The sequence below is a fragment of the Sesamum indicum genome, linkage group LG8 (genome assembly GCF_026168435.1).
Source record: "Sesamum indicum cultivar Baizhima isolate 11 linkage group LG8, ASM2616843v1, whole genome shotgun sequence".
Lineage (NCBI taxonomy): Eukaryota > Viridiplantae > Streptophyta > Magnoliopsida > Lamiales > Pedaliaceae > Sesamum > Sesamum indicum.
In genome coordinates, this window is record NC_142664.1 from 28655572 (window position 1) to 28760401 (window position 104830).

Genomic DNA, 104830 nt, shown 5'->3' on the forward strand with positions numbered 1-104830 from the left:
CATGTTCTTGGGGTTTGGTGGTAGCTGGTTTATCCGTTGCTGGGATTGCAGGATTCCACTCCGAACCCAAAAGACATGACTACTGTAATTGGTTTGTCGGATGGATACAGGTGAACATACATGACAATTTCAAGACTCTTGTCAAAACCTGTTGCTACTGTAATCAGATAATTGCAACAACTTTTTTGCCCACTTCTCTTTGTTCCTTCAAACTATCAATAACATCATTTCCGAGTCTCAACAGATATAAGTTTGATAACCTCTCAGAGTTAATATCATGATGAGTGGGTTTGAGAGGGTTTTTTTTCCTTGGGAAAAAAAAAATATTTTCGACTAAGCCAAAATTAAAACATATTTTATTTTTTTCCCTCCAATCAAAATATTGTTTATTTTTATTTTCAATAATCTTTTGGGTCGAACCCAACTAAAAACCAAAAAAAGATGAGTTAAAATATGGGCATGAGCATTAGACCACGTTAGGTCTAGACAACTTGGGGAATAAACAAATGAAACTACCAAATCAGTTAACAAAAATTCATTTAAGCATGATTAGATAAATGTAATAAACTAAGATTACACAAAACTTTTAGTTTGATAACCTTTTCGATTCAATTAATAAAAAAATAATAATATACACTCGAAAATATCAAATTACTCATGTTCGATTTATATTCAATTAATTTAAAACTCGTTCTGGTTTGATTCGACCAGTGATCAAACTAAACTCAAATTAATATAGCGTTTCAAATTCAGCAACAGTAACAACATATACAAACAAGCTTGAATCATAATTATTTGTTCGATTCGGCTCAATGTGTTTATCTCGATCCCGACTGTTTAATTATTTTAGTGGAAGTAGACGCTGGCAATAATTTGATATGAAGGTTGATTAATAATTGAATGGTATCAACAAATTAACTATAATTTCTCTCGCAGGAGGCATCTTGATTGAAATAATTAAATTTTAATTTTTTGGTGCAACTTGACAGACCAACTTCACGTCAAAACAAACACAGAAGGTGGTAACAGGAAGCTGTCCCTCTTACATAATTATTAAACAAAAACCAAACAACAGTGCAATAAGATTCGTATCCCTAAGAGTGATCTGCACTCAATAATTACTTGTTTATTATATATGTATCCCATCACTCGATGAACTTAAAAATGAAACCTTGCGTTCTCACGTGGTACACGGACGAGACAACGCAGGAATTGAATAATGGCAAGCGGAAATGGTTAACCTGCAACCAAAATGGCCCTATAAATACGCGTACGCTGATCGTTGATCATGTCCTGAGACTCAACTTCAGGCAGGTGTTTGGCTATGGCGGCAGCAGCAGCAGCATTCGGCAATATAAGCTACGCCTATGGGATCAAGAAAATCAGTCGAGAATACTCTGTCAAGGGACTCCACCCTGAGAGGTAATTGCACTGCGGTTTCTTTCTGTTCATGATGTAGCTAGCTGATTAAGAATATGTTTATGTTTCTTGCCAAACTTGGGGTTCAGCCCTTGTGTTTGAATCAATTCGGGCTTTTCTACTGTATTTTGTATATATTAAGGTCTCCTTTATTTGGACTTATTGATAACTAATAAGATTAATTATACAGTCTAATGGGCTGTTTATTTTATTGGGTGGGAGCTCCATGCTACTAGTTACTACACAAGTCTACCCAAGAAGAATTCTTGCTTGGTCCAAATTTGGTCGATTCAAACCAATTATAGAGAAAGTTTGTCACACTTACTATGTGATTGACAATTAATAAGTATATTGTACTTGCTATATGATTGATCCATCTCCGCCTCCTCCTTTGCCTCCACCTCTCCGGCATGCACTGCCACCCCCACTCAGCAGGGGAAAAGGGGGAGGAAGAAGGCGGTTAGGGAGTGGGGAAGAATCGAAGAAGATGATGACATGGGACATGGGATTTTTGTAATTTTTATTTGAATCTAAATTTGTATATTGTTTTATTATATAGTCAAAAATACATTAGTGATGAAATTTGAATTATGAATTTAAACAATTAAATATGAACCGTAAATATTATTGATGAGATCTGAACTATTAATTGTATTAAATAATATCAAATAGTATTTAAATAATAACATATAATTTATCATTTTTTATATGACAAGTGGGTAAATTGCTTGTAACCCCATAGTTTTATAATCAACCGCCTCAAGTTTTAAGAAATTAATTTTATTTTCTTATGACTAACCCCCTCAACTTTCAGGAAGTATAAACTGTTGTCTGCTTCACATGCCGAGCAAAGGCCATTCAGCGGCTGCCATTGGACTCAAAGATGTTACGGCAAGGCGAGCAAACTTATGTTAAGGTCTAAGCTGGAAAATGCGTATAACGGAAATTTAGTGGAGTGCAGTCCGGTGCAGGCCGTCGCTGCCGTGGAAAAGGAAGCGAAAGCGGAAGAAGGAGGAGAAATATCACGAGCAACATTAATATGGAGAGCATTCAAATTGCCAATGTACACTGTTGCTTTCATTCCTGTGACAGTAAGTCTGCATAGATTTTTCACATTACCAAGTTTATTATCTTTTTATTTAGGGTTAGATTACGTTACCACTTGCTAATGTTGGGTGCTATGACACAAACATATCATGTTCTTTAAAAAATTATAAGTGCACCTCCTGCAAGGGTGTTGTACATACTTGTAATTTTGTAAAGGGAATGTGCAGTGTGTGATTAGACATAACCCCAATGGGTATTGATGTAGTTTATCATTTTATCTAATAATAGTGTTCTCCGGACATGTGTGACTACGTATTTGCTGCAAGACTTATGTTCATGTCGGAAAATTTTAGTTGAAATTGGGTCGGGCCAACTCGAGTCATTTAGACAGCAAGTGTAATTACACATCTTAAGTAAGCTCTTTTGATGATGTACTTGTGCGTGTTTGATTGGATTTGCAGGTAGAGATTGTCGAATCCCTAATTATGAATCTTTTCAACTTGTTTGGATGATTTCATAATATACAGTATATCAAATCATTTAAGTCCTGTGAATTATGTTTTGTTGAATATTAATAATTTTTAAATTCTTTTGATATAGAGCGACTTCAAATCCTTTTCCTAAATTATTTCCTCAAAATCCACATTGTTCCATCCAAATGTAGTCCAAAGAAACTTGACATATATGTTGTGTTGTTCTTGCTTATATCAGAACGTTTTATTTGCTCTTGCACGCTGTTCAATTATAATCACGGATGAATAGCAATTGAGAAGTTTCTGGTTTATGGAAACAGGTAGGAAGCGCAGTTGCTTACTGGCAAACAGGACTGTTTTCTGTTGGTCGCTATTTCGCGCTCTTGGCATCTTATATACTTGTCATTGCTTGGGTTAACTTAAGGTCAGGAACCTATATATGAATGTCTCATATGTTGTAATGAAATCAAGTCCCCTTATAAACTGTCTTCTGCTGAATATTTTTGCAAAAAATTCTATTTAAACGTCCGCTAAATTTCACTTGCACTGTTTGTTCACATGTGTAATGTGGGGGAGCAGCAACGATGTTTATGATTTTGATACAGGAGCGGACAAGAACAAAAAGGAGTCTATGGTCAATCTATTTGGCAGGTGAGACATTCTTGTAAGCTTTTCTAACGATTATGTTTGGAATTAAGACAATGATAGGCTGATTGTAGCCTGAATTGTTCTGAAGTCGGACAGCCATCAATATTATTGCCTGGTTGCTGCTTGTGTTGGGGGTCATTGGCCTTTCATTGGTAGCAGTGAAGGCTGGAAATCCACGTTCGATGATGTTTTTAGCTGCTGCAATGTTTGGCTTCTACCTTTACCAGGTAATTAAAACAAAGACTTTATAATTTGTTTATGTCCCAGTACATATATGAAAGATGTTGTTGTAATAATATTCACTAATTTCTGCTGATTGCTGAAACCAATGAGGCTCGTAAATTCATTTGTCTTTTTTACCTTTTGTTGAATTTTGATGAAAGTGTTGAATATGGTTCGTTGCAGTGTCCACCTTTTCGTTTGAGCTACCATGGAGTGGGCGAACCCTTACTCTTTATCTCATTCGGCCCATTTTCGACCATTCCGTTTTATTTGCTTCACAGTGTAAAGAGGTTCTCTTCTTCCTTTCTTCTTGTTTTTCTTTCATTATAATGCACGAAACAAAACCTTATGTCTACTAAACTGATCGGTTATCATGTATGATATGATGACAGGGAGTTACCTATATCTAGCACGGTGATTTGGGCGTCAGTTCTTGTTGGTTTGACTACATCTTTAATCCTCTTCTGCAGTCATTTTCACCAGGTGCTCACTCCACCTCCCTTAACCTCTATTTGCTTCAATGCTTCCCAAATTCCTCTGATTCATTAGCTGACAAGAACACATGATGTTCTAATTCAGATAGAGGATGATAAGGCTGTTGGGAAAATGTCCCCATTGGTGAGTATTACTAATCTCGAACATCCTCAATAATTCAAACATTTTTGGTTCAGATATTAGCTTCTTGTCCATCCACTTACAGGTCAGGCTTGGTACTGAAAAAGGCTCGCTAGTAGTGAAATGGTCTATTATTGGGCTGTACTCACTTCTATTGGCTTTAGGATTTACGCAAACTCTTCCTTTTACCAGTGTCGTAAGTCTCCAGAACTTGCCAACTTATTTCTTACAACGTTCACAGAATTTTCCTATTAACCACCCTTTTATTGTTGTTATTGTCCCTTTCCAGCTTCTTTCTGCATTGACACTACCCATGGGAAATTTAGTAGTTAGTTTTGTCCAGAAGAATCACACGGTGAGCTGATATTAAGGATCAAGTCCTCATGTTTCCAATCTTACAGTTTCTTCTAGCTACTTACAAATATGTCCGGAATCATTTTGATTGTTACTTATGTAGGATAAAAGAAAAATCTTCATGGGAAAGTATTACTGTGTGAGATTGCACACTATTTTTGGAGTCGCTTTGGCTGCCGGGCTCGTGGTGGCTAGAATGTTCGCTAAACAGCCTCTCCCACAGGCGATCGGTCTTTAAGCTTCGATCAGGTGAGAAAGATTATGATGGTGTTAAATTATTTGCCTGAAGATATTATTACATAAATTTGCTCTTTTCTGAGCAAAAGTTAAGAAATTTGTCTGAATAAGTATTTTATGATTTCGTGACACATATTTGGTCTCTGGTTGGTGCATATTACAGATGGAGATTGTGTTGAGACGAGGAAACATGGATGTATATATGGGAGGAGAGCGCATCTGCTTCCCTCATCTGATTTCCTCCTTTGTATGTGAAACTTTTATGTATTATTCTTAAGATTTACCAGCATCGAGATTGACATTTCAAGTGCGGAGAAAAGGATTGTAATCATCCGTGCACCCATAAACGCACGCATAAATAACAATTTCAAGAACTCGTGTCTTTAAACCATCAGAATTGAACAATCAGGACAGTTGCTAACTGTGCACAGAATAAATACACAGTATCACTTTGCCCATAAGATTTTTGTCTTCAATACTATGAACTTCGATAAAAAAAGAAAAACTCAAGAGGGTGTTTGGGTGAGTTTATAAACTTTTCAAATCATTTTATGACCAATTAAAAGCTTCTAAGATGTTTAAATAAGATTTGCCAAACACCATCTAAGTAGGACAAACCAAAGATTTTCATAGAAAAGTATGTGTAATATTGTTAATTTTGAGATCATTATTTGCATTAAAAATTTTCAAATACTTCTTTTTTTACCAAAACCAAAAGGCTAAACATAACCTTTTGAGTTTACGAATATTCAGACTTATAACTTCAGTAAACATTAATACATTAATGGCCTACAAATACACAGCCTCATGTATGATTTCCCGTATCAAACTAGTTGGAGTTCAATAAATGAAAATTTTAAACTTCCAGCATGAGTTTCATGTAAAATTTGTTATTTATTATGTAGGAGTTACATGTTTGGTCTCAAGATTAATTATGGCATGTTTTAAATTAAATGCCAGATACATGCGCACTTATTACACTACTACAATCAGACGTTACTCACTTCTTTCTATGTAGTTATTTTGATTGAAGATCAATTTAAAATGCCCATTATAAGTTGTGTATGAACATTTTATTTGCTAATATTGTTATAGTCTTTGATTAATGTGAAAATTTGATTATCGTTCCGCAAAGTAGCAAGCATTAAGCCCATCCTGATATTTCCAGGGCTAAGGCCAAGGTATATTTTTGTTATTAAATACTTGAACAATTATGTACGTTCGCGATATTTTTATCCCTTTTGTTATGCATAAACTGAAAAATAAAGCTTTTTTAGATCAAAATACTTCATTATTTTCGAGAAGTGAAAATAAAATTTTAAAAATTACACAAGTTTGTGCGCATTATTTTTGACATAAAAAAAAAAATACACGCACGTATAAAATTATTATGTTTTTGTTGTATTCTTTTCTGAAATACTTTAAAATTGAACCCATTCATAACCAATTGCAATAAATTTGGCCACTTTGGCATTTGATTTTATCATAGATTCAACATAAATGGTCCGATATTGGTTTCCTCGTATCATCAATTGCTAACATAAAAGATATAAAACATTAACCTGGACATCAAATGTAATATTTTTCTTCCTCTTCTGCATTAGCCACGCTCGACTTTATGCTACATGTAATGAGATATGGATTACGCCATCATAGCACCTATTCCTTAATTATTTACAATGACGACTCAAATAAATCTTTAATTACTAAATCCTCCCTACTCCTCGACACAGTTATTCTTCTAACTCCAGGAATGAAAATTAATGTTCAGGGCAAGATGCTTGTTATTTTGTGCTCTCTACTTCTCGCAGGTTAGTGTCTTCTATGTTTCCTTATTATGAAAGTATCATATGTTGGTAAAACATTTTACCTTTTAATTTGCTTACTTACATTGTAATATTGTTTAGGTTGTGCTATTGCAACCTGTGATTCATCTTATGACTACTCAGCCAGCATTCAAGTATGGACTTATAGACCAATATCCGTGTCTGAATTAAGAATCATGATTTTTGCGGATGGAATTCTATGTTGTAAAGTCTATTTCATCTTCTACTTTATTCAACATACGCACGCCACCTGTATAAAATTTTTAAAATACATACTGTCATCTTTATACACATGATATGCGTATGTTGATATGGAGTAGAAGATGAAATAAACATTGTAAACAGAAAATTCGATTTGTTATTTTCGTCTTTTTGTTTATATATATATATATATTCTATTCTTTTCTTTTTTGGTTCGTATAAATTTTTCTCGAAGTGATTTCTATGCGAATAATTTTTGTTCAGTGCCTGGCTGAGCCTTTGAATCCTCAATATGGAGGTGGCCTGGTGGGGAACCCTAATTTTGATTCGGGTTTGGATGAATGGAGTGCGTTTGGAGGTGGAAAAGTTGTAGTGAGAAAATCTAAGAATGGTAACAATTATATGGCAGCATACCGTAGAATTCTGCCGAGTGATAGTTTTTCGCATGTATTTTATCTTCAGAAAGATCTTTTATATACCTTTTCAGGTAAAAGAAGATTCATCAACTATATACTTTTCCATATTTTCAAGAAATTACAGTAGAAATTTACTCCGTAATAACTTTTTTTATTTGTTACAGCATGGTTGCAACTCGATAAAGGGAAAGACATCATATCGGCTTTTTTGGAAATTCCAAAGGGACAAAGTATAATTGTTGGTTCGGTAATAGCAAAATCTGGCTGCTGGTCCATGCTTAAAGGAGGATTTACAGTCCATGAAAATATGAAAGCTGAAATTTATTTTACGGTATAGACAACCTTAAACACAAAATGATGTCGTTCTCTTTGACAATTTCTCTTATTTTGATAGATTCTTTTGGTATCATGCAGAGTAAAAACACTCAAGTTGAACTTTGGATAGACAATGTCTCACTAAAGCCATTCACCAGAATAGAATGGCAACAACAACAAAACAAAAGCATCGATCGGGTAAATTATTACACATCCATTAATTAAGGGGTTAATTTCATTTTACCCCTTCAAAAATACTCAACAAAAAATGGCCAATTTGACTCCTAAACTTTTTACAGAGAAACTCACTTGGTTTTGCATGAGGGTCAGGTTGCCTTGGTTTAAAAGTTTTGGGGGTTGCATTACCCTTTTTTTTTTTTTTTTTATTCTCAATATTCTTTTGCTTATTATAACAATTTCTAATGTTATACAATTGCCTTAACATTCCAGGTGCGCAAGAGGAAAATAAGAATCCATGTAACTACCCAGGAGGGGCTGAAGCTCCCAGGCGCAAGTATCATCGTCAATCAAATAAGGCCTTATTTTCCGCTTGGCTGCAGCACTGCGGGGACTATCATAAATCACAAGCCTTATCAAGACTGGTTCACCTCTCGTTTCACCGCGACGACCTTCAACAACGAAATGAAGTGGTACTATACAGAAGTATATCCAGGGAAAGAAAACTACACGGTCACGGACGCCATGGTTTCATTTTTCAAGAAAAACAGGATTGCCATAAGAGGCCACGCCATTCTTTGGGCTGCCGGGAATGTGACCCAACCTTGGGTAAAACTTCTACCCCCTAAGGAGATTCTGAACGCAGCCGTCCGACGAACGGGATCTGTCGTTTCAAGGTATTTGGGCGATGTTATTGCGTGGGATGTCATGAATGAGAACTTGCACTACTCCTTCTATGAAGAGAAAATCAGGCCAAATGCTACCGCTATGTTTTACCAGATTGCTCGGGCATTGGATCCCCAAACTCCCCTGTTTTTAAACGAGTATAATACTCTGGAGTTCCCTCTTGATATGGCAGTGATCCCGTCCAAGTATGTGGAAAAGATCAGGGAGATAAGATCCTTTCCGGGCAACGAGCGCCTGAAAATGCAAATTGGATTACAAGGCCATTTCTGGCGAAAACCAAATGTTTCTCACATGCGAGCTACATTGGACGTTCTTGGAGCGATTAATACCCCGATTTGGCTCACCGAACTCGATACTAAGAGGGGTCCAAATCAGGTAAAAACATCTCTGACCTTATTATAAGGATAATTACATAGACATCACTCCATGTTTGAAAGTTTTACCGACACTTTCTACAGTCACATTGTACATTACAGCTCCCCTTTGAAATTTATAATGTAAAACACGACCGCAAGATGATTTTATATGTATGTAGGCTGCCCAACTGGAGGAGGTTATGAGGGAGGCGTTCTCACATCCTGCGGTGGAAGGAATCATTGTGTGGGGAGGGTGGAAGCCGACAGGTTGTAACCAGACATGCTTGACGGACAAGAATTACGACGTGTTGCCGAAAGGATGCGCTGAAATGTGCCTGATAGACAACAATTTCAAGAACCTGCCGGCAGGAGATGTTGTGGATAAGTTGATCAATGAATGGAAAACTACAAATGTAACAGGCGTGACAGACGGGGATGGAGTTTTTGAACATAAAGTGTTTCTTGGGGATTATTCAGTTACTTATTCTCATCCATTGATTCCTCGTCCTGTGAATAAAATATTCAGTGTGAGGAAGGAGAAAGGGCCGTTGGAATTATGGCTCCCTCTGTAATAATTCCTTTGTTTGGATTACATATTTAGCTTCTTGAATAATAAGCCCATGAGCGTGTGTTTCTCAGGGGTCCTTTTAATAACACATAACCCATAAATTCTACATGGGAGAACAATCTAGTTCCGCCGCCTCCAACCAAGCATGTCTCCGTTGTACTTGTAACTCTGCCAGCTCTCTGAAACCTACACCATCTCCGGATCAAGTCTCTGCCCACTCACCATTCTCAACCACTCTGCAACTTTACTGTCAATCGGTCACCCTTTAGAGACTAAGTGATACTAATTGCCGCAAATTTCTTAACAAAATTCTTTACCTGTTTTTTTAACAAAATTCTTTGATCTTGGTGAAATTAATTTTAAAATTGTCACTAAACCTTATAATTTTATTTTATCCAACTACTTTTAAAATGAAATGTAACATTTATAAGTTTAAAAATAATTATAAAATGTATATGTTTATAAAATATTTTAAATAAGTTTAGTCAAACACCGTCTTAGCTATATTATGACGTTTTTTTGCAATGGGGAAAAAATATAATGTTGATCCACTGACATAGAAGTAGTGACAATTTTAATCCAGGTTAATTCCAAATTCGCAATAAAGGATATAATATAAAAAAATAACAATTATGATCCAAAAAGCTTTAATTTTACCTAAAAGTTTAATATTCCCTAATTTTTAGGTGTCACATGTAGGCCATGCGATAAATTTAGATCATGTGATGAATTATTTTTAAAAAAAATGCTATAAAAGTTATTAATTAATTGCAGTCACTTTAATATCTCTTTTGCGCGGTCTTTTTTATTTAATTAATAAAAGGAAAAAAGAGCAAAAACCAAAATGAAAGGGGAAAGGGCATTTCAGTCATTAGAGTCACACTCACTTCCACTCCTTGATTTCCTAACAACCACTCTCCACACTACACCTGTCTCCCTCTTTAGCCAAACAAGAAAAAAGCTACCAAGAAAACGACGCCGTGGGAGAAGCAATCACAGTTGAGAATCCAAAAATCTAGGGTTTCTTCCACATCCGATGGAGACAACGGTGGCGTCGAGCGGCGGTGGCGGTGCAACTGGGAACCTCGATGAGCAAATTGCTCAGCTCATGCAATGCAAACCCTTGTCCGAACAAGAGGTAGAATTTTCATATTACATATTTTCTGCTTTGGTTTGGGTTTGTTGATAGACTTGTTCGATTTTATGATGAGGAATGATGCTTATATTCTGTTTGAATTCAAGAATTAGTGATCTGAAACTTAGTGTATTGGGGGTTTCTTGAACTCTGACTGGTGGATATGATCTAGGAATTTCAATGTCAGATCCGTTGGCGCAATTCAGTTTCTTAATTATTTTGAGCTGTTTCTTTGATTCTTCCGGAATTTTCTTCTCACCAATTGCTGGTATCTACTAGCGAAAGATTTCCTTTGCTGCTCTCAAGTGTAGTTCTCTTTTCCGTAGTTTGTATTTCTATATTGGTTCTTTGAAACGTTCACGAGAGAATTCAAGTGACTGAATTAGAGAATCTAAAAGGGAAATCTTGGCTGCCGTGCCCTTTTTTTCAAGTGCTGTATGATAGTATCATTCCTAATTTTTGGAGATTCTTTTTTCTTCTCTTAAATATCATTGTGTATTTTGTTTCTAATTTCAGGAATAGTTATTATGGAAACTTTCAAGGGCAAATTCAGCAATTGAAAAAATAAATATTATATATCCTGATTCTTTTTATCTATAACAATGTGCAGCACCTTGTGTTGGTCCAAACTTGTCTTCCTGGATGAGTGTCTGAAATTTATAATTCCTGCCAAATCAAAAATCACGTGCCAGGTTATGAAAGTTAATGTGTAAAATCAATTATCGAACTAGAATTTATCCTCCAACCAATTTCATTGAGTATAATTTATGTATTTACTTGTTGGAATGTCTATTTGGAACCCAGTTATAGTCTTCTCCACTCTATATTTCTTTCTTTTTTCATGCTAATACCAGTGAGTTGGAAGCAATTGGATACTTTTAGGTATCATTTGATTAGATGATGGATACTTTTGAGTTAATTGTCTGAGAATCTTGTTTTAGCACGATCTTAAATAAACAGCTGGAGTGGAGGAATTTCTTTGTGAAAACTTTGTTGTTTGTGCCTTTGTTTCAGGCTTGGGAGATGTTGCAATTTAAGCAAGAATTTTTCTATGACGTGATTTTGCTTTTAATGCATACATACATATACGTACACATATATATACATATTTATACACATACATATATTTCTTTCAGTTTTTCTTGGTCTTGTTTATCTTCTGTCATCATAGAAGAGGTATCTTAGCAATGTTCTTTTCATTTACAGGTACGGGTGTTATGTGAGAAAGCTAAGGAGATTCTAATGGACGAGAGCAATGTGCAGGTCCACTGTTTTCTTCATTCTACTGTTGCCACAGACATTAAATAGAAGCTGTTGATTGGGATTATCTTGGTTCTTTATGATATCAAGAAAATTTGTTAGTGGCTCTTCTTGTGTTCCACATAATCAGATCAACACCCTAAATAGTTGCTGGCTAGAGATTTATGATGCCCCTTCACCGTGAAAGCACGAATAGTGGAGTAACTCTTTTAATTGCTCTTCTATTTCTTGTTGGTTAAAATGTTTACTGCAAGCTGACAACTTTCAACCTGGAGGCCAATGTGCTTCTATAATACAGTTCACGAACATCTTAGGTCTTTTGCTGGCATTGTGTGATTTCATTTGCTAAATTCTGGATCCTCTAGTTGCTGTGGCCAATGATATATTTTTTCCCAGGGGGCTGCCACCAGTAATCTAGCAACTATTTTTGCTAATTAAAGTTTCAAGGACCGGTTCAGCTTGGCATTGATAATGTGTTGTCTATTGTCAATTTCCTTCTTTATTCCTCATTACTAAGTTCTTGATACCTTTAGTGTAGACAGAAGCTTAGTTGGTCATTTGTTTCCTTATTGCAGCCTGTAAGAAGCCCAGTGACCATATGTGGTGATATTCATGGGCAATTCCATGATCTTGCAGAGCTTTTTCGGATCGGTGGGAAGGTATATCCTGAACTGCCGGGTTTGGGCTGATATGTTCTATTGTTTTATTATGGTTCCGCCTGGTCAAGAAGGCCCCAGCCTCTGTGATCATATATTTATTTAAGTTTTTCTTTAATTGCCAGTGTCCAGACACAAATTATTTGTTCATGGGAGATTATGTTGATCGAGGATACTACTCTGTTGAGACAGTAACGGTAATCTATAACTTTCCATGTTCTGAAATCCTAATTGCCGTATGTTTGCTACAAATGATTATGTTGATCTATGATACTCTCTGTTGAGACGGTAACTGTGAGCTACTTTCCATGTTCTGAAATTCTAATTGCCTTGTGAGTGCTACCACCATTATCTTTTGATCACTTTTTACTCATAATGCCATATTCTCCTCTTTTGCCTCTTGAACGAGGGGTGGCTCTTGACATAGTTTAACGCCGAACCAGATCTAGGTGCAAATATATCCTAGAGGGCATGGGTGCATACTTCTGCTGGGTCAAGCATTTTAGACCAGGGACTAAGACCACTTATGAAGTATGGTGTCTTACCTTAAGTTTTATGCTGGATGCCTTTGAACAGAAGGAGCTAGTTTGTGCCTGGTTAATTCCAAACTTGTATCATTGAAATCCTTAACTTTTATTACATCTGTGTAATTGCATCTTAATTCCTTAACTTGTATCAGTCTACATCTGTATAATTACATCTGAATTCTCCTTCTAAACATACATTTTTAAATGCTTGAAAGCTTGTTTTCATGGAATAAATGTCTTTGCATGTCTTATTGAAGAGGTGTGATGATGAGGCATTAAATGATCTCGTCAGTCCGATAGTGACTGAAGGACAACTTCTGTAATCCATTCTCAACATACTCTGAGCACATTATTTTGCATTTTCTATTTGATTTACTATTGATCTACTCCAATTTTGATTTTGGGATTTTCTTGAGATTTAATTGTTTTCTTGAGTCAAGAAAGATACATGATGAATTACTGTTACTAATTTGGACCCCCATAACATGATGATACAATTTTCTTGCATTCTTTTCTCTTCCTTTTTCTTTTTCAAGTTTAGGAGTCATGTAACATAGGTTGGAGTTGGTGATGCTGCTGTCATCAGTGACTTAAGGGCCATTTTGGATCCTCAGGTTCCCTGATTTATTTTGGTTTTAAAGATCTACAGAAAGGAACAGATACTATGTTCAATAACCTGCTTATGTAAACCTGTCTTTGGAAGATTCTTCCAGCATGGGGTTCCCTTTTGTTTCTCAAATTCATATAGTCCAAGGCCCCGACTGAAATAGCGCTTGTGGCCAATATTGGCTTATAGGATCTTTATTTTCTTATCGTACAGAAGTATATGAATAAGGGATGGACTCCACGAAATATAGATTAACTGCTCTGTTGTTGGCAGTGAAGTAGCGGGTGCGCAAGATCCAATATTACTTCAATTAATCTAGAAATGAAGGGAAAAATTGCAATTTTGATCCTATAACTTATGGGGTTAACTTATGGGGATAGCATTTTTGGTCCTGCACAAATTGATTTTTGCAATTTATTCCTATAATTTTAAATTTTTAACAATTTTATTGCATATTACCGACACATGACCCAATTAAATTGTAATTCTTGATCTGTACCTTATGGGACATTGGCATTTTTTGTGCTGCACGAATTGATTTACGTGACAAAAATTGCAATTTTCCGATAAATGATCATTGCTTGATGAATATGTGTTGCACTCATGCTTGCAAGTAATTGATGTGATCTTGTGGGGGGTAGAATATGGTTGGGGTGTGTGTGTGTGATAGAGAGAGAGAGAGAGAGATGGTAAAACTTACAGATATTCTGTTACATAAAAGGGAGGTCTGTGGAATAGAAAAAGAATGAGTCTGCTTCTCTTGTTTGTTTCATTTAAGAGGTCACTAGAGATATTAATTTTGCTTTTTGTTCAACTTAACACTCGAAAATTTTGATTTTGGTTTCCAAGTTAAGGACAGCATTCACTTGGTTATCAATAGGCCCTTTGTAATTACATGAAGAAGGTCTCACTAGTGAATATATGTTACTTTGTACTTTTAGTTTCCTTTATATAAAACAAGTGCTACCAACTTTACCTTTTCCCATTTTCTATCCTTATTCCTCAATTTCCTTATATGTGGGTATAGGTTTTGCTTTCCTCGATTGGATATCAAGCTAACTTGTATATGCCAACTATATGTTGTGCTGATATTTGCTTTTACAATGAGTAACAAATGGAAAGATAAATGTTTTTCTTTTCTCTTTTTTTAGGAAAAGTATCCTTGAGGTCTAGTATGACACGTATGTTATGTTCAAAACATTATCAGGCACATGTATATTTTCTGGCAAATAATAAATGGGATGTGTGCAGATTATGATTTTGGTAAATTTTTAATTTCTAAGTTGCCAACAAAATCATCAGAAGCAGTAAACTTAAATGGACATCTATCAGAAGTGAATATTGGAAGCGTTGATCACCTGAGATATGTTCTTTTGCTCTGGCAGCACATTATTAGGTGCTTAAAATTGCTCCTATATTTTGATGAGTTTATAAATTCTTTTCAGCTATTGGTGGCTCTCAAGGTGCGTTATCCTCAGCGAATTACGATTCTACGAGGAAATCATGAAAGTCGCCAGGTAACTTTTATGGATGCTCTCTTTTCCTGCAATATACAGTGTATGGTCCCCACTTGTTTGCTTTGCATGTCTTTTAATGCCTGAATCCATTATGTCTCAGTGGGTTTTCTTTTCATGAAAAAGGTTTCTCTTTATTTGACTTTTTTTATCTATTACTTTCTGAAGCAGTATTTTAGTGCAGAAGTTCCTTTACCATTCCATCATAATGATGTGGATTTTACTCATCAGGATTCAATTTTAGTGCTGACAAGAGACCTTCTGTTTCTTGCAGATTACTCAGGTTTATGGGTTTTATGATGAATGCCTAAGAAAGTAAGTAACTTGGTTCCTTCAATGGCTGGTATTCTGATGTAAAGGCTGCTTTCTTTTGACCAAGGAAAAATTGAGACCAAGCTGTACCGCTGTCTTTTATGTTCAGAATTTCTCTGTTAGCTCTCCCTTTGCTGGATATCTTGAACCATATCCTATGCTTTATTACTTCCAAACCGCTGGCAAAAGTTCTTTTATTTTGGGTTTATACATTTTTCATGACTTGAATTTCTGAAAAAGCATGGCTTCCATTAAATTATAGTTCTCATGACACATAATTGAAATGTTTGTTGAGATGGTGCTTGAGCTATTAGTGATATCTTATTGTCGCAGCTACAAAATTATTGCAGAATTAATGATGTCGTTGTGATACTTTATAGCACTTGTGTGGTTTGACATCACATATGGTTAACCTTAGTATTTGATGAGTTTTGGAATATAACTCATCAGTTTGTGTATAGTTATTCTTCTGTCCGGTGTGCATGCTACTTAGCAATCCGCTTTTAAAAACTTTCAATGTTGTGAGTACCTTTGGTTTGCGACAGGCCTCATTAATTTGGCTACTTTACTATGTCTAATGGAAGAAGCAATTTCTTAGCAGGATTTTGTTCCACTAGAATGTGCATCTATTATGGTCGTAATTCATCTCTTTTATTGTTCGTACGAGAGAATGCATGCAAGATGACTAAATGTGTTGATTTTGTTGCACGTGCAGGTATGGCAATGCTAATGTGTGGAAGACCTTCACAGATTTATTTGATTATTTTCCTCTTACCGCATTGGTAAGTATATTCCTTTTATTGAATGGTCCACTGCTATTATGTTGTAATGTTTAATGAATAAAAATCAATGGCAAGATTAGAATGATTGCACATGATGATCTCAGTCAGTGGGAATATTACCTATATCATCAGCATGGTTTTGCTGCTTCCAATGGGCAATGGCTTGCAACATTTGTTGCAGAATGTAATTGTTTTCATGTGCTTCATGCATTATGCAAGTGAATTGAGTTGATTGGAAGAAGAGCATGCATACACATGCTTTGGGTTTACGCATAACGCTTTAGGCTATTATTTCCACTTGCTACTTTCACCAACCAATTACTAAACGATTTTGCCTTAGCACAGTAAAGTGCTGAATCGAAGACTCCATTACTTTTAGTTCCTACTCTCACAGATATCAAGCTGATTGGTTTGTTGTATCATTTTTAACTTCTCTAGGTTGAGTCAGAAATCTTTTGTCTGCATGGTGGATTGTCACCATCTATTGAAACTCTTGACAACATACGGAATTTTGATCGCGTCCAAGAAGTTCCTCATGAAGGCCCCATGTGTGATCTTTTATGGTCTGACCCTGATGATCGGTGTGGTTGGGGTATTTCTCCCAGGGGTGCTGGATATACCTTTGGCCAAGTAATTCCTTCCCCTTTTACAATCCTCCATTATGATGTGTTGAAATGAAGATCTTAAGTTGTATACTTTATTTGCATGAATTTGAACAGGACATATCAGAGCAGTTCAACCACACAAACAGTTTGAAGCTTATTGCTAGAGCACACCAGCTAGTTATGGAGGGATTTAACTGGGCTCATGTAATTTTACTTAATTCTTGTACATGGTAGATTCTAGTTTATGAAAAGATCTTATGCTAACTGTGCATCCTGTTGCAGGAACAAAAGGTTGTTACTATCTTTAGTGCACCTAATTATTGTTATCGCTGTGGTAACATGGCATCTATCCTGGAAGTTGATGACTGCAGGGATCATACTTTCATTCAGGTCTCTCTCTCTTGCTTCCATGTGTATAGTGATGAAATTAGCTCTGCCTCTACCCCCCCTCCTTGCGTGAGTTGGTGACATTGCTGACCATGAGATAGGCACATGCTTGTGTTTGGAGAGTTTCTTATAATGCATATTGTCATTTTCAATTGCAGTTTGAGCCAGCTCCGAGGCGTGGCGAGCCAGATGTAACTCGAAGGACACCAGATTACTTTCTCTGATGTAGCCAGGAGAAGTTGCTAAATTCTGTCAGCCAGACACCTGTTAGCTGCTAATGCATTGATGGCTGCTTAGAGGTATAAGAATATATGGAACTATTGATGATGGGACGCCGCAAAGCACGTAATGCTTTCTCCAGTTTAGGTATTATCCAACTGCCTCGCGGAGACACTGCAAAAGAGGCAGGGGAGCTGGTGGTGCTATCGCCGCACATATTAATATTACTGATGCAAAAGATGTGATGTTCTCGTTCCATTTTTCTGCCTTTCTTTGCCGTAATTTTGCCTGTTTATATCAACATTTGTAACCTCATCTTGTAGGAAATATTCTGTTAGGGTTGTAGAAGATAGATTTTCTGTCCTGTTACTTTTCTTGTGGGTGCTCTTTTATGTTTTTATGGAACTACTGCCCTCTCTACTCATGTTCTTAAGCTTGACCAGATTCACATAACGTTTGGTGTAAAAGCATCTGAATTGCTGAGAAGAGAAAATACACATGGAAGAATTATCTTTGTACCCCAACACACTTTTGGTTTAAATTTTTACTGAGCAAAGTCGCAACGATGTAACATGCATGATATATTTTCAGATTTTCGTACATGTTGTGTAAGTTTTGCGAGTTGAAAAAGTTCGGCCAGTCGTTGAATTATAAATGATCATGTAGTTGTTTTCAACTCATGGAACGGCTGTACTCATATTTCATGGCATATGAATCCTCTTGTTTTATTACCTGAGTTGGGAGTATAAACATTGTCGGACTTTTCAAAGATGACCTATGTCAATGCTTGTAGCATCTCTCTAAAAAAGTATGATTCATGAGTAATACATACGGGTCGATATCTCAAAATTTTGGATGATTTTCTGTGTTCTTACTAAAATTTACAACAATGTTGGATGTCATATTTGTCTGAATTCAATAAATGAAATATTAAACCGATAACATGGTTTCATTCAAAACTAGTTATTTATTATACACACGCAAGAGTTACAAGTTCTCTCCCAACATTTTTTAAGGATGATTTATAACAAGCTTTGAATGCTAGCTGGATACGTCATCCATGCGTACTTATTGCACTATTACTGCTATGCACACGTTATGTATTTATGTTGCAAGAATGTTATTTAATTGTCACAGTAGTGTGATTGAAGAACAACTTAGAATTGAAGATTACAAGTTATTTGCCCAAACATTTTATTCTCTATTGGTTTTAATCTTTGAGAATTCTACTTGATTAATGTGATAAGTTTGATTATCGCGCCGCAAATTAGCAAGCATTGAGCCCAACCCCTTACTTCCAAGAACAACATATAGGTATGTTTCAATTATTACATTTCATAACCGTTACGTTTGAAATTTTATGCGTTTGTTTAATCATGTTGGAACAAAAAGAAAAAGAAAAGCAAATGATCCATTAAATAGAATTTATTTATTATTTCAGAAGTGAAGTTGTTAATGAGAAAGTAGTTCCAATATATAACTTGTCAATATTAGGTTTATTTTTTTAAATTAGAAGGTATCTATCTCAAATTGATTTAGACGATACTATAAAACTCCAGAGATTATTAATTATTTTCTCGAAAGTGAAATAAAATTTTAAAATCTGAGCAAGTTGGCGATCATTATTCTTTGTTGATAGAAACAATGTGTATAATTATGATGCCAATTTGGCTTTTAAGTTTTCATGGTTTTAGTACATATGACACTTGAATTAATTATGCCATATATATGTAATGAGATCTGGAATATTTCACACCTACTTTTTAATTTTTTGCAACAATGACTTCATAAAATTTTAATTATTGAATTCTCTAACTTCTCATTACAGTAAATATTTTTGAATTGGAATCAGGTGAGATGTTTGCTGTTTTCTGCTCTATACTTATAGCAGGTTAGTGTTTTTCCAGTTTTCTTGCTATTAAATCATATAATATATATATATATATATATTTGATAATACCTTAAAATTTAACCTCTTTATTTGATTGATTCTCTATACATTTAGGCTGTGCTCTTACAATCTCAGCTGCATCTTATGACTACTCAGCCAGCATTGAAGTAAGGAAAATTGATCCATTTTGTTTATTTAGTTTGCCTTTGAATCAAGAATCACCATATATTTTTATTTACACCCCTCAATTACGCTAAAATACAAAAACCACTCCTACTATTTGACTGATTACATTAACTCCATAGCGACCATGTTTTCACTGAGTTGCTATCTGAAAATTTATAGTTCGGGTCAAATCTGATCAAATTTGGACTAATCACACGTCAGCAGTATCATACTTGCCATGTATTGACACAATTCTAGAATAACAACTAATCAGATGGCAAATGCAATTACAGTTACTGAGATCAATACGGTTAAACAAGACTTAGTATGAACAATTTTTCCACCAATACCCCCTTAATTTATGAGTACATCACTAACAGGGGTGTTAGTGTAATTACTCAAATAATAAGATGCTTTCTATAATTTGATCACAGTTTAAGAATAACTTTGATTTTCAGTGCCTGGCAGAGCCCCAGCATCCTCAATACAAAGATGGCCTGGTGGGAGACCCGGAATTCGATTCGGGCCTGAACGGATGGAATGTGTTTGGAAGTGGGAAAATTGCAGCAAGAACATCGGAAACGGGTAACAAATACATGGTAGCATATGACAGAAATCTGTCAAGTGATAGTTTCTCACACAAATTTTCTCTTCAGAAAGACCTCTTATATACTTTTTCAGGTAACAAAGATGCATCATCCATTTGTTTTCCATGCTGATGCAGTATATACGTATAACATAACAGTTGTGCAGTAACCTGTTTTTTTCTTACAGCATGGTTACGACTCGACGAAGGAAAAGAAATCGTGTCAGCGTATTTGAGAATCCCAAATGGACAAAATCGAATAGTTGGTTCAGTACTAGCAGAATCTGGCTGCTGGTCCATGCTTAAAGGAGGTTTTGCTGTTGACGAGAATGTGAAAGCTTGGCTCTTTTTTGCGGTATCAGTGAACTAATTTATATGAAACTCAAAATAACGGCTTTATTTTTTTCTATTTTTAAGGTGTTCTTCCTTTGTTTGTTTTTGATAGATAGAAATACGTGTGTTTGTCTGTGAGAGGTTGTATTAGTGTAAGATTTTCAAGCAACGTGGAAATTTTCATTTGTTACTGTCCTAATTTCACAGTTTTACATATGATGCAGTGCAGAAATACTCGAGTTGAACTTTGGATAGACAGTGTCTCACTAAAGCCATTCACCAGAACAGAATGGCAACAACAACAGAATGAAAGCGTGGACAGGGTAAATTTATACCAACTCGTCACATTGTTGTTGCATACTGTGAAGATATTCGCTTGTGCTAATGATACAATGTTGCATTAATGTTCAAGGTTCGGAAAAGAAACATAAGAATCCATGTGACTGGCCAGAAGGGAGAAAAGCTCCAAGGTGCAAATATCACCATCAACCAGATTAGGCCTCATTTTCCGCTTGGCTGCAGCACTACAGAGGCTATCTTAAGTCACAAGGCTTATCAAGACTGGTTCACTCCACGTTTCACGACAACGTCCTTCAACAATGAAATGAAGTGGTACTACACAGAAAGGGCTCCGCAGCAAGAAAACTACACAGTCCCGGACGCCATGGTTTCATTTTTCAAGAAAAACAAGATTTCCATAAGAGGCCACACCATTCTTTGGGCTAGTGTAAATGTGACTCAACATTGGGTTAAAGTTTTATCCCCCAAAGAGTTCCTGAATGCAGCCGTTCGACGAATGGGATCCGTAGTTTCAAGATACTTGGGTGATGTTATTGCATGGGATGTTATGAATGAGAATTTGCACAACTCCTTCTATGAAGATAAACTCGGGCCTAATGCTTCCGCCATGTTTTACCAGATTGCTCGAGCATTGGATCCACAAATACCCTTGTTTATAAATGAGTACAACACTCTGGAGTTCCCTTTGGATATGAGAGTCATCCCGTCCAAGATTGTTGAAAATATTAGAGAGATTAGATCATTTCCGGGCAACGAGCATATAACGATGCGAATTGGATTACAGGGCCATTTCTGGCGAAAGCCAAACGTTTCTCACATGCGAGCTACGCTAGACGTTCTTGGCGCCACTAATATCCCGATTTGGCTAACTGAACTTGATACTAAGAGAGGACCAACACAGGTAAAAACACGGATTGAATTTTCTATATCAAATACTATTACATCTTCTGTTTTATTTATTTAAGAAAACATTTTACACACGTTAAGTATACATATTAAATGGAATAGAATCTGATATAGCAAATCTAATCCAGTAAAAACACCTCCCTATCTAGTCATGCAGTCTGTACGGGTGAAGTATAATCATAATTGAGTCGTGCTTGTTTTGATTGGCAAACAGGCTGCCCAACTGGAAGAGGTCATGAGGGAGGCGTTCTCACATCCTGCGGTCGAAGGAATCATTGTGTGGGGAGGGTGGAAGCCGACAGGTTGTAACCAAACATGTTTAACAGACAAGAATTACGACGTGTTGCCTAAAGGCTGCGCTGAAATGTGCCTGATAGACAGCAACTTCAAGAACCTGCCGACAGGAGATATCGTGGATAAGCTGATCAATGAATGGAAAACATCAAATGTGTCAGGAGTGACAGACGGGGATGGAGTTTTTGAGCATAAAGTGTTTCTTGGGGAGTATTCAGTTACTTATTCTCATCCACTCATTCCTCGTCCTGTCGAGAAAATATTCAATGTAACAAATGGGGAAGGGCCGTTTGAATTATGGGTTGCTTCCTAATTGAATTTTTTATTTCACATTTTATTGTATTTTATATTTTATTTAATATATATATCTACTATATAAAGATGATATCTATAAAATCTTTACTTACGTAAAATTAATATTGTTATGAATTTTCTTCCATTTCGACCCGATTTTAGGTGCAGATAGAATTATTATGATACTTTTTTTTATTTAATAATTATCAGGGTACTTAAAGACATATACATCGATAGTAGAATCCTATCTGATCATGCGTGTTTGTTATCATAAATTTAAGCACATTTACTTCAATAGAAGTATAAAATAAAATTTCAGGTACACTATATCTATATTTTCTAATGTATGATCCAATTACAAATATATTTTTATTGAACTAAAAATTACATTTTCCTCGTTCGAGTTTTGCAAAAACATTACTAACATGATTTAGTAATTGGAAAAGTCTAAAATAATTTAATTAAATATCCTCGTTCTTTCTGAAGGCAAAAAAAAAAAAGAAAAATAAAAAAAATCTTAAATAAAATTTGGTGAAACAATCAAAATGTTTTGTCCCCCATGTTGCCATATCTAGCCATCTTTTAAAATTTGCTACCAAAAAATGATTGCTCAGTTTCACCAATAATTTAACTATACTTTAAATTTAATAAAACTTAATTAATTAATCAAAATATGTTTATATAAAGAGATGTTAATACAATCTCAACATTAATATATCTAAACTCAGTGCCCGCGGATCAAATTACTCGATAAAGTGATAAAAAATTATAAGGGATAAAATTGTAATTCACATGAAATTATCTAGTAAGAAATCAATGTATAGCAATTGTTAATATAGCACAATTTTTTGAACCACGTAATATTATTATATATTTTTTCTGCAAAATTATAAAATTAGTCTTGTAACTACGGGACTGTCAATTTTAATCTTATAAATTTTGATTTTGTGGTAATTTTGATCCTTCCGACCAAAATTGCCCCAAAAATTCGCCGGACAAATTGGGACTTAGGGTTTTGGTGGCCACATCATCCCATCTTAAACACGTGGCATGTTGCGTGGCTAATGATGTGGCAATGGGAGGGAAAAGATGCACTCTAAGTCACATGAGAAAGGAAATTGACTGGTGAGCTTTCTCTCTTCTCTCGAGTGAAATTTTAAACCATCTTCCATTTTTTTGTTTTGTTTTTGGACATATTTTTTTTCTAAACTGATAATAATGATGATAGTTTGTTGGCAACTATTACATTATATTTTTTGAGGAATGTAATGTACAAATTTAATTATGTGGATATGTATGAATTATCAATTTTTGAACTGAATAGATGTCAAATGAGGTTGGTTTCTTGGGTAATAGAACACACTACACAATGATAGAGGATGTGTTTTACAAAGTAAGTAGTAATGAAGTTTTGTTTGATGTTTGTATGGGTCAAGCACTTGGACTGAAATTAACATATATGTTGAGGTTGATGGCAATGTAATGGGTAGTGAGGTTGGTGAGAAAAATGAACTGTTGGAGAAATCTGATTGAGGACTTTGAAGATAGTAATTTTGACATGAAAAATTATGATGAAATAATTGGGGAGGGTAGTGATGGTGAGAGTTTAGAAAAAAAAAAAATAGAAAGAGAAGTAGAATAAATGAATATGAAAGAAAGCAACAAAAAAAAGAATGAGGATGAAGATGCAAATAGATACACAACTCACTGATACATTTAATCCAGTGACATAAGAAATCGAACAAACTGTCTCATGCAAACAAAAAATTGAAGATAAGATTAATTTATAATTGTCATTTAAGTGTGTTTATACCATGCTTATTTATGAAATTTTTCTGTTACAGGTGGTCACAGAGTTAAGTGACAAAGTCACTAAAATACATATCTTGGAGGGAGATTACTCTGGAGTGAGAAATTATGATAACCATTCTGTTTATTTTAATATAACTTCACTAATACTTTATGACTGTTTTTCAAGGGATACGAGGACATTTCTCCACATCTGTAGTCCCTCATGCAAGCCAAGAAAGTGCAACTCCAGTAAGTAATTTTTGTCTAAATAAAATAGTCATACAGTTTTATCAATCATTTATTCATTGAAGTTGTGACAACTACATTTTATAGGTAATCTGTGACAACCCACCTTCAATAAAACCACACCCAAACCTGAAAACACTAAAGCAACCCCATTCAAACCACCCCGTTATAGAAAAAGCTACACACAAGCAACCGTGGTTGCCATCATACAAGACTTCCACACCCCAACAACAAACTATAGCTCCAACTTTCGGGGCTCCTTCACCAACTCATTTGCAGCCAACAACACTAAAAGTGAATATTAGAGCCTCACCAAGATGGAATGGGAGATATGAGGTTCTCCCAAAACAACTTTTACTTCCAAAGATCAAATCTCTTCTGTCAACATGCACTTTTTAAGAAAAGGATGACAAGAAGTATGTCACATTATTAAGGTTGAACGATGTGTTATCACAATCCAAAGACAAAGGTGGAAGGGGCAGGAATAAAGATGGGATGAATGCACCATTTGTTTAAGAAAAGATAAATTGGAATGAAAAAATATTTTTATTTGTAATCTCAAGATACTTTAGAAACTTGAGAAAGTAGTTTTTATTGCCTATCTTATGAATTGGGGGGCTTGTAGATGGATATTCAGGTTTTGTTAAAACAGTCTACATTTTGATGAAATGAATGTTATCATTTTCATTATATTGCTAGCTTGTTTGATTTTTGCATCAATTGTAAATAAAAACAAAACTTGCCACGAGATACAAAAGCTGAAAATTCAAGCCCTTAATTGCTTAATTCAAGATCTTAATTGCATAATTAAAAATAGACCTCAAGTCACAAAAGCTGATAATTGAAGCTTTTTATTTAATCATTAACAAAGCCACAAAAAACAATTTACATAATATGCATATCTAACATACACATTCGTCCATCCTACATTTAAACAGCACAGTGGAAGTCTTTACCAATCTAACAACCTCGAATGGTTCATCTAGCAACCACCATCCATTTACCTATCCAAAAAGCGACCAACATAAATCATGATGCTACCAAACAAACTTTAAGCCAAAAAATCTTCTTCGTCAACATATTTGCTTTGATTTCCATGGCTTGGAGCTTGCGTTGTAAACCGGGTATGACACAAATAGCTCTAGCACACATAGGGGGTCATCCCAGGTAAAAATTTGACACCCTCCACTATGTAATGGAACGAGATGTCAAGAATTCACTTTTTAAAAAAGCTATACTACAAGCTTCACATTCTTACCTTATAATTTTGGCATGAATATAACCTTTTTTCAGAGTTGTCATTAGTCCAAGAGGTTCTCAATAGAGCCCTAATACCACAAAATAGTTTACTATAATGGAGTTATTGCCCGACGATATTGAAGACATTTTCAACTTTCTTTATTCACCTCAGCTTCATTTACAGATATAAGGTGAGAGAGAGGTATTTTCACTTATGTTGGGATGAAAAAAAGCGGGAAGAGGGCACGTCATCAGCCACGCGAGATGCTAGGGGTTCAAGTTGGGATGATGTGGCCACCGAAACCCTAAGCTCCAATTTGTCCAGCGAGTTTTTGAACAATATTGATCGGAATAATTGAAATTGCCACAAAATCAAAACTTATAAGACTAAAATTGCCAATCTCGTAGTTATAGGACTAATTTTGCCACCCATACTTGCGGGATCAATTTTACAATTTTGCCTATTTTTTGGATGCTTTTGTTACATATTTACAATATAATAAAAAATGGGTCCTGTTATTTTTTCAAATAATCAAGAGAACAGGTTAGTTTATTCTTGACTTTATAGTATATACTCTTATATATGTATATATATATATGTAATTAGACTTTATACTATTTTGATGCACCCACGTTCTTATTTAGAATCAGTTCAAGAGAATTAACTTAATTAGAAATACTCATAGAAACTTAATTTAATATTGTTGAGATTAGGCGCAAGCACATTATCATACATTTTTATTTTTTTAATTTCTTTAGAAAAGATTAAAAAGATAAAAATTAAATCATTTTTAGGAGTAAAATGAATAGAAAATAATTATATTTACACCTCTGATCTATGATTAATTTCTACAAATACTCGTCTTTTGTGTAATTACAAAATTATCCCTAACAGTGAAAAAAACAAGGGTGATTCATGTATATTAACGTTTTTGAGATTTGTATGTATAACTTTTAAAAAATAATGATGATTTACGTAAATTTGATTAATATTTTCAATGAGCATATATATAGTTTTTGAAAATTATAAATAATTTTTGCAAATAAATCATATATCATGAATGTTAATATAATTATCACCAAAAAAAGATACATAAATATAAAAAAGTTGATAGAAAGTGGAGGGCTTTTAGATAGTCATCTTGATTATCTATACTATCATAATTTTTTTTTTTTTATCGTTTCAATTTTTAAATATTTAAATTTATTATTTATTTTATTTCTTTCATTTAAAAAAATTTAGTCCGATTAATAATTTTAATGTTAATAATTTTATAATTATTAATTTTTCCTCCTAACTATCCACTGCTGGATTTCTCTATATTTACTAGATTTTACAATTATAATTTGTTTTTTACAAACTTCATTGGTGCGGCCATAACTAGTAGGAATAAATGAAAGAGGAGAATAGTCATATTATGATCATACAGGAGCCATTGCGCTTCTAGCCATTCACGTACAAAGTAAGGGAGCTTCCAACCCAAGAATCCCATTTTCCTCCTGGAGAAATTTTTTCCTCATTATATGATTCATGGTAATCCAGGCCAGCGAAAGGAGTGGAAAATCGAAATCAGGGACTGTGTTTTGATCGGAGGATGTGGGTGTTTTATTTGATATCTCTGCCGCTGACGGTGGGGATGGTGGGGGTAACGCTGTGGTACTTCATGGGTCCAGACGTCGCGCGCTACGTCCGCTTCACCGTTGGATACACCTGGTTCTGCTCCCTCTCCATCGTCATCCTCGTCCCCGCTGATATCTGGACTGTACGTTTTCTTTCTTCTTCTAGTTTGGATTTTATTATGATGATTATGTGCTGCTGTTTCGTGTGATGTGGGGCTATCGGGATCTGATCGCTTTTTCGTTCTCTTGATTTCTTTATTAGATTGAGTCCTCCCGAGTAGCGGGGAGAGGAAGTGTAGGTGGTGTGGATTTGGGGTTCTTGATCGTTTGTAGTGGAAGTTGTGGGTGTACTTCAACTAGTTCTGATGTGTTGCGTTAACATCTTTCTTCTCTTGCAGTGTTAATGGGAATGCAACTTAGTGATTCTTAGTGAAGTTGTTATGTGTATGGAGAGAAATTTGTTTGACCATGTTTCTTGGTTTTTTTAAGGAAAGGAGAGGAGGACAGTATATTTTGGTTTATAGAAAGTGGAGTGGATGGGAAAAGAAAAAGGATGAGAACATCTAGAATCTTTTGATAAAATTATGGATATTTCAATGAAGTTATTCACTTAAAAGGCTATATGTTGTTGACATTCTCGTAAGTATTTGAAACATTTCTTCCCTAGAGCTGAGTTAGTGATCAAGGGATATAATTGATCATATATTGAAGTAAATATTCATTCGCAGATCATATTGACCAAAAAAGAAGATAATGGCTAAAGTTGGTAGAGGAGCCAGAGTTAATAGGATAGGAAATTAACTTTGAAGCAACATGCTCGTCCCGCTTTTGCTTGCCTGTGTGTTTGTGGCAATCTTGGAGCATACTGATGTCAATTTATCTTCTATATTTCATGTAGGAGTCTTATTTGTGTGCAAGAGTTCTTTCATCTTTATGATGGTAGTGTATGATGTTGAAATTGGCCTTTGGTGGGTTCAATGAAACAACAGGAATAGCTTTTTTACCAATACGCACCTAACAATGGTGCAGTAACTAATCCTGGGAGATCCTGGATGTGTTTTACTCTTATTTGGTCCATTACACTCATTCTGGTGACTGTTTAGCATAATCCTGCTCGACTCACTAACAGCGAGTTGCCCTGTGCTCTTCTAAATGATTTTGTATATTACAAGTTGACTTTTAGTTGTAGTTCTTAAAATTGGTTATCTGGCGTATCTTTGTTATACTTGATCAGTCTCAAATTAGTTCTACTCTACTCCAGTTTATATTTCTTAGAGCTCTTAATAACCAACATTAACTTTCATCGATCAACAATTCTGAAAAATACAATTTAGCTTGTTGCTTATCGAATTTATAATTATCTTCACCAATTTGTTGCTTATATTAAATGACTTGCTTGGTTCTAATAGAATTGTCCTGAACGTTCACTGCTTACTTGATACGAATAAACTATTAGCTTTATGTTTTCCATTACAAATGTAAAGTTTGAAGGTCTCTAAAACTGCGGCTTCCTTTTATGGATATTGTGGACCCTTTTTCCTCTGTTATTCTTCCACTATGTGTTCTAATTAAGGAAACTTCTTTCATGTCAAATTGTTGTGAAGTTTCAGGCCGACATTTCATAATTCCATAATCAAGATCTATGGAAATTGCAGATTAAGATGTACTGTTATAAATGGATTTGAATTTCTGTGAAATTTGAAACTCGCTTGTGTTATAATAAAAAGTAGAGTTTTAAATTTTAACAAACAATCAAAGAAAAAGTGTTTATCTGCATTTTTTATCACAGAATTTCCATTGCAGTTGATACAAGTAGGAAGAGAATCTTATAAAAAACTTGATTTCATGTATAGTTTCATATACTGCAAGATATGATAATAAGGATCCAGACTTCCAGCAAATGTTTATCCTGGCATTGTCTCTTTAAATTTGTCTCTCATGTTTTATGGTGTTAGGCACTTAGGTCACTCGAGTTATATAAAAATATGTCTGTGTAAATTTCATGGGGCAGAAATTCAGGAAATATTACTTCATTTAACACTTTAACCTTTCTAACCCCAACTTGCTGAGCCTTTTTGCACCTCATCAGGCAATTACCAACCATGACATGGGAGGTATCTCTTTCTTCTGGAGCTTGTCATATTGGAGTACATTTTTACTCACTTGGTATGTGTTATGCTTCCAACCTAAATTCCAGTACATCTAGCTTCATGTTCTTCAGGGAGGCCGTATCTTTTGTTTCTTTCACCTCTTTCTTATTATGGTTTCACTATCTGCCACATATTTTGTTATTCTATTTCTCCAGGTCGTGGGAAGATTATTTGGGTTCAGTTCTATTGTGTGAACTATACTATTATTTGCTGCTTCTATGGCGACCTGTTTGAATATAATGCTGACTAGTTGTTGTCTTTCTGGGGCAAAGCCATCTAATCCTTTATGATGTTTAAATTGAATGTACTTTTATCTGGCTTGATAAAGTTACAACTTCTAAAGTGTAATCCCAGTTTACTATATTCATCTGGAACATGTTAGGCCAAAATCCTCCTATTTATCACTGGTTTTGATTATGGATGACCAAAAATATTCCATAGAATACAAAAGTTTTGTTAAACTGAGTTCCTGAGATGTTTCAAAGCGGACAATAAAATGCTGGCAGGTCAATTTCTTTTAGAACCAAGTCTCTGAGCTATTTCTCTGTCAGTACCAAAAGCCCTTGTCTAATTATTTGCCTTTTAGGCATTTTTATCATTTCACATTGGAAGATCAGGTGTTGACGTACTTTTGTAATTCTTGAGAAAAAGAATTGCACATATTCTCGAAGATTTATGTGAGTTATTTCTCTAAGCAGGGTTGTGGTGCCTATAATTCAGGGTTATGAAGATGCAGGGGACTTCACTATCAGGGAAAGACTAAAGACCAGCGCTCATGTAAACCTAATCTACTATTCATGTGTCGGTTCTATTGCGCTCTGTGGGGTTATACTGCTCATTATTTTGCACAAGAACTGGTTTGTTTCTTCCTCTTCCAAAAGAAACTTTGAATATCATTCTTCCATACTAATACATTTTAATGAACAAAAAAGAAAGAAAAATCTCAACTATTTCTTGCAGGGTTTCAATTATATAATGATGTAAGAACTGGATCAAATAGCAATTACTATCTGTGAATGGAGACCATCTCATGCAAAATTAGAATCATTTGATACTCATCCGAAACAAAAGGGTCTATAAAATCAATGTTAAAGTGACTAGTCTAATAGGGAAGCTGATTCACCACATTTTATTTCGACTGTGGGTTTAATAGTAATTGAATCCTAAGATATCAAGTATGAATCCACTATGTAAATGGATACAGTATGTGAAATATAAGTATGCAGATAAACTTACAATTGAACTATTTTTTCGTCGACTTCTGGTTGTGATCATAAATGCTTATGCCAAACATATTAAAGCTTGTGATTAACTTTTCTAAGATCATATAATTGAATAGGTAATAGCATCATGGATCGACAGATATGGATATTCACATGGTTATGCTAGCATATTACAAATTGGAGGCAAACTTAATATTCCATTTCTTCAAAAAAAAAAAAAAAGAATTTACACAATAAATTCTGTATGTGCAGGGGTGGCAGTATCTTAGGTTTTGCTATGGCCTGCTCAAACACATTTGGTCTTGTGACTGGAGCTTTTCTTTTAGGTTTTGGTTTGAGTGAAATTCCAAAAGGTATCTGGAGAAATGCAGATTGGACATTACGTCATAAAGTCCTGTCTCATAAAGTGTCTAAAATGGCTGTTGAACTTGATGATGCTCATCAAGAATTTTCAAATGCAATAGTTGTAAGTTCATTCCAACTTACCTTTTGTTAAGCACCTCACATTTATAAAATTTATCTGCCATCCACTACAAGAACAAAAGCTGCAACTACTCTAACATAGGGGGACAAGATAATTTGCACTTGGAAGTCAAGGTCAAAAGCAAATGTCATTGTTTTTTGAGAAAATGTTAACATGTCGAGATCTCATTTATAAACTACATGTTGGTGTCTGAATATAAAATATTTGAGAAAAGATACTTTTGAAAGTCATCCTCTTAGTTTAGAAGTAAAAGATAGTTTCTTAAATACAATATGGTGTCATAATCTCCAAGGCATATGAGACGCTGTCTCCTAGAGAGACACCGTCTAGCTTAAGCGGATGAGGTGGACAAGAAGTGGAAAGTGGTTCAGAAGAGCAGGAGCTTATTGTTTCACCTAGTATCCTTACCCTCCCTTACTGAGATGACGTGTTAGACTGTATACAAAAAAGAGAAGCAATATCCACGCACGGCTACCTTTTATTATATCCTTCCAAAAACTGCAGATAAATTTCATTTAAGTCTTCTCATCAATATATTGTTTTAGGCATTTTAAACAATAGTGATTTTTGTAAGTTTCTTTACCTGTTGCTATTCTTTTCGGTTGGTTGTAATTCTTCCATATCTTTATGGTTTTAGGTTGCTCAAGCAACATCAAAACAAATGTCAAGGCGTGATCCTTTGAGACCATACATGAATATAATTGATGACATGTTGGTTCAGATGGTAATTATACTTTACCTGCATACTTGGTGTTTCAACAATGTGTTCACAATATTAAGTGCCTTCTTGAACCCAGTGAAAATTGTTGCATCAATATTTCACATGCAGCTCAGTGAAGATCCTACATTCAAACCTCAAGGAGGAAAATTAGGGGAGACTGACATGGATTATGACACTGATAGCAAAACAATGGCGGCTCTCAGACGTCAACTGCAGAAAGCTCGAGACGAGTACTACCGTTATAAAAGGTAAAGGTAAAATTGAAATTTCTTCTTCTTATCCGCAGATAATCCATTTCAAATTCATTTTTATTCCATTTATTGTTAGCTTATTTTTTCTGGTTCCCATTTACATTTATTTCTTTTATTTACTCTTTGTAGTTGATGATTTTTCACTACTTCTCCTGTCAGCTTTCAAGCATCAAAAATTTTTTAGGTCCATATCTCATCCTTATTTGCATATGTCTTCATGCTGTTATATGGGCCCTTTTGGTTTGATTTTCCATAGGAACAAACTCAGTAAGCTTGACTTTTTTAATCTGAGTTGGCTAGGATCATAATAAAGTGGCTTGGATCTGCAATCATAAAAAATTTATTTGGGTATCAAGCTGTCTCTGGTCAATGAATTCAAACCTTGCAGCAGACACTGATGTGCAATCCATAGAGAGTCTAGATGAATAAAACCACACTCATAAATGTCCAGTAAGCCACATATCCAGATCAATGCAGGCACCTGGCCCTTTCTTTTGAGTGTATAATTGTTGGCAATTTTTGTTTCATTGGTTCATATATTGATAGCTCAATTTTTTTGTATTTTCATTCTAGTGCAGCGAGTATGTGAATGTTGTCACAGAAGCCCTAGAGCTAGAGGACACTGTGAAGAATAATGATTATTGTAGTTCCAATGGATGGTATGCTTTCTTTATCCATTTAACTTTTTTCTGGATTTTTGAAATTTAGGAAGGATTACTTCCTCTTTTGAGTTATCATATTTGTAACAAACAAATTCTTAGACTTGATTTCCATGTTGCCAAAAGAACTAGGCTTTTGTATTCTGCATGCATTCATGAAACACCTTAGGAGCTTCTCCAGAAAGATGAAAAAATTACTAATTTTAATTTATTATGAATAAAGATCATACTATATATTGGTAGAGTATGTCAAAAATTTTCCATTAATCATGGCATAACATCTTTTTTCATTGTCCTATAATTTTTCCAGGAAATATGTATCAAGTTTCAGACCTGAACGTAAAGGCAGACTAGGGTCTTATCTTGATGTCATTGGTAATGAACTAGATCCTAGATTTGATGTGTTTCTGTACATTCATTTTGTCCCCTGGAGCTGCCTAAGGAATTTGAATTGTAAAACATTCTTGTGACCACTATTGTTAATTATCATCCACAGGCATATTTGCAACATGTTCTAGACTTTTAATTTGGCTAATGGTCATTTAAGAAAGTAATGAGGTAGTTTAGAATGTTCTTATGGTGATAATTGCTAGAGCAGCACTTAAAACTTTTAACCTTGGTCGCAATTGAGATATTTATACAATAACCTAAACATTTCTGTTGGAAAGAGATTTCTGTCTCATGGAAATATCCAAATACTATTCAACTGTGTGTTTCTTGTGAACTATCTAGAAACCAAATTAGAGAAGTTCCTTTTCATAAATTGTCATTTTTTTTCTCAGAATTATTATGGCGATGCATTTTAAGAAAACAACTTGAGAAACTTTTGGCTATCATATTGGGTTGCATGTCGGCTGCAATTCTCCTTGCTGAAGCCACTATTCTGCCCAGTGAAGTTGATTTATCTCTGTTCTCGATCCTGATAAACATTGTTGCGAAGCATGAAATGCTTGTGCAGGTAAATTATTACAGTTTTTGTTTTATTGTTCACCTTACATAGTGTTTATCACTAGAAAATCAAATATTCCAAAAAGTTCATATTCAGTGTTCGGAGATTTTAATGGATTAAAGTTCAGTTGAATTGAAGGCATTATGGAAATAATGTGACCCTATATGTTTTTGTTATGAAATAGTTCATGCAATGCTACCAATCAACAAAAGTTAGGAAAGCAGAGCAGAATGTAATAACAAGCAAATGTATGAAAAGACGGAAAGACAGACAAGTGATGGTTTTTGTCTTCCAGGGGTTGCATTATTGTGGACAGCGGTCTGCAGAGAAAAATGGGTTGTTGACTTGACTCTTTTTCATGCATTTGACAATTCCAGCTAATGCTTATGAAATTAGTCTAAATTATGGTCGACAGTGCAGAGGAAACCTCTTCTGGAAATGTACAATAAAATATAGTAAAGCTTCTCAAATCACCATTTGTGCTTTCAATTGGTCAAATGCTTCCCCAAACTTCATTTCAGTTACAATCATAATTGAACTTTTAAATAGCCATCTCCCAAACAAAAAATCAAATTGATAACAGAGTCTTGAAGTAGCCTATATAAGCCTTTTGGCTTGTCATAGCAGTCTTGTTTGGTTATTCATTTATGGGGCAAATCTTGCAGTCTTGTAAGGTTCTATGCTTTATAAGGTTGACTTGTAAATCTGTGGTTAATTAAGATAAGTGTGGCACGTATATCTGAAAATTTAATCTGAGATTATTTTAGAAGAAAACCCATCTGACCAATCTTGTGTAAGTTCGGGGATAGCAATTTTAGCAACGAACCTTACATATAGTGTTTCTAAATGATTTTATGAATCATTCTTGTTTGTATTTGAAGCATTGCCAACTCTAATGCCTTTACACTGTAATCCTAAGCGATTTTCTTGTTTATCCCTTGGCATGTCAAGAGTATGTTCCTTTGTATTCTTAGTCTTACTCTCCTGCAACTTGGTTCTTCTGTTGTTCATATATCAAATTTCCCTCTCTATCACAGGTTACTGCCCTTATTCCTCTAATGTACATGTGTGTGTGCACATATTATTCTTTATTCAAAATCGGAATGCTGACATTTTACTCTCTGACTCCAAGACAAACAAGTTCGGTTAGCTTGCTTATGATATGCTCGTATGTATATTTTACCCTTTCTTTTTCTATCTTCTTCTCATACTCCTTCCAAGTAGCTTAAAACTTATATCTCTTCGTTCTTGCAACTGATAAATCTTGAAGTTCATTTCTTTAAGGATGGTCGCGCGCTATGCTCCACCCATTTCATACAATTTTCTCAACCTCATTCATCTTGACAACGGTGCCAAGACTATATTTGAAAAGGTAACTTTGTGTATCACGCCTTCTTTAAGTTGCCAGCTCCCTTCCATGCATAAGTATGTGACCACGAGCTTGCAATTTGACAATCAAGCTTTCTTCTGCAGAGAATGGGGAATATTGACGACGCTGTCCCATTCTTTGGAAAAGGGTTCAATAAAATCTATCCACTTATTATGGTCATCTATACCATACTCATCGCGACCAATTTTTTTGTTCGCGTCATCAATTACTTTGGTAACTGGAAAATATTCAGATATCAACATGAAGAATCAGACGATTTAGACGGATTTGATCCATCAGGATTGATAATTTTGCAGAAAGGTGAGAATTTTTTTAACTCCGTAGTTCTTTTCAGCTCATGGCTCATGTTAAAGCTGTTCTATCACTTTTCTCGCCAGAACGAAGTTGGCTTCAACAAGGACATAAAGTCGGTGAACTTGTTGTTCCCCTGGCAAGAAGTTTCAGCAATGCAACCATAGATCTTGAGTCTGGCAGCCATGGCATGGTATGCAACTTCTTATTTTCTTTTTCTTCTTTCGTTCTTGTTGTTGGGAGCGGGACTGTTGATTGTTTATAATTTAAATCATAATGTCTGCGCAAGTTTTAACTAGATCTTTGTTATTGCGCCCTCTGTGTTGATAACTGTGTTTGCACCTCCCGACAATAGTCAAATTACAAAAATCGCGTTGGTACTAGTTGAATATTTACATTTTTTGATATTTCCATAGGCACACCCATAAAACTGATGTTTCCATTGCATTGACATCACCTTAATGTCATGAAAACATCAATGATAGGGGTAATAGTGTGATTATGCAAATAGTAGATGCGAATCTTAAAGAACAGAACTGATCTACCTCTTATATCTGAATCTAATATGCATATGGCTCAGGTTTCACATAGACTACAAGCATCAAGATTCTTTGAGGAGGAGGGAGAAAGCAGTCAGTCAGAACCTCTCAACTCATCGTCACATAAACACAGTACAATCAAAATGCAGCTGGGCATGAGACCTCTACCTACCAGACATGAAACACACTTCAATCCAACCAAAAGAGACTCTTACTCGACCGATGCAGAAACCGACGTCCTCATGCTGGGAAAACCATCTTCTGCAATAGCCTCCACCTGGGAATCGATGAAGATTGGTTTCCGCAATCTCAAATCCAGTGTCAACGCAAACAAATTTATCCCCCTTAGCCAAGATGATGATAGCCTATACTCCTCCCGTCTTTCGTCTTCTGAATCCCTCGATGAAATATTTATGAGGATTAACCGGCAGGCTGCATGACACCATGCGATTCCTAATTTGAATGACAATGATAGCTGATAATGCAACCGGTATTGAGGCCGGGCACGAGCAGATGATGACTGACTGTAGATTGTCTTGACAGATATCTGACATTGTCAATTGGTTGTAGTTTTTGTTTGATTAATCAGCTGAGATGGCCCTTCCTCAGAAGTATGGATGGCAATCTGTGTATTATACCAACTGCGAATATACAGTATAATACAAACAAATGTAGATTTAAAAATAAAGGATATGATACGGTTTAAATACGTTAACTAAAAAATAATAATTTTATTTATATTCAAATGAATAATAAATAATATATAATTTATATAAAATAGAAAAAGAAGAAAATTAAGTTATGAACTATAAGGTATTAAAAAATTGCAATCAAATTTAAATATATATATATATATGATAAATCTTTGATAGTCAAATTCATGATTTGTTTATTTATTATATTTCTTTTATTACGTAACTCATATTTGTAAATGTCAAGTTGAATATGGTCTTTATTCAAAGCACTCTTTTGTTAATATTTTGGACATGTTTGAAGTATCCAAAGAGCATTCGACTTCTGTTCTTTCCAAGTGCTCAAATTTACACTGACTCAATATATTGATATTGCAAATTAACCACCATGTTCAAATCAGACAAAAACACACCAAATTATTATGCACATACACCCACACTTATTATTTGATTGTTAAGCTTTAATTTTACCGGTCAAATAATGTCTCATGGGCAATAATACGGTACTTGCCAATAAAGAATCTAATGAAAACATTAACAAAAAATATCAACATTCAGATATATTACAAACACACGAGATCAACATCACATACGCTTCAAGAATATAAGAAATATTAACCAGATTGTATGTGGGAAATATTTTTAGATATAGACCAACATTAAATACTATTTTTTTAATATTTGTTTGATTTGCAATAAATCAGTTCTTTCAAATATGAATTTTTTATTTCATTCTAATATTAATATTAGTAAAATTATCAAATTTTAATTAAAAAAGGGATCTATTTATTTTTTATTGCACAGAAACAAACATAAATGTACTAAATATAATTAAAACGGCGTAATTATCCATAAAAATCAAACATAAAACTTAGGGGCGAGAGTTTGGAGGACAGGCAAGAATAGAAAGGTAGGGGTACGGTCCAAGGGTTGTTGTGGGCCCAACGTGCAGCTGTTGTGGACTGACTGTAAGTCGTTGTTTAATTATCAACACGCCTTGCCGAACGGGGTTATGCCAACCGGGTATAGATCCCAAGCCCAGATCATCACCATCCCCCGCGAACGCATCACGCCCGATTTCTGCTTCTCCCCTTCTCCGATTGAATTGTCAAATCCTCGGGTCAAGTTTCGCGGGGGAGATAGTTGTCAAGGTAGAATTTGATTGAAAGCACTGTTTTAAGTTTGTATTATTTGTTATTGTTATAATACTTAATTTTTGCATGTTTTGCTTGATATGTTCGTTTGATAAATTGATTTTTCTAATTTTGTTTAATGTTTCCCGGTTTACTCTTTAAGCTATGTTTCTTGTTGAGTAGCCGATAGAATATGGAATGAGGATATTGTGGAAATGGGCCTCTTGTATTCATGTGTCTTTGTTTCGTTTTCGAACGGTATCAATGATAATCTGTCTCCCATGTTTATTTGCATTTCCTGGATTTGTCTTTAAGGAGCTGCTATTTGAAACTCATCTAGTTTGCTGATTTAGTTTGGTGACGTAAAATTAGCTCCTTGATGACAGGTTGAGAAATGATAATGTTGTTTAAGTCAGGTTTTATACATTTTATTTGCAAAGGGCTTATAGGTACAATTGACTCTATGTGGTTGATTACTAGGTTTATACTTCAAACATTCTTCTATCTTTTTGCTCTGTCAACATGAAATCTTGGTTTGCGTCATATACTTGATGGAGATGCCTGTATTCTTATATGATTATGATCTTTTGGGTCTGATGTACCTGTAAAGAGTGAAGGGCTTTGGTCTCTTGGGTAAGCATCAGAATGTCTGGCAAAAGATTTGAAATCTATCAATCAACTTGACAGGTTGCTGTCACGGATTCTGAAATCTTCACCAAAATCTTTCAATACAAACACACTCTTATGCTATTCACTTGATATTCTGTATTTCTATCATAGTTAGACCTGGATAATGAATAAATATTGATTTACTTGTTGGTTTCAGGCTGTCAGCTCATGAACAATCACATACTGAAAGCTGGGGTAAAGGTGTTTCAATAAGATTGATTGAAGAGCAGAAGCAGAAGGACATTACCATACGAGGAGATACCTTTCATTTCTAGTGTGCATTGCAAGTTAACTCAATGGATACAATGTTCTCAGCTTTTGAAACTATGGCGAAGTTCGTCTCAGATTGGGGAACATTGGCTTTTGATACCCCATATGCTCGAGCGGTTGTCTTTGGAGTGCCCATCCGGGGTATGCTATCTTTTCTTTTTGACGTCTTGTTAGTAGTAGTTTCAGATTTATATAAGAACTTAGTCATCTGTTCAAATCGTTGTAGGTCATCTGCTTGTGGAGGGCCTTCTCTTGGTCGTAATTCTTTTCCTTCTATCCCAAAAAAGTTACAAGCCACCTAAAAGACCATTAACAAAGAAGGTAGGCATTTTACGTATTGAGTTTGGTTGATCTCTGCTTTACATGTTTTTATATCCACGTTCATTCACGCCCCAATGATTTAAGCTATTTTCTTGGGGATTAGATCTTTATTTATTTGCAAAATGATTATGGACACTTTGAAGTCTGATGTTGAAGAAATAATGATCTATTGAGTTCGAAACTGTGGAAACCCACATGTTTTTAATTGGGGACAATTGCTCATGATCGCAATTATGCACTACATCAACATCACCTTCATTGACAACATTATTTTTCTGGATGGTTGTGTGAAAAACACCTATATTGAGTTCAAATGAATGCTTGAATCAAGTGTTCTTCCTTGCTTGAAAGTCAAGTTCAGTGCCCTGTTAAGTAGGAGAACTGAAGTCAAGTGACAGGTTAAAAGGTTCACTAAATTGGGTGAAAGATTAGGATGTTTAGACATGTCTGGCTTTCAAGGATTTTCTTCAGCCCGTATGGCGGTAAGCCTATTCTTGTTATGATGATTATGGTGGGTTACTGAAGTTTCTGAAATGAAGGCACTCCTTCGAGCCTTAGGCCGGGTGTCCAGACATAATTTAGAATTGGACATAAGTGGAAATTCTTTGAAGCCAGATCTCAAAGATATGTTCTCGTCCAAATCTTGAACTGATGAGAACCCTATGGGACATACCAGGCACGTGTTTTGTTCATTTTCAGCGCTGTGGAGCATTTTAAATTGTGGATATTATGAGTTTTGAAGAGAAAAGGACTGATATGATTATTGTTAAAAGTGAAAACTTTGAAGTAGTGGATTCAAACAGCTTTTCAATTCCATACTTTCACATGATTTTAATTTGACGTTAAAAATCTTGATATAGATGACATAATGCCAATATGTCTTGAGGCGGTATGTTTGTCTCTTTCTACTTTGCTTTCCCTTTTAGCTATTAGACATCTGGGGATGTACAAAATGCGCTTTGTCATATGCTGAATTGTTGTCACCTTAATGTTTGTTGTATGTCTCATTTACTAAATCTAATTGTTTGCAGTCCGAGCTGAATAATAATGTTGCTAATGGTTTCTAGGAAGTAGATGAGTTATGTGATGAATGGGTCCCTGAACCCCTCATTCCTTCTATTACTGAAGACATGAAGTATGAACCTCCGGTATTGGAAAGGTGAATTTCCTTCAATTTTCAGTAGATGATGTGAAAATCCAATTTATTTCTCTTTTTCTTCCTTGCTGAATCACCATGTTTACCTAAATGAATATGAGTTTTAACAAAATAGGTGGAATATTTTATATCTTCTTATGTCATGGATTCAATTTACATGCACGACAATATTTTCTAGCACTAATTTTTCACTGAAATGATAGCATTTCTTCTTTCCCAACTTGAATTACTTTTGTGCTTGAAGATTTTAGTTTTCAAGACTGTGTATTTCTCATTACGTTTGAGTTCCTTGCGCAGTGCTGCTGGGCCACATGCTGTAATCAATGGAAAAGAAGTAGTGAATTTCACATCAGCAAATTACCTTGGTCTTTTAGGACATGATAAGCTACAAGTATGAAGAACTTACCTCTTATACTTGGTAAATGTTTCTTGTATAGTGCTTTACATGTTTTCAACTGGTAGCATCTTTTGTACACAGGACTCTTGTATTAAAGCTCTGGAAAAATATGGTGTTGGTTCATGTGGTCCTCGTGGATTTTATGGGACAATTGGTATGATTGACAGTGACATATCTTCTATTTATTTCTCCTTAGTTTTGGACAAAACAATGTGATAACATATATATTGATGCAGATGTTCACCTTGATTGTGAGGCCAGAATAGCTAAGTTTCTTGGAACTTCTGATTCTATACTTTATTCCTATGGACTTTCCACGATGTTTAGCACCATTCCAGCATTTTGTAAGAAGGGAGACGTCATTGTTGTGTGAGTGTTTCTTGGCCATTTTGTTTTATTTGTAATGTTTTTCAAGTACCTATTGGTTAATAGCATTGTAAAATGCAACATATAATATGGTTGGAAGTTCCTTACAATAATCTATATGCTTTATCATTTAGAAGTTTTGAATGTTTTTGACACATGTTTGACGCTTCTATTGTCATTGAGGTCTGTGGCAAATGATGACTACCCTCTTTGTACATACCACTGATTTAATCTCTCATATCCTTTTTGTCCATTATCTGTTCAAAAATTTTGTGTCTCCTGGCTTGAGAAGTCATTATGTCCTTCGCTTGAGCCTCTCAGTCTTCTCCCCTACAACATTGTGTGTTTAGTTTATAGGTTTCTCTACGTTACAAAGTAGCATGCAAGGCATGTTAGTATCCCTCAAGGCACTTTTTCGAGCTTCGTATCATCAATGAATTTGATGATGCAATGATCGTTTTCTTGTTCCAATTTATTTTATTTGGTCGTCATGCACATCTTAATGTGGCAACTCTGGTGTGCTACTGTACAGTTTACTGCATTTTCCTCTTGTGGCAGACACCTAGTCTCTTAAAATTAGTGCCTTGGCATATATATATATATATATATATCTGATTTTAATATTGAGGAGACGTGGACTTATGCAATCAATTGCTCTGTTAAGCTTGCGTAGTATTTTCTTCTGAATCAAAAACATTGATATGTTCCTTTTCTTATCGTTTCTTCTTCATTTTTCCTGGCCGTGGTGGTGGCTCTTACAGAGACGAGGGCGTCCACTGGGGAATACAAAATGGCCTTCACCTCTCAAGGAGTACTATAATTTATTTCAAGCACAATGACATGAAGTCCTTAGAGAGTATTCTGGAGAATGCTACCCATGATAACAAACGAGCTAAGAAGCTTAGACGTTATATCATTGTAGAAGCTGTCTATCAGGTATCACTTCTTGCAGCAATAGTGCTAGTTTTAATTATTCCTTGTGTCTTGCTTTCGTTTTTGTTGATATTTAACTGATATGCCGGGTGTCCATGGGAGATGCAAAGTCTTCAAGATGGGAAATGAGGATTATGGTGGTCAATGTATTGGAGTCTTCTCTCCTAATTAACTTCTATGATCAAGCAATTTACTATTGATTTTCTGCTGCATCTTGAAAAGTTTATTTCTGACTAATCTTGAGCAATTCTAGAATTCTGGTCAAATTGCTCCATTGGATGAAATTATCAAGTTAAAGGAGAAGTATCGATTCCGTGTCATACTAGATGAAAGCAATTCTTTTGGAGTTCTTGGAAGTTCTGGTAGAGGTCTAACTGAGCATTTCAATGTTCCAGTAAGTTTTCACCACCTTACTAGTTAATTGGTTGTATAATTTTGTCATCTTCTCTGTTACACCTTTTCTTTTTTTTTTTTCTTTGTTTCAGATTGAGAAGGTGGATATTGTCACTGCCGCAATGGGACATGCATTGGCCACTGAAGGAGGGTTTTGCACTGGGAGTTCCCGAGTGATTGATCACCAGGTATGCATGTCTTTTGGAGATCATATGCAAGATATGAATTTAATTGATGCAAATCTAATCCTAGTGCTGGAAGATTGAATGGTCTTAGCTTTATCTGCTGGTTGCTGGGCTGGCAATGGGATGGGTTTTCTTGATGCCCCCTTGAAACCAACCCAAATGTGTCCCTCATCAGGAACTCTAATAACACTTGAGTAGGGGTCTGTATTTAGGATGGCATAACCATAACAGCATGTCTTTAATAATGAGTAAAAGTTATTTTAGTACCCGAGTTTTAGTGTTATTGTTAAATTGATACATAATTTTTTACAAATGATATAATTGGTATTTGAGTTTTTCCATAAATATGGAATTGATACATGAGTTTTTATAAATGTCCCAATTGGTACTTGAGTTTTTACATGAACTTCAAATAGATGCATATCTCTTTTTAGAACATTTTATAATGACAAAATTACCCTTTTAATCTAACTTAATTTTTATGTATATCCATTTATTTATAGCACAATATATATAGTCCTATGAGTAAATAAAACATACTATTATAACAATTTAAATGATAACAATGAGTAACAGTAAATTAGTTTAGTATATAATAATATCTTTCAATAATTAAAATTAACATTTGATAGATTGGGTAGAAAGTGATTTTTTTAAAAATAAAAGTTAAAGACATTTTATGCAAAAGTAATTTTTTTGGATTTAATTTCTAAAACATTATAATTTAAGAAAATAAATATATTAAGACAAAAAAATAGTTTCACTAGTCTTTTCCTTAAGTTCTATTTTTTATAAATTAAACATAAAATCTCATCTCGTATATCTATTCTTTTGTTTTTTTTTACTAATTATCTACCTTATCAAGGTGGCTTTATTTTTTTTATTGTTTTAAATTATGAACTTTTACACTTCTCAATCTAAATATTTATTATAATAAAATTATATTATTCTACTATTTTTCCTAAATATTGTTACTTTAAAGTATTTAAAATTAACATGTATTTTATATTTTTTTAGTTTTAAGATTGTAGCTTTTTATTTATAAAACTAGTGGCTCATCAAGTGTATTTTTTAATTTTCTGTGTTAGTGAAGGACAAAATATTTATATATTACTATTTACTAGTACTTTTATTATTATAATTAAATCATGTTAATTATATAGTCATAGAATGTACCATGATAAATAAATAAATACTTAGGATTAATTTTGATTCAAATGAGAAAAAAAAAAAAAAAAAAAAGAGAAACTATTTTTACATTAAAGGATATATTTGTCTTTACAAAATATTTTAAGATAGGCATAGGTATCTATTCGACAATTATGGAGAGATTCCAGTATCAATCCAAACATTTGCAAAAACTCGTGTCTCAATTTGATATTTATGAAGAAACTCGGGTATTAATTAGACTGTTTACAAAAATTCATGCATCAATTTGATAATAATACCAAAACTCAGGTACCAAAATAATTTTTACTCCTTTAATAATGGAAAATAGTGGCTCACTCTACACCAATTTGATAATAATACCAAAACTCAGGTACCAAAATAATTTTTACTCCTTTAATAATGGAAAATAGTGGCTCACTCTACACGCCCTAAAAAACAATTGACTTATAATACCTTTTAAAATTTTCTTACATGCATGCATGGAGACACACACATATTTCAAACTCTATACAAAATTGGTTTGATGAGTCACGTATAAGGTTGGAGGTCCAACCTTCAACATTGTTGCTATTCCCTTAGGATTTCTCGATTGACTCAATTTTTCCATTCATGTAGTTAGTGTTTTGTTGGGCGAATGCACAGTTGTCTTCTTCGTTAAATAATACTCATTTTTATCAGAATTCTGTTTAATATCTGAGCAATTTTTAAGGAATTGGATACATCTCCATCCTAAAAGTTTATCATATCATTCTTGCTGTTGACGGTACTTCCTTTAGTCAAGTAGTTTTATATTTTCCCAATAATGGAATGACATCATCATAGTCAAATTTCTTTATGATGAATTCAAGGGTTTAAGTGTTTGTTGGTACATTCTAAATAAAATTAGTAGTATTTCGGGTAGCACAAATATGATCCCATAAAGATGGACACAGTACGGAACAAAAGCAGATTCGCACTGTTGGGTTTTGAGAAACAAGATCGACTGGCTAATCACCACAGTTGCTCACCATATACCGCAGTGACTTTTCTGCTTCTCTAATTCCAAATGCTTTGCTTCTTTGGCAGCGTCTCAGTAGTTCTGGTTATGTATTTTCTGCTTCTTTGCCTCCTTATCTGGCAAGTGCTGCAATCACCGCTATTGATGTTCTGGAAGGACATCCAGATCTCATCACAAAATTGAAGGCAAATATTGCTACTCTCCATAAAGGTCTTCCTTATTTCCTCTTTTGGCTAATTTTGTAAAGCTTTTCATTTTATTTCATCATCAAGTTTTTCTTCGAACTAATCTTCTTCTCATAAAAATTGTTTCTTTACTTTCTCTGCTTAACATCATGTAAGGATTACAGGTTTGTCAGACCTTCAAGGCCTTGAGATTGTCAGCCATCCAGAATCACCAATAGTTTTTCTGAGACTGAAGAGGTCCACAGGATCGACAAAGGGTGATCTTCAACTCCTTGAAGATATTGCTGATCATGTACGTGGTCCAACTCTTAAGCCTTGACATATTTTCTGCCTTGAACATGTTTCGTTTGGTGGCGAAAATTTGATATGACATTCTGAGAACGAGATCATGTGTTTGCAGTTATTGAAGGAACACTCCATTTTTGTTGCAACTTCAAAAAGATCAACCGTAGACAAATGCAAGTTACCCGCTGGGATTAGATTATTCATCTCTGCTGCTCATACAGAATCTGATCTGGGAAAAGCGTGCGAATCATTAAAGAGAGCAACAGCCCTTGTATTGGCAGGTCAATGAATCGAGTTTGCTGATTGAGGTTCCGTTAACAAAGGGATTCTTAGCTGCAGGGCTCTACTGTGGAAGCCACAAGACGATGAAGAATTCACTTAATTCTATCCCCTGTGATTGTGAGTTATAAATTAACTCCGATTCCGTTACTTGTGTTGGTTCTTCACACGCTATGGCTGTAAGACGCTCCAATTTGATAACTGGGGACTGCAGTACGTTGTGGTCCGCACGCTGTTATTTGGTCTAATTACGCTTCTCTTGTTTTCCATGTAGTTTTCTGGTTATACTATTTCGAACATAGTTTTCCAATTTTCACTTCGCATACAGTTTTATGTTTTATTTACCAGAGCTGTAATGAGACAGGCCCATGGGAAAAGGCTGTCCGTTTGCTGGTCATCCATGACCTTACAAGGATTTCCCCACACTTAGTTATTTCAGTGTCTGATCTTAGAAAATAGATGATGTTCTGTCAGATGAATTGTGGTGTTGGATTTTGAATTTGATTTATTTAGTCTAAACTAGAATTCTTGAGGATCCCAAAGTAGAGATTTTTGAGTCCTCGAGAACAAAAGTTGAGAGTATTCTTCACTAATTGCTACACGTTATTAATTAAATTCAGCCACTCTTAGTTTAGTACACCATAATTTAATTTAATATAATAATAGTAAGGTTGTATTTTGAATATTTTATTTCTAATTTTTAGCTTATCTTGTATTTTTATTTTAATAATATGAGTTTAAAAAAATTATATACATAACAGGTGTATATAATATTAACCTGATGAGGTTTTGGTTAAATAATTTTTTCAAGTTCCATTAACTCAAAATTTTAATTTTTAAGTCATTTTGCAAGTGACCGAGAAATTTTTAAAATTTGGACCACCTGATAAATAAATAAAATCAGATATACATATCTAGATTAATTTGTCTGTAATTTATATAATTTTAATTTAATTTTATATTTTGTAACTATATATGTAATATTGCATACTAGAACTCTAGTTGATCAACTATGGAATTGTTTTTTATTTTTTAATTGTAACAATGGTTGAAAAATTTTGAATTTGATTGAGGCGCCTCTTTAAATGCAATGTGGTACTATAAATCCAATTAAATAATTATTTGGGGGCGTATATGAAATTATTACTTTTTTTCAGGATTTATAATTTTGCATTTTACTAATATTGTTTTAACTTTTAACATTTACCTCCTGATATTGAGAAAATCAAATAAATACCCCCTTTCCGCCAAAACACACACCCCCGCGCCCCTCTCCGTCTCTCTCTCCCACTCTCGGACGGACGGATGGAAGTGGCAACGGAGAACGACGATGGGCGCGGCAAAGAAATGGCGGGATTCTTGATAAAGCATAACTTGGGGCAACTCCGAAGCATAATACTTTCCTCTGATTCTCGGCTTCACTATCCTCTCCATGTTGAGTAAGTTTACTCACTCAGTTGAAATTCAAGCACTTCATGTGCTTACAATGTATGTGGACGAGTTGCTAGTGCTAATTCACGTGACTGTTTGATGAGTTTATCTTCTCGAACAGTTTTGCTGAGTTGATGGATGATAATCCATCATTGTCCCACCTCATTTTCTCACAGCCCACGGAGTATTTACCCCTTTTCGATGAATCTGCTGTCTGGGCTCAGGTTTCTTTTCAGTTGTATTTCATGAATTCATCCTCCTACGTTTGTATTACTAGCTGAGATGGTGATTCTGTATTGGGTCGTCAATAGTCTGTAGATGCTATGTTGTTATTTGGTCTACCGCATTATTTCTAATATCGTTCCATAAGGATTTGAAGCTCATTGTTTGCGTATTGCCTGAACTGAACCTGTAGAAAGTCATATTTGAGGATTTCAAGAAAATGGAAAATGCTAGTGTGAAAGCCTATGTACATGTCCGGATTAATGTCTGCGGTTCTCCTCTTGAATGCCCGGGTCGGTTATTTGCTTCTGCTCATTATATTTTAGATTCTTTAAATAATCATCATTTCTTTGAAAATCTTTCTCTATATGTTCATATTCTTGAGTTTATCTTTGTTTTGGGAATGAGTAGAAACTTTTCCGAGTATTGGAAGGGTGAGAGTGAAGCACCGTGGGATCCTTCTCACTCTGAAGGGCACAGTAATTAGGTCTGGAGCAGTCAAGATGATTGAAGGCCAGAAGATTTATGAGTGTCGAGTGTGTAAACACAGGTCCGATCTGCATGCTTTCCATATGCTTGGCTTCTTTTAGAAAACTAAGCATTGAGAAGAAGTAATTGTTGTGAATTGCAAGAAAGTTATTTGATATCAAACCTTCTATCACAATAGATATTCTTTGAGAAGTGGGGGGTATGGAATAAATCAAGAGAATCTGTAGAAACTTGCATCCTGTAGTTGCAAATTATGTTTATTGTCCAATTCAGAGAGTTCGTAGATGATATAGATGGACATACTTTCTTTATGATTTTACACATGATGCTTACAAGTTATAAGTTATGCTTTCTTATCTATTACAATGACTATACTCTGTGCATTCATGGTTCAGAGTTCTATCTATAATTATAGATATTTTGCTGAGTCCTTGCATGGATTTATACTTCAGAGCTTGTAAACATTAGTTTGAACGTGGTTCATGTGTAGATTCCACTAAGTCAAAATTTTTACATGTAGATTCAAAGTATATCCAGAGGTGGAAACCAGAAACTCCATCTCCAGACCGACATTCTGTCCTTCCCAGGTCTGTTCTGAAGTCCATCTTCTTGTAATCAAACATGCGCTAGGATATAGAAGGAACACTACCACGTCTTTTCCAGTCCTTTTCTCTGCAGCTGGAGAAGCACTTGGTTTATGCAAGGTTTCTTGTCCTCGACAAGAATCTTATGTCTGTGGCTGTGCTGTTTCTCTAGCTGAAATAACTCAGAAATTAAGATGCATAAGTTTGCTACTGGCTATTTTTGTTTTGAATGTTTCTATTAGGGGTGTAAATGATCCATCTGAATGCTCATGAAATACTTACCTACACCCTTCTGATTCTTGATGGAGCTCAAGCCTAAAGCTTAACTACTATCTTTGTACTCATAAATGTAGATATTAGCATTAATATGGTGATAATATATTGCAATTACTATAATATTTAAACAATAAAAAATGAGCCCCACAAGTGAACTGTTTTTGTGCCTGAGCTTGCTAGATTGAGTATTAGGGCCACCTCAAGCTTCAAAAATTCCACAAGTTTGAGGTTACTTTATCTTAGCTTGAAGCTTGAAAGATAGTTCCGTTTGCATGCTTACTGCTAGCAAATTTGTTGTTGTGCCTCTAAATTGCTTGCTATATCATACAAGCTTGCTCCTTTTCTTTTTCCTTTTTTTTTTTTTTTTCTCTGTGTAGAGTTGTGAAAGCACACGGTTCCAGATTGTAGAAGACAAAAAGATATGTCATGATTATCAGGAAATTAAAATTCAAGAAAGCACACAGCTTTTAGGTGTTGGAGCTATCCCTCGTTCAATTCCTGTCATTCTGAAGGATGATCTTGTCGACATAGTTAAAGCTGGAGGTAAGTTGCAGCAAACTTGCTTTAAAGGTTTATTTCTCATGGGATACCAACCACGTTGCTTGCTAAATCTCCTTTCACATCTGTGCTTCATTAATGAACCATGCACAGTCCTCCATTTTATATAAAACGCATGAAATTTAATCCATTTCCGGTGTACATTGTATTAGATTGGGTAATTCATTTTTCTTATTTTTCCCTTTCAGATGATGTAATTGTTACTGGAGTTCTGACAGCTAAATGGTCTTCAGACATGAAGGATGTACGCTGTGACCTTGATCCTGTATTAGTTGCTAATTATGTGAGGTAATGTATCTGGGTCTTCTTTGTTCCTCCAATTTTTTCTATCGTTGTAATACAATATGATACTTTATGCAACCTTATCTTTATTAGTTTCGTAATTTAATCATGTTAACCTATCAAATGCAGCTTCTACTCAATTTTATAACTGTTTCTACGGTTGCTTATCTTCAGGAGAATGAACGAGTTAAAGTCAGATATCGATATCCCTGAGGACATCATTATGAAATTTAAACAGTTCTGGTCAGATTTCAAAGATACTCCATTGAAAGGTAAAAGATTATTACAGTAGCAAGTGTACCCCTTTACTGTGCCCTTTAAACTTTTATGGTGTTGTATTTATTACTGAAATGTATTAGGTAGAAATGCCATTCTTAGAGGTATCTGCCCGCAGGTTTTTGGACTCTTTACTGTCAAACTGGCAGGTAATGCAACTCTGTGATTGTCCATTAATTGGCTGATTTGTTCAAGTTCAATCTTAAGATGAAAACTTATCTGCTTCTTCAAGTACTTAATAATTTAAATAGCTTATAACTACATGGTTTGATCTAGTAAGTTTAACTAGACCTAATGAGGTTTCTGTTTGATTTAGTTGCGCTAACTCTTATTGGAGGTGTTCAACATGTTGATGCTTCTGGAACAAAGGTCCGAGGAGAGTCTCATTTGCTTTTGGTCGGTGATCCTGGTAAAATAAAGAACTCGGTACTAGTTAATGTGAATTCTTGCGTCATGCCAAGTTATATGCTTAGCTTCTGTGTCACCACTCCTCTTTATCCGTGATTGTGAAGTAGAAAGTTAATATGTCATTCTAGAACTTTTGGATCCCACTCCATTCTTGTTCTTGATAGAATTCTGCTTGGATATCATCATGTAAAGTAAATTTTCTGGACTTGCATGCTTAACCTGTTTGATTTAACTAGGAACTGGAAAGTCTCAGTTCCTGAAGTTTGCTGCTAAATTAAGCAATAGATCAGTAATTACCACTGGGTTAGGGAGCACTAGTGCTGGACTTACCGTCACTGCAGTCAAGGATGGAGGTACTACAACATTTATAGCTGTTCTGCATGTTCATCTAACAAATGACTTTCTGGGGAATATCTTTTTACCCATAAAATATTTTTGATTTGCATCTTTATGTGAAAGCATATTAAAAATTATTGTCAGGGGAGTGGATGCTGGAAGCTGGAGCCCTGGTACTGGCAGATGGTGGTCTTTGTTGTATTGATGAGTTTGATAGGTACAAACTATAAATTTGCTTTCCCTTCTTTTAGCTATGGCATGCTAGTGATTTCACATAATGTGCTTGCGAGAAATAGAATTTATGTACATTGGTGTTTTGCGCAGAAGGAATAAATAATTTCTTTGAATACAACATCCATTTCCAGAAGACATGGGTTTACAAAGTCCAATGGGGTTTTACTGTTAAGTTTCTCCTTTGCTCTATCTCTGTAGAGCGCATTCTTCTGATGCAATATTGTTTTGTTGGAGGGTTTGCATCTATAATGCTACATGACATTTAGCTGTGCTGCCTTGGATCACTGCATAGAATTCTGGAACAATGAAAGTAGCCAGTAAACTATTTGCCTCACATCAAAGAATGTTATTTTCTCCAAAGAAACCACAGTCCTATCATTTTCAGCAACAACACAGAACCGCTTTTCCATTTTACGATATTCATGGATTTATATATAATATGCACAATATAAGCTCCATTTTGCTAATTATCTTCTTGGCCTGCAAGATATGTATGGTTAAGAGGTGTATTACTGACAATTTTCTGATAGCATGAGGGAACATGATAGAGCTACAATTCATGAAGCTATGGAGCAACAAACAATTAGTGTAGCCAAGGTATATTTCAAAACTTTGCTGGTTTCTGTAAAGTATTTTTGTGATATCTGGTTGTGGTTTCCCCTCTTGCTTTTATATTTGAAGGCTTACCTCTATTATGGTTGATGTAATATTATATGATGATGCATGCAACCTTCACAAGCCAAAGTTCTGTAATATCTATTTACCTTGTTTTTCTTCTGAAATCATATTCGTTCAAGTGCGATATGACTGCATGTTCTAATGATTGTTGTGCTGCATATTCGACAAAAGTACTCTCTGGCCAGTAAATATCTGTATAACTTTGTTTGTTCCCAACTGGAGAGAAAACATTTTAACTTTTACTAGTTATATAAAAAGTCATATTTCAAGCAATTGTATAAGGCTATTATACTTGCTTGACTTTTTAATTGTTCTTAAATCTTTAGGCTGGTCTTGTAACAACTCTCAGCACAAGAACAATTGTTTTTGGTGCAACAAATCCAAAGGGACAGTATGACCCAGATCAACGTATCCTTCTCTGAATGGTCTTTAGAGAAATAATCTCATTTTTTGGTGCATTAGATATGCTGGAGGGCTTCTGCTCCCAGCTCACTATATTTCCATTTGTGGAGTCCTTTGAGAGCTTCTTTAGCTGAATGAAAGAACTGTGAACTGACTTCGCTCCTTCGAGTTATCTGTCTTCACTCCTTAACCTGTCCTAGCTCTGTCTGTCAACACCACACTTTCTGGACCCTTACTAAGCAGATTTGATATAGTACTCGTCCTCTTAGATACAAAAAATCCACAGTGGGATGCAGTTGTTTCAACTCACATTCTCTCTGAGGTAATAATTGCAAGAGTAAGGTTGACAGAATTCAACTACATCACTAAGCAATTAATCACCCATTCAAAATTGCGTATGTCTTCCTTCACTTTATTTGCAGGCAGAAGAGCGCAAAGGTAATCATGATGATAATTTAAATGACATTTGGTCTCTTACCATGCTTAGAAGGTAAGATACTAATTTCTGTTGATCTGTTTCTACATGGCTGTGATATCCTACTTCCATCATTAGTAAATAATAAACTACTATGTTTAATTTACATCTAGAGTGGATTTAGTAACATGGTATTATATCATCAGCATCACTTTTATCTTCTTCTTTTCCCTTTCTCTTTTTCATATAATGTGTTCAAAACTAATTTTCTTTTGCTGATTATTCATCTTCTTAACATCATATAAACAATCATGTGTTACTTGAAAAAGTACTTGAAGAGCTGTTTTATGATTGTCAACCCAGTCACAAAAAAGAAGTGCTTTAGGTGTCAACAAAAGTGAGTGTTTCATTGTTCATATCACATTATGACATGATAATAGAGCTCACTTAATGATCAGGTATATTCATTTTGTGAAAGGATACTTCAAACCAGTCCTTACAAAGGAGGCTGAAAAGGTTATATCAAGCTATTATCAACTCCAAAGAAGATCAGCCACTCAAAATGCAGGTTTTGCATATACAACCACCACAAAGGTTATTTTGTAGTATGACCATTCTCTTTCTTGAATTATTTGTTTGACTAAAATAGTGTCACAGCAAGGACAACGGTTCGCATGCTGGAAAGTCTGATACGCCTTGCTCAAGGTAAAATTCTCGATATAATATCCATTTCCAATCTTTTGCTTCCATTCCTCAAACTTGTCAATGCGGTGTAGCACACGCAAGGCTGATGTTCAGAAATGAGGTCACTCGGTTGGATGCTATCACTGCCATATTATGTATTGAATCATCCATGACTACATCAGCGATTGTGGACAGTGTGGGGAATGCATTGCACTCCAATTTCACAGACAACCCTGATCAAGAATGTATCCTTCACATCTTTCTGTACTTCCAAATTCATACAAAAATTCCTTGAACAAAATGAAATATTGCAAATAACATACACGTTCTGAGATATAAATCTTATATATTCTAAATTTATTAGGCTTTTAGGTTTTGTCACAGGCACACTCAAGCAGAACTTCCCTCTTCACAGTAAAGTAGCAGAATTATAGGCTGATATACATTGCATTAGTAGCATGTCTTTTCCGTGCATGTATGCTGTCTAAGTGTGTGTACTATTTTATTTTCCAGCATGCAAGAAGCACATATATAGGAATGATATGAATAAAGTTTGATGGAGAAGTAGAGCACCTTTTAATGGCTAAACCACTCTGTTAACTCTGAGTATCCTGGTTTATGTTTGGTCGGTTTATTTGCACTAATTTGGAATGAGGTAAAGCAGGGCTGTGCCTACTATCTGCGCTCATATCTTGGACAGCAAATCTGCGACTATGGGCGTAATTAGATGATGAAGAGCAAATCCTCTTCAGTACTACAGTTGCTTCTCAATGCTTTACTAAAATTTCCATTTGCTTCAAAGTCTTGTTTCCCGACTGAAAATCGGATAGATGCCAAGCAAGAAAAGTTGATCCTTGAGAAGCTGAGCTGCATCGACGATTTTCTGGTGATAAATATCACTGAAGGGTGAAGGAAACACAAGCTCATTGACGTAGTGCTTCCTAGAATCTGCTGCTGACCGTTGCTCTCACCAACTTGCCATGCAGGGGTCTTCTCCTGTATGTTTGCATGGGAAAGCTAATAACTTCTCCATCTGCAACCCCACTCTGAGCATCTGGCTCACAAATAGATTGGTTCTACGATGTTGATTAGTTATTCTCGAGAAATTTGAAAAATATTGATTATGCTCTCACACTGATGTGTTGCCAATATTTATTTGTTCGATAATATGATTCTCAAAGTACCCAGACTGCATCCAAGAAAATGTCTTGTACGTTCTCCCCCCTACGGGTACGTTCAAGGAAAGGAAGAGATGAGAACTTGAGCTGATGCAAAATCTGTGGATCCATGCTCACAACTTTGTATTTTCCAATTTTCCATTTAGGCTTTTATGCTTCAAGTTGTGGGCTCCGGAGTCCATCTTTTCTATCCTTCTAATCCAGATAAGTTACAGGGAAGTCGCATTTTAAGAAATTAGTTCACCAAATAAAATCCACTTGTTGTGACAAGAAATAAAATCCACTTACAAATGATAGAATCCACACAACTATCCAAATCTGTCTTCCTTAATTGGTAAATCACATTTTGATAAGAAAGTTTGGAATATTTGAATCTGAATTTACATCAAACTCTCACTAATCCTTATGGTACAATTTACATTTTTGAGTTAAATAAAAAATCATACTTTGTCAAAATTGGAAAAAGAAGCTAAGCCAAGTAAGGTTGAATTCACCTCACAACAACTTTTTTTCTCATTTATTGAATTAAGTTTTAAAATTAAATAAAATGAATGATATAATATTAAAAAATTCAATTTATTTCTAAAAAAATAAAAGAAAGAAAGAAACAGAAAACAGAAAACAGACAATGGCATGGCATCATATCATATATAATATGCCAAAACAAACATATAAGAGAAAAAGTGGTAACGTTCCTCTCTGTGGTGGTTGTTTGTTCTTTCCCATCTTTGTGATTTCCGCCTCACCTCTCTCTCTCTCTCACACTTACAACACATACTCCTCCATCTTCTTCCTTGATCTGAATTCCCACTTTTCCTTCTTCACTTCACTCCCAATCATTCATGGAGAGTATCGTCCTCCACTCCCCTACTCCCTCTTTCTCTCGCCTCTCCCTCCGCCCTCGCCGCCCCTACATTTCCTCCCCCCATCTTCCTCCCCTCATTTCTCTCTCCTCCCACAAACTCCCTTTCCTCCGCCACCCCACCAACCTCTCCCTCTTCCGCCCCCTCCCCAAAACCACCCCGAGAAACCCCATCATCATTCCCTCAGCCTCCTCCGGTACTCCCGCCCCCACTGAATCGAAACCCCCATCTCCTCCTCCTCCTCCACCACAAGGCGCCAAACCCATCCCTTTACTCATCTCAATTGCCATAGGAATCCTCGTCCGCTTCTTCGTCCCCAAACCCCCCGAAGTCACCCCTCAAGCCTGGCAATTGCTCTCCATTTTCCTCTCAACCATCGCCGGCCTCGTTCTCAGCCCCCTCCCGGTCGGCGCGTGGGCCTTTCTCGGTCTCACCACCTCTATTGTCACTAAAACACTCACCTTTACCTCCGCCTTCTCGGCGTTCACGAATGAAGTTATTTGGTTGATTGTCATCTCCTTTTTCTTTGCCCGGGGTTTCGTGAAGACGGGCTTGGGGGATAGAATTGCTACGTATTTCGTCAAGTGGATGGGGAAAAGTACTCTCGGATTGTCTTACGGATTGACTTTGAGTGAGGCATTGATAGCGCCAGCAATGCCGAGCACCACTGCCAGGGCAGGAGGTGTTTTCTTGCCAATTATTAAGTCGTTATCATTGTCAGCAGGGAGTAAGCCGGGTGACCCCTCCAAGAAGAAGCTTGGGTCTTATCTAGTGCAGTCTCAGTTCCAGGTTTGTTGCTGGCATTTTGATGAACTGATGATTGAATTTTTTTTCCTTTCTTTTTTCTTTTGGAGAGGATCATGTTACTGTCTTGGAAGTGTAAAACTCTGCAATTTGATTGCTGAGTTGTTGTGTGACGATAAAGATTGATGCTTGGTTTTGGTATATAAATTTACGGCAGTTCATTTTTGAAGTCTGAAGAAAAAGCTAAACTGATGTTCCTTTAGTGTCAAGTCTTTTCTGTTTTCTGTACTCTAATCTCCTTTTTCTGATTTGAATCCATCAATTTATTCTCCATTTTGAATCTGTCAATTTTTTGTGCTTCGTTGGATGGTCAGATCAGGACTGGTTTGTGTTGCATCGTATCAATTTACCATGTGATTCAATTATTTATTTGAAGTTGGATTTTCATAATCAGGGAAGCACAAAATATGAGGATTTCATTTTCAATGTTCAATGCCCAACTTAAAGTCTTCAGTCTGTAACAAATATGGTTACTTTCGATGTAGTGTCCACTTAGGCATTTATTGGCAGGTTCCTTAGGCAATAGCATCCTTTGAGCCTTTATGTCCATGCTTATGAAAATGCATCAAATGATTAATCTTTTTCCATAAATTTGATTATTACACTCCACATAAGCAGTGTTTCTTTGTCGATGCATTATCTAATTTCATGCAACTGGCCTATAACTTGTCTCCCTGTTACTCATGCATGACCTTTTGAATGTCATAACAGTGTGCTGGTAACTCTAGTGGTCTTTTCCTAACTGCTGCAGCTCAAAATCTGCTTTGTCTCAAGTTAGCTGAGGAACTTGGGGTCGTAATTTCAAACCCATGGATTTCTTGGTTCAAGGCTGCAAGTTTACCTGCTTTTGTCTCTCTTCTAGCTACGCCGTTGATCTTGTATAAACTTTATCCTCCTGAAACCAAAGATACACCAGATGCCCCTGCCATGGCTGCAAAGAAGTTGGATATTATGGGTCCTGTGACAAAAAATGAATGGATTATGATTGGTACGATGCTTCTTGCAGTTACTTTGTGGGTTTTCGGGTACGTATAATTTTGTGAAATAGTTCAATCATGCTTTTCTGTACCAAGAAGTGGGCGGACTATAAGAAGTGAAATTAATTTCTCAACCTCTTCACTAAAATTGAAATAAATGCAGACCACATTCTCATTTCCTTGGCTCTCTCATAAGAATAGAGTTATTTGACTCATCATATCTGCTTTAGAAACACTTGGAGTGGAATGTGGATGACATTCTTAGATTGTACATTTGCTTTAGATTTTAGAAACACATGGAGTGGTGGCATTCTTAGATTATATATTTGCACCAATTATTCCTTTACTTTGCCTGAAATTGATTAACATGTTATAATACTATATCATTTTTCTGGACCCTAACCGTTCTTGCTAATAATAGTTAACCTTGTAATGCTTGTTCAAAGATTTTCTTATGTACTCCCCATTGATACAAAATGATCTTTATGCAGAGATGCTCTTGGTGTTCCTAGTGTTGTTGCTGCCATGCTTGGGTTGTCAATACTCTTGTTATTAGGAGTGCTAGATTGGGATGATTGCTTAAGTGAGAAATCCGCGTGGGATACTTTGGCATGGTTTGCTGTTCTAGTTGGCATGGCTGGCCAGTTGACAAACCTTGGCATTGTAAGCTGGATGTCTAATTGCGTGGCCAAATCTTTGCAGTCATTATCATTGAGCTGGCCTGCTGCCTTTGGCCTACTTCAAGCCTCTTATTTCTTGATTCACTATTTATTTGCAAGTCAAACGGGCCATGTGGGAGCATTATACTCTGCATTTCTAGCTATGCATTTGGCAGCAGGAGTGCCTGGTGTGCTAGCTGCATTAGCTCTCGCATACAATACCAATCTATTTGGTGCTTTGACGCATTATAGCAGTGGCCAGGCTGCTGTATACTTCGGAGGTATGACTACTTTCTGGGCGTGATATCTTTTTTATGTCTCTTTCAAATCATACTCCAGCACCAAATTCTGTTTCTTTTCGTCCTCTCGCTTTTGTCCATGTTCTTATAAAAATCTTTTGTTAGATGCCATTGTTCTCTATCTGAATGGTGACTGTTGTTTAATCTGTGGCTGACTATTGTTTCTTTGATTGTGATAACAGCTGGTTACATAGATCTTCCAGATGTCTTCAAGTTCGGGTTTCTTATGGCTCTCATCAATGCTGTGATTTGGGGAGTTGTTGGGACATTCTGGTGGAAGTTCTTGGGGCTGTATTAACTTAAAACATTCATGTAAGTAAAGTTTTGGTACTCCGATACATGTTGCTCTTCATTTTGATAACGGAACCCAGAGAAACATACGTGGAAGCAGTTAAAGTTGAGCTGACAACTTAGGTTGAGCTGTTTTCCAGAATTTGTCGAGTCTAACTTACTTGCCCAAATTTTGGTGAAGAAATGATTCTTTCTGGGACAAACAAGAAAGAAATGCGTAATTGTGTTTCTTGGCACACACTCTGTATCTTTGCTTCTATTTGTTATCATCGATGATGACATGAACTGAAGTTGCATTTACAAAGTTCCCTTACCATATCTACCTCCTTCCTCTGTCTTTTCATGACTTTGAGATCCGGACTAGAGTGAGTCCATATCTTTTCGGCCCCGTTGAATTGTGTACTGATTTGAATTTTGCAAAATACCCGTAACATTTTTTGCCTGGCACTTTCCATAATTGTTATTGAATTGTGGACTAATTTGAATTTCTCCCCATCTTGTGGGCCTGTTGGGATTTTAAATCCTTCACGTCCATTGCAATATGAGACCGGCCCAACTAATTTGGGGCTCAGGCCGGCCTTTTGTAGCTAAATGGCTGGCCGGGTCAGATAAGTTGGGATATCCGATCCAATTAAAATGAATAAGGTCTTATTGCAAAATGGTGTTAAATAATTTTTGGAGTATATAAATGAGGTGAATTATATATAGGTGGCATGCAATTATGCATTTGTTTTTCTCCTTGTTGAGGTTTCTTCAGTAAGCAATACATAGGGCGTAGGGGGGTGGTTAGTATGTGTGAAGTCAAGCATACTTATATATGACAATTCAAAGTTTGGACTTGTTTAAATTATTGATGGAAACAGAGAGACCCACCTATATAAAACTTCTTATAAAAGCTTTTGCATACAATTAGTTGTTATACAAGACCAAGCTTATCTTCACCAAAATCATCATCATCATCTCTTTGGCTCTAGATAATTTGATTTCTTAAACCATAATAGTCGACCACGTGAAACTTTACGAAAATGTCTTATCGCGTGCATATAATATTCTATTCTCAACTTGTAAGATCACATGCCGCTGCTGAGAATTGGCCTCTTCTATATTCCTGTTTTATGATACGATTTGATCATGTAAATTTTATATTTATTTTCTGTGTGTTGCACGATCTAATTGTATAATGCAACACGATTGTATTTTCCAACTCTTGTTAATTTTAACACCTATCTTGACTATATCAATAAGTGACTATATAAAGACCAAAAACATAATTTACCCTATGATAATACAATTTCTAAAATCTACAACCAATCTTTGCTACCTTACTTTTTCTTTTTAATCAATAGTTATTCAAGCAGTGCTACATCACAATAAACATTTCAGTATCAAAATAAATCAAATGAAACTTAATAAAAAGAAGTTTATACCCTTTTATGCCAAACAAAAAGAAGAAAAGAGGAATGTTAATTTGGTTAAGAGTTGGATTTGGTGAGATGATAATGATGTAAGAGATGAAGACAGAAAAGAGGCGTCAAGAATTGGGGTTGGGAATTGGGATGGATCCAAAGGGTCAAACATAGACAGCAGCAGAAAAAGTGGATGGAGATGCGTGAATTATTCTATAGTCCTTGTGGGGTTGGCTTTAGCTACAGTATTACCAATTGTTGCCTGCCCCATTTCTACACTTTTCCTTCCTTGTCGCCTTTCATTTCATTTAATAGGAACGTGGACGGACACGATTTCCCATATCTATCATCATCTGTTCCTCAATTCTATTGGATGATTACTCAAAGTATGTCATGTGTGTTTTTTAATATTTCTAATACTAGTTTGAGATCCCTGCTATGCACACAAATTCATATGCTATATGTCATATTTTGATGACCATACAAAATTCAATATTCAATATTCAACTCATTGCTAAGTCTATTTATGGATTATTTTGATAATAACATTAGAATATTAATTATCATATTTTTATACATTTCTCATTAAAATTATTTTATTAGTTTCAAATACCATCTATGTTTACTTTTTCAATTGATAAAATACATTATGTAAAAAATATTATCCTATTACCTTGTCATATATATTTTCTAATTAAAAAAATGTGATTTGTTTAAATGATCCTTTATTAAACATTTTTTAAAGTAGAATAAATGAAACATATGCTAACAAAGCAAATATACAATAAGAAATCGAATTCTTATTAATAATTTGGGTCCTGCCTATTAATTTTTAATTAATAATTTCTTTTATTATATTGATTTTTTAACTTCAAGTCATAATTTTTTCATTTGATATTGAATTTATTAATTGCCTATAATTTTATTTTCTTCTTAAAAAATCAATTAAAATATAATTTTATATTTTATATTAGTATAAAATAAATTAAACTATAAACAAAAATGCAGATGACTTATTTGACTATTTTTCGGACATGCAAAAAAACATAACAACAAACAGCGCCTCCGACGATTATCTTTTTCCTCTAATCCTGTTTGAAGAAAAGTAGGTTGGCCTGACCAAGAGGTGACGCAGTATATATCACCCGCGTCTGCGGCGACCCCACCCCTTCTGCAGCCTCACGTTCCTGCAATCTTCTCTACCCCTCAACCCCAAGAAAAATAAGAATTGTCTCTCGCTTTCTCTTTGAGAACTTGATCCTATTTATTCAGCCAAAAATCTTGTGTGGTTTTATTCAGATTTTGGGCCTTTCAGCGTACACGAAGAGAATGGCTTCCCTTAATTTTTCTTGCTCTTCGACTTCTCTTGCGCGCTCCCGGTTAGTCTCCCTCTTCTCTCATATGTTTTGATTTCTTTTGTTATTATGACTGTTCTTTTGATTATGTTAATGCGGTAAGATGGGGGGGTTTGTATTTAAAACTATGGGTTGGTATTTTGTGCTGATTCTTTCTTTGTGTGTGATCTAAAGTTACAGTCTTTGGTTTGTAAAGCATTGAATAGAAAAAAACATGAACGTATTCTTGAAATGGTTTACAGCATAGGCTAACTTTAGGTTGAAATTGAGAGTTGTCAGATGATGTGGTGTATTTATCTGGGGTAGAAGGAAGGTGGATTCATTTGTTTAGATCCCGGAGGATGGGAACGTAGAGATCTCACTTTGATGTGTTTTTGTCAGTACGCGAGTCAGTTTTAGCTGTGCCAATGAGTAGACTCTTGAGACTTTACGGCTCGAGTCCGTCTATTACCGTCTTCCCTTTTCTTGGACATTATGCTTGTTTGGTTACATTTTCCTATGGTTAGAAGTAGATTCTTTCTATGGGTATTAAGGATGAAGGAAATGAGTATATCGTTTCTTTCTGTTACTTGATCTTCAATGTTTGGACTTTTATTGATCTTGGTCTTAAGAAGCAAAGAAAGGTTATTGCTTCAGCAGAAGTTTAGTATTGATTTTTGCATGTCATTTGCAATATTGTTCTGGTATTTAGGCAGATATAGAAAAGGGAAGTGATTGGAATTGTGTGTATGGTGCTGCTCATTAGAATGACTCTTCCTCTTGGCATGATTGCACTTCTGTATGAGTTTGATATGGTAAATAGTCCTGTTTTCTGCATTTCTGAAGTAATATGCATGCATTTGAGGTGAAAAAGATGTTGCATCCTGATTATCTGCATGCTTTGTTTTCTGTTGTGGATTTGACGCCTAACTTTTACTTTTGTGGCCATTGAAAATGTCAGATTATTAAACGGTCTCCATTATGGAAATCTGCAATATGCGAATGGTGTAGAATCCTTCAAGCAGCCCAGTCCAAGAGTAGGCTTAAGTATTAAGGCTTCTGGCAAAATTAAGTCGGCCCTGTTCTTTGGTGAAGAAGGCACTCCTCATTCTGCAGGTTCTAATGTTTCAAGTAATGCTCTCGTCAGTGATCTGTCTAGTGGAGTAGAGGTGCAGTCTGATTCTGTAGTATTAGGAGCACTTTCAGCTGATATGGCTCCTACCACAAGTGGGTTCCCTATTGAAAATGATGAATTTGACTTGGACTTGCCATCAGAAGGTTTCTCATCTATTCCGGAGGCCATTGAAGACATTCGCCAAGGAAAGGTTGGTTTTTGCATTGACATTATGATATTTATGAAGGCTAAAAGAGCAACTTACTCACTGTTTTTGGACCAAAACTGCAGATGGTTGTGGTTGTAGATGATGAGGATAGAGAGAATGAAGGAGATCTCATAATGGCTGCTTCAAAAGTTACGCCAGAGGCAATGGCTTTCTTTGTGAAGCATGGAACTGGAATAGTTTGTGTCAGCATGGAAGAGGAAGATTTGGAAAGGCTGGAGCTTCCTCTAATGGTAAACCATAGGGAAAATGAGGAGAAACTTCGTACCGCTTTCACTATATCAGTGGTAAGTTGTTTATCTGTTGGCCAAAAATTCGAAGATATGTTTCTTCTTTTAGTCTCCACTTGTACTTTTTAAATGTTCACTTGCTATGTGATTGTTATGATAGATTGAAAAATTCTTGGGATAGAAATGTTCTAAGGACTGTGTTTTGTACCTGTATGCTATCGGACACATGTTTCTGGAAACACATGTACATACAAACAAATATCTTGGGAACTTCTGTTATAAAAAATCAGACAAAGAAACCTCTGAGGTCGACTAACCGATGCCATCTTGTAGGATGCTAAACATGGTACGACTACAGGGGTCTCAGCCCATGATAGAGCAACCACGATAAAGGCTCTTGCATCCAAAGATTCAAAGCCTGAGGATTTCAATCGCCCAGGACATATATTTCCATTAAAGTATAGGGAGGGAGGTGTTCTGAAAAGAGCTGGGCACACAGAAGCTGCTGTGGATCTTTCTGTGCTAGCTGGATTAGAACCTGTTGGAGTTTTATGTGAAGTTGTTGATGATGATGGTTCTATGGCTCGATTACCTAAGCTTCGGGAATTTGCACAGCAAGAAAAGTTGAAAATTGTATCAATTGCTGATCTAATAAGGTAGTTTAACAGTTTACTTTGTAAATTTTATTTTGCCTATATTTCTGAAATGATTGTAGTGTATATTCATTAAATTTATATTCTCAGAGGGCAGTGGGGGTTGGGATGGGAGAGGGGGATTCAATGATGAGTGTTTTTTCTTTCTAATCCACCACTGCATGTAGTTCATGACATCTCTTAGGAATAATCTCCCAAGAAAAATTAGATTACACGCATCTGAATCTCCCTTAAACTTGCATTGGCTAGGAGACTCGTTTTGGTATGCCTTCTTGGTGTATTTTCTCCACTATTTTTGGCTATTGAGCCCTTATGGTAACTAGATTGTAGTTGTTGGAAGACATACTTGATTTAGATTTTCCCTAGCTAGTGGACTTTGGTGGAGCATTGATTCTACTCAAGCATTTGTCGGATTGTGCTCTGCACTTCAATTCATCTCCCTCTATTTACACGGTGGATTTAGTTACTACTATTCTGCAGTGTAGGATTTGATTCAGATATAATTGTTGAACATTGGCTTTTCTAACACTATGCTCCACTTAGGTGAGCATTGTGGTTGCAAGTCACTGTATCTATTGTTTATCAGTCCTTTCTTTTTCATCATTGGCATTATGTGCATGTCCAGTAAAGTGTGGAAAAGGATGTAATTGACCACCCATATATAGAGTTGGGGATAAGATTTGGTTGATTTTTGTTGAGTTAAAATTACATTAAATTCCCCCTTTTCATGCATGTTTCTTTCATCCCTTATTATGATTACAGTGCATCTGGGTTTCCCAAAAGATTGTGTTATTTTCTGCTTGAAGGCCTGACACATGGAATTATGTGCAGATATAGGAGAAAGAGAGACAGATTAGTGGAACATGCATCTGCTGCTCGTATACCAACCATGTGGGGCCCGTTTACAGCCCATTGTTATCGGTCAATTTTGGATGGTATTGAACATATTGCAATGGTTAAGGTAAGTGATGTAAGAGATTCTGACATAGTGCATATTTCAGGAGTCTTTTGTCTACATTTGCTCTATGATTTGAGGTGGTTTGCCCAGTCCATTATTCATTGCAATCTCATGTTCATGAATTTTAGTAATGGCACACCTATGTAGTCTTAGTTTAATCCACTTCCATTTTTCAATACATGCACGCACTAAGTCTCGCTTATTTTACTTCCTTGGTTGCTTGATGACCCTTTTCCTGGCACATGCCGTGTTCAGCTTGTTGGAGTCATAAAGTTAACATTTCCGTAGATTGATTTTGTTTGCAGTTCACAGGAGGTGTTTCACATAGGCATTTTGTCCATTAGTAGCCTTTCAAACTATTTTGCTGAGCAATTACACTGCACTGTGTAGAACATGAAAGTGTTGAAGTTTCTTCTTTGTGCTTGGAGCCTTGTTAATTTCAGTATCTGAACTTTAGATATATGGTTTAAACAGGGTGATATTGGTGATGGCTTAGATATCCTCGTCAGAGTGCACTCAGAGTGTCTCACTGGAGACATATTTGGGTCTGCCAGATGCGACTGTGGAAACCAGCTGGCACTTGCAATGCAACAGATCGAGGCTGCTGGTAGGGGTGTCTTAGTTTATCTCCGTGGTCATGAGGGAAGAGGAATTGGTTTAGGCCACAAACTTCGTGCTTACAACCTGCAAGACGATGGGCGCGACACTGTCGAGGCAAACGAGGAGTTGGGTTTGCCCGTTGATTCAAGAGAGTATGGAATTGGTGCACAGGTACTCCCTAGTCGAACATCTTTCCCTTCAACTAAATTGCTACAAGATTGTTCATCTCATGTTACAAGAAGTTTCAGATTTCTTAAAATTGCATAATCTTTGTGTAGATACTAAGAGATCTTGGGGTTAGAACGATGAAACTGATGACCAACAATCCTGCAAAGTACATTGGGCTCAAGGGTTACGGTTTGGCTGTTGCTGGCAGGGTTCCCCTGGTGACTCCCATCACAAAGGATAACAAGAGATATCTGGAGACTAAACGTGCTAAAATGGGCCACGTGTATGGCTTAGACGCCAATGGCCGTCCAGCCCTCATCACCAACAAGAACGGTCGACCAAGTGGAGAGAGTCCAGTTACATCCGAGTCGTAAGTATTCCCACTTCTAACGAAGATATCTCAACGGAGTCGAAGAGAATATTTCTAGGTCGGCTACTTCCCGTTTTACATATAGTTTGAATTAATTCGTTGACGTGATTCTTGCAACCACTGATACGTTCATTCTAATTCTTTTCGCTTGGTTGTATACGAGCAGCAAGTGTATTGAACAAGTTGTGATGGAAACTAGTGAAGCCTCCTGGAAACTATTGCTGTGCATCACAGAAATGTAATATACGCAAATAATCATATTTGTGAAAGACTAATTATAGACAGAAATGTGTTTGATTTCACAGAGTGGAATTGTAGTATGATGTGTGTCACCAGTCACCAGTCACCAGTCACCAGTCAACAGTCACCACCATCATATCATATATTCATACCTAAACTAATAATATATAGGGGGTGTGAATATATCATGCAAAATAACGGAGGGATTTGCATAATTTAACTAATTTTTAGGAAAAATGTAATTGTTCCTCACTTTTTAATCTCTCTGATGTACCCTCTATATCACAATCCTTGAAATGATAAAGAACAAATTGGCTTTATTTTAGCCTCTATTGGGCCTTGTGATTGAGCGATTCAAAATTTCCATTTGACCATATTTTTGTGTTATTTGATTATTGTTTTTAATAATCATTATTGGGCCAATGAGGCCTAGTTCCCATAACTCTTACGACGGTGGGTTCGATTTCCACCGATGTATCGAAATATTATTCTATTTTAATAATAGTTATTAATTAAATATAATTATTTAATATTTATTATTGTTATAGATATAAATATTTAACATTGATGATTTTAATTGATTTGTTCAGTGAATAGTTGATAGCACTAGAAAAAATATGATTTTTCGTTAGGACTAATTACTATAGCCAAAAAAAGAAAACTGTGGTAAAAATAAATCAAATACAGCTAGCCACGACCAAATTCATGACAAATGTTTTGGCTATAGCTAAAAATCCTGAAGAATATTAATTAATTAAGGTAAAAATTTAAATTTTTATTTTGGTTTTGTTTACCCATAATTAATAGTATTGATTTATCACAATTTTTAAGTCGTAGTCAGTTATAATATAGTGAAAACTCAAATTTTTTATAGTGTAGCTTTCACTTCAAAAAATAATCAGTATCGGAATAATATTTGATCCAAAATCAATTATTTTAAATCCAATCTCTTATAATAAATTATTTCATAATTAATTATCGATGAAAATCTCACCGAAATTGATTTAGGGTGCAATTCGTCAAGAGTTTTGTATTTCAAGGTGCTAATTGCTAAAAACACGATTTAATGGTGCAATGTGCTAATGGAATATAATCGGAGACTGCAATCCCAATTACCCTTTTCAGGTCGATACCGTTATGGGTCAAGACATGCCTTTAAAACTGTAAAATGCTGGTAAAAATACATACAAATTACTCGTCCATATAACCCTGTTTATTTTTTTTTATTTTTTTAAACAAGAGTGATAAATTATCATTAATTGAAATTCAATTGATTATAATCATTACTATCAGATATCAATATCTGACAAAAAATATTACAACAATCATACTCTATTCAATAATATCAACACTTACTATTTATTACAGTAGAAATAACAAATTTATTATTTAGTAGACACAACATCCTACACATAAAGTAAAGTTCAAATCCATGACTTTAGAATTAGCGCTTGTTGGGCAAATAACCGTATTCGTTACCAACTCGCAGAGTTAGAGGGCAGCTAGGCTTATTGCGCCTGCTAACTTCGCCGCACGATACTTCACAGCATCTCACCAATGCTATTAATATTTCTCAATCAGCGCAGCTATGAATCGAGTGACCAACCTACGTACTCTACCACCGAGTTTGGCACAACACTTAATTAGAATTTTCAAAATCACTTCTATTTTTTAAAATTATTTATATTTATTATTTTTCATCGATTTTAAATTTTGAGACGTTCGATAATTAGGATATAATCACTTATTTATTGTTCAAGCCACGCAATTTGTGTTTTATAAATATTTAAAATTTTGAGCTTTTCATCGACTATATATATATAGTCTACATAACCAATTCTTTATTTTGTTTAAGTGGTAAGGTCGTGGATTCGAGTTTTATAATTGTGGTTATATAGTCTATTTTTCAATAGTAGCATCCTATTTTTCAATACCGAGTTTTGATCGAATTAATTTTAAAATATGATATATTTAATTAGTATTTAAATTTAAATATACTGAATTATATAATAATGAACCGAATAATAGAATGAATAAAATAAAATTAATTCGTTTTATATTCATTATTCAAAACTTAGACGACACTCACACTCATAACAAATAAAAAATAGGACCGCATTAATGTCCCTATCCTACACTTTCTTCCTAACAAGCTATTCCAATTGTCATATATGCTACCTAATTAATTCGATCAATAAAAAATGTTGATGATAATATCACATTCGAATTAAATTCACTATAAAAAAATATAATATTTAGTTATAGTTAATTATCATGATTAATAACAAATAGTTATTGATCATTACCATGCAACAGTTGTAGGACGTGATTTTAGTGAAGATGGTTAAAATATTTGTCATGGTTGAAAGCTATGGCAATTGTTTTTACCATAACTCTTAGTTCTGACAAATAATTTTAATTTTCATAGTGGAAAAACTATTTTTTTGCATCAATTTTATTTAACCATTGTTAATAATAGTTATTCACCATAATTTTTAGTCTAAGGTGAATTAGGCCTCACGATTAGAAAATTGTAAGTTTGAGTCTTACTAATGTGAATATAATGTTTAAATAATTAATCCAGTATTGACTTCTAACACTGTAAATTTATAAATGTGAAAATGGATCAGTATTTGTGTTATATATTACTAATAAATATTAATTAGATTGAATATATATTAATGCTCATCGGTGTATATATATAGCTAAATAATGAATTAAATTGACAAATTAATATTATTGTGCCGTACCCATAAATTAAAATTATGAGTTTATGAAAGAAGAGAAAATAAAGTGTAATTAAAACTTAAGAAATTAAGAGCTAGTAATGGACCAATATATATAATCCAAGGTCGGGTTCATCGCAATTTTTCTTATGTTAGGCATGCATGCAAATCCGCCTCACACGTAACAGGACAATATAATATTAATAGCAACGTAATTAACTATATATGAAATTGACTCGATAATCACAAATTAGACTTTAGTTAATTATTAATATATTCGTTAATTATTTTATTAATATTCGTTTGAAATTTGATCCACTGATGATTAATGATATGGGTGAATTAATAAAAGAGTTATTTTAGATGGCAATATAAACTACCTAAATAAATACGAAAAATTTCTCTTATAAAAATTTTTGACTTTTTATACTCAACGCAATCTGTATTTAAATGTCCTAACACTAGGAAGAAAAATGACTATCCGCTGCATTTCTACTAGTAAAAATCGTGAAATAATTTTTATTGAGCACGGTTAACTAAAATCGTCGCAAAAACATAGATTTTCCAACAAGAAAAAATTATTTGTCATGATAAAAATATTTGTTACAGCTTTAGCCACGGCAAATATTTTAGCTACCTCGCAAATACCACAGCCAACGACCTTTGTATGGCCGTGATCGATAATGATTATTTGCTACGATTATTTTATTTAACCACGACAATTAGCTATGATTAAGTATAACATTTTTTGTAGTGCAACAAAAAAGTGATCGATTTAATTTCTTGCATTTGGGTTATATACAATTACATTTGATATTTGTTTAAATGTAATTATTATTTTTATTAATTTAATTTTCAGACAATTAAAAGAAGACAAACGTTAAAATTACGATTGAAGTTAAACTCTATATTGTTTCAGCTAGAAATTTCCGCGGATGAGTTGTACATTTGACATGTCAAGCAAATCATAAGACAGATTAAATGAATTTTCTATAAATTATTTGATATTTTTATTTTTAATTTTTTAGAGTAGTATTTTGATCTTGATATCATTTTGTTATATATTTTGTTATAATAATTTAATTTTACTTTGCTAACAAGGAGTTAATTATGGTAGTTATTAATTATTATAACAAATTAAAAAACCTTTTATGACATCTCCCCCATCCCAAAATCCCTTTAATTTCATACAAAAAAAAAATTCAATTTCGATGTGGAAAAATTTCAAATTAAATTTGATTAATCAAATTAATTATAGAATAAGTATGATATACTTGACAAGTAATTTATTATTTTTCTAAAATTATATATAATCACATGAAAAATATATTACACTCTATAAAATTAATTTAAGTTAGACGATATGAAATTAGAATTTTCCCATGTAGTCTTCATGGCTACTAGCAACTTATCTATAAATACCAGATACCATAGCATACCCCTTCCTCGTACTCAGACAACTCAATCCCATTTCCAAACTCAAAAATCAAGCATCATATATATTGAATTCACCAAGATCAGTTTCCATGGCGGCGAAGCCATCTCCAGAAGCAGGAGGTAGACCGTCTCGTAAGTCTCGTTGTTCCCGGAAGCTCTCTGTTTACCTCCTGGCCATCTTCGCCACGGTCTTCATCCTCTTCCACATCGAAGTCCTCCGAACCCCAGAATCATCTTCCTGGGATTTCATCAGTACCAATTACAAGAACCTACGAACAGTTTTCCTGGACTGCACCACCAAGCTCCAAGAATCGGTCACTTTTCTCCCTCTCAAGGACCTCCGCTACTCCAGCAACCCCCTTCAAGCGCACACATGGTTCATGAGCTCCATGAACGACACACACGAGAACGGCGAACCCCAGTATCTGGAATTCCCTTCAACAGCATCTAAAGAGAGGGTTTTGTGCCTGAAAGGGAAAGATGTTCATGATGGTTCTTTGAACTCATACGCACTCGCATGGCCTGATTCCCTACCCCCCAACGCCACCCTATTCACCGGCCTCACATTCGTCTCTTATAATCACTACAACTACGATAACCTTTGGCACGGTTTATCATCGGTCGTGCCTTTCGTCGCCTGGCATATCAAGAATCAGTGCTCGGCTCTGCCGGCGAGGTGGGTTTTGTATCATTGGGGTGAACTGAGAAGTACAATGGGGCCTTGGATAACTTCACTAGTTAATGCTACTTTTGGAGAGTTAAACATTGAAAAATTTGAAGGATTTGATGATGGAGATGGGAAGATGAGTTCTCCAGTTTGTTTTGAGAAGGCTGTGGTAATGAGGCATGCTGAAGCTGGGATGTCGGGGGATAAAAGATTGCCAGTATATGATCTGGTGAGGTGCAGGGCCAGGGCTTCCTGCAATATGAGCTCGGAAGGTAGGCTCTCCGACGTTGATGAGAAGGGGATTCCGGTGATTGGGATGACCATGTTGATGAGGGCGGGCCCCAGGTCGTTCAAGAACGAATCGGTGGTTATTGGAATCTTCGACAGGGCCTGCCGGAAGGTGGAGGGCTGCCGCCTGACGGTGGCCTATGCAAGCAACCTTAGCTTTTGTGAACAGGTGATCTGTGTGAATATGTTCATGAACCCATACCAACCGCATATCAAAAAGGACCACCTTCGGGAATCACTCAGAGAGTTAAAACAAAAAGTACATTAATCTGAACTATTTCGTACAATTAATTAACTCCATTGCCTTGATTGTACGTACAGGTGAAATTAATGAGCTCAACAGACATATTGGTATCTCCACACGGGGGCCAATTGACCAACATGTTCCTGATGGACAGGAACAGCAGCGTCATGGAATTCTTCCCAAAGGGCTGGCTCAAGCTCGCCGGAATCGGCCAATACGTCTACCACTGGATGGCCAAGTGGGCAGGGATGAAACACCGCGGCGCCTGGCGGGACACTGGCGGCGATCCCTGCCCGTACCCGGAGGAGGACAGCCGCTGCATGGCCATTTATAAAAATGCAAAAATTGGATATAACGAAACCTATTTTGCTGAATGGGCAGCGAGTGTCCTGAGTGATGTGAAGTTGAGAAAGGCACAAGAGATCTCAAACAAGACAAGTGGAGTCCCTGTTTCTGTTTCCACTTCTTGCGGTTGTTAGGTTATTGGCTATTTGGGCTGTTTGATGTTATGGTTTTTTGTTGTCGGCTTATGTATGTATATAATAAGTGTTCCAAAATTTATTTATTTTACAAATTGGAGATTTTGCTATTTATTCAAAGAATTATTGTTTGTATAAATTGTTTTATAATATACGTAACAATTATTTTCTTTAGCTATATGTTAGAAAATCGGTTTATAGATTGTGAGATGAGTGCAGAAAATACAATTTAGACCGAATTCGATCAGATTTGAATCAATTATATGGTAAATGCAATATATTGTTGTGTGATTGGTGTACAATTCAAAAAAAATAACCAATCACATAATAAGTGTTATACACTTACTTTATAATTAATTTGATTCGACCAAATTTGGTCGGGCAAGAATTACCCTACCCCCATCTCCTTATAGACAATATTTGTTCTCATGTGCTTCTTTGTAGTTTTCCTTTGCCTCGCGTTCCTATTGTGCTTTGGCATTGGCCATACATTCGTAGCAATGATACTATCATTATTTCCTATTTAAAAAAAATATTAATTATATTTATATCCCTTTTAAAATGTGAAATTACACGATTTTTCAAAAAAGTTCTAAAATTACTTATACTCTATCAAAAAGTTTAGTATTTACACTTAATCCCATTTTATTAGAATTTGGACGAAAAATATTCATTTTTTCATAAAAATTACCTTAATTTTTAATTTTACCTTTTGTTTAACATTCTCATTTAAAAATTTGTACTTATATGGAAAAAAATATGATGATGTTAACCATGAGAATATTAAATGAGGAAAAAAAAATCAAAAGTTTTTGCAATTTGTGTTGCTAATTAAGGTTAGTGTTTTTCGTCCAAACTCTAATAGAAGAATGTAATGTGTAAACATTCAGAACTTCTTTGGAAGGAAGTTTAATTTCGCGTTTTTAGAAAGAATTTAAGTGTAATTAACCCCTAAAAAACGTTGATTCAATTAATACATACATTAATATAATTAAAAATAATAATATAAATTCATATAAAGTGAGACAAATATTCATACAAACTTTAATAACATAGGTGCGCGCGGGAATCAATGCGGCAAGATCTTGAAATCTTCTTAGAATTGATGGAAAATAGAAATTATTTCTTGGGATAAGCGTTGAATCTTCTCCGAATTGGTATCAACTTTTTGCTAAGTGTGGATTAATTAAATTATTAAGAATGAGAAAATCTGGTTTGGGACTAATTTCTCCATTGTTTGAACTTTCTCATAAATTTTCTTGAGATAATTAAAGAAACCTTCCCATGAGGTTGGTCTCATCAAAATCAAATTATACAAGTTTTTGTTAGAATTTGATCAAATTACAAGCTATCTTCCTCATGGGTTATTAAATACAGTTATTTTAGACTACATTCGTATTTATGGATTTGAAGTCACGTTTATTTTCAAATTTCAATAATAAATTCTTTTGATTTATTTGAATGGAATATTTTAAATTCAAATAATTTCCAATTTTTTAACTCCGAATTTGAAATATTTTCCAATCTTTCCCAGACCGTTCCGTCAAATCAAAATCCATCAGCCCGAGTATAAATATAGAGAGGTTTTTAGTTTCATTAATTAGACTCATATATTTTATCCAATTCCGTGTAATTATTAATTAGAATATTAACAATGTTTATATATAGTTTCCTCAACTTATTTTGAATTATTTTAAAATTTAATGGCTATATGGCCATTTTCATTAAAATATATAAAAAAAAATTATATATGTTATTGGACTAAAATCGAGATTTTTAAAAATTTCTAAGATAAAAAATAAGAAAATCCCATATCAATAAAATAAAAAAATTTAAAGTTACAAGACGAAAAATATTATTTTGCCGTTAAAAGATCTGGATAGACTCAACCAATCTCGATTGAGTTATTGTTTTCAACATATCTGGACGCACCATTTATGCTTCTTCACACGATAAATTAGTTTTAATTTGGCACAAGGAAGTGCAGACCAACCCACCCTACTACCCAAAATAGATACTCAATAATGATCTTTCTTGAGTTATGTATCCGGATGAATAACAAACCGTGTTAGATATTTGGACATTAATTAGACAGCTTAATTAGTATATAGGGGGCCTATTGATGTAATTATAAATACAGTTTATTGTTTGAAAATTTATGAATATTTCATCAAATAAACAATAATTATGTAACTCAACTACTTTATTCATACTATCTTTTTTATTAAAAAAGACATATGAAAAATATTAACATAATTCAAAATGACATATCTGCAGGTTCACCATAAAAACAGGATAGAAAACCTTACAAATGTTATAGAATTGATCGTGTTGATAGAGGAACGTTAAAATTTTCAAATAACAAAAAAAAAATATTTATAATTATATTAAATTTTGGATGATGTTATTGTAATTTACCTTTCATTTTTCCAAATTCATTGCACGTAATTCGGCACCAACGCGGTTTCCACAATTACCACTAATGACCGACCTATACTTCTTCTATAACAAACCAAAAATTGGACCACATTAATTTCCCCATCCCTCGATTTCTTCCTAAAATATTTTCCATTTCTTACCAAACCAATTAATTCATATATATATCACGTTACAAATAATTGCACTTTGTTTTAAGCCAGAAACAATAACCTAAATCATTAAATTAATTGTTACAACTTAGACGTAATTAAAGCATTTTAGAAATTAGTGTTGCTAAACTAACTTCTTTTTCTTTTTGTCTTGAAATTTCAATTTTGTCGACCAAAATCTTATTATTCTGCTGAATTAAGACCATTATATATATATATATATGCACACATATAATGAAGAATATATACTGTCATTATAAATGACTATGCGTTAAAATTTATGGTAAATTAATTTTGTATATCATATTTAAATACAATGAATACAAAAGCTAATTTTTATCAAAGTTAATTAATATTTTTTATATGAAAAATGTTTTAAGGTCGCCTATAGAAACAATCGTTTATTGCTATTGCACAGTCATGATTAATTGCTATTTGCTTTGATTTTTCTTTTTCCAAAAAAATTACTATAGTAATTAATGATAACAAAAAAAAAAAAAATTAGTGGATATAGGGTCTGAATTTTACAAATATGGATTTTTTTTAATCAGTTGCTAAATATGTAAACAAATTATGAAATCGTGTGAAGATTACAAATATGGAACATAATAATTAATTCTATTTCCATAAAATATTTGCACTTATTTAATAATTAGTGCAAATTATACGATTCTTTTAAAATTTATCATAATTATAAATACTCATTTATTATTTAAAAAATTAAAAATATCTTTCTAAAATTAACGATCGTATAACGAGGAGAATGTGCCTATTTAAAGAAATTTAAAAAGAGTGTGATAATTTATTCTAATAATTTTTATTTATGCTAAATTGCCATAATTTTGACTACCTTTGAGTAAATTCAGTACCCAAACTTGTTTTTTTTTATAATTACCAAAGATATTATACTTATATTAACAAACACCTAATCTTTTATTTTTAAAAGAAAATAATTGTTAAAATTAATCTCATTTATTACTTAGTGGAGAAGCACTAAATCAATTAGAATTAAATCAACTGGGGAAGGGGGGAGTTTTATACATACATACATACATATCACACACGTTGTTCTACAGCTATACAATAAAGCGTGTTTTCCTATACTTGGAAATTATTATTAATTGGAAATACCTCTCATCACATCTCCACCGTCCAACAATTCCCCCTTTTACACAGAAATTTCATCCAACGACGACTGTCATCAGAGGATTCCACAACTCATGCCTACTCGTAACTCTTCCTTTTTCCTATAAATACCGTATCCATACTACTCCCATCCTCGTACTCACAACCAAAGATCTTCTCTCTCTCTCTCTCTCTCTCTCTCTCTATATATATATATATATACTTCTCTCCAGCTTTTTGGGTTTCAAGTTTCCGAGTGTTACAATGGCAGTTTCAAAGGTTTTCTCGATGTTGATGGTGGCATTGCTGTTGGGATCCGCGGCTGCGCATTCGCCTTCCTCCGCACCGTCCCCGTCTCCTGTAGCCTCAGCACCCCATTCCGGTTATCTTGCACCGTCTCCTGTGTCGAAGCCGCCGAGTCACTCTCCATGGTCAAGTCCTACGCACGCTCCGGGAAAGTCCACCACTCCACCGCCCTCATCTCCTCCGGTTGCGGTCAAGTCCCCTCCTCCACCGCCGTCAGCCGCATCTCCCGCTCCTTCCGTCGCATTACCCCCGACCACCGCTCCAACGCCTTCTCCAAACGGCGCCATTCTCAACAGAGTAGGCTTCGCAGTCGTCGCCGCTGGCTTCTTCGCCGTCGCTTTGGTGGCGTGATCGGTCGGATAGTTGGCTTTCCTGCCTACTTTATTGAGTCTTTTTTCGGTTTCTTATTTCTAATATATTATCATTAACAGAGAGACACTTGAGTTTCATAGGGGGGTGTCTGATTGTTATCCCTATTAACTCCTTTGTGCGTTCGTGTGTGTGTGTGTGTCTGTAGGGGGCTGATCTATTATTTAATATTTATTTTTTCAGATCATTTGATGTGCTGAATCATTGTCACCAGTGTGTGGTTTCGTCTGTTGATTTACTATTCTTTTTTGATAGATATGTGTTTTATTTATATTGTGTTTGAATGGGTAATTTTTAATTTATAATAACATATTTATGATACTTATTAAGATATTCAATAAGCTTTTAAATTTTAATTTTGAATAAAGCTTTAAATTCATTTAATATATAATAATTTAAATTTATTATTTCAAATCCTCATGGAAATGCAATCTTAATTATCGGTTGATTTGATAATTAAGCAGTAATTACAGACAAAAAGATACAACTATAAAAGAAGAGATTAAAAAATTATAGATAAACAATAACAATGGTGATAAAACTAATCTTGTATTAAATCGTAACACTCAATTTCGTAAAATTAAAATAAAAAACACCATTTTAATTTGAGAACACACACATATGCATAGGACAAAAATCTCCGTATAATGTAGTTATTTGGAATGATTAAAATTGGTCCAAGAAGATGAAAATGTGAGTGTCCTACTTTTGACTGGTTATCTTATGTTGCCTTTATGGGCAACAAAAATTGAGGACCCGTGTCCATGATGATGGTCGAATTCCCATATTGCCAATTTCGATAATCTTTTGATGACTAATAGTCTGAATTTTAATTTAATTAAAGGTATGAGAATGAGCAGCATATGGTGAGTGTGTGTGTGTGTGTGTGTGTGTGTCCTTATCTTTTTTTCTGAAGGCTAATACTTTAATGTGTTGCAGTGAATATGAGTGGATTGAAATTGGTGTTGCAATCCAATGACTGTAGAATAATTTCATATCTATTGGCTATGGGCTTCATTTGTTAGATGATGGGCCCTTTGGATTCTGAGTTCAGCCTATTATTCTCCTTTTCCACTAGCTCCTACAATATTTCTATGGATAACTTATGGCAAATTTGGTAAAATTATAAATATTTACTCGTGTTTGAAAAAGTAAAAATATTTTTTTAAATAAAAAATAATTGTGTAGTTTTAGATGATGAGGCGGACATTAATTTTTTTTAAAAAAAATTGAACGTGGGTAAAATAAATAATTTATTGAGCATGTTCATATTTTAAAAAATTCTAGAAAATATATAAAATTATAATTTATAATTCAAAAAATATTTTGGGTGGTTCACCACACAAGAAGAATAAAAATTTAATGGAGGCATGCGGAATTAGTTTGTTGTTGGGATGTTGAATCAAATGAATATTTATAATTTTTCAAGTCATGAAAATATATTTAAAATTATGTTAAATTTTAGAAGATGTGACTGTAATTTACCCATATTCGTTATATGATTATTGATGAGTGGTTGAGATTACGTATGAAAGTTCTTATTCCAATATTTCTCCAAGAAAATAAATGCAGGTATGTAGGTAATTTACAATTTATTTGTTATTTGCTCCAAGGTGAAGAAAATATAATTAATTGGAACATTGAAGAATTACAGGTCGGTGACTCCCACCATAACTGGGGGTTCCTTCCATATCCTTCTAAGTTTTTGGGTGTTTCCCTTGCACGATCTTATCAACAATTGGCTCAACCATTCTTTCCAGCTCTTCCAAATCTTGCTTCACGTCACCAACCTGTTACCCATTAATACAATTAGAACAGCCACTGTAAAAATTGAACTTGCATAGACCATGTTTTCTCCTAGATTAATAGATCATATATATATATATATATACCTTTTCGATTATATTTTCAATGAGTTGGGCATCATGGGAAGCTACGTTGGATACATGTTCCATCACCTGAGCTGCTTCCTTGAGTTTACTCTTGTCTGGAAGCTGATTTGCCACCTCCGTCAGCGCCTTGTCCGCGGTGGTCGCCACCTTTTCCACCACTTGTGCCACTGCCTCCACCTCCTCCGCCACTTTTGCCGCCTCTCCTGGCATTCAAATTCAAATTCAAGACTTTCTACGCACAACATGCATGTATTATATGAAATGCCAAATGGAACTTTCATTCACAATAAGATTCCATCTATTACATTATGATACGGATGACAAACTATCTTCTTTATTACCTTCCAATGTCAGCAAGTAGTCCCATTTGTTCTTCCAAAATGGCATCAGCAATGATACAACAGACCCCAAAAGCCATTTCACCCTGAGCAAAACAACATCATTTTTATTAATTCCGACAATGATGTCATAATTTTTGACAAATCAATGATATTTCCAATACCAATTAATTGTCTGTTAACGTTGTTTATATAATTATATATATGCTATTCATCAGAAACTACTAGGTCAGATATTTGCTTTATTGTGCAAGAATCAATGTGTACCAATTAGAGAAGCCAAATTTGGGAGGAGCTGGTAATGGTGGTTGATCACTACTACTTTCATCCTTTTCCCTTCAAGAATTACAATTAAAACAAAGTGAGTATATAGTATTAAAAATAAAAGAAAAACCTCAATAATGCACTAATTATATGCATGAAATAGACCTACATTCCCAACTGGGGTTGGCTATACGCCCTGGAGTCTGCGCTTATGAACCTTAGCCCTTGATCCGCAGAACCTTCACCTCCCGGCTTATACGGTGGCAGATCGCGGTGGTGGAACTGGCGGCACCGCCACGAGCTGCCACTCATACCTCTGTAGCGGTACAGCAGCTTGACCAAAGTTTGGAATTTGTACCAGGATGATGGGTTTCTTGCAGCCATGCGCTGAACAAGTATTATTTCGTTCTCCGATTTTCAAAAGTCTGTTCCATGTACGTAGTGGTTTTATAACAAGTAGCAAGAAGTTTTGACACACACGTCTGAGGATGACTGAAGCCAATTCTACCTTTGCAATTACGCTAATAAAACGTTTGCATTGCTAGAATGAGCTGATGAAATGCCTGTAGAGGACCCTAACACGGCAAGAAATGATGTGGCGGAGTCTAATTGGTCACACTTTAAGCCAAAGATTATGGTTTATTTGGCCTAACGAAAAAGCTAGAAGAAGTCACCTGTTTCTTGCAAGTTTAAGCTTCAAAATGTGCCGCCTTCTTTCTTTTATTCACTTTTGTTTTATGAATTTCGGTGGAGGTTTAATTGCGGATTGAATTTTCTGTTGTAAATTATATTTCATGATTCATCTTTTACTTTATTTAATGTACACACTCATATGTCTAAGAGGACATCATATTTGATTTAGAAAAAGAGTTTATGTTGGAAGTAAACCCCTTCACTAGAGAATCCAGCAAAAAAGATTCCTAACTTAACTATTACAAGGAATCGTGAGTTATAAAACCCCAAATATTACAAACTAATATACAGAAATATAAACAGATTTTAAACAAAAAATATATATTTTACAAATCTAATAAATAATATAACAAAAACAAAAAAAGGGGGGTTTGGCTCAGAGAGCCAGATCCGAAGAGAAAAAGCCGACGGCCACAAAGACGGGCAACTTCTCACGGTTGCTTAGTATCCAAACAACGACAATAAAAAAACCCAGGCCACACAGACTCACTTGAAACCACAAAAGTTTTCCACACAAAAAATGATTCACAAAGAACGTTTCAAACGGAGCAGAAGAAGGAGAATGATAAAGAGATTTCTAAATGGTTACTCAAAGACCAGAAGCCATGGGAGGCTTTTACAGAGGCACAAAATTGAAGACAAAGGGAGAGAGAGGCTGCGGATATGAAAATCGATGGAGAAGAGAAGTCAGAGAGAGAGAGAGAGGAGAAGTCAAAGACAGAGAGAATAGGCCAGAGAGAAATGTTGTGGAAGAAATGAGGAGACAGAATGAATTAGAATTAGGATTTTAAGGTATAAGTATAATACAAGTGGGTCGGATCTGTGGGTTGGGTGTGGAGAGTGGGATGAGCCTTCCAAGTGTGAGGCTTTGCAGCAATGGGCTGGGCCTACCAATAAGGTTATGAGTCATTTTGCTCAATATTTTATAACGTAGTATATGTGTATATTGAATGAAATAGGAGATGGAATCCAATTTACAGTAAAAAAATTCACTCTTCTTTAAACATTCTATAATAATTAGACTCTTGGAAGGAGTTTTGGGTGAACTAAATGGATTTAACTTTTAAGAACAAGTTTGGGTTTTAAGTTTATGAGCATTATTAATGTACTTTGAGTTGATATAAAGCTATGATGAACTTAATGCAAACTATATAGGCCTTTATTTAGTCTGACTGAGTTTGAAATCATCTTTAATTTGACCCAATTTTTATTTATTTTGTTTTCAACTGGCCCATGATTCGAGTAGGCGGGTCGACATTAATTGGGATTTTGGTGTGATTAACATTCGAGCCAAATGGCTTGAATTTTGTTCCTCATATTTAGCTTTGGCCAATTTCCTCTTATTTACACCTCTTAATTGATCAAATAACCAGGCATACCAAAGTGCAGAACTTATGACATGTCAGTAGCTTTTTGTCTAAAATGATGCATCATTAATCAGTGTTCTTTTTCCTGTCTTCCATTGTTGTTGGGTAAGCGGACCGCCTCTCTTACATCAAACGGCGAGTCTCCGACTGAGAAGGTTTCACCGCTTAGGCGCAAAATTTCGGATATACATTATAAAAGTAAAAGAAGAAAATTGATTTTACTGTTGAAAGTTCTGCTTGTACTTATTAAATTCTGCTCGTACTTATCATTTTGTTCTCAGTATTTGTGTTTTTATTAATATTCCAGTATTTAATTTTTGTTGAGTCTGTTGCCAACTAGAGTTCAAAGTGAGTTAGTTTTCTTTTTTAGCTAAAACTAGTTTTCTTTTTTAGCTAGAATTCTATTCTTTATATATAGTTTCACACTTCTGTAATTTTAGAACGAGAGAGTTTAGATAAATAAAGTACTTGAGTTTTTATATGAATAAAGCCTAATTTTTCTTTTTCTAATTTATTGCCATGAATATACTCTATTCCCCCCACTTGAAATTTTAACATTGACGAGCTATCTTCTCTGGGTTTAGGGGCAGAGTAGGGTAGGGAAAGGTGGTGCTTGAAGCTGATCATGGTAAGTGTTTTTTTAAACGGTAATTACATACCTGATTATATCAATATCTCAATATTATCAAACAATACATAAATTTAATTAATAAATCAATACAATTAAAAAATAAATAAGTAATAATAATTCACAATAAAGTGAAACAATTAACCACACATCTGGTGAGACTTAGACCCATAACCTTGAATTTATTTATGGTACCTCACCTTTAAATACTAGACTAGACATTATTGGTGGTTCATGAAAAGTTCTGATCCTGTCAAAACAAGGAGGTCTAAATATAAGACAATATGAGATGAATTTTGAGTCGATACTAGGAGTTGGCGGGGGCCAAACCTTCTCCAAACCTTCCCAGATTTCAAGTTTAACAATTTGCTATGAAAAAATATTTATAGTTCGAGTTTTGAAGGAATACAATCTGTTTAGTTGAAAGAATCGGACAACCAAAGCTTAGGTAGGCTTTTCCATCAAGTGCTAACTCTTGTAATTGATTGAGCTCAAGTGCTACAACAAAATGTCGTTCTTGACAACAACATTCTCGAGTTTTTATATCCTTAAAACGTGCGAACCACAATAATCAAAATAAAGTGAAAATAAATAATCGACAAATTATACATCAGCAAGTGATGGACCTTCATTATTGTCACTTAATTGATAAATTTTTCTATGCAGAATTCTGCTAATGACAATCATTAGCACCAATATGAAATATGCCCGATATTTGATAATAGCTCAAAATCTGTAGTGCTTTAATTATTTTTAATCTTGTTTTTCATCAAACAAATATAAATAAACAAGGTTCATTATAAAACATATTCATCTCACTAGACTACTTTTACAACCCATACGAAAAAAAAAAAAATGGTCACAACTCATATTTGTTAATTAAAAAAATTAAAAAACAGTAATTCCACAGTTACTGATCTGAATGGTATCAAATTAATATATTTTTTAAAAATTATATTTCATTATTAATACAAGTTGATTTGCAGCTCATTGTAGAAGACTTTGATTTATGATCCTCATCTTCATTTTGAGATCCTGGTTTTGGTCCCACTCCCCAGGAAAACCAATCCAAGGAAAATCACAACTGTAGAGGAACCAAAGCCGTGAGTCTAGTACGAACTTCTTGTCCAATTGGTCGTGTATGAAACCTTTCCTAACAAAACCAATGAATGTGTGAAAACAAACATGGTTTCTTCTTGTTGACCAAACCACACCTGCCCTCGGGCCCCGACCTTAACTACAGCCATTCATTAAAAATTCGTACTCGTCCTGGAACTTAATATATTTCTCACCAATATTTGTCTTCCTATTATTACTACAATTAATGTTGCTACAGAATTCGCCAAATCCAAATGTTCCGTGAGGGTTCAGTGTGTTTGATCCACACGGGAAAAAGAATTCCTACCCATTTCAACACCAGGGTGTACGTTTCTAAGATGTTATTAATTAACAAACGCTGGTAATAAATAATTAGTTTTCGTCTTACGAAGCAAATATTTTCTGGATGATAAAAATGAAAGAAAGAACCAAAACAAGAAAGTAATGTGTTGCAGTTACGAATTAAACTTCAAGCTGATGTAAAATCATTTTCTTGATAGTGACTGGAGTTTTAGGTTCTATCTATTATTCAACACCAACCACGACCAAATTATGGCCGGGCCGGGTTGTGGAGGCCCAGTCCTAGCCCGAAACTGTCAGCCGCCAAGGATTTTAAGACCTCACATACAAGTCAACAGGAAAATTTGCAAAGGAGGAAAAAAACATCCAACCCTCGGCGCCTCTTCATTATCGTCAAGAAGAATTGGCTGGTTCTTCCACAATAAAGAAAACCTGAATGAGTCTCTCTATCTCTCTCTGCAAGAAAACCAATTTCACTCTCTTCTGATGGCCTTTCATCACAGAAAGCTGCTGAATGAATCTGTGTTCGATACAGTTATAGATAAATTTTGTCAACCATATTGTGATGGCATAACGAAGCCCGAAGGCGTCTGCCCGGTTACGTGTATAGATTTGTGCTTTCCTGCTTGTAGCATGCCGCTCTTGCAAATCCCACCACCGCCTCCTCCTGTTCCTCCTCCGCCTCCGCCTCCGTCGCCTCCCTTCAGCGAGAGTCCACTGGGCAAATCTCAGATGCTTTCTCTTCCCCTGACCATCTCCCTTGCCGTCCTAGCCACCGCTTTTTTTTTCTTTACTTGCTACACCATCTACAAGTTCTATTCCAACTGGTACGGTTCGAGGAGGAGGCCCCCACGACGGGGCCAGCCCGGAGAAGAACAGGGTCGTGATGATTTTCTTGATGAAGATCACGGGCCCGTGATTGACCACCCAATTTGGTACATAAGAACCATCGGGCTTCAGCCATCAGTCATCAGCGCCATCACAGTGGTTAATTACAAGAAGGGAGATGGGCTTATCGAAGGCAGGGATTGCTCAATTTGTTTGAATGAATTTCAAGATGATGAGACTCTTAGGTTGTTGCCTAAGTGCAATCACGCTTTTCACATACCCTGTATTGATACTTGGCTCAGATCACACACCAACTGCCCCATGTGTCGGGCCGGAATTGTGAACAACGCAGCAGCGCTGCCGTCAGAAGAGCTTGTTGTTCAGAATTCGGGCCTGGTGGAGGAAGCCGGAGTGCGAGTATCAGGGAGTGACAGGGAAATCAGAAGGGATCAAGAAAATGAGGCTTCTGAGTTGAGAATTGGGATTGAAGACCACGGTAGTGCATCTCTTGCTGAAACCGGGCTCAAGATGAACGAAAATCTTGGAGAAGACGAAGGTAACAGAGATAGACAAGGCTTAGATGGGGTACAACCTATGAGAAGATCAGTGTCGGTGGATTCTTTATCTGCATCTATGATCAGTGCTGCCGTAGCCAATGCTTTTTCAGGACAACCCAACAGCAATTCAGGTAAGCAAATCGTTGAACTGAAAGAGCCAACTGTCGGAGTAATTGCAAAGAGAGCTGGATTCAATCAAAGCTTGTTAAGATTAGTCGGGAGCCCTTCTATTGGAAGGTCCACGCAAACAGGGGATTCTTCTTTGAAGAGATCACTTTCATGTAGCGCAAAGTTGCTTCTATCAAGGGATAGCAGCAGGCATCGAAACTCAGTTGTTCCTGAGTAATCTTCAGGTACATACAACCTTGATTTCTGGAGAACTCTCAACAAGATGAGTTTTTCAGGCCCGAATAAATAGCGTAAAGATAAGTGTGTAAGAGAATTGGGAATGCCTAATTGAAGAATAGGCCTCTTCCGAGATTATCTGAGTGTCATAGGTGAAGTTGCCTGGTGATCAATCAGCAAGAAAATGTAAGTAAAAGTTTTGGAATTGTTCTTATAAAATGGCAAAAAGAGGAATCTTTGTGTATGATTTTCACAGTATTTGATTCGCAAACCGGGCTGTATCTGTTGGCGACTATACTCACATTATTTTCTTAACAGACATTATGGGATCACCAGAAACAGCAAAACATGAACATGTGCTTGTTCCTCTGCCTTGTCCTAAACTTTACATATTATCATCCTTTTCAGCAATCACACACGTTTTGAATTGGATTCTTATAATCAACACATTGACAGACGGGAAAATTAACATTGCAGGATCTGATAATTCTTTTGCCTCCATTGCAAGAACAAGAACAGATAGGAGTTTAATTATAACTTCAGTTGAGTTACTAAAAACCTTTTTAGAGCAGATTCCTTGTCCGAAGGCAGAAAAAAACCCATTGGTTCCAAGTCGTGTCAAGTCTGTCTGTTATCGCAAAACTGTTATTTGTGTTCTCGGCTTGCACAATATAGCTGAAAAGATCCAATCCGCAGTCCAAGTTCAAGGTTGAGACAATGTTTTGAACGATGATCAGCGTAATCCCCCATGGATTCTTGAGCAAAATATGGCAGGATCCTTTGGTTTTGTTCAAAGAGATTAATATAATTTTCTGGACAGCTGAAAATCCTACTTCCTTGTTTTCTGCTTCCAGTAATTGACAACAGAATTATGCACATAGATCAAGAACCTAATTTTTTTTTTATTTATTTATAATAGGATTTCAATTAGTGAAACCTGGAAATGCTTTTTCTTGTGATCATACCAAGTTTTCCCTCTCATAACTGAAATTTTTTTAGGATTTTCTCCAGATAAATATAATTTTAGCCCTCAAATATAGACATACTTATGCCATTTTTGTTCTCAAATAATTTGAGACTGCAATTTTGGTTCTCAGAATTTTTGTTTTTTTGGCATTTTTAATCCTTCTACTAATAAAATCGTTAACTAATGTAAGATGTGTAGATATTTAGCGGAGTTGCAGTTCTTGATTCTTTCTAAGATTTTGACTCATAAATTATAGGTTTCCTTGTGATATTGAAAATGAGTAAATTGGCCCTTATAAAAATAAATAAATAACAATTTTTATCCTGTGCTTATTAAAACGAAGCAATTTACTTTCTTAGACAGGAAAATAATTACTTCATTTTAAAAGATACAGATGATAAAATTGATATCTTTTTGTTTGTAGGGAGGTAATTTATTGCATTTTGTCCTAATAAACCTATAGGATGATGATGACTTTCTAACTATTGCTGAAATAAAAGCATGAAATTATTTATTGGAGTGAATGCTTAACTTCACTTACTAATTTTAATATGCTTGCAAATGGGAATCGTAGATGACGACAATTACTGAGGTTTCATGAAATTAGATAAGTGGAATCCACCGACTGATCAGCTTCAATCTATTGCAGATACGTTCAACTCCTGTCGTATACCTACACCCCACATTCATTCAAGAATAGATAATCTCTCTCTCTCTCTCTCTCACACACACACACACGAAGATGGCAGAAACATCTCCTCAGCTCGGTCAGCACTCAGCCGCAAGCATTACATGCGTGAAAAAGCTTGCCGAATCACCTGATCTCGACTCCATCCCTTCGTACTATGCCTACTACACCAATCCCGCTGAAACCATGGCTTCAGACCCCCATGACTCAATCCCCATCATCGATCTCTCGCTTCTCTCCTCCGACAACCCCGACCATAGGTCCAAAGCCATCCACGACCTCGACAAAGCATGCGAAGAATGGGGTTTCTTCATGGTAATCTATCATCATCAGGAATACATAATTATAACACCAAAGTTGTCAAATTCCCAAAACTAAACATCATATTTCCTTTCCCTGTTACTATATATAGGTCGTCAATCATGGGATACCAGAACAGCTGATGAGGGATGTGATTGATGTTACTAACGAATTCTTCAATCTGCCGGAGGAAGAAAAGCCAGAATTCCAGCCTGAAAACGTCTTGGAACCAATCAGATACGGAACCAGCTTCAATACTGCGAAAGAGAAGGTGTTCTGGTGGAGAGATTTCTTGAAGGTTTGTGTTCATCCTGAGTTTCACTGTCCTCATAAACCTCAATCTCTCAAGTAAGTTCACAACTATGAAAATTCTTACATATTTTCTCATTATTAGTGATTTTTTACGGGTTTTCCGATCAAATAAATCAATTTTCTCGTTCAAAATCCCTTACGTAAATGACTCAGCAAGGTTAATAGATAAGCTATTTATTCTTCAGGTTGGATAATTACAGTTTTTCTCTTCATCTATTTAATTCCACCATATTTTGCTTCATCCACTGATTTCCAATCGACAAGTTACATATTTCTTCCGGCATCTTCTTCTGCTTGTGGTTTTCTTGATTCTATCCGTTTCTGGTATAATAATAATTCATTGCATTTAATAATTAATAATATTGCAATGGTTTGATATGTCCTTTCACGTTAACAATGACAACATTAATGCACTGGTAAGAACAAAAGGCCAGGTAAGGTCCACAAAAATCGTCAATTGTTGCTAAATTTCGATCCTCCATTATGAATAATTATTGGGGTTGTTTATTTTTATGCGTGGGATAAATGGTTGTCATGGTTCAACAGAATAAATTAATAATTTTTATTGAGTGTTACCCAATTAAATAATATGTGAGATGAAATCGGAATTACACTATATACCCTAAGATCAAGGGCAAAAGATAATTTTTGTCCCATAACTATAGGCCATTTTTGTTTTAGTCCCGTAAGTATCTAGGGTTTCAATTTGATCCCGTAAAATTGAAAAATTCGCAATTTCAGTCCAAATTTCGCCGGAAAATTTTGTGGGTCGCCGGAAAAAGTCACATGCGATGCATGTGACTTTTAAAATTGGGGGCTCGATCCTGATTGGCTGGAGAAGCTGATGTGGCGCATATGTGGAAATTAAAAAAAAAAAAAACGACTGACGTGGATTAAAAATCGCCCGCCAGTCGCCGCCACCTTCTCTCTTCAATTCCGCCGCCGTTACTTGGAATTTCTGGCCACCACATATACCATTCAATTCCCCATATCAAGGAGAACAAAACCCCTCAACCAATTTTGAGATCCCACCACGACAGCGACTGGGCTTTGAAATTGACCGCCGCGGACAATTCCTGTCGATTCGCCGGCGACAGGATCGCGGATTGGTACCATTGGATTCGTCTCCTCACTGCGGTTTTAATGGGACTAGTCTCATCCATTTTCATCAACTAGGTGCAAAGATCCATCGTTTTGAAGATCTCGGTCGTCGTCCGCTTTGACTGGACCTTCCGCCGGCGTATTCTCCTTCGTCTGAACGAACCACCTACTCGGAATACCATCGTTGAACGCCTCTCGTTCTGGCGAATCTTTTGAGACCAGTCCCATCAATTTTGGTCACCTCTGTGCAAAGATTTGACGAAAGCCATCCTCCGCCTTTGCTGACTGTCGCGAACTCGATTTTCGTCTTTTTTTTTTTTTAATTTCCACGTATGCGCCACATATGCGCCACATCAGCTTCTTCAGCCAATCAAGATCTAGCCCCCAATTTTAAAAGTCACATGCATCGCATGTGACTTTTTCCAGCAACCCACAAAATTTTCCGACGAAATTTGGACTGAAATTGCGAATTTTTCAGTTTTACGGGACCAAATTGAAACCCTAGATACTTACGGGACTAAAACAAAAATGACCTATAGTTGTGGGACGAAAATTGTCTTTTGCCCTAAAATCAAATAAGTAATTATCGATCTTCATCCAATGTTCGTACTTGACCTTATGAATGACTAGCGAAGTGCTATTTTTTATAGTAAATTATGAATAAGGGTGAATTGGAAGCTCAATCCATCCTTATCCGACATTATAAACAACCCTAACATGATATGATATATGAAACAACAAATTGCGGCAAACCCAAACCGTGACATGTTTCCCATAAGCCTGACTACTAAGAAAAATATATATAGCAGCACTAAACAAAGTCAAATATTATTTTGGGTAATTCAAATGAATGCAGAGAGGTGGTGATGGAATACTGCAAAAAAAGTCGACAAGTGGTGAGGAAATTGTTGAAAGGTGTTTCAGAAAGCCTGGGGATTGAAGAGAGCGAAATGGAGAAGTGTTTAGGGTTGGACTCTAGTTTACAGATATTCGCTGCGAACTTGTACCCACGTTGTCCAAATCCTGATGTCGCAGTGGGCGTAGCACCACATTCCGACCATGGACTTTTCACACTTCTCATACAGAATCAGGTTGCTGGCCTGCACATACAACATAAGGGCAAGTGGGTTCATGTCAATCCCCTTCCCAACTCTATTTTGGTTAATACTGCTGATCATCTCGAGGTAAATTCATTTTTTGTTTCTCCAGATTATGTAAGTTTAATATTTTAGTAAATTACATAAACGTTTCAGACTGAAGATTGAATATAGTATTGAAGAAAAGAAAATTAAATCTTCGAAAACTCTGTTTTGATAATTCTGCAATCAAATTTTATATTAGATGTTTGGTCTTTTTAAAAAAATAATCTTTTTATTTGTACTATCTATACCTTTATATAATTGAAAAGCATTATTTTGGTGTCTTCAATATTTATGGTATGTCATTTTTTAATTATTTTTCTCTCTCTTCAACTTTTCAATCTCCTCTCTTCTCAACCTCCCCATTCTTTTTCCTCCTCAGAATCTTTTCCCAATAATTTTCATAAGTTAAAATTAATTATTTATTTTACTTTTTCTCTACATTTAATTAAATAAATATTATTTAAACACGTTAAATGTGCTTCATTTATTAACAAAAATATATATGACTACAACATGTGTAGCGTAATCTTTTCAGAAAAAATCGATGATTTTTCTTTTGCCCCCAGATATTTAGCAACGGAAAGTACAAGAGTGTATTGCACAGAGCAGTGGTGAATAACATGAAGGCAAGGATTTCCATTGCCGTGGCCAACGGCCCATCAGCCGACACAGTTGTCTCCCCTGCACCACATCTTCTCAAAACCCAAGGCTGTAGGCCTGCATATGTTCCGATGAAGTACAAGGATTACCTGTTGACTCAACAGGGCAGCCAACTCAATGGGAAATCTATTTTGAGACGAGTTCAGATCTAAGACTAGTGCATTTCTCTTCCATCATGTCCCAGGGAATCGGTCGTGTATTTTGCTGTATAAATACTGATGTAACTGTATAGTATGTTTGGTTTCGTTTATACACATCGATGAAGATCAGTGTGGTCTTTAGAAAAATTCTTATCCAAACAAGTTTTAACCGAACCAAATAAATTACGCAAGTGTGATTCACTTGCTATGTGATTGCCACTTTTCTTAAATTGTATGTTGGGAAAATTTGGCCCAAACCAAAGGTGAAGGGCCCTCACTTCGGACGGCCAAATCACACTTGGCCCAGTGGGCCATTTACTCTCTTGACCCGACCCACTAAAGGTTCGACCCATTGATCCTACATACTTATACCTAATCCCGGTCTAACCCTAACTCATTTCTGCCTCTTCCTTCTCCCTCCCGAACCCCTGCTCTCTCTCGTCTCTTCGGGTTCTTCCCATAACCCCTGGAGTCCTGTGTAACCTCCCCTTCCCAACAATGGCCGTTACCCGGCCATTAATAGACAGCCCTTTTATATGGCTGGTCTGTTCTGGTTCGTGGGGATAAGCCGAATACCGAACTCTCTCTTCTCCTCTCTCTAATACTCTGATATAGCCTTTGTGGCATAAACCTCCGTGGTTATCTTAAAGCCTTTGTGGCATTCTCCTTTGTGGGTTGAAATAGAACCTTTGTGGTTCGGTTTGCCTGAGTGGCTTGTGTGATTTGAGCAACCAGTGAGGTGCTCAACCTTTGGCCTTGTGTAGGCCTTAGGTTTTACGGCTCCTGAGCCTTACAGTTGTCTATGACCCCGTTTACTGTTATCTTATTGTTTCCTGGTTTATTTCTGGTTTCTGTTTTGCTATTCCTTAGATTACTTGTAATTTGTTATAGGAAAGCCTGTAATATTAAGTTATTGTAATTTCTGTAACTGTGTAACGAGTTGTAAGTAAGTCGGAGATCGGTCCACTCCTTACAGTGGTATCAGAGCACCAGGGTGTGTCTCTGGCTTGAAAAGCCAAAATGGTAAACTCGCTTCAACTCTTAAACTCCTTTAAATATCGGTCCCAGTTCCCGACCCCTTACTGCTAACCTCCCTTGGCCGGGCTCGTGAAGCCGTCGGGTATTTAGTGGAGGCGTAGTCAAGGTCCCAGTAATATTATCTGTATATTTATTTTCTGCAGTTTTTTGAAATATTCTGTGTTTGGGAATTTGCTGCTGTTTAAAAATCTCTTTCTGTTACTTAAACTGTGAATTTCTGTGACATTACTGTGAAACTTGCTGAAAATGTCTGGTTATAATCTACAACCGTTTGATGGAAAAACTGATTTTTCTATATGGCAACAAAAAATGAAAGGCATCTTAATACAGCAGAAAGTTTTTAAGGCTATTGAAGGAAAATATTCTGAAACTATTTTTGAGGAAAAACGGCTTGAAAATGATGAGTATGCTTACAGTTCCATTATCTTAAACTTATCTGATTCTGTAATAAGGAAAGTTGGAAAACAGAATTCGGCTAAAGAACTTTGGAATAAACTTGAGGAACTCTTTACTGAAACTTCACTTCCTAGCAAACTTTTTCTGTTAGAAAAATTTTTTAGGTATAAACTTGATATTTCTAAAAATATTGAAGAAAATATTGATGAATTTACTAAATTAGTTCAGGACATTAAATTAACTGGAGATAAAAACATAGATGATTATACACCTATTGTTTTATTAAATGCTATACCTGAGTCTTATAGTGATGTTAAGGCAGCGATAAAATATGGCCGTGATAATGTGACTCTAGAAACTGTCATTAGTGGTTTAAAATCAAAAGAAATGGATTTAAAAACAAATACTCCTAGTACTAGTAATAATGAAGTAAACTTTGTAAGGGGAAGAGCTAAGTCTAGGAGTAATAATGATAATAATAATAAAAATCACAGATTTAAAAGACACAGTAAAAGCCGTAGCAGAAGTAGGGGAAGAAGTCCATCTAGGAATAAGTACCAGAATAATAAGAGGACAGATGATAAAAACACTAAAAAGGATTATAAGTGTTATAATTGTGGGGGTAGAGGTCATTTTATAAAAGATTGTAAGAAACCAAAGAAGAATAACCAAAATGACTCTGCAAATGTTTCTGAAGAAACCTCTGATGAAGTTTATATGATTTCTGAAACTAACCTTGTTAATAATTCCAATAAGTTTGAGTGGCTTGTAGATTCAGGGTGTACCTTTCATATGACTCCCTATAAAGATATTCTGATGAATTTTAAAACAGAGAAATTAGGATCTGTTTCTATGGCAAATCAAAAACTTTGTAATGTTCTTGGTTTTGGGGATATTTTTCTGAAATTTGAAAATGGTTCTAAACTTACCCTTCGAGGTGTTAGATATGTACCAGACCTTGCCCATAACTTATTATCATGTTCAGCCCTTGAAGAGGATGGGTTGGAAGGGAAATGGGGTAAGGGGGTAATGAAAATCACCAAGGGGTCCTTAACCATTTTTAAAGCAGAAAAGAATAGAAATCTCTATCTTTGCAAAGTACAATATGATTTATTCTCTGGAAATGTGACTGAAAATACAAAGTCTGATTTATGGCATAAGAGATTAGGTCACATAAGTTTAAAAGGTCTTGAACTGCTGCATAAAAATGGTTTTCTGCATGATAAACCTGCCACTTTGAATTTCTGTGATGAATGCATTCTAGGAAAACAGCATAAAGTTAGTTTTCCTACTTCCTCATATCCTGTTCCCACATCTTTAAAATGCATTTTAGACTATGTGCATACAGACGTATGGGGTCCTGCAAACATTGATACACATGGTGGCAATAGGTACTTCTTGTCCATTATAGATAACTATTCTAGAAAAGTTTTTGTTTTTCTTATGAAACAAAAATCTGATGTTTTTGAGAAATTTCAGAACTGGAAAAACTTAGTTGAAAATCAAACTGGCTTCAAACTTAAAGCCTTGAGGACTGACAATGGATTAGAATTCTGCAATAAATAATTTTCTGAACTTTGTGATAAGTATGGCATTAAAAAACATAAAACTACACCTTATACCCCACAACAGAATGGTGTAGCAGAAAGAATGAATAGGACCTTGCTGAATAAAGTCAGGTGTCTTTTAATAAGTTCAGGATTACCTAAAACATTTTGGGGTGAAGCTTTATTAACTGCAGCATATTTGATAAATAGATCACCATCTGTGCCTTTGTCTGGAAACATTCCTGAAAAAGTATGGTCAAACTGTGATATTGATTTATCTTCTCTTCGCATTTTTGGATGTTCTGCTTTTTGCCTTGTAAATGGTGATAAATTAGATCCTAGGTCCCAAAAATGTGTATTTATTGGTTATCCAACAGGTGTTAAAGGTTATAGACTTTGGTTAAGAAACCAACCAGGTTTTAAAGTAGTGATAAGTAGAGATGTAATTTTCAAAGAATCTGAAATGCCTTGTTTGAACACTACTTCTAAAACCACTGAAGATTATAACATTGAAAATACCTTCAATAAGGTGGAATCCAATGACCTAGATAACCAACAAGAGGAAGAAATAGAAAACAGAGAAGAAAATCAGGAAGTTCATAATGAGACAGAAACTGAAAACTCTGAAAACTCTTATCAACTAGTAAGAGATAGGGAACCGAGACATCGTAGAATTCCCACTAGATTTAGAGACTATCACTTAGCCTTAAATGCTGAAACTATTGAACCAGACTCTTATGAGGAAGCTTTAGAAAGTCCATATTCAAAAGAATGGTTATCTGCTATGCATGATGAACTTAAAGCTTTGAAAGAAAATAAAACATGGGTTTTAGTTCCTAAACCTGAAAATGTCTCTGTGATTGACTGCAAATGGGTTTTCAAAGTAAAAGAAGAAGATAACAACAAAAGGTTTAAAGCAAGACTAGTAGCTAAAGGCTTTACTCAAAAAGTAGGAATAGATTACACTGAAATTTTCTCACCTGTAGTTAAATTCACTACTGTAAGAATTCTGCTTGCCTTGGTTGCTCAATTTGATTGGGAACTTAAACAAATGGATGTGAAAACCGCCTTTCTGCATGGAAATCTTGATGAACAGATTTATATGTCTCAGCCTTATGGTTTTATTGATAAGAAAAATCCAAATCTTGTTTGTCTGCTTAAAAAATCCTTATATGGTCTAAAACAGTCACCTAGGCAATGGAACAAAAAGTTTGATCAATTTATGCATTCCTTAGAATTTAAAAACAGTGCATATGATCCTTGCCTGTACTATAAGTATGTCAATAATGTGCCTATTTTTCTTGTCCTATATGTAGATGACATGTTAATTGCTAGCTCAAGTCTAAGCATGATTAAAGAGGTACAGATAAATTTGTGCAAAACTTTTGAAATGAAGAACTTAGGAGATGCTAAAAGGATACTTGGAATGAACATTGAAAGAAATAGGTCTAATTCATCTATTTTCTTAAATCAAGCACCTTATGTTCAAAGTATTCTTGAAAAGTTTTCAATGTCAACTTCTAAACCTTCTCCTGTGCCTCTTGCTGCTCACTTCCAGTTAAGTAAGGATCAGTGTCCAAAAACTGATTCTGAAAAGGAAAAGATGAATAATGTGCCCTATTCTAATGCTATTGGCTCTGTCATGTACTTAATGGTTAGTACCCGACCTGATATTGCTTATTCTGTTAGTTGCTTGAGTAGGTATATGTCAAACCCTGGTTCCCCCCATTGGGAAGCCTTGAAATATCTTTTAAGATATCTTAATGGTACAAAGAATCTTGGTATACACTTTTCAAAAAGCCCTAATGGAGCTAAACTTGTTGGGTATGTAGATTCTAACTATGCAAATGATAGGGATAGCAGAAAATCTACCACTTCATACATTTTTACTTTATGTGATGCATGCATAAGCTGGAAGTCTCAGCTACAAAACATTGTGGCCCTCTCAACCACTGAGGCTGAATATATTGCCACTACTGAGGCAATAAAGGAAGCCATTTGGTTAAAGGGATTACTTTCAGAAATTGGTTTTCTAAAAGAAAAACTCACTGTTTTCTCTGACAGTCAGTCAAGCATCCAACTTTGCAAAAATCCAGTTTTTCATTATAGGACTAAGCATATAGATGTAAGATACCACTTCATTCGAGATGTGATAAATAAAAGTTTGATAAATCTTGAAAAAATAAAGTCTGCTGATAATCCTGCTGATATGGGCACTAAAAGCTTATCTTTGGAAAAGTTTAAAAACTGTCTTGATATACTTAATATCTGAACTGTTATTCTGTAACCAGTTTCTTTCTTGCAGGAACCATCCTTTAGGCAATGATGAAAGCCTGAAACCCACCATCTTGGTTTGGACCAAGGTGGAAATTGTTGGGAAAATTTGGCCCAAACCAAAGGTGAAGGGCCCTCACTTCGGACGGCCAAATCACACTTGGCCCAGTGGGCCATTTACTCTCTTGACCCGACCCACTAAAGGTTCGACCCATTGACCCTACATACTTATACCTAATCCCGGTCTAACCCTAACTCATTTCTGCCTCTTCCTTCTCCCTCCCGAACCCCTGCTCTCTCTCGTCTCTTCGGGTTCTTCCCATAACCCCTGGAGTCCTGTGTAACCTCCCCTTCCCAACAATGGCCGTTACCCGGCCATTAATAGACAGCCCTTTTATATGGCTGGTCTGTTCTGGTTCGTGGGGATAAGCCGAATACCGAACTCTCTCTTCTCCTCTCTCTAATACTCTGATATAGCCTTTGTGGCATAAACCTCCGTGGTTATCTTAAAGCCTTTGTGGCATTCTCCTTTGTGGGTTGAAATAGAACCTTTGTGGTTCGGTTTGCCTGAGTGGCTTGTGTGATTTGAGCAACCAGTGAGGTGCTCAACCTTTGGCCTTGTGTAGGCCTTGGGTTTTACGGCTCCTGAGCCTTACAGTTGTCTATGACCCCGTTTACTGTTATCTTATTGTTTCCTGATTTATTTCTGGTTTCTGTTTTGCTATTCCTTAGATTACTTGTAATTTGTTATAGGAAAGCCTGTAATATTAAGTTATTGTAATTTCTGTAACTGTGTAACGAGTTGTAAGTAAGTCGGAGATCGGTCCACTCCTTACATTGTACACCATTTTTAATAAGTATATTGCATTACTCGTATAATTAATTTAGATTTGATCAAATCGAATGTGAGTTATGTTGAGGAAGGAATTCGTGAATGGCATCCTGGTTAACTTGGCAGCAACATTGCAGCAGAATTGAAGCAGAACAGAGCAAGCTCCATTTCTGTGAAGAAGAAGCGTTCTTTGTGATTACGTTTTTTGATATAGCACTTTTATAAGTTATTGACTAGGCATTTGGTGCTTACGTGTACAACCAGTTAATTTGTTCAGGAGTTTGTTTATTTTCTGTTTTCTGTCATTTTTCTGTATTTAAACATTGGCTATGGCTGTTGCTTGGCCGAGAAATACAGAAATCATTTTTGCTCCTGAAATCAGTTTTGTACAGATCTTCACTCTCTTGATTTGCTATTTCAACAAGTTAGAATCTCCCATCATATTTATATTTATTTTTCGAATGATTGTAATTCCATTCAACAGATTTTGTCCACACAGTAACTCTTACCATATATATTTGCTAAACATCAACATCATAAGATGTCAAGAAATTTAGTGCAGTCGCGGTTCTATTCTAACTCATATAAACTATATCTAACTGTTGGAGAATTAGAAGTTATGCTGTGAACAAACATCTGTTGAAAATAAAATTCCGATGCTACTGTGGTGTAGATAGCGTAAACAATTCGATCCCTAAGATTAACACAATTATAACTCTCTAATACGCACACTCGTGGTACAAAGCTTGGAACAACGAACTAAAAGACACTCAGAAAAGAGGAGGAAGACGAGAGAAAGAGTATAGGAGTGCTTAGATGAGAAACAGTAGAGGAGAGCTCAAAATGAATCAGAAGTGAGGCATATTTAGAGGAGCCAGCTCGATTGGTTTTGAAAAATAAGCAACATGACTCTTATCAGCAAAAGCACGGCAAGTGAGGAAGATTTTCCACAACCTCCAAGACTTGGTCATCTTAAGAGTCCAAAAAACAAGAAGAATGAATGGTATCAATGTAATTTTCCCAAAAAAATATATAACCGCATGTTCCCACCCAGACCAAGACGAGACGGGCTGGCGTACATGTGTGGTAATTTTACCAAAATCCACTTACACACATTTCTCATTTCAAAGATAATAAGTTAGCTCAATATATATAGGAGAAAATGAGCTTATACTATCCATGTGGAACAAGAAAAATTACATTAGTCATTCCCAACAATAACTAAGCATGCAAATAAGATAGTTGACAGACAATTAGTGAGGTTTCGTGAAATTTAAAGAGAAGTGTAAATCTCCTAATCAAACTGCGTGTTTATAATTCTGACCACACAAAGGACAAAAGTAGCTATCACTACAGGACTTAGTTCGGAAGCAGAACAGCATTGTTGATAGGTTAAACGTCTCTTTTTTGGGATAAGTTAATTTTAAAAAAAAAATTTAAAATTACAAGCTGGATGCATTTAGACACATTATATTTATGTCCTCTCTAATAATTGCAAGACAAAGTAAAAATAACTTTATTTATATAAGTACGTTGCATTAAAATTCAGCCGACTTAGGAATTGAATATAAAACAATACACTATTACGCCCAAGAATTCTATTTTTAATTTTCCGCAACTCAGTGGAATTCCAATGTTTTCACGACAACACACATGAAGCAGTTGAAAGAGAAAAAAGAGTGGAAGACCATTTTATTTAGTCAAAAAGTTGTCGGGTGCATTGGTTGCACCTGACAGAAATGTCTAGTAATTTTTTAAAAAAACTAAGGGGCATATACGACATTGGAAATCATAGATTGAGGACAAATTAGGCAAACAAAAGAACTCAGCCTAGCGTCGGCCCATCCATAGATTGCAATCCGTATTGTGTTAGGCGGATTAAAATTAGCTCTCAATCCACAGTTGTACCAGGCTAGCAACCATATCACGGGCTCAACTAATAAAAACTAAATGGATCACAGGCCCAGATTGGTCGGCCAATTCAGCCTAATCAAATCTATTAAAGTTATTTTCAAATTTGGATACACCACACAATCCAGGAAAAGCTAATTAACTTGCAAGCCTCTCTCTCTCGCTCTCTCTTACACAGCACACATACACACGAAGATGGCAGAAACATCTCCTCAGCTCGGTCAGCACTCAGCCGCAAGCATTACATGCGTGAAAAAGCTTGCCGAATCACCTGATCTCGACTCCATCCCTTCGCACTACACCTACTACACTAATCCCGCTGAAACCATGGCTTCAGACCCCCATGACTCAATCCCCACCATCGATCTCTCGCTTCTCACCTCCGACAACCCCGACCATAGGTCCAAAGCCATCCACCACCTGGACAAAGCATGTGAAGAATGGGGTTTCTTCATGGTAATCTATCATCGTCAGGAATACATAATTATAACACCAAACTTGTCAAATTCCCAAAACTAAACATCATATTTCCTTTCCCTGTTGCTATATATAGATTGTCAATCATGGGATACCAGAACAGCTGATGAGGGATGTGATTGATGTTACTAACGAATTCTTCAATCTGCCGGAGGAAGAAAAGCCAGAATTCCAGCCTGAAAACGTCTTGGAACCAATCAGGTACGGAACCAGCTTCAATACTGCGAAAGAGAAGGTGTTCTGGTGGAGAGATTTCTTGAAGGTTTTTGTTCATCCTGAGTTTCACTGTCCTCATAAACCTCAATCTCTCAGGTAAGTTCACAGCTATGAAAATTCTTACATATTTTCTCCGGGTTTTTAAATAATGCTACTCAGAAGATATTCAGATGGATAATTACGGTTTGTTGCTGCATCTTATTTCCACCGTATTTACCTCTAGCTCATCCCACAAATTTTATTCTATTTTCTCTGATTTCCTGACATGCGGCAGATCATTTCCAGATATACCTTCGCTTGTTGATAAATGATTCTAATATCATCCTGAGATATATCTTGCCTTCTGCGCATGCAGCCATGCACAACCCTCTGAGGCCTAAACACACTTTAGACTGTCGACAAGTTGCATCTTTCCTCCGCCATCCTCTTCTGACTTATTGGCTTTCTATCCCTTTCTGATATAACAATAATTCATTGCAACGTTTTGATATGTATGACAACATTAATGGACCAGCTAAGAACAAAGGACAGGTAGGGTCTACAAAAATCGTCGGTTCTTGCTAATTCTTTTTTAATCTATATATGTATACAAGTCACATAAGTCGAGAGCGAGGATGGGAATGGGAGAAAGGCAAAAATCAAATTTCACAAATGCATGCAGGAGGGTCTTAGAGTGTCTATCATAAAAGAATTTTAAAATATATTATATGTAATAAAATTCTCGAAAGATAAAATATTTAAATAATTTAAGTAGATCTATAGTTAAACACAAAATACATTCCATAGAGTAATATATTAAGTAAAATTTGATATTTTTAAATAAAAAGAAGTGGTCCGATAGTTTGTAAAGCCCATGGTCCAATATGAAGAGAGCAATATTTAAATTGTATTTGTACTTATCTATGAATCCCAAATAAATAATTAATCGAAGATATTTTTACAAAATAATAAAGCGTGACTAGTAAATTTTAGGACGCCACCGTCACCCCAAAGTCGCAAGAGTGCTGCCACCAATAACGAACTATGTTATTAGGGGGTGATACATTTAATTCAAATATCGTTAGGAGAAAATTATAACATCAACAAAATTAACCAAATAATAAAAAGAAAAAAATAAACTCCAAATTAAATAAGTTACACATCAATCTTGTGTTGATTCTCGATAAATTTAGCACCTTTTAATGACGTCTAGACAAAATGTGCAATGTTTGTTTTTTTATTATAATCCTCAATTTTAAATTTAAGATCGAAGAGAACAAAATAGTGTTGCCTCTCCTATAGTTACATGATTAAAATTGCATTTTTCGCTCTTTATTCTCTATTTGGAATAATTCTTTACAATATAGTTGGTACAAGAATTACAAGTTTTTTGTAAACCTAAAAACCACGACTTTTTGGATCGACATTTTTTCTGTAATTAAGTCTGACTACTGACCTAATTAATTGATGTAGAGAGGTGGTAGTGGAATACTGCAGAAAAAGTAGAGAAGTTGTGAGGAAATTGTTGAAAGGTATTTCAGAAAGCCTGGGGATTGAAGAGAGCGAAATGGAGAAGTGTTTAGGGTTGGACTCTAGTTTACAGATATTCATTGCAAACTTGTACCCACGTTGCCCCAATCCTGATGTTGCTGTCGGCATAGCACAACATTCCGACCACGGCCTTTTCACACTTCTCATACAGAATCAGGTTGCTGGCCTGCACATACAGCATAAGGGCAACTGGGTTCATGTCAATCCTCTTCCCAACTCCATTTTGGTCAACACGGGTGACCATCTTGAGGTAAATTACATTTTATTTGTTTATGTAAGTTTAATTGTTTTAGGAAATTACATAAACGAATCTAAAGATTATATATATATAAATTACACCCATGACCGAATTCCTCAAATCGCACAAAAGTTGAAATCTAATTTAACTAAACTGACACCTTCACAATTAGTATCATGAACGTGTCACCCCTAATATATTGGATGAAAATTGAAATTTAACCCGCATTTGCTCAGAAAAATAATTTGTTTTAGGAAGTGTAGGTAAAAATTTCTCTTTTTAAAAAAGTGATTTGTCAAAAAAGTTGAAAGTTGTAACAGAATTAAAGTAGATAGTATTTGTAAAAAAAGTAAAAAATAAAAAAAATCTAAATTGGATAGTATTTGGAGAAAAATCACTTCTGAAATAAACTTAGGGAGTTTTTGCAAGCGCTTTTCAGCTTCTGGCTCCCTAAAAGCACTTTTCAAGTTTCTGGGATGCCCGTTTCTGCTTCTGAAACGACTAAAAAAAGCACTTTTAGACAAAAAACTAGAAGCACGTTGATGGGTGTTTTTAGCTGCTTTGATTTTTTTGTAAATAAATTCAAATTTACTTTTTACCCTTATTATAATAATCTAGTCAAGTTTACCATTTTTCAATTTATTTTTAAAATTGTATATTTAGAGTCAAATAATTTTAATTTTAACAATAACTAAATTTACACTTTCATATGTTTAATGTTTTAAGTTTTTTTTTTTATATATGTGCTATATCATCTAATTATATTATTTCATTCACATATTTTTATTTGATAAATTAATAAAATAATTATTTTTGGCAATCGTATAAGTTTAAATATTGTGTATGAATGAACAACTATATCACTTACTGGGAACATTATTAAATTAAATATATTTTTTATTATTTTTAAAACATAAATATGAAATACTAATCGAAATAAAAATTTATGATTTTTTGTGGAAAAATAATTATTCGTGACAAACAACAAGTGAAATAATAAGCAAAAGAACAGTATCTTTTTAACACATAGAAACAAAATAGTCTTTTATCAATTAAATATATTTTAGAAGTGATTTTTTCTCAAACACTATCTAATTTAGCTTTTATATGCATTTCACTTTTTCTACAAAGACTACCCACTTTTAATTCTACTACAACTTTCAACTTTTTTTTTTAGAAAAATCACTTATCTAAAATAGAAGATTTTGCAAAATCCTCCCTTAATTGATGAAAGACTGTATTGTTGCGATGTGATGAAAAAATATTATCTTTTTGCTTATTATTTCATTTGTTGTTTGTCACTATTAATTATTTTTTCATAAAAAAATTATAAATTTTATTTTGATTAGTATTTTCATATATTTTTCTAAAAATATATTATAAAAATATATAATTTAATAATGCCCTCATTAAGAAATATAATTATTGATTCATACACAATAATTCAACTTGGATGATTGCAAAAAATAATTAATTTATTAATTAATCAAATAATAACATATGAACAAAATAATCTAATTAAATGATATTAGCACATAAAATATAAAAAACTTAAAATATTAAATATGTGAAAGTGTAAATTTAACTATTATTAAAATTTAAATTATTTAAAAACTCCGATATCAATTTTAAATATATAATTTTAAGAATGAATTAAAAATAATAAAATTAAATTAAAATTATTATAATAAAGGTAAAGTAGTACAATAAAGTTGGATTTATTTAGAAAAAAAATCAAACCAGTTAAAAGCACCCTGCAATGTGCTTTTAGTTTTTGGCCTAAAAACGTTGTTTTTAATCGTTTTAGAAGTAGAAACTGATATTCCAAATACTTCAAAAATATGTTTTAAAACTAGAAATTTAAAAAAAAAAAAAAATTGAAACGTGCGCAAAAACTCCCTTAATATGTTTAAACCTCATGAAATGCCAAGGTAGGATCCCATTGATTGAATAAATATGTTGTCACGATACTACGTTTTTTTCAATTCCATAAGAAGAAATTCATATTAGATCCGTTTTTTTTCTTTTGTGGTGCGGTTCTCTCTTTTTTCTTCAGATATTCAGCAACGGCAAGTACAAGAGCGTATTGCACAGAGCAGTGGTGAATAAGATGAAGGCTAGGATTTCCATTGCGGTGGCAAACGGCCCATCAGCCGACACAGTTGTGTCCCCTCCACCACGCCTTCTCCAAACCCAAGGCTGTAGGCCTGCATATGTTCCGATGCAGTACAAGGATTACGTATTGGCTCAACAAAGCAACCAGCTCAAGGGGAAATCCATCTTGGAACGAGTTCAGATTCGAGACTAGTGTCGACTCTCTTCCGTCACGTTTGAGCTGTGCAATACTATGCCGTATAATTACTGTCGTTTTGGTAATTAGCAGTTGTCACTATATATTGCTGATATTTCTGAAACTGTTGTTCCGAGATCGCCCATGCATGGGGCTGTGCTTCATTTCAAGCTTCCTTGGCTTTATATATCTTTCCTCAAATTGTAATTGGACTGGGCCTTGAATGGTTTTCACGCTGTTCCTAAAAGCCCAAAGATAAACTAAAACGCCCAAACAATTGTCTGAAATTTCATAATACAAAAAGTATTATTTAAAATTATTTTATTAATTTAAGTTTTCTCTAAAAAGATATATTTATATGTAGAGTAAATTAAAATATTTTTTTCTAAAATTTATCATAATTACAAATACACGTGTCTTCATACTATGTTAGGTTGACAGTCAGTTAACGTAGTTTCTACCACAATTTTCTCCAAATTTGGTATATTTCTAAAAGGTAGTGTCTTCTAGAAAAGTAGTTAATGTGCGAGTTGTTCACCCACCCTACAATTCTACCTTCCTTATTATTAATTACAAGTGATTCATCTTTGAAATTTATTGCATTATAGTTCTTGATATCTGGCCTACCAATGACCATTAACAAAGTTACCCATAAATTGATATTACATCAAATTCACATTAATTAAGACATATATCTATTATAATAATTACACATTAAGTGAGACAAATACCGATACATCTAGTGGACTCACACCTATAAACTCGAATTTATTCATGCGACATCTGTCTTAATTATTAAGTTAAGATATTATCGATAAAGTTACCATATTTTTAATTAAATGTATTAATGTGGGACGTTTATTAACACCAACAATATTAAAATATTCAAATGAAATGTATAGATTTCTAAAAAGTTTTTAAATAAATATAGAGGAACACGAGCACCCTCTTTAAGTCAATCTTATTTTCTTTGCTACCCCGTTTCTGAATTCCTTCTGTTGCTCGCTTTAATGGCGTGCTTCTGGAATAGAGTTGTTCTAGAATGCTTACATTGAAAACGTGCAGGCGCCTTTACCCATACTCCATTTAATATGACAAGTGACAACTGTTTTGGTTGTTGGATCAGCAATAATGCTCATCAACATCATCTGCCCTTTTATTTATTTTGATACTATTATAATAACAACGGAACCTTTATTTATTTTTATTTTTTTTTAAGTTTTGGTACTTAAACATTTAATAATTTACAGATCTGCTAAAATATTTGATTGGTCGCTTAGAAGCTTATAATTAGCAGCAAAAATTAAAAAATAAAAAAGAAATTTATCTATTATCTTTTGAATGTTAATATTTTATTTAAGTGAAAACAGCGAACTATTATATATTACAATCATTAATATCAAGTATTAATATCTAACGAATATCAATCATATACTATTTATCAATATCAATTAAAGTAGAATTATCCGTACATTGACGGGATCCAAACGCACAACCTTAGAGTCATAGGACTTTAACTTCACTACTTGAACTATGACTCGTCGATTCTTGAGATTACTAGTGTAAGAGTTATATTAATTGTTAATTTGACAATATTAAAAAAAAACAAAAGTGAAATAAATCAAAAGTAGTAAGTGTGGCACATCCCATGTATGTGTATAAAATATTTATATGAATTGTATTATTAGTTTTTGTAAGTTTTAAAAAGTATCTAAACATATATATTAAGATAATAAATTAATATAAATATTCTGATTTATAACAAAAATTGACAAACAAAGATAATAAATAGTGTATGAAAACTATAAAAAAAAATGTATGAAAGAAAATACCCACCAAAAGGTAGTTATGACCATTAATTAATTAATTTAAATTTTTAAAAATAAATAACATATAAAAATTAAATGAGACATCAAAAGGGTACTCTCGTTTAAAACGAAAGAAAGCGTGGTCTCAAGTTTGTTGACCAAATTTACCATCTTCGATGGTGGTCGGAGTTGTCCCTCTTTGCCTTTCCAAGCTTTCTTCTATAATTTATTTCCATAATTTCAACGAATAGATACGAAAATTGTGATTCATTCATAAAAATAGCTTGTTTTTGTCACTGTATTAAATATTTGTTTTTAAAACACTTCGAATTAATAAATAATAATCATGTAAGAAAAGAGAATGTCCCTTTAACACGTCATCAATAAATTATGTTTATGTCTAATTCCAAGTCCAATTTCGAGACTTTTTTTTTTTTTTTTTTGGTAAGGGAGATGAATTGTTATTAATTAAAATAAATTAATTATAATTATTTTTGTTGGATGTCAATATTTAATAAACCATTACAACAATCATGCACTGATCAATAATATCAAATACACTAAACGCCTACTATTGTAATAGAATCATCACCTAATATCGGACCCAATATGAATATAAATTATAAAATAATCAAAGTTTCCAATGTATTTATTTATTTATTTATTTTTGTGAATGATGGTTAAATGGAGTGATTTTGAGCATGAGACCAAAGCAAAGAGATACAATCAAATACATTATTGAAAACATTAGTTCAATTTAGTTGACTCATGGAAGCGTAGTATTTTCAAGATGACATCATCTTTGAAATACTGAAAGCCGTCCATCATACCTCGTCTTCCAAGCACAAGGGTCGGATCTAGAAGCCTCGCATGAACACATTCATTTTAAATTTGGTAAATTCCAATTATTACTCCTAAAATTTAGTATAATTATAAATATTTTATATTATTTTAAAAATTATAAATACTTTGTTTCGAATGTAAAATAATTATATAGTCTCTAGATGATAAGATTATCACTTTATTCTTACTGATTTATTTTAAAATATATATATGTTTGAGAAAATGTGAAAAAAGAAAATTAAGGCTAAGTTAAACAAATAATTCATTTAGCACTCCTGAAATTTACTCCCGTTTAAAAAATAAGTCCCCCCATTAATCAAAATTTCTCGAATTTATTGATATTAATAAAATAGAAAAAAATATATATTTCCCTCCGATTGGCTTATTACTGATTTATTGCAGGCAAATAAGTATTTTTATAATCAAATTACCCTCATACGTCATTACGCATTAATGTATGATATGAGGTATATTTTCATTATTATAAGGGTAGTTTAGTTATAAAAAAATTATTTGACCTGCAATAAATCAATTGAGGGTAAATATAAATTTTTATTCAAGTTTTTTTTGTTAATATCAACAAATTTAGTGAATTTTGATTAATTGAGGAACTTATTT

General features: G+C 34.9%; 15 protein-coding genes across 25 annotated transcripts; 14 read left to right on the plus strand and 1 right to left on the minus strand.

Moving 5' to 3' along the window:
- The first annotated feature begins 1176 nt into the window (after positions 1 to 1176).
- LOC105169249 (2-carboxy-1,4-naphthoquinone phytyltransferase, chloroplastic) lies at positions 1177 to 5389 on the plus strand. 2 transcript variants are annotated; one of them, XM_011089611.3, is made up of 12 exons: positions 1180 to 1422; positions 2234 to 2510; positions 3260 to 3363; positions 3519 to 3590; positions 3676 to 3814; positions 3993 to 4099; positions 4202 to 4292; positions 4389 to 4427; positions 4510 to 4620; positions 4714 to 4779; positions 4882 to 5027; positions 5179 to 5389. In XM_011089611.3, the coding sequence occupies exons 1-11, from the start codon at positions 1325 to 1327 to the stop codon at positions 5014 to 5016; spliced, it is 1239 nt and encodes a 412-aa protein (XP_011087913.1). In that variant the 5' UTR covers positions 1180 to 1324; the 3' UTR covers positions 5017 to 5027; positions 5179 to 5389. The 2 variants fall into 2 exon arrangements, with proteins under 2 accessions (XP_088739608.1, XP_011087913.1); XM_088883482.1 differs by having other exon boundaries at positions 1177 to 1422; positions 4510 to 4779.
- Positions 5390 to 5544: 155 nt separating this feature from the next.
- LOC105169440 (endo-1,4-beta-xylanase 5-like) lies at positions 5545 to 9680 on the plus strand. 3 transcript variants are annotated; one of them, XM_088883480.1, is made up of 8 exons: positions 5545 to 6196; positions 6749 to 6826; positions 6923 to 6975; positions 7307 to 7529; positions 7623 to 7789; positions 7873 to 7971; positions 8224 to 9012; positions 9173 to 9680. In XM_088883480.1, exons 2-8 carry the CDS (start codon positions 6769 to 6771, stop codon positions 9563 to 9565), a joined length of 1782 nt encoding a protein of 593 aa, XP_088739606.1. In that variant the 5' UTR covers positions 5545 to 6196; positions 6749 to 6768; the 3' UTR covers positions 9566 to 9680. The 3 variants fall into 3 exon arrangements, with proteins under 3 accessions (XP_088739606.1, XP_088739607.1, XP_011088131.2); XM_088883481.1 differs by having other exon boundaries at positions 6787 to 6826; XM_011089829.3 differs by having other exon boundaries at positions 5545 to 6826.
- An 808-nt stretch (positions 9681 to 10488) lies between these two features.
- Positions 10489 to 17989, plus strand: LOC105169250 (serine/threonine-protein phosphatase PP2A-2 catalytic subunit). The gene is made up of 11 exons (XM_011089613.3): positions 10489 to 10699; positions 11903 to 11959; positions 12532 to 12615; positions 12738 to 12809; positions 15192 to 15263; positions 15535 to 15575; positions 16288 to 16354; positions 16793 to 16984; positions 17074 to 17163; positions 17242 to 17349; positions 17505 to 17989. The coding sequence occupies exons 1-11, from the start codon at positions 10598 to 10600 to the stop codon at positions 17568 to 17570; spliced, it is 951 nt and encodes a 316-aa protein (XP_011087915.1). The 5' UTR covers positions 10489 to 10597; the 3' UTR covers positions 17571 to 17989.
- Positions 17990 to 18230: 241 nt separating this feature from the next.
- On the plus strand, positions 18231 to 22394 carry LOC105169441 (endo-1,4-beta-xylanase 5). Its single transcript, XM_088883321.1, has 7 exons — positions 18231 to 19456; positions 19571 to 19623; positions 20080 to 20302; positions 20396 to 20562; positions 20765 to 20863; positions 20953 to 21741; positions 21961 to 22394. Exons 1-7 carry the CDS (start codon positions 19423 to 19425, stop codon positions 22351 to 22353), a joined length of 1758 nt encoding a protein of 585 aa, XP_088739447.1. The 5' UTR covers positions 18231 to 19422; the 3' UTR covers positions 22354 to 22394.
- Positions 22395 to 26994: 4600 nt separating this feature from the next.
- On the plus strand, positions 26995 to 36575 carry LOC105169251 (uncharacterized). Its single transcript, XM_011089614.3, has 14 exons — positions 26995 to 27373; positions 29320 to 29396; positions 30079 to 30237; positions 30856 to 31069; positions 31725 to 31811; positions 31917 to 32056; positions 32638 to 32718; positions 33029 to 33093; positions 33501 to 33676; positions 34705 to 34835; positions 34952 to 35039; positions 35141 to 35357; positions 35435 to 35541; positions 35929 to 36575. The coding sequence occupies exons 1-14, from the start codon at positions 27206 to 27208 to the stop codon at positions 36325 to 36327; spliced, it is 2109 nt and encodes a 702-aa protein (XP_011087916.1). The 5' UTR covers positions 26995 to 27205; the 3' UTR covers positions 36328 to 36575.
- An 880-nt stretch (positions 36576 to 37455) lies between these two features.
- Positions 37456 to 45791, plus strand: LCB1 (long-chain base1). The gene is made up of 13 exons (XM_011089615.3): positions 37456 to 37730; positions 38539 to 38792; positions 38878 to 38972; positions 40040 to 40131; positions 40426 to 40519; positions 40607 to 40679; positions 40762 to 40894; positions 41653 to 41827; positions 42078 to 42218; positions 42310 to 42405; positions 44638 to 44779; positions 44919 to 45046; positions 45155 to 45791. The coding sequence occupies exons 2-13, from the start codon at positions 38678 to 38680 to the stop codon at positions 45326 to 45328; spliced, it is 1458 nt and encodes a 485-aa protein (XP_011087917.1). The 5' UTR covers positions 37456 to 37730; positions 38539 to 38677; the 3' UTR covers positions 45329 to 45791.
- A 743-nt stretch (positions 45792 to 46534) lies between these two features.
- On the plus strand, positions 46535 to 53760 carry MCM9 (minichromosome maintenance 9). Of its 8 annotated transcripts, none has more exons than XM_020695711.2 (20): positions 46536 to 46757; positions 46871 to 46973; positions 47165 to 47264; positions 47383 to 47521; positions 47981 to 48047; positions 48698 to 48863; positions 49067 to 49166; positions 49335 to 49432; positions 49520 to 49585; positions 49753 to 49845; positions 50081 to 50197; positions 50325 to 50397; positions 50945 to 51011; positions 51419 to 51500; positions 51695 to 51816; positions 51917 to 51932; positions 52388 to 52477; positions 52567 to 52614; positions 52686 to 52838; positions 53424 to 53760. In XM_020695711.2, the coding sequence occupies exons 1-20, from the start codon at positions 46624 to 46626 to the stop codon at positions 53501 to 53503; spliced, it is 1914 nt and encodes a 637-aa protein (XP_020551370.1). In that variant the 5' UTR covers positions 46536 to 46623; the 3' UTR covers positions 53504 to 53760. The 8 variants fall into 8 exon arrangements, 6 of the variants coding, with proteins under 6 accessions (XP_020551371.1, XP_020551370.1, XP_011087919.1 ...); XM_011089616.3 differs by having other exon boundaries at positions 46538 to 46757; positions 51917 to 51984; positions 52368 to 52477; XM_020695712.2 differs by lacking the exon at positions 53424 to 53760 and having other exon boundaries at positions 46535 to 46757; positions 52559 to 52614; positions 52686 to 52911.
- Positions 53761 to 54453: 693 nt separating this feature from the next.
- LOC105169254 (dicarboxylate transporter 2.1, chloroplastic) lies at positions 54454 to 57982 on the plus strand. Its single transcript, XM_011089619.3, has 4 exons — positions 54454 to 55423; positions 56150 to 56463; positions 56907 to 57355; positions 57556 to 57982. Exons 1-4 carry the CDS (start codon positions 54614 to 54616, stop codon positions 57669 to 57671), a joined length of 1689 nt encoding a protein of 562 aa, XP_011087921.1. The 5' UTR covers positions 54454 to 54613; the 3' UTR covers positions 57672 to 57982.
- A 2237-nt stretch (positions 57983 to 60219) lies between these two features.
- Positions 60220 to 65025, plus strand: GCH (GTP cyclohydrolase II). The gene is made up of 7 exons (XM_011089620.3): positions 60220 to 60449; positions 61366 to 61729; positions 61810 to 62031; positions 62308 to 62630; positions 63459 to 63588; positions 64060 to 64356; positions 64464 to 65025. The coding sequence occupies exons 1-7, from the start codon at positions 60400 to 60402 to the stop codon at positions 64725 to 64727; spliced, it is 1650 nt and encodes a 549-aa protein (XP_011087922.1). The 5' UTR covers positions 60220 to 60399; the 3' UTR covers positions 64728 to 65025.
- Positions 65026 to 69123: 4098 nt separating this feature from the next.
- On the plus strand, positions 69124 to 70890 carry LOC105169442 (uncharacterized). The gene is made up of 2 exons (XM_011089831.3): positions 69124 to 70250; positions 70403 to 70890. The coding sequence occupies exons 1-2, from the start codon at positions 69216 to 69218 to the stop codon at positions 70802 to 70804; spliced, it is 1437 nt and encodes a 478-aa protein (XP_011088133.2). The 5' UTR covers positions 69124 to 69215; the 3' UTR covers positions 70805 to 70890.
- Positions 70891 to 74675: 3785 nt separating this feature from the next.
- Positions 74676 to 75379, plus strand: LOC105169256 (uncharacterized). Its single transcript, XM_011089622.3, has one exon. The coding sequence runs from the start codon at positions 74782 to 74784 to the stop codon at positions 75172 to 75174; it is 393 nt and encodes a 130-aa protein (XP_011087924.1). The 5' UTR covers positions 74676 to 74781; the 3' UTR covers positions 75175 to 75379.
- Positions 75380 to 76806: 1427 nt separating this feature from the next.
- LOC105169257 (uncharacterized) lies at positions 76807 to 78184 on the minus strand. The gene is made up of 5 exons (XM_088884037.1): positions 77856 to 78184; positions 77690 to 77758; positions 77426 to 77508; positions 77085 to 77287; positions 76807 to 76982 (listed from the first exon to the last, which is right to left on the minus strand). Exons 1-5 carry the CDS (start codon positions 78068 to 78070, stop codon positions 76890 to 76892), a joined length of 663 nt encoding a protein of 220 aa, XP_088740163.1. The 5' UTR covers positions 78071 to 78184; the 3' UTR covers positions 76807 to 76889.
- A 3839-nt stretch (positions 78185 to 82023) lies between these two features.
- LOC105169258 (uncharacterized) lies at positions 82024 to 83746 on the plus strand. The gene has a single exon (XM_011089625.3). It carries the CDS (start codon positions 82025 to 82027, stop codon positions 83501 to 83503), a length of 1479 nt encoding a protein of 492 aa, XP_011087927.3. The 5' UTR covers position 82024; the 3' UTR covers positions 83504 to 83746.
- A 1321-nt stretch (positions 83747 to 85067) lies between these two features.
- On the plus strand, positions 85068 to 89042 carry LOC105169259 (2-oxoglutarate-dependent dioxygenase 19). Its single transcript, XM_011089626.3, has 4 exons — positions 85068 to 85472; positions 85570 to 85805; positions 87727 to 88054; positions 88579 to 89042. The coding sequence occupies exons 1-4, from the start codon at positions 85212 to 85214 to the stop codon at positions 88822 to 88824; spliced, it is 1071 nt and encodes a 356-aa protein (XP_011087928.1). The 5' UTR covers positions 85068 to 85211; the 3' UTR covers positions 88825 to 89042.
- A 7891-nt stretch (positions 89043 to 96933) lies between these two features.
- On the plus strand, positions 96934 to 101768 carry LOC105169261 (2-oxoglutarate-dependent dioxygenase 19-like). Its single transcript, XM_011089627.3, has 4 exons — positions 96934 to 97266; positions 97364 to 97599; positions 98956 to 99283; positions 101328 to 101768. The coding sequence occupies exons 1-4, from the start codon at positions 97006 to 97008 to the stop codon at positions 101577 to 101579; spliced, it is 1077 nt and encodes a 358-aa protein (XP_011087929.1). The 5' UTR covers positions 96934 to 97005; the 3' UTR covers positions 101580 to 101768.
- The last annotated feature ends 3062 nt before the right edge of the window (positions 101769 to 104830 follow it).

Bases quoted from the DNA above. Each gene is read 5' to 3' on its own strand.
- MCM9 (XM_011089616.3), top strand. From the start codon at position 46,624: ATGGAAGTGGCAACGGAGAACGACGATGGGCGCGGCAAAGAAATGGCG. The intron at 46,758-46,870 runs GTAAGTTTACTC...CTTCTCGAACAG, and splicing joins CACTATCCTCTCCATGTTGA to TTTTGCTGAGTTGATGGATG. The intron at 52,478-52,566 runs GTTTTGCATATA...ATAGTGTCACAG, and splicing joins ATCAGCCACTCAAAATGCAG to CAAGGACAACGGTTCGCATG.
- LOC105169442 (XM_011089831.3), top strand. From the start codon at position 69,216: ATGGCGGCGAAGCCATCTCCAGAAGCAGGAGGTAGACCGTCTCGTAAG. The intron at 70,251-70,402 runs GTGATCTGTGTG...TTGTACGTACAG, and splicing joins ACCTTAGCTTTTGTGAACAG to GTGAAATTAATGAGCTCAAC.
- LOC105169256 (XM_011089622.3), top strand. From the start codon at position 74,782: ATGGCAGTTTCAAAGGTTTTCTCGATGTTGATGGTGGCATTGCTGTTG.
- LOC105169249 (XM_088883482.1), top strand. From the start codon at position 1,325: ATGGCGGCAGCAGCAGCAGCATTCGGCAATATAAGCTACGCCTATGGG. The intron at 3,364-3,518 runs GTCAGGAACCTA...GTGGGGGAGCAG, and splicing joins ATTGCTTGGGTTAACTTAAG to CAACGATGTTTATGATTTTG. The intron at 3,591-3,675 runs GTGAGACATTCT...ATTGTTCTGAAG, and splicing joins ATGGTCAATCTATTTGGCAG to TCGGACAGCCATCAATATTA.
- LOC105169258 (XM_011089625.3), top strand. From the start codon at position 82,025: ATGGCCGGGCCGGGTTGTGGAGGCCCAGTCCTAGCCCGAAACTGTCAG.
- LOC105169261 (XM_011089627.3), top strand. From the start codon at position 97,006: ATGGCAGAAACATCTCCTCAGCTCGGTCAGCACTCAGCCGCAAGCATT. The intron at 97,267-97,363 runs GTAATCTATCAT...TGCTATATATAG, and splicing joins AAGAATGGGGTTTCTTCATG to ATTGTCAATCATGGGATACC. The intron at 97,600-98,955 runs GTAAGTTCACAG...TAATTGATGTAG, and splicing joins CATAAACCTCAATCTCTCAG to AGAGGTGGTAGTGGAATACT.
- LOC105169441 (XM_088883321.1), top strand. From the start codon at position 19,423: ATGTTTGCTGTTTTCTGCTCTATACTTATAGCAG. The intron at 19,457-19,570 runs GTTAGTGTTTTT...CTATACATTTAG, and splicing joins CTGCTCTATACTTATAGCAG to GCTGTGCTCTTACAATCTCA. The intron at 20,303-20,395 runs GTAACAAAGATG...TTTTTCTTACAG, and splicing joins CCTCTTATATACTTTTTCAG to CATGGTTACGACTCGACGAA.
- LCB1 (XM_011089615.3), top strand. From the start codon at position 38,678: ATGGATACAATGTTCTCAGCTTTTGAAACTATGGCGAAGTTCGTCTCA. The intron at 38,793-38,877 runs GTATGCTATCTT...AAATCGTTGTAG, and splicing joins CTTTGGAGTGCCCATCCGGG to GTCATCTGCTTGTGGAGGGC. The intron at 42,219-42,309 runs GTAAGTTTTCAC...TCTTTGTTTCAG, and splicing joins CTGAGCATTTCAATGTTCCA to ATTGAGAAGGTGGATATTGT.
- LOC105169254 (XM_011089619.3), top strand. From the start codon at position 54,614: ATGGAGAGTATCGTCCTCCACTCCCCTACTCCCTCTTTCTCTCGCCTC. The intron at 56,464-56,906 runs GTACGTATAATT...ATCTTTATGCAG, and splicing joins GTTACTTTGTGGGTTTTCGG to AGATGCTCTTGGTGTTCCTA. The intron at 57,356-57,555 runs GTATGACTACTT...TTGTGATAACAG, and splicing joins GGCTGCTGTATACTTCGGAG to CTGGTTACATAGATCTTCCA.
- GCH (XM_011089620.3), top strand. From the start codon at position 60,400: ATGGCTTCCCTTAATTTTTCTTGCTCTTCGACTTCTCTTGCGCGCTCC. The intron at 60,450-61,365 runs GTTAGTCTCCCT...TGAAAATGTCAG, and splicing joins ACTTCTCTTGCGCGCTCCCG to ATTATTAAACGGTCTCCATT. The intron at 61,730-61,809 runs GTTGGTTTTTGC...CCAAAACTGCAG, and splicing joins AAGACATTCGCCAAGGAAAG to ATGGTTGTGGTTGTAGATGA.
- LOC105169259 (XM_011089626.3), top strand. From the start codon at position 85,212: ATGGCAGAAACATCTCCTCAGCTCGGTCAGCACTCAGCCGCAAGCATT. The intron at 85,806-87,726 runs GTAAGTTCACAA...AAATGAATGCAG, and splicing joins CATAAACCTCAATCTCTCAA to AGAGGTGGTGATGGAATACT. The intron at 88,055-88,578 runs GTAAATTCATTT...TTTTGCCCCCAG, and splicing joins ATACTGCTGATCATCTCGAG to ATATTTAGCAACGGAAAGTA.
- LOC105169257 (XM_088884037.1), bottom strand. From the start codon at position 78,070: ATGGCTGCAAGAAACCCATCATCCTGGTACAAATTCCAAACTTTGGTC. The intron at 77,509-77,689 runs GTACACATTGAT...TGTTTTGCTCAG, and splicing joins AAATTTGGCTTCTCTAATTG to GGTGAAATGGCTTTTGGGGT. The intron at 77,288-77,425 runs GTAATAAAGAAG...TTTGAATGCCAG, and splicing joins CTACTTGCTGACATTGGAAG to GAGAGGCGGCAAAAGTGGCG.
- LOC105169251 (XM_011089614.3), top strand. From the start codon at position 27,206: ATGTGGGTGTTTTATTTGATATCTCTGCCGCTGACGGTGGGGATGGTG. The intron at 31,070-31,724 runs GTAAGTTCATTC...TTATGGTTTTAG, and splicing joins AATTTTCAAATGCAATAGTT to GTTGCTCAAGCAACATCAAA. The intron at 31,812-31,916 runs GTAATTATACTT...TTTCACATGCAG, and splicing joins ATGACATGTTGGTTCAGATG to CTCAGTGAAGATCCTACATT.
- LOC105169440 (XM_011089829.3), top strand. From the start codon at position 6,634: ATGCTACATGTAATGAGATATGGATTACGCCATCATAGCACCTATTCC. The intron at 6,976-7,306 runs GTATGGACTTAT...ATTTTTGTTCAG, and splicing joins ACTACTCAGCCAGCATTCAA to TGCCTGGCTGAGCCTTTGAA. The intron at 7,790-7,872 runs GTATAGACAACC...GGTATCATGCAG, and splicing joins AAGCTGAAATTTATTTTACG to AGTAAAAACACTCAAGTTGA.
- LOC105169250 (XM_011089613.3), top strand. From the start codon at position 10,598: ATGGAGACAACGGTGGCGTCGAGCGGCGGTGGCGGTGCAACTGGGAAC. The intron at 11,960-12,531 runs GTCCACTGTTTT...TCCTTATTGCAG, and splicing joins TGGACGAGAGCAATGTGCAG to CCTGTAAGAAGCCCAGTGAC. The intron at 12,810-15,191 runs GTAATCTATAAC...AATTCTTTTCAG, and splicing joins ACTCTGTTGAGACAGTAACG to CTATTGGTGGCTCTCAAGGT.